Source organism: Carassius gibelio, chromosome B8 (genome assembly GCF_023724105.1).
Source record: "Carassius gibelio isolate Cgi1373 ecotype wild population from Czech Republic chromosome B8, carGib1.2-hapl.c, whole genome shotgun sequence".
In the NCBI taxonomy this organism is placed as follows: Eukaryota; Metazoa; Chordata; class Actinopteri; order Cypriniformes; family Cyprinidae; genus Carassius; species Carassius gibelio.
Window position 1 is genome coordinate 5120451 of NC_068403.1, and position 110448 is coordinate 5230898.

A 110448-nucleotide genomic window follows, 5' to 3' on the forward strand; every position below is an offset into this window, starting at 1 on the left:
TCTAATTTTTTGTTTTATTTTGAGTTGTCAGCTAGAGAGAGAGGAAGAGAGGGGAGGGCAGGACCCATCCCTTCAGCAGTACACACACACACACACACACATACACACGCACACACAGAGTTAAATATATCCCTGCTGCTGAGAGCCTGAGAGACAGATCCTCTGCAAAAATGACAGAGACTGGCTGCAACAGAAGAAACATATGGAGCCAAAAGAGTCTCAATAAAGATAAATGCACACACTACATATACATATGCACACACAGGATTCATACGTGCACACACATTATTCATAAATACACACACAGGATACACAAATGCGCACAAAATTTACAAAATGCACACACAAAATTTAAAATGCACAGAAGATTCACAAATGCATACAAAATTCAGAAATGCACACAAAATTCAGAAATACACACACAATTCAGAAATGCAAACAACATTTACAAATGCACTCAAGGTTCACAAATGCACAGGACAAGATTCAGAAATGTATTTCTGATGCACACACACATATATCTTGATTTACAAACTGCTTGCGGTCTGTGAGCTTCACTTCATTTGTGTGTGAATTTTGAGACTCCCCTGACTTGGCTCGACACACAAATGCCTTTTTTTAAACAGGGAATGATCAGCAACCAATCAGATATCTCCCTTGTTTTAGCAAATCACAAGAACGCACTCCATGTGGGGGATTATTTACTTATAAGCCAATCACATGAATGCGTTCACACAGGTTTATTTCAGGTTTATTTCAATTCAGGTTTATTTTTTCTTTTTTTTACAAAATATAAATAAAAAAATGTCTCAATACATATAGCCCAGTGACTGCAGAAAAAAAGTTACCCATTGATTCATAAATTTGCAATAGGCAATTATTTCATTTTATTGAAATATTTTAATGAAAGTAAAAAAACTTTTTGAATATTTAAATATATCTAAATATTCTTTTGGATGCAATATAGAAGTCACTTTAATTATAATATTCGGTCCCTACATGAAGAGAGAGTCAGTGGTCCACTGCGAGAGGAAAGTGACTCTCTGGCTGTGACAAGTGGGTCTCCGGCTGCATGAGGAAAGTGAATCGTTCGCTCAACTTCGCTGTGTGAGGAAAGTGAATCGTTCGCTGAGGAAAGTGAGTCGCTCGTTGAGTGAGGAAAGTGAGTCGTTCGCTCCATGACTCGTGAGGAAAGTAAATCGTTCGATGAGGAAAGTGAGTCGTTCACTGCGAGAGGAAAGTGGCTCTCCGGCTGCGGAAAGTGAGTCTCCTGCTGCGCAAAGTGGGTCGCCGTCTGCGCAAAGTGGGTCGCCGGCTGCGCAAAGTGTGTCGCCGGCTGCGTGAGATAAGTGAGTCGTTCGCTGCATGAGGAAAGTGAGTTGTTCGCTGAGGAAAGTGAGTCGTTTGCTGATTGGCTTATAAGTAAACAATCCCCCAAGTGGGGTGCATTCTTGTGATTGGCTAAAACAAGGGAGATATCTGATTGGTTGCAGATCATTCCATGTTTAAAAAAAGGCATTTGTGTGTCGAGCCGAGTCAGGGGAGTCTCAAAATTCACACACAAATGAAGTGAAGTTCACAGACCGCAAGCAATTTGTAAATCAAGATATATGTGTGTGTGCATCAGAAATACATTTCTGAATCTTGTCCTGTGCATTTGTGAATCTTGAGTGCATTTGTAAATGTTGTTTGCATTTCTGAATGTTGTGTGCATTTCTGAATTTTGTATGCATTTGTGAATCTTCTGTGCTTTTTACATTTTGTATGAATGAATCCTATGTGTGCATATGTGAATGTAGTGTGTGAATTTATCTTTATTGAGACTCTTTTGGCTCCATAGAACCATATCTGCTTGGTACTTGGAAAAGAAGAACAAGAAGCAAGCAAAGCTTTTGAAGAAACAATATAAAGTTTCTAGTAAGCCAAATGGAGGGCCAGTTGACAAAATATTTATTGCATCTGCACAGGCTGCTCCAGTAATAACCAGATCCAAAACAGCCCAGCCAAACAGAGACATGTCGCGATATACACCAGCACCTGCCTCTGATTTGGGTAATGAGACAAGAGAAGATGACATGATCACAGTTGATAAGGTCGGTCCTGAATTCTCTTCACCTGCTGTTAAAAAGGAAGAATTACAGTCTGAAATGATGACGGAAGATAGACCATTCACACCAGATGAACGTCAAGCCATTCTTACAGCTTAGCCTCTTCTGAAGAGACAAGATCCAAACACAGAGTTTTGGCGAGAGTTAGATTCCTTGGTTGAAGCACATCAAATGTCACTAAAAGACATACACACTATTGTGAAAGCTAAAATCCCAAGAGATAGATGGGAACGCTTGCCAGCGTCAATAACGACATCCCACTGGATAGACTTGTGGGTTGATGGCCTAGGACGACCCCTGGGTCTTTGGAGAGCCTTAAATGAGTTCCGAAAATAAATCATTTTAAATACATACACATAGACGTAATTACACACATAGTATGCGGGAACATATCATGGGTTGGGGTTATTTTGTTTGTTTTGTTCTATTCCTGATTCCTTATGTTTCTAATCTTCTGTCCTTTGTGTGTCTTTTGTTCTTTGGTTTGCTTTTTCTCTCCTTACTATCAATCCATTAGGTGGCGATGATGGTGTGAAACTAACGGCCGTATTTTCAGAATGGGGGAGATGTAGACCAAAAATTTCTTATTTTAATATTACGTATATTTATTTGTGAAGTTTTAGTGCATGATGAAGTTTTACTGCATGAGTTAAAGTCTGCATGAACATGTAGGATCATATGACAGACACAGGGAGAAGAGCTAATTTTGACCATACCAGAATGTGTACATGAAGGGACGTGTGTACTGTACATGTAATGTGTTCCGCTGAGGGTGGTTTGTTCTTTCCATCAATGTATGTATGTATAAATATACCAACTGATGTAAGCATGAAGTATACATTCTATTTTAAACAAACAAACATGTTTCCGTACCTTGTAAGGAACTTGGTCAGTGGTATATAAGCTATGGTCTCTGTTAAAGCCTCAGAGAAACTGAGAAATGGAGAAACGAACATACAACTGGCAAAGACAACAAGTTTCACTCCTATGCCTGATACATATGACAATAAAGATGTTTGACAAGGCAACTGGTATTCGGCCCTGTGATTGAATTGTAAGGGGACAAAAACTGATTTTAGATCAACAAACCTGATAAGGAGAGGAGTAATGTGAGCTTTTTTGGGCTCATTGAAGACCCTCGCTGCTGCATTCTGGATCAGTTGCAGAGGCTTGATAGTACATGCAGGATGGCTTGCCAGGAGAGCATTACAATAGTCCAGTCTGGAGAGAACAAGAGCATGGACAAGAAGTTGGGTGGCTTGCTCTGACAGGAAGGGTCTACTCTTCCTAATGTTGTATAAGGCAAATCTGCAGGACTGGGTCGTTGTACCAATATGGTCTGTGAACTTTAACTGATGATCGATCACAACTCCTAGGTTTCTGGTTGTCCTGGAAGGAGTTATGGTTGACGAACCCAGCTGTATAGAGATGTTATGATGAAACGATGGGTTAGCTAGAACCACCAGCAGTTCTGTCTTAGTAAGGTTGAGGTGAAGGTCATTCATCCAGCTAGAAATGTCACTCAGACAGGCTGAAATGCGAGCAACTACCGTTGAGTCATCAGGATGTAATGAGAAGTAGGGTTGAGTGTCATCAGCGTAGCAGTGATAAGAAAAGCCATGCTTCTGAATGACAGATCCTAATGACATCATTTACAGGAAGAAGAGAAGAGGTCCAAGTACTGACCCTTGAGGAACCCCAGTAGCAAGTTGTTGTGACTTAGAAACATCACCCCTACAAGGAAGAATCTACAAGGAACATAGAGAGCTGGTTGAACACAGCTCGCTCAAGTGTCTTTGCAATGAATGGAAGAAGGGATTCCAGTCTATAGTTTTCTAGAAGTGCAGGATTTAGAGATGGTTTCTTAAGCTGTGGGCTTACCTGAGCCTGCATAAATCCTGAGGGATTTTTCCAGAGTGAAGAGAGGAGTTGATCATTTAAGTAAGTGAAGGTATGACTGAAGAAGGGATCGCTTGAAGGAGGTGAGTGGGGATCGGATCAAGTGGACAAGTAGTAGGATGATTGTGAGAGTGGATAGAAGGAGGAGAGAGAGTATACATTCGTCGTTGTGAAGTTATCCTCAGTCTGCGGTGTGGAGAATTGGTCACTGATGGTTCTTGTCTTATTTGTGAAGAAAACCACAAAGTCGTCAGCTGTAAGAGACGATGGAGGAGGAGGTGGAGGGGGATTAAGAAGAGAAGAGAAAGTTTTGAAGAGTGTCCGAGCGTCACAGTTGTTAATTTTGTTGTGGTAGTAGGATAAAGGGCTGAAAAGATTCCTTGAGTAACTCGAGTAACTCGATTACAAAAGATGATCACGGCAAATTCCTCTGCCTCGAAGCCTCTTTTAATTTATTTTAAATCTCACTTCAGGTTCTTTCGCAATGATTTTTTTAATGTGACACAATGCGTCACCCTCAAAGCGGAAGGAGACACAAGCACTGCATCCGAAATCACATACTGCAAGGAGTCAGCAGTGTTTTGGTTTGAGGGCGCGGGCAAACATAAAGAGAACGTTGTGGCGTGTGTCCATAGCAAGATAGAGCTGGCATACCACAGCTAGGGCCCTATGATTTCCGTCATGCAGAAAATGCGGAGGGAATCGCAGAATCCAGTCATAAAAATGGAATTTACAGTTTAACGCGGAATGGCACGGAATTTTGCCAAATTTTGAATGAATGAATCAAAAATGGGTCATTGCACTTACATCAAATCACGATATGGACTAATATCTGTAAATATTAAGCCGGAACAGTCTATTTAAATATAAATCCTGCATGTTCTACAGTTCTCTGTTAATGAATGGAGCAGAAGCGCAAGTTCCTTTATCACACACACTGAAGGCCGCGTGACGCTCGCTGTGATTTCAGCGTCTTTCCTCTCACTCAATAAAGACGTGAACACATGAGGAACATCTCCAGAACTGGTCTGACAGTCACTTCATGGGCATTTGACCGTTTTATTTGAATAAAACTATTCAAATGCGTCACATCACATACACAGAACTGTAAAGGTACACCAACCCGTCAAAATAAAAGTCCTCTTAAAGACTATTGTTTGGCAGAATGTACATAGCCTACTACTAAAAAAAATCTAACATACATTTTTTTAAGGTTTAATCGCACAACATTTCTTCCATATTTTATTTTTAATAGTAAATCCCCTTTGTTTACCAAAAAGTTAAGTTAATTTTCAATAATTAAAAGATAAATTAAATTAATGTTTTATGTGTTTAATGTTTAATGTGCATCTCAGAAAATGCTTTATTTAAAACCCCAACTGAATGGCACTTAAATGCACTGAATTCATCTGTCAATTTTATTGTCATTGTTCACAGTACAAGTACAGACAGAGAAACAATGGGAAATAATTTAAAAAAATTCTAAAAAAGGAAACTTAGTTGTTAATTTTAAGAGACCGAGGAGTCTTATTTTCCCTTGCATAATTAATATTGCACTTTAATGAAGCAAAGACACATTTTATCCGATTACTCGATTAATCGATGGAGTTTTGGTAGAATACTCGATTACCAAATACGAAAACATCGGACATCCAGGGGGCAGATGGGGTGGAGCGTGCTGGTCTAGAAAACATTGGGCAAAAGTTGTCCAAGCAAGAGGTTAGAGTGGAATAAACAGTGTCAGTACCACTGTTCGTGTCCAGAGCTGAAAACTAAGAGAGAGTGAAGGAAGTGAGGATGAAACCACAGAAGATAGGAGAGACGGAGAGAGTGAGCGTAGGTTCCGTCGAAAGGTGACCTGCGTTGGAACGTGTGCCGCTGTTTTAAGATGTTAAAACTAAAACACACATTCAATCCTATGCACTTGAAATCAGAATGGAACCAGCAGAGTCTTGTTTTTCCCGTCAGACATAAAAATATATAGCAGGCCTACCTCCGTGTACAACGTGTCTAGTTTTTTTTTAGTAACATGTCGACATGCTACACGAATAGATGTAGCGCTGCCTGTTAGACCCACAGTAAAATCCCCATCACAAAAATCCTGTCAATTTGCGGTTAGGGACTTTTCATCCACTGGTCATATATTTTAATTCACAGAATGTTTAGAAATATATGACCAGTGGCTGATTTCATTAATGTAGTGGCCAATCAGAGACGTTAAGTTACAATCCACTAACCACCCAAAAGGCCGGTGCTCTGTTTATTTCTACACAAATTCTCTCATTAAAACAAAGTGTAGACATTATGTAAATAAGAGATTAATTGTGCAGTGTAAAGCTTCTTTGATTACTTTTAATTAACTTTGTAAGATAGCAAGGAACCACAGTAAGATGAGAGACAGCTTTCCGGTTATTAAAAGGGGAGGACCCATTGCACACTTCCTAGGCTACAATCCATTCATAAAACATTTATTCACAGATTCATTCTCTGATAACCATTTATCCAATATTCCCACTTGTGTTGCATATCTGTCAAGGTGAAGGTGACGCAGGTGCTTGCTCAGTGAAATGTGTCCGTTTAGGTATGCAGCGAGTGTCGACATGCATCCAAGAGTTAACAAATATAGCATTATTTTTTCTTTCACCTTGCAGCAAAAGTAAAATATATTTATATATATACTTTATACATATAAATTTCAGTATTCGGTACCAATACCAGTGAAAATCCACGGTTCTCGGTACCAAATTCGCTACCAAAGCAATACACAAAATTATGCTAATAAAAAAAACAAACAAACAAAAAAACTTTTTAGCACTAAAAATAAAACCAATGCCATTCTTTATACTTATTTACAATTGTGTTTAAAGTTTTTCTACAAGTAATATAATTATGAAAAACAGTAAACAAGTTTCACCGAAATTTAATCTGTCTTTAATTAATGAAATTTAAACACATTTAATTTTTTGGTAAATAAAAGGGATTTGCAATTAAAATTAAAACAAGGAATAAATATTCTATTATATATATATATATATATTATATTTATTTATATAAAAAGAAAAGTTTTATACATTTTTTTCAACAGTATTAGCAGTATCACATACATTCTACTAAATAATAGTAACATTTCTGGCACAATGCTTTTATGTAAAAATTAACTTTTATTTTGACGGGTTACCGTGTAAATGTCTTTACTCAAATAAAACTGTAAAATGCTTGTGAAGTGACTCAGAACAATTCTGGTGATGTTGTTTATGTATTTATGTCAATACTGAGACTGCAGATGCTGAAATTACTGCGTCACGCACTTCAGTCTGTGTAGTAAACAAACCCGCACTTTAACTGCAGACTTTCAGCTTTAATTTGAGGGTATTTACATCTAAATCAGGTGAACGGTGTAGGAATTACAACAGTTTGTATATGTACATCCCACTTTTTAAGGGACCAAAAGTAATGGGACAGATTAACAATCATAAATCAAACTTTCATTTTTTAATACTTGGTTGCAAATCCTTTGCAGTCATTTACAGCCTGAAGTCTGGAGATCAATTAGACATCAGCGTACGCTGGGTTTCATCCCTAGTGATGCTTTGCCAGGCCTCTACTGCAACTGTCTTCAGTTCCTGCTTGTTCTTGGGGCATTTTCCCTTCAGTTTTGTCTTCAGCAAGTGAAATGCATGCTCAATCGGATTTAGGTCAGGTGATTGACTTGGCCATTGCATAACATTCCACTTCTTTCCCTTAAAAATCTCTTTGGTTGCTTTCCAAACACCAAATTACCCGGAAGACCATGGAAAACAACTGTGGTGGATGATCGAAGAACTCTTTCCCTGGTGAAGAAACCCTTCACAACAGTTGGCCAGATCAAGAACACTCTCCAAGAGGTAGGTGTATGTGTGTGTCAAAGTCAACAATCAAAAGAAGACTTCACCATGTGAATACAGAGGGTTCACCACAAGATGTAAACCACTGGTGAGTCTCTAAAACAGGAAGGCCAGATTAGAGTTTGCCAAAAAACATCTAAATAAGCCTTCACAGTTCTGGAACAACATCCTATGGACAGATGAGACAAAGATCAACTTGTACCAGAGTGATGGAAAGAGAAGAGTATGGAGAAGGAAAGGAACTGCTCATGATCACCTCATCAGTGAAGCATGGTGGTGGTAGTGTCATGGCGTGGGCATGTATGGCTTTCAATGGAACTGGTTATCTTGTATTTATTGATGATGTGGCTGCTGACAAAAGCATTAGGATGAGTTCTGAAGTGTTTCGGGCAATATTATCTGCTCATATTCAGCCAAATGCTTCAGAAATCATTGGTCAGCGCTTCACAGTGCAGATGGACAATGACCCGAAGCATACTGCGAAAGCAACCAAAGAGATTTTTAAGGGAAAGAAGTGGAATGTTATGCAATGGCCAAGTCAATCACCTGACCTAAATCCGATTGAGCATGCATTTCAATTGCTGAAGACAAAACTGAAGGGAAAATGCCCCAAGAACAAGCAGGAACTGAAGACAGTTGCAGTAGAGGCCTGGCAGAGCATCACCGGGGATGAAACCCAGCGTACGCTGATGTCTAATTGATCTCCAGACTTCAGGCTGTAATTGACTGCAAAGGATTTGCAACCAAGTATTAAAAAATGAAAGTTTGATTTATGATTGTTAATCTGTCCCATTACTTTTGGTCCCTTAAAAAGTGGGATGTACATATACAAACTGTTGTAATTCCTACACCGTTCACCTGATTTAGATGTAAATAACCTCAAATTAAAGCTGAAAGTCTGCAGTTAAAGCACATCTTGTTCGTTTCATTTCAAATCCATTGTGGTGGTGTATAGAGCCAAAAAGATTAGAATTGTGTCGATGTCCCAATATTTATGGACCTGACTGTATATATATATATATATATATATATATATATATATATATATATATATATATATATATATATATATATATACACACACTGTTTAATACTGTATGTTTTAAAATGGCACAGCTTTTTAAGTACCTGAAAGTACATAATTAACATCAGTCAGTAAAGCATTATAAGATGATATCTGCATAATCAAGTACAATTTAATGATAGAACTTTAGTAATTATAATTCATAACCACGTATGAATGCACAGACATTTTAACTTAATTTAGGACTGGTGGTAGTGCTTTGTTTGTCATTTAGCGTTTCTGTCAAAAAAGAAAAAAGTATAAATAATAATACTGATAAAAAGATAATAAAAATCCGAATTCTACTAATAACAACAGTAAAACATGCACTAAGGATGAACGAGCTGCTGGAATCATGAATATTAATCAGGTTGTGTCCATTCGCAGGAACTGATTTACTGAAATCAAACTTATACTTAGCCTCAAACTCACACACTGGCAAGTAAAATCTGAGAATTTATTGGCTAAATTATACATCATTTAGTCGCCAGAGTGAATATTTAGTCGCATATGTGAGTGATATACTCACAATGTAGTGGGTTGTTTGTGTTCACCACTAAATGTTATTTCACTAAATGTTTAGATTTAATAAAATTTTGCACTGATAATTTTTCTAGAATAATTTTGCTGTTAAATTATCAACCTGGTTTATAATAGTATTTTTGTCATAGATTATTATTATTATATATTTTTTTCATTTTCATGAAGCCAATAAGGAAGTGACAAAAACTGCAATTCATCGACTGGTCGCTTGAGGCTGGCTGCAAAAGGGAGTCAGTCCCATAGACTCCCCATGTTAAAACCAAGGGGCAAGGAACTCGACCGGAAGTTGAAGTCGGGTGGGGGCTGCCATCTTTTAGCAGAACTTCACTTGCGTTAGCATTCCCATTGACTCCCATTCATTTTGGCGTCACTTTGACAGCGAATAACTTTACATCTGAGGTGTTTAAAGACTCTGTTTGTCCATTATTTATTTCTAAAGATACACGACAATGTATAAAGGGCTCCATTACCTTCTATGTTACATTATGGCCCCGTATAAACAGTTTTTGTAAAAAATAGGCTAACGATTGCGTCATAACCACTCGGCTCTCTGTCGCATTACCGTACAGACAGGAGGAGAAGCTCGCAGGCAATTAACTTAATATGGCGTACTGGCGTTACATTTTAAAATACTATACAAGATAATTAATCAGAATACTTACTCTTGCTCACTCACGACAAAGAACTCCCCGCTCAAGCTCGCCGTCTCTGCAAGATTAACGATGGCAGTTTGCACGCACAGCCACTTAGAAGATTTACATCTGTCAGACAGGTTGCTGACGTCGTCAAGCTTCTTTTGAGTCTGCGCGTCAGAAACGGAAGTGCTAAAAAACGCTAAAACTGGGCTTCATTTGTCTCAATTGAGTTCCAATGGGGTCGCTGTGTCCATTTCTTTTACTGTCTATGGTTAAAACGCCCAAATTTACAGCAGAAAAAAACATGTTTACAGCCTGGTTCAAAAAATGATTTTGGTCTAGATTGCTAATTTTGCCCTTCATGACAACTGTGAGGGGGATGAATTTTTTTAAAACTCATCCGTTTAACTAGTTGGGTGTGGCTTCAGCAATCAGCTCCCACCTTTTTGCCCATTTTCGATTATCCGGGAGAGTCGCGCGATGACGCGCTGCCAAGATGGCGACGGCCCGTTCTGCACACTTTGAGCTTCAAAACCGCTAATGAGGAGCCTATGGGTGACGTCACGGACACTACGTCCATATTTTTTTACAGTCTATGGTGCAAACACAAGGAATTTGTAGTTGTTTTACAGGAGCTCTTGGTACATACGTATGTATGTATGTATGTGTATGTGTATATATATATATATATATATATATATATATATATATATATATATATATATATATATATATATATATATATATATATATATATACACACACACACACAAACACACACACACACACACACACACACACACAACTAGGAAAAAAACAATTGTAAGTCAAACGCAGCTCCCATCGGCATTTAAACAGACCTTTGCTCTTAATTCCGATCGGGCCAACACAATAACGAAATCTGAGCAGGTCTAAAAACTGAAACTGCTGATGCTGCACTTTACACTTTGGAAAAGTTACATATATATATTTTTTAAATATGAGCAGGCCTACAAGCTGGGATTGGTAATGATGCACTGTAATCATAGTTATTTATTTATATTTTTCATTATACTTTATTATATGATATTGGTTTGAGACACAGTATTTTATTTAGTGGAGAACTTTGCCGCAGTATTTTATTTCTTATTCTTTTTTTATTTTATATATATTTTACTTTCCCTTACTGTACCATAAGTGAGACCATCCTAAACGCAAACAATCAGATTGTAGAACGCTGTAAAGCACATACTGTAGATAATTTTATGATGACCAAAGTAAATGCGTGTATATTGTTCTGGTCGTTGAGTTGCTCTTCTGTGTTTAAAGTGACCCCTGAATTTACATTTAAATTTACATTTACATTGAACCATTTAGCAGATGCTTTTATCCAAAGCAACTTACAAATGAGAACAACAGAAGCAATCAGATCAACAAGAGAATAACATAACTATTAGTTAGTTAAGTGCCTGCGAAAAAGATGAGTCTTTAGATATTTTTCGAAATTAAGATTGGGAGGTCATTCCACCAGCTGGGCACAGTCCAGGAAAAGTTCCATGAGAGTGATTTTGAACTTCTTTGGGATGGAACCACAAGGCATCATTCACTTGCAGAGCGCAAACTTCTGGAGGGCACATAAGATTGAACTAGTGACTTTAGGTATGTTGGTGCCATGCCAGTGGTCGTCTTGCAGGCAAGCATCAGTACCTTGAATTTGATGCGAGCAGCCACTAGTAGCCAGTGTAACCTTGTAGACCAAAAATTTCTTATTTTAATATTACTTATATTTATTTGTGAATTTAAGTGCATGATGAAGTTTTACTGTATGAGTTAAAGTTTGCATAAACATGTACGTAGGATCATATGACAGACACAGGGAGAAGAGCTAATTTTGACCATACCAGAATGTGTACATGAAGGGACGTGTGTACTGTACATGTAATGTGTTCCGTTGAGGGTGTTTTGATCTTTCCATCAATGTATGTATGTATAAATATACCAACTGATGTAAGCATGAAGTATACATTCTATTTTAAACAAACAAACATGTTTCCGTACCTTGTAAGGAACTTGGTCAGTGGTATATAAGCTATGGTCACTGTTAAAGCCTCAGAGAAACTGACAAACGGAGAAATGAACATACAGCTGGCAAAGACAACAAGTTTCACTCCTATGCCTGATACATATGACAATAAAGATGTTTGACAAGGCAACTGGTATTCGGCCCTGTGATTGAATTGTAAGGGGACAAAAACTGATTTTAGATCAACAAACCTGATAAGGAGAGGAGTAATGTGAGCTTTTTTGGGCTCATTGAAGACAACCCTCGCAACCCTGCATTCTGGATCAGTTGCAGAGGCTTGATAGTACATGCAGGAAGGCCTGCCAGGAGAGCATTACAATAGTCCATTCTGGAGAGAACAAGAGCATGGACAAGAAGTTGGGTGGCTTGCTCTGACAGGAAGGGTCTACTCTTCCTAATGTTGTATAAGGCAAATCTGCAAGACTGGGTTGTTGTACCAATATGGTCTGTGAAGTAGAGGTCTTCACGGGTCCAAAAATTCATGCCCAAACCCGACAGAGACCCGTAATGTACTACACCGAACCGACCCGGCCATCTAATATTTCAAAAGCTGGACCCGGACCCGTGTAGATCCGAGAAATGTCTGCCGGACCCGTATATTATTTGAAATCTGGACCCAAACCCGCCGGGAAGACACAGACCCGACTGGACCCGACGTTCACGTATTCCACCTTAAATTGCTATTACAAGTCAATAAACCTGTTGTGAAGAATACAGCTTTTTGTCTTACCTAATTTAAAGAGCCGTAGTCTCTCTTCCTTGTACCTGACTGCCTGTGATGCATTACAATCCTCCGACAGGAAAGTTATTAATGTTATTCCTCTCGTTATTCCAAGTCCAAGCTGAATCCACTCATTATTTCAGCTTCAAAAGTCCACTTGATGTCACGGTGACTGATGACAAATGCTACTGTGCACATGTACATTCTGACTCGAGTTAATTCGCATAATAACTTAGACTGTTTGCCCTTTTGAACTATAATAACGATCGCTCGTGCAATGCCATGGCCGCTGACGTTATTTATTTATTATCATCTGATCTCTGTCTGTGCTCTCTGCTCTGCATCGAGTCTGAATCTGAAAGACTAAAACTTCAAGATTAAACGGTTCATTTATAATATTATAAAAATGGGAGAAAATGTAAAACGCGGTTTGGCAGTCGAAATGTCCCTCACTGGTTGCCCTAGATACATGAAATGCACTTGAGACTGCACATGCGTGCTAGCTGTATCAACCTAAAATGCTTTAACGCAATTTGAGCATAATAGAAAACATTCATGTGACAGTTCACCTCAGATTGTGTTGCTGATTTGAAATATATTAAATATGAGTGTGTCAAGTCTGCAAGCATTAATACCATGTGTGCACTTGTATATTAACTCTGAGTCTGCGAGCGAGCGAGCGAGAGAGAGAGAGAGACAGAGAGAGCGAGAGAGAGAGAGAGCGAGAGAGAGATCACTTATTTTGGCTCACTCTTTTTGGCTCACTCTTTTCTTTTCCTAATTTTACAAGTTGAAAGTTACAAAAAACACAAGCAGTCTTTGATCACGGCCGGGTGTTCTTCGAGTCCGATGACTCCGATCGGCGATCGCACGGGTATTACAAACAATGTTCAACAGACCCGGGACCCGAGGTAATAGATTCGGACCTGACCCGGACCTGGCTGATGATTTAAAATATAGACCCGAACCCGTACGGGTCCCGGGTCGGGTACGGGGTCGACGGGTCTCGGATGCACTGTGAAGACCTCTACTGTGAAGCTTAACTGATGATCGATCACAACTCTGGTTTCTGGTTGTCCTGGAAGGAGTTATGGTTGACGAACCCAGTTGTATAGAGAAGTTGTGATGAAACGATGGATTAGTAAGAAACCCCAGCAGTTCTGTCTTAGTAAGGTTGAGCTGAAGGTGATGGTCATTCATCCAGCTAGAAATGTCACTCAGACAGGCTGAAATCCGAGCAACTATCGTTGAGTCATCAGGTTGTAATGAGAAGTAGGGTTGAGTGTCATCAGCGTAGCAGTGATAAGAAAAGCCATGCTTCTGAATGACAGATCCTAATGACATCATGTACAGGAAGAAGAGAAGAGGTCCAAGTACTGACCCTTGAGGAACCCCAGTAGCAAGTTGTTGTGACTTAGAAACATCACCCCTCCAAGACACCCTGAAGGATCTATCGGAGAGGTAGGACTTAAATCACAGGAGTGCGGTTCCAGAGATGTCCATCTTTTGTGACGGTTGGGTTTGGGAAAAACACAAGGAGAGGGTAGGATCCAATAGCAAGGTATGGGTTTATTAAACAGAAGGATAAATACAAAATAAACAGTCTTGAGAGACAAACAAAACCAAAAAGGGAACCAGATGAAAACGGGAACTCGGAGGAACGAGAAGGTAGGTGAAGTCTCGGGAGACGAGAGCATAGACACATAGGGTAGGATCCAATAGCAAGGTATGGGTTTATTAAACAAAAGGATAAATACAAAATAAACAGTCTTGAGAGACAAACAAAACCAAAAAGGGAACCGGATGAAAACGGGAACTCGGAGGAACGAGAAGGTAGGTGAAGTCTCGGGAGACGAGAGCATAGACACATAGGGTAGGATCCAATAGCAAGGTATGGGTTTATTAAACAAAAGGATAAATACAAAATAAACAGTCTTGAGAGACAAACAAAACCAAAAAGGGAACCGGATGAAAACGGGAACTTGGTGGAACGAGAACGTAGGTGAAGTCTCGGGAGACGAGAGCATAGACACATAGGGTAAGGTCTCCATACAGATGACAGAGAAAGACAGCTATACATAGGGAGACTAATGACAAAGTATTGTCAGCACCTGTGTGATTTAATTGGAGTGCAATTACTGTGAAGAAGGAACCAGACTAGAGGAATTAAGGTGCCTATGGTGAAGTGCCTAAGGAAAAGTGAGCTCACTAGGGAACACCCAGGAAAACAGAGACTGACAGCGTGACATCTTTTTCAGGGTGGACAGGAGAATCTGGTGATTAATGGTGTCAAAAGCAGCAGGCAGGTCCAGTAAGATGAATACTGAGGATTTTGAAGCTGCTCTTGCCAGCCGCAGAGCTTCAGTAACCGAGAGCAGAGCAGTCTCAGTTGAGGGTCCACTTTTGAAGCCAGATTGGTTGCTGTCCAAGAGGTTGTTCTGTACAAGGAACATAGAGAGCTAGTTGAACACAGCTTAGTCAAGTGTCTTTGCAATGAATGGTAGAAGGGATTGCAGTCTATAGTTTTCTAGAAGTGCTGTATTTAGAGATGGTTTCTTAAGCAGTGGGCTTACCTGAGCCTGCTTAAATGCTGAGGGAATTTTTCCAGAGTGAAGAGAGGAGTTGATAATTTGAGTTAGTGAAGGGTGTGACTGAAGAAGAGATCGCTTGAAAGCAGGTGAGTGGGGATCGGATCAAGTGGACAAGTAGTAGGATGATTGTGAGAGTGGATAGAAGGAGGAGAGAGAGTGTACATTCGTCGTTGTGAAGTTATCCTCAGTCTGCGGTGTGGAGAATTGGTCACTGATGGTTCTTGTCTTATTTGTGAAGAAAACCACAAAGTCGTCAGCTGTAAGAGACGATGGAGGAGGAGGTGGAGGCAGATTAAGAAGAGAAGAGAAAGTTTTGAAGAGTGTCCGAGCATCACAACAGTTGTTAATTTTGTTGTGGTAGTAGGATGTAGGGCTGAAACGATTCCTCCAGTAACTTGAGTAACTCCATTACAAAAAATGATTGAGGCAAATTCCTCTGCCTCGAAGCCTCTTTTAATTTATTTTAAATATCACGTCAGGTTCTTTCGCAATGATTTTTTTATTGTGACACAACGGCTCACCCTCAAAGCGGAAGGAGACAAAGCACTGCATCCAAAATCACATATTGCAAGGAGTCAGCAGTGTTTTGATTTGAGGGCCCGGACAAATGTAAAGAGAACGTCGTGGTGAGTGTCCATTGCAAGATAGAGCTGGCATACCACAACTAAGGCCCTATGATTTCTGTGATGCAGAAAACACGGAGGGAATTGCGGAATCCAGTCATAAGAAAATGGAATTTACAGTTTAACGCGGAATGGCACGGAATTTTGCCAAACTTTGAATGAATTAATCCAAAAAAGGTCATTGCATTTACATCAAATCACGATATGGACTAATATCTGTAAATAATAAGCCGGAACAGTCTATTTAAATAAGAATCCTGCATGTTCTGGGTGTCTCTGTTAATGAATGGAGCAGTAGCGCAAGTTCCTTTATCACACACACTGAAGCCCGCGTGATGCTCGCGGTGATTTCAGTGTCTTTCCTCTCACTCAATAAAGATGTGAACACATGAGGAACATCTCCAGAACTGCTCTGACAGTCACTTCATGAGCATTTGATTGTTTTATTTGAGTAAAACTAGCGTCGCATCACATACACAGAACTGTAAAGGTACACCAACCCGTCAAAATAAAAGTCTGGTTAAAGACTATTGTACAGCAGAATGTACATAGCCTACTACCAAAAAAAAAAAAAAAAACCTTTTTTTTAAGGTTTAATCACACAACATTTCGTCCATGTTTTATTTTTAATAGTAAATCCACTTTGTTTCAATTCATGTTTTATGTATGAATGGCACTTAAATGCACTTAATTCATCTGTCAATTTTATTGTCATTGTTCACAGTACAAGTACAGACAGAGAAACAATGGGTAATAATTAAATGTTTATTTTTGATGTATGCATTGCATTCTATGCATTTAAAAAAAATATATATATATATATATATATATATATATATATATATATATATATATATAAGGGCCGAGACTTTAATGCGTTAATTGAGATTAATTAATTACACAAAAAATAACGCGTTAATTAAGATTAATTAGTTACAGAAAAAATTCCCGCATTTTTAAAAACTTATTTTTGCACCGCGGAACGTTTCTCACTGGATGAGTTTCGGCGGACCGATTATACTGAAGCACCAACTAGCGTTCGCATATCACCGCAGCACATGATCGAACCTCAAGTATCACCTCAACGCAAAAAATATAGCAGCTAGCGTGGACTTTACACTTTATGTTGAACTGTGTATTATTTTGTTGGTGCAACTGGCTGTTTATGTTGAACTCTTTATTGTTTTAGCCAAGGTTATTGAGAGTTGGACTTAGTATGTTATGGCCTCTGAAGCAACAGAGAGATGTTTTCTAATAGTCAGGGTTTCCAATGTTCTGAATGTAATTGACAATATTGTGTATTACTTAAAAAACACTTTACAGAAGGTTCCAGCACCTATAAGCTACCTGAATTTCTGAAATGTACTATTTCTAAATTGTTACTAAATATGCTATTGCTACACTTAATGGCAAAAATTGCACTGGTCTGCTAGACTTGGTTGAACAAAAATATGTTGCTTAAGCTTATGTATTCAGTCATTATTCAATGGTATACTATAAATCCATGTGAAAAAAAATTACTTCTCACTGTTCTCAGGTCAAATATTTATATGCGATTAAAATGCGATTAATTTCGATTAATTAATTACAAAGCCTCTAATTAATTAGATTAATTTTTGAATCGAGTCTCGGCCCTAATATATATATATATATTCTAAAAAAGGAAACTTAGTTGTTAATTTTAAGAGACAGAGGAGTCTTATTTTCTCTTGCATAATTAATATTGCACTTTAATGAAGCAAAGACACATTTTATCCGATTACTCGATTAATCGATGGAATTTTTGGTAGAATACTCGATTACTAAAATATTCGATAGCTACTCCGTGTCGTCTGGATTTCGTCAGTTCCTCATGTCGTCTGGATGTTCCACGGTTCCTGGGTTTCTCTTCATGCTCTTCACTGCACCACCACCAGATTGCAATCTCGTCCCTGCTTCACCACCACCTGATTGTTTGTCCCCAACCTGTGTCTTTACTCTGACTCTCATTTATTAAACCTCTTAACTTGCACCTTGCATCCTCTCGTTATTTCATCACAGAACGATCTGACCACACCATGGATGCAGCAAGCAGTTTCAGTCACAGGTTGAGCGGTACAAGCACTCGTGAAGCAGGTGTCCAAGCTCACCCAACAGGTACAGCTTCTACAGACTCCCACTGCACTCCCCACACTGCCCATTTCCCCAGCACCAGCTCTTGCAGCAGTAGTAATATAGTAGAATATAAATATATATATATTTATATTCTAAAAAAGGAAACTTAGTTGTTAATTTTAAGAGACAGAGGAGTCTTATTTTCTCTTGCATAATTAATATTGCACTTTAATGAAGCAAAGACACATTTTATCCGATTACTCGATTAATCGATGGAATTTTTGGTAGAATACTCGATTACTAAAATATTCGATAACTACAGCCCTAGTAGGATGTTTTAGCAGTGAAGACATTTGCAGAAAAGGAAGAGAGGAGAGACTGATACACACTGGGGTCAGTAGAGTTTCTTGATTTGTGCCATTTCCTCTCTGCTGCTCTGAGTTCAGAGCGATGTTCACGGAAAACATCGGACAGCCAGGGGGCAGATGAGGTGGTGCGTGATGGTCTAGAAAACATTGGGCAAAAAGAAAACGTCCAAGCAAGTGGTTATAGTGGAATAAACAGTGTCAGTAGCACTGTTCGTGTCCAGAGCTGAAAACTGAGAGAGTGAAGAAAGTGAGGATGAAACCACAGAAGATAGGAGAGACGGAGAGAGTGAGCGTAGGTTCCGTTGAAAGGTGACCTGCGTTGGAACGTGTGCCGCTTCAGTAGAGCATTCCTCACGATGGGGAAAGGCGGTGTGGGAGAACGGACACAACTGCTGCAACTCGTTCCAGGCACTCTCCGAAGAAATGAGGAGAGTCTTCGATCGGGTAGTGGTGGGTAAGGAGGCGGCCAGATTACTCGCCGAACTGTGACAGGGAGAAGGCTCGGTGGCGGATTTTTCCATTCAGTTCTGCAGCCTGGCCGCAGAGTGCCGTTGGAACGAGGAAGCGCAGTGGGATATGTTCCTGCATGGGCTGGCTGACCACAATTATAAGGAAATTTATGCCATGGACTTACCAGAGATGCTGAACGGACTGATAGAACTCGCCCTGAGAGTGGACGTGTGTCTTAATCGCGTAACCCGGCTGACGCGCCCAAGCAGTCCACAGCCCAGCTCAGAGAACCACCAGGCTGACGGTGCGAGCGCGGTCAGCCCTGCATTCGATCACGAGCCCATGCAGGTGGGGAGAGCTCAGCTTTCCCGGGAGGAGAGAGAGAGAGAGAGGCGGAGATCCCAGGGACTTTGCCTATACTGCGGCCGGGCAGGCCACTTCATCCACTCCTGTCCGGTAAAAGAGCAGGCCAGGTAGTAAGTATTAGATGGCAGTACTGAGATGGCAGACATCGACGCACTGCACCAATGCACTACTGGATTCGGGAGCGGGGGGTAATTTCATGGACTTTAAACTGGCTGTTCAACTTCAGATCCCCATCACTCCCCTCTCGCACCAGATCACTGTGAGCACACTCAATGGACAAGAACTTCCCCAGATTACTCATTACTCATTCCACTGAAAGTATCACCCTCATCACTTCTGGCAATCACACTGAAACCCTCTCATTTCCCCTCATGGACTCACCACTTGCACCAGTGGTGTTGGGACACCCGTGGCTCTTTAAAACCCAACCCCCAGGTCGACTGGTGCACTAGCACAATTTCCACATGGAGTAACCACTGTCATGAATCCTGTTTAGTGTCTGCCTGTCCCTCTGTGTCTGGTTCTGTGTTTCAGAGTAAGGCAGCGGATTTGTCTAACGTGCCCACGGAGTACCTCGACCTGAAGGAAGTGTTCAGTAAGTCCCGTGCTGCTTCTCTCCCTCCGCATCGTTCCTATGACTGTGCGATAGATCTACTGCCAGGTTTGACTCCACCTAAGGGCAAACTTTACTCTCTTTGTGTTCCTGAGAGGGAGGCCATGGAGAAATATATTTCTGATTCTCTGGCCTCTGGGTTCATCCAGCCTTCCTCTTCTCCCGGTGTTCTTTTTCGTTGGAAAGAAGGATGGTTCTCTGCGACCTGGCATTGACTACTGAGAGCTGAACAACATCACGGTAAAGAATTCTTATCCTTTGCCGTTGATGTCTCAAACGACGTTCAGGTGGTCGAACACTGCCGAGGCAGTGTTCACCAACCTCAAAAGTTGATTCGTTTCGGCTCCCATTCTCGTCACCCCTGACCCCACACGTCAGTTCGTGGTGGAGATCGACGCGTAAGGGGTGGGAGTAGGAGCAGTGCTTTCACAACTCGCTTCCTCAGATGATAAGATGCATCCCTGCGCATTCTTTTCTCATCGACTATCGCCTGCCGAACGTAATTATGACATTGGTAATATAGAGCTGTTGGCAGTTAAGTTAGCGTTGGAAGAGTCATTGGTTACAGGGTTCTGGGGTACCTTTTATCATTTGACCGACCATAAGAATCTTGAATACATCAGATCAGCTAAAAGACTCAACTCCAGGCAGGCTCAGTGGGCTCTTTTTTTGGAGGTTTTGATTTTGCTATCTCGTACCACCCGGGGTCTAAAAACATCAAACCCCACTCTTTATCTCGTATTTTTGATCCATCCAAACGCCCGGTCATCGCCACTCTGGTATGGGAGATCGAATCAAAGGTCAAGACAGCCTTAGAAGGGGTAACGCCTCAGCCTGGTTTCCCACAGAGTCATTTGTTTGTGCCGGAGGGGGGAAACGGTCCGACATTATTCGATGGGGTCATTGTTCTAACGTGGCTTGTCATCCAGGAGTGACTCGCACTAGTTTTCTAGTTAAGCAACTATTCTGGTGGCCATTTAATGGCTTGCGACATTCACGATTTTGTTTTGGCTCGTTCAGTCTGTGCCACTGGTAAGACATCTAACCGACCCCTAGACGGGTTACTTCGACCACTGCCTATCCCTTCGAGACCCTGGTCCCATATCGCTCTAGATTTTGTCACCGCCCACCCGCCCTCTAATGCCATGACGGTTGTTTTAACTGTAGTGGACCGGTTCTCGAAGGTGGCACATTTTATCCCCTTGCCCAGTGCCAGTGTCATCCACGGGCCTCTGGCCATTTAAGTGTAGTTTAGGTTACCAGCCACCAATTTTTCCAAGTCTGGAATACGAAGTCGCGGTCCCCTCCGCTCACGCATACATCCAGAGGTGCCGCCGTACTTGGACTAGAGCCCGTGAGACTCTACTCCAAGCAGGGGGCGCATGAATGCCAAGGCCAATCGCCACCGGTCAAAGCCTCCCATTTACGTTGTGGGTCAAAAAGTGTGGCTTTCTACTAAGAAAATTCCTCTCTGCTCTGTGTCTAACAAGTTAGCTCCCAAATTCATTGGCCTGTTTCCGGTCACCAAAATTATTAGTACGGTGGCAGTCCGTCTCAAACTTCCTCCGGCGTACAGGAGAATTCACCCCGCATTCCATGTGTCTAAAATCTAGCCTGTGTTTTATACTCACACTAATCCATCACATTAGTCAGTCTTCACTCTGACTCTCATTTAGTAAACTTGTTAACTTGCACCTTGTATCCTCTCATTATTTCATCACATATTAATGACCACAAAGTGGATTTTAACAGGGTGGGTTACAGTAATTGCATTTGATTCAAATGAACTGTTTCCTGTAGGTGATGGTTGAAGATAAAATTTCCGTTCTTTTGATATAAGGAGACCAGTACCTCCACCCCTCCCAGTCGTACGAGGAGAGAACAAGTAAAATTAGTGGAGAGGGCTGCGGGAGTGGCAGTGTCTTCAGGTTTGATCCAAGTCTCAATCAGTGCCATGAGATTGAGACCCGAATGAGTAGCAATAGAAGAAATGAAGTCTGCTTTGTTAGAAAAGCACACGGATACATTTGTGACAGAAAAACTCTTCGAGTGCAGTCTTATTGAGGCGTCTAACGGTAAGTTCTTGTTTATTATTCATTTTACATAATTGTTTGTCTGTGATAATCAACTAACTTAACGTTAAACCTCACGTAACTTAAACGCACATATATTTTTATTTAGTGCTATAGTTAAAGCTGCACTTAGTAGCTTTGTGTTCAGAATGTACATAATTTATGAGTGTAAACATCATAAACATCCAGATAGTGTTTTTGACTTGTCCTTATCACTTTGGTACACCTATAAGTGTTTATACATGGACTGTTTTAAAGCTGCGGAGTAGCCCAGTACCTACGTGACTTGTCATAGAAATGTCTGTGTGGGCGCATGCAGTGTGATTTTCCTTATCTGTGCCAGTGACTGTGTGTGTTTGATATAGCCAGCATATTAACATAAAACTGTGATTTATAATGACTGGAACATCCCATTGATTAGACAGTTTGAAAGCACACCTTTCAGCCAATCACTAGAGCAAATTCTGCTTCTGTAGACCAAGGTGGGTAAATTTCATGATTAACTTCACACAGTTAATTGAACTGAAAAACTGTTATTAAAACCATTTTGTATTTATTTTAAAGGTTGGAACAAACATGGAATTCCTTAACCGAGCAGAGTCCACAAAACCCCATCCAATTGTTGTGGCGATTTAAAAATGCCAGCAGATCTCTCAGACATTGATCATAATCAATGGACAGGTAAGGATATTCTGGACTATTTTCAAAAGGAATTGCAAATTGTATATTTAATTGCATTTTTCCACATGTGGACGCATACATTGTGACATAGTCCAAACGCAATTGAAAAGCATTTGAATTTCAGATGCCTTACACAGAAAGCTGTCAATTTGTGTCAAGCGTGGGACTATACTATGGGGCGTGTTTTTTATTGGGATATATTCTGTAGTTTTTACCCCAAATCTCTCACTGTTTGCACTCTGATGCACGTCAGCAAAACAACATTGCAGTTCTACTCTTATTTACCTATTTGCATCTTACCCTACATTTTATTCCTCAGGTGAAAAGCATTTGGTTAATGGTGAATATTGACCAATAGTACCATGTGGTTCTAACTGTTAGCAGAGGATAGTAGCTGCATTTGGAGTAAAAATGACAGAATTATTTATTGTGTATGGTGCCAAGAATATAGGGAGATCCGGGTTGCACTGTCTGTTCTTTAACACGCATCTCTTGGAGCGGCAAATGCCTTTAGTAGTGCCTTAACCTCCATTGTTCAAAGCATTTTGGCACAATTGTCTTTGAGTGAAATCACCTCCCAATACAAACACTCTCCATAGTATGGTTCCACCTCTGGCAAAAATCGACAGTTTTCCATGTGAGGCATTGGAAATTCAGATGCTAAAGTAATTGCGATTTTTAGTAGGTAACGTGCGACACAGTGAAAAAACAGACATGGTAATTAGTAACACCTCATGTACTTGTTCTTATGTTGCATCTATGCTAACATTAGTCTGTTTCTCTCTTATTCCGAGGTCACTGTAGCCACCAGATACAGTCTGTATCCAGATCAGAGGGTCACTGCAGTCACCCGGATCCAGTACGTATCCAGACCAGATGGTGGATCAGCACCTAGAAAGGACCTCTACTGCCCTGAAAGACAGCAGAGACCAGGACAACTAGAGCCCCAGATACAGATTCCCTGTAAAGACCTTGTCTCAGAGGAGCACCAGGACAAGACCACAGGAAAAAGATGATTCTTCTGCACAATCTGACTTTGCTGCAGCCTGGAATTGAACTACTGGTTACGTCTGGTCAGAGGAGAACTGGCCCCCCAACTGAGCCTGGTTTCTCCCAAGGTTTTTTTCTCCATTCTGTCACCGATGGAGTTTTGGTTCCTTGGTTTTCCTTAGTTGGGGACCATTAAGATCAAGCGATATCATCGACTTGATTGAACAGAGGGACGATACATCACTGAATCAATGATGAACTAACTTTAACTGAAAACTGAGTGTTTACTGTTATCCCTTCGCATTATTACACACTATTTTCCTATTTAATATTGTAAAGCTGCTATGATGCAGTATTTGTTTAATATGACAGGCTTATTAGTCATAATACATGGAAAATACAGCTGCAAACTGACTTTGGTTTTCCATTTGAAATTTGGCAGTCACTGTGCATTCATGAAAACTGAAACAGTAATTTTTGTTCAGTGTTTTTGAAAGTGTTTTTGTTCAAGATTTGCCATTGTGTTTGGATTATGTCACAATTTGTCACATGTGGAAAACGCAATTGAAAATATAATTTGCAATTCCTTTTGAAAATTGTCCTTCAGTTCACAGGCTCTATAACGGAGTACACTGCTCTCAGGTGTAGCTCTTTGCTTCAGAGCTTAAGTGTTTGACAATAGTTCACCCAAAAATGAAAATTGTCACTAATTATTCACCCTGGTCTGAAAGCTCTCGAATATCATAGAAAATATCTTAATTTGTGTTCTGAAGATGAACGAAAGTCTTACGGGTTTGTAACGACATAAAGTTGAGTAATAAATGACATAATTTTCATTTTTGGGTGAACTATATGTTGAACTACCCTAAGCAGTGCACATCTACCTACATAGGAGTCTTTATATACTTGATATAAATTTAAGGACATCTTTAAATTATTTTACATTTAAATTTAAAGAATGTTAATTGTCAGTGTCATTAAACTGTGTATTTAAATAGCTAAACATGTCAAAATGTAATTAAACAGCTAGACAGGTCATTCAGAAATAATTTTCTTATTTATTGCAACTCTAATTCTGTGATTTTTATTTTATTTATTTATTTTGCATTTGCTGGAAACAAAAAAGGGAAAATTCCATATTGTTTGTCATTGGTACAAATTTTTGAATGTCAGATGGCATTAAAATTATTTTTTAAAAGTCTAATGTGGCGAGTGGGGCGGGGCCGAGAGGCGTGGGAACGAGGAGTGAGGCCAGGTGTAGTGATTGGAGATGAGCTACACCTGCGCCCCACCGCCAGTATCGAGTCCCACGTAGGAGATGGAAGGATATAAAACTGGAGCGACGACCGTGAAGGACGAGAGAGGACCAGGCCTGGGACATTATTTTATGTGTTTGCTTTTTATTTTGTGCGCTGTTTTGTGTTTATTTTGAATATTAAAATTATGTTTTGATTGTGCGCAGGTTCCCGCCTCCTTCTTCCCGATGTATATGGAGTTTTATTATCGTTACATCTAAATAACCTGTATTCTTCATTATTTATTAATCCATGATTGCTTTGTTAAGCAAAAGTGAAATTATGAGAATAACCCAGCAAGTATAACCCAGAATCATAAAAATGCAAACCCACAAATGGTAAAAATGACTCTAACTTGGGTTTTCTAAATAACCCAGCATGCTGGGTTAAAATGTGTTCTGTGCACGTGTGCACATGTTCTGTCCAATATTTACCCAGTGCTGGGTTACCAATTGGGTTATTTTTAACCCAGCCATTTTTAGAGTGTACAAGTGACCGACATAAGTATTTGAGCTGTGAATAAACCTTATTACTCATAAGAGTAACTTGAGAGTCTGTCTTGATGCTGCACAGCTCAGGAAAGGAAGCACTAAAGAATCTAACACACATTTTGAAAGTGATATGCAGCTATAGATATATTCTTGGACGGTATGACGACCCACAGGTGGTTAGAAGGAAGAATTCTAAAATAGGAAAGTTTCTATACAAATGAGCACTTAAAGTTTATACATATTACAGATACAGATATTTTTATTTTTTTGACAGCTATTGTGTTATATATGAAACACAGACAAATGTCACAGAGTCTAAAAATGTGTCAGCTGTGAGCTTGTGATTGTAGTCAGAGCTGATAATATGTCACAAAGACAAAAACCTTGCATGGAATTATATTTAAACAGTGGGGGAAAAATCAAGAGCTATAAAGCAACTTTTGCTTTTCACAATCTACTTCTCACATCTTTTTTGTTTTTCTTGTTAACACAGAGGAAGTCTGTTAAGTATAAATACTCAGTCACATCCCCGTACATACATCAGAAAGCTGCAGTCTCTCATCGATTACAGCATGAACCAGCTTCATATCCTTATATTGGCCCTTCTTCCAGCTTTCAGTAAGTGGATTGCATTTCTTGTCTCATTTTTTATGTTTATGTACTGTGTAAGGAGTGTAATTTTCGCTTTGTCCTGATTTTACTATTTTACTATTCTAAAATTACTATAAAATAATATTACTATTCAATAATATTTTATTGGCAAGTGCATCTAAATACTTTAGTTTTTACTCTGTTCGTATGCATTTTGAAAATATTTTAAAGTGTATTATAATATTTTGTAAAATGTCGTTTTTGTCATGTTTTGTTTGTCATTATTCCTTTGTAAAATATTTTAACATTTTCAGGTTAATGGGTCAATAAAATTTTTTCCATCTTTTTGTACAGTGGCATTTAATTTATCTTGTCCTGATACTACAGTTTACCCTCCAATGACCGGCACTGTCAAATTTTTATTGATTTATTTATTTTTAATTTAATTTATTTTAATTTTATAATTGTTTTATTGGGACTAGGGATGCTCATTTTGGTAAATTTTCCTGACCGACAACCGCAGCTCGTTATCTGAACATTTAATGTTAACTCAAAGTTAGAATAATAAATAAGTAACCTGGATTTACACATGCATCCTCAATTTATCATGCACCAGCTGTGCTCCTGAGAACAGAGAAAATACAGAAGAAAGAATATAAATAAAAAAGAATCAAATAAATAGGTTTACACTAAATCGGTGACAGGTTGTCACGGTACCAAAATTTCAGTATTCAGTACCGATACCAGTGAAAATCCATGGTTCTCGGTACCAATTTCGCTAAAGCAAAGCAAAATACAAAAATATGCTAAGAAAAAAAAAAATGTTTAGCACTAAAAATAAAACCAGTGCCATTCTTTATACGTATTTACAATTGTGTTTAAAGTTTTTCTACAAGTAATATAATTATGAAAAACAGTACACAAGTTTCACCCAAATTTAATTTGTCTTTTAATGAAATTTAAACATTTTATTTTTTGGTAAATAAAGGGGATTTGTTATTAAAATTAAAACATGGAATAAATATTATATGGGGTGGTGTTGGCGCAGTGGATAAGACTTCATTAAGTTGGTTTGAGAGACCCGGGTTCGAATCTACTGTAAGACACCAATGTGTCCCTGAGCAAGACATTTAACCCCTAGTTGCTCCAGAGGAGTGCGACCTCTGACATATATAGCAATTGTAAGTCGCTTTGGATAAAAGCGTCAGCTAAATGTTCAATGTTCAAAATGTTATATGATTTATTTCTATAAAAAAAATACAGTTTTATTAATTTTTTCAACAGTAGTAGTTTTTGATGTATGCATTGCATTCTATGCATTTAAAAAAAAAAATTCTAAAAAAGGGAACTTAGTTGTTAATTTTAAGAGACCCAGGAGTCTTATTTTCTCTTGCATAATTAATATTGCACTTTAATTAAGCAAAAATCACATATTTATCCGAATTTTTGTTAGAATACTCGATTACTAAAATATTCGATAGTTACAGCCCTAATCTCTAGTAATTACAAATTTAGGTTAAAAAAAGATGTCAGTCTTTAATTTTTAGGAAACAAATCAAAGAAAAAAAAATAAACAAATTCTACTGTTTCTAATGTTCTGTATGTTGCTCAAAAACAAAATATATTGTGTCCACTCTGATTTTTTATTTTGTTTCACCCAGTCATTTAAAAATAAAATTTCAGAGCTGTAACAACAATACCGTGATACCATGAAATTTTTGATTAAGGTTATCATACCATCATGCCTAAAAGTTACTTTTTGTTTACTATTCTTTGAATTTTTGGTCTACAGTATATCTGTTACAAACTGGGTGTGCTAAACGAAAGACAAAGAGATTGAGGAGGATGGTGATCAAAAAGAGGAGTTTACTAGATGACTACGGAGAATACAGACAATATACTACACTATAACAGCATTAACATAAACATTCACATTCACATTACATTCAGAAGTGTTAATACAATCACGGACAAGGGAGAACTGAACAGACCGGGTATTTAAACACACAGAAGGTAATGAGGGAACTGGAGACAGGTGGGGAATAATCAATTAACCCAAACAAGGAGGAAGGTGACCAACTAAGGAAACAAAAGTTCATTAACGTGACAGAAATGGAGCATAGGAACTGACTGGAGGAGGTAGGAGTGGAAGACTGAGAGGTTATACAGGGGGATCAGGACTGGAAGGAACCAGCGGAAAAACAGGGGATTCAGGAATTACCTCCATAGACCAGTCCATTAGGTCCAGTAGTTGCTCCATATTTCCCGAGACCGAATACATCTCACCCTCAGTCGCGGAAGTGTGGGCAGGGCGCCCTCGATCTCCACTAAGACTCCCACGATGCATGGTGTTGCCGGCTCACACACCTGGTCAGTCGCGCTCTCGAGGTCCTGCTCCCCGTCAATGAAAGGCTCGGGCTCTGCGGCTGCGGTGGGCTCTGGCTCCGTGCGGCGTGATGGCGGCTGGCTGGTCTCTGGGTCGGGAGTGGGGCTGGAGATATCCTCTTCGGCGGTGCAGATGGTCCATGAAGATCGATTTTTCTCCAGCACCCACTCCACGAAAGCGGCGAAATCCTCTCGGGGACCGTTCGCTGGTTGGCGTGCCTTACACCGCTCTCTCAGGCCGGTGTAGAAGAAGTTAGAGACCGAGAGGTCGGGGAAGTGGGTAATGCACGCCAGATCGAGAAAGTCCCTGATATGGTCCTCCAGCGAACGGTCCAGTTGCTCCAGGCATAGGAGACGGACTGCTGGGATGGCCATTCCGGGAGAGGGAGGAAAACAAAAATAAAAAACCAAAAAGAAAGAAAAACGCCGCTAAATAAACTATACTGTTGGGTCCGTGATTCTGTTACAAATGGTGTAGTGCTAAGGGGAAGACAAAGAGCTTGAGGAGGATGGTGATCAAAATGAGGAGTTTACTAGATGACGACAGAGAAGGAAGGTGACCAACTTAGGGAACAAAAGTTCATTAACGTGACAATATCATTGTTTGCTGTATCACAATAATCCGTCATGTCATCACGTTCATCATTAGGCCGGTGACACACTGGATGCGTGGCGTGAGCGCCGCGTGTCTGAAGCGTCCCAGAAGCGTGGCGGATTCTGTGTCTTTACACACCAGAAGCGTGCCTGTCGCGGCGCTGGCGCGCTGCTGCTGTAGAGGGAGACCGTTGACAGACCAGGCTCATGTCTTCATTACAACAATACATACTTTTTTCTACACACCTACACCTACGCCTACTGATAAAGGACGAAATAGATTATGTTTGACAGGTGCAATATTTGAAAATCGATAATTATTATTATTATTTTTTTATTACATTTATATCTGAATTTATGTCAACCTATGGACTTTCAAATATCAAAATATCAGGAAATCATATGTATTTGTGTACAAAATGACATTTAAACACATTTTCCTATTATATTTAGCCTGGAAAAGCTTCCAACACGCGCGCAATAGGCGTCGGTTCTATTTCTAGCAAGCAAGTGTTTGACGCGCGTCTCACGCAGGCGGTCTGTATGCTCTAACCTGTTAACATGGGAGCCGAATTAAAAACCGACACGCCACGCGGCTGAGACGCTTGCGCCACGCATCCAGTGTGTCACCGGCCTTAGACGTACTGCTTTATCAATGCCCTTATTTTATGCATATTCCATATAAAGAAATATGTGTAAATACACAGTGCTGGTTCATGTTTGGAGCATGAGAGAATCTAAAATATGTTCACAAAACTTGAAACACACTTGGAATTATTTAATTAGGGCTGCACGATGTGTCATTTAAGCATCGATATCGCAATGTACGAATCCACGATAGTCACATCACAGGATGTGCGATGTAAGCTGTTGTAGTTGATCCGTTATTCATTAACTGTATGGGCCAGCTGCTCCCCAGCCCTTTACGAATGTGATTCGTGGATTATTTGCATAGCTTAACCATCATAGAGTGAAAGTTTATCATTTGCATGTTTTTAAGTCCTGTCAGTTTAACAGGGCAGAGAGAGAGAGAGAGAGAGAGAGAGACAGAGAGAGCGCGTGCGCGAGAGAGAGAGAGCGAGCGAGAGCGCGCGAGAGAGAGAGAGTGCAAGCGCGAGAGAGAGAGAGAGTGCACGCCCGCGAGAGAGAGAGCGCAAACGCACGAGAGAGAGAGAGAAACAGGGAGAGGGAGAGAGAGACTTTTGACTTTATAATCTCTTTATCAACAGTATTCGACAAAACATCAAAACCTAATCAGAAACCAGCAGTTAAAAAAGAGGGTAAGATTAGAAAAAAAAGAAAACAAAAACAAAAGAATTTAAAAAATATGCACACCTCTTAAGAAAAAGTTTAAAAAATAAAAACACCCATCACTTTAAACATTCGTTTGTAAACAGCCATCAGGGTCAATTTCACAGACACACTGATTAATGCACCATTTGAGACTGAAAGTTTCCAAATCATCAACAAGCTTGTAATAGGCATACTCGATATTGATAGGAGATTTCAATAATCCCCTAAAAATAGAGATAACATTAGTTGATCCTGTGCCAAGTAATTTCCTTTTGCGTGATACCCAAATTGCCATTTTTGCCTGGCCAAACAAAAAATTTGTTAAAACGTGAACTGGCTTGTTGCTCCTTTTGTACTTGGGACAATAGATAAAACAAACAGGCGTAAAAACTTCCCCCAAAGACTGACAGTAATCTTCTAATAGATAAAACAGCGGTTGGAGTCTCAAACAATTAAGAAACAAGTGAAAAATTGTTTCTTGCAGCCCACAAAAAGAACACTCTTCCCCTACTAGTGGATCTAGGTGTGCTCTGTGTCTGTTTGTAGCTATTATACAATGCACTATCCTCCATTGAAGGTCTCCAGACCTTTTCTCAATAGGGGGTTTGTACAGGGTCCTCCAGCAGCCTTTAGGGGAGACGCCCAATCCAAAAAACTCTTGCCACTTAGACTCCTTCACGTTTTCAAGAGTGTGAAATGTGTCACCTTGACACACAACCCATAAAGAGCCTTCTTTCCTGCGTCACCAAAACAGCTCAGTTCAGGGGTTCTAAAAGACAGCAATTTGCCCTCCGTTTCCTGCCATTCTCCAGTATCAAATGAGAGAGTCATCTCTGGGAAAGGAGGACTGTCCACATCAGGTGTTTCCAAGGAGAGTCTAAAATCCAATGGTAAAGATTCACGGATTTGAGTTAACAGTTTCCCTGCCACTCTAACTGACCTCATGCCCAGCTTTAGTGCTAAGGTTTCCGCAGATATCCATCCTCTCTCAGTGATCAAATGTCCAACTTTAGTGATCTTAGCAGACCACAAGGCTTTGATGAGGAATTCTAACCTAAGGATATCTAGGTCTATGGTAGAGTTAAAAAGCAGTGGTTCTTCCCTTAGCCAAAGTCTCTGTGTGCTATTAAAATCTCTTGAAATCTTGAAGGGCGACCACGCTCTTAAGCATGTCCTGTAGAAAGGTGTTATTCCAGTCAGATTCAACTTGTTGGTGTCCATGAGAAATAGGTGACAGTCTAATCCCATGTTACCAGCTCTCCTCAGAAGGGCACAGGCTACTTCAGCCCAGGATACATCCTCCCCATATAGAAGTCTCTGAACAGTCTGAAGTCTGAAGGCTTTAATTCTGGAATTAATGTCAACAAGTCCTTGTCCTCCTTCCCGAGTAGGCAGGTAGAGTACAGGTGCCTTCAGCCAGTGCTGTCCCGACCAGAAAAAGTCTACCAGCTTCTGTTGAATTTCCCTCACCAGATCTTCAGGAGGCTCTACGATCATCATTTTGTGCCAGAGAGATGAGGCCACCAGATTATTGCAGATTAGAACTCTCCCCCTGTAGGACAGCTGGGGTAGCAACCATTTCCAGTGAGACAACCTCGCACACTCTTGCTCCACTAGCCCCACCCAGTTTTGTCTCCTATAGTCTCCTGTGCCTAAAAACACCCCTAGGTATTTAAAACCTGTTTTACCCCACTGCAAACCACCTGGAAGTAAAGGACCTTGACCAAGCTGACCACACCATAGAGCACTGCTTTTCCCCCAATTTACTTTGGCTGAGGAGGCTTTGCCATAACACAGCAAAGCCTCTTCTAGGAGAAGGACAGCAATTTTTATCATACATGTAGCGTCATTGTACAGCAGTCTAATCATAGAAATAAACTTGTCTCCAAAACCAAAAGCCTTAAAGGTTTCAAAAAGAAAAACATGATCAACACGATCAAAAGCCTTTTCTTGATCTAATGATAAAAAACCAAGGTTAATGTTGTTATTAAAAGCAAAATCAAAAATGTCCCGTAATGTAGATTATCTAAAATACATCTCTCTTTTACACAGTAAGACTGGTCTTTGTGAATGATTGCGTGCATTACATTGTTTAGTCTGTTCGCCAAACATTTTGACAGAACTTTGTATTCAAAACATAAAATTGCGATGGGCCTCCAAATTTTTAAGAGGGTTAGATCCCCTTTTTTGGGTAACAATGTTAAAACAGCCCGCTGACAACTTAAAGGAAGAGACTTTTCACCAATACATTTCTTGAGTACCTCAAAGTAGTCAGGTCCTATTAAAGACCAAAACTTTTTATAAAATTCGGCAGATAAGCCATCCAGCCCTGGTACCTTCCCTGAAGAAAGACCCTTTACAGCAGCAGTGACTTCCTCAAATGTTAAATCAGTTTCCAAGAGTTTTTTTTGTTCTGAAGTTAGAACAGGGAGGTCCTGTAACAGTTCATCCTTAGATTATTCATCTGTGGCTTCAGCAGCAAAAAGATCAGAATAAAAAGCAACAGCAAGTCTGCGCATTGTCACAGGATCTGAAGTTTCTTGTCCATCATTGTCTTTTAAACAGTACATTTGTTTCTCCTGTCCTGCTTTACGCTCCAAGTTGAAAAAGAAGGAGGTTGGGCCATCCATGTCCTTTATGTTCAGAAAACGGCTCCTTACAAGCGCCCCTTTAACTTCGCCCCTTTAACTTTTTCATTTAAGATGGAGCTGAGCTGATTCTTTTTTTCAGTCCAAAGTTCATGCAATTGTTCTGCATCATTTACAAACATACTTTTTACAATGTCAAGAATTTCCTTTTCCAGGAGTTCTACTGTAATTTTTAAAACCAGGGAGGAAAAGCCTTTGTACTGTTGGCAATAAGTCTTTATGTGCACTTTACCGATTTCCCACCATTGATTAATACTTTCATAAAGGCACTTCTCACTTTTACAAGTTTCCCAAAAAGATTTAAAATTTTCACAAAAACATTTATCCTCCAACAGTTTATTATTAAAATGCCAGTAGGAACTCGTATGGGTTCTATTCACCAATACACAATCAACAGTGACAAATTTGTGATCAGAAAAAGACGCAGGAAAAATAGCTGCATTGAATACTCTATTTCTCATGTTTTGTGATGTATAAAACCTATCCAAACGTGCTTCAAAAATCCTATCATTGCTAATTTTGACCCAAGTGTACTGCTTTATTAAAGGATTATTCTCTCTCCATCCATCTGTCAGGTTAAAACTTTTTATGACTCTAGTCAGACAAGAAGATGACTGCATATGAGGCTAATCGCCATTTCTATCTTGTGTGAAATCTAGAGTGCAATTCCAGTCTCCTCCTAATATGATAAAATCACCAGTTTGCTGCAATTTAAAAAACTGCTCTAGTTTCGCAAAGAGCTGTAATCTATATGCTCAAGTATTAGGGGCATAGATATTGATAAACAAAAAAGATAAATTATTAATTTCAGCTCTGACAGCCATCAGCCTCCCAGGTTCTAGTTCATTTTTCATCAGAATTTTAACATTCACATTAGGAGAAAAAAGTACAGCCACACCGGCACTAATATTAGTTCCATGACTAAGCACTCTCTCTCCTTTCCACCATAATCCCCAATCAGCTTCGTTATCAAGATTACTGTGGGTCTCTTGTAAAAAGACAACACTCGGGTTCTTTATTCTTATGAAGTCTAACAATAAACTCTTTTTTTTCCATCCCTTAATCCATTTATGTTTAAGGACCCCACCCTCAAAACTTCCATAAGAGGTAAAGAGAAAAAGAGAAAACAATAAAGAAAGAAAAAGGAAAACTTATCCATCTTGATTATTTGGTCTTTCCCCTTGCTTTAACTGATTTCCTTCCAGATCTGATAACAGTTAGATGCTTTTTGAGGCGAAAACGCTTTTGTTGTGAAAGCTCATCATAAGTACTCATTCTTCTAGCCATCATAACAGAGGAGACAAACTTTCCCACATCTGGAAAATAATCGCAAACCTCAACACCAGCTCTACCTTTAGTTTTGTCAAGAAATTAGTTTATTTGCTCAAGCGTGTACAAATCATCAACAACTTTTGAAACATCAGACCATTGCTCATCATCTCTTGAACCATCATCAGTGCACTGTGAAAACACTTCCATCTCATCAGCCATATTCTCCTCTGAGACACCTGCCTGCCCTGTAACATCCTCACACACATCTTCAACATCACTTTGACCATCATTCTGTTCATTATCGTCACACTCACTCTCATCCTTATGTATCACAGTAGGCCTACTACATTCAGCTTCCCCAACACTGCCAGGAATACCAGTAGTTTCACTCACCTCCTGCTGCTCATTCACCTCATCTGTAGCTCTTTCAGCCTGCTGCTCTGGCCTCTGTGCGTCTGTATTACTCGTATCGTCGCGGGATGTAGATGCGCGTGGTTCCTCCTTATTATGCGGGCATGTGAGGCGTTTGTGGCCCACGTCACCGCATTCATAACAACGCATACTATCGGTACTGGCATAAACCATAAACGAATTCGCTTCATTAGGGACGCGGAAAGAGACATCTAAAGTCCGCTCAGGGGAGTTTAGAAACATAAAGACCTGCCGCCTAAAGGAAAGGACGTGCTTTAGCATTTTTACATCGCAGAGGAACCGCTTTAACAGGACTTGCGATCTTGCCGAACCTCTGTAATTCTTTTAGAATGGCATCATTGCATATAAACGGTGGGATATTCGAGATAGGGACTTTAGTTGGTGCGGAAAGCGGGGTTACCGGAACATATGTTTCTTTCACCCAAACGCCACTCACAGTCAAAACATTGACCAGTGCCTCTGATTTTAAAAATACGACTACGGCTTTATTCATCCTTGAGGCCGAAACGATGTTCTCAAAACCAATCTTTTCACCAAAGACTAGCAGCATGTCTTCTACAGACACCGCGGGGTCCGGTACACACCTGCACCCATCACGGAGTGAGAGGGTAGCAGGTGTTAGTACATTATTGCTCGCCATACTGGCTGAATTGAGCCGCGCGTACGTGACAAAACACTCGTCCTTATCCAGAAATTATTACCAAGGGGAAAGACAAAAATAATTAAGTAGGTAAAGTAAAGAAAAAGCAAAAGGGGGAGAGAGAGAGAGAGAGAGAGAGAGAGAGAGAGAGAGAGAGAGAGAGAGAGAGAGAGAGAGAGAGCCCCAGCCGCATGCTCACTGTCTTCAAACAACACGAGCGCTGTCTAGCATAAATGACTGCCCACTGCTCCGGGTGTGTGTTCACAGCGAGTGTGTTCACTGCTCTGTGTGTGTGCACTTTGGATGGGTTAAATGCAGAGCACAAATTCTGAGTATGGGTCACCATACTTGGCTGAATGTCACATCACTTTTAGTTGATTATTCAATAAATCTGTGTTATCGCGGATATTAATGTACTTGTTCATCATTGTGTCAGTGTTTTATTCGCAAGAGCAACAAAGTGACAAAACACATTCTGTAGTGCAGTTTGTCCATTTAGGGCTACTGTAAAAACATGGTGGTGACTTCCATGTAAGGGGACCTGCTGTGTATGTAGATAGAAATAGCTCAATCTAAGGTAATAAAAACAGAACGGTTCATTAAGTAAGGTCTTTATACACCCCTGAAAACATAGTTATGTATATTATATTGCATTTCTGACAGTAAATATTACACATTGCACCTTTAAATGCCCCAGAAGGTATGCCACTACAAAAAGTTTGACAATAACTGTCATATCATTTTCCATAGATTCAGACACCAGCTTCTTCCTCATCTACAACGAGGACCGCAAAACATGTGTGTATACAAAGAGTACTACTGTGGTACAGAGTGCACCATGTAATGAATCATCTAAAGCTCAGCATTTCAGATGGACTTCCTCTTCACAAATCTTCAGTCGCTCGTTTAACCTCTGCTTGGGGTCAAAGAATATCAAAGAGAGGGCCAAAATTATCCTTCTGCCCTGCAATGGTCTTGACCCAGTTCACATCTGGGAATGTAAAGATAAAAGCTTATTTGGATTGAAGGGACATAAACTGCACCTAAACCAAGGAAAAGATCCAAATCTGATGTTGTTTTCGGGAATAGGTGTTTGGAGTCAATGGCTGATTTATAGGACCAAAGAAAATTTGTGTTCTCATGGATATAAAGGTAAGAAAAAAAAAGATAGGGTATTTGGACAGTCATTATTCGGATGTACATTATTTAAATAGCCAGTCAGATTTGTTCATCACAGCGCCAAATAGGCCTGTCGTGATAATTAAATAACCGTCTAATCGCAATTATTAGATCTAACCACGAATGTGTCAGACAACCGTGATTATTTAGCTTTTTCTATGGCACAAGGGGAGTTATACACCAAAAGAAACAGAAGAGCACTAGTTTGCAATTCATGTCCTGTATAGCCTACATCAGGGTTCCTAGCGTCCCAGGCTAATTTCAAATAATGTGGCGTGAAAATTCAAATGCAGCATCAGAAAGCAACATTCATTTACATTGACTACATTTACATGCAAACCTTATGGTTCATTCGGACTGAATTCATTACGATTGATGAATCTGATTGTAATGTTGTAATGAACGCTAAATAAAGTGATTGGGTTAATATGCGCGTTTGTCACAAGCTTAAAATAGGAAAAGTTTTATATATATATATATATATATATATATATATATATATATATATATATATATATATGCGCATATATATACATGCGCACACTGCTCAAATAGTGAAAGTGAAAAGTGAAAGTGAAAGCAGAGGAATAACCCACCGCCTTCAATCCGATCGAAATGTCATTCCTATCGAGCTCAATCAGATTGATTAAGGTGTATATGAACGCTTTTCAATCCGATTGCAAACTGATTATTTGGGTGCATGTAAACATAGTCATTGTGTCTACACCGGGCGCGAGCAGAGCGGCGGAGCGCGACGCAACAAAATACAATACTAGGGGTGCTCCGATCACGATCGGCCGATCGTTATGCGCATCTCGTCAGTAAAGCCGGTTTTCGGTTTTCTAATCAGCGGTTAATTCCATCAGGTGCTGATTTCACATAGAGCAGCTGTTACTAAACAGAGCCGTTGTTAATAGAGAATATGCGCAAATCCACTTCATTTTCAGCGTTTTTTTGGTTCATCTTCTCTGTTAACAACGGCTCTGTGTAGTAACAGCTGCTCTATGTGAAATCACGCACCTGATGGAATTAACCGCTGATTAGAGAACCGGCTTTACTGACGAGATGCGCATTAACGATCGGTCGATCGTGATCGGAGCACCCCTATAGAATACAACTTATAATCAGGAGGAGCACATTAATGGTCCGCATGCTCGACCAATGAAAGAAATGCGCTGTGTAACATACATAAGTTCAGAGCAAGCGTTTGCATGCCTACATGGTTGACAGTTGTTAATGCACAATTACCATTTTAAAGATCGACAAACTGTACTGTAGATTTCTATTCAAACTGAAAGCATAAATCTAGGCTACCCGCTACCAATTTCAAGGCACAATAAAAAAGCTGTTAAATTTCATTCACTGACGCTGTACAGTCAGCATTCGGCAACACCAAAATAAAAGCTTGCTGATTTTCAGTTTGAAAATGATGAATTCAGTCGAACCCAAATAATGATATATCATCTCTATCCAAGATTATATCCTAATTATTACGTAGTTATTGTAATAAGTACATAGTATGTACATGAGGAACAGGACTGTAAAATAAAGTGCTACCAAAATCTTGAATGTTGTCTTAAGCAGGGTTAGAACCCTGATCTCCAGACTGACAGACTGGCACAGTCTCAAGCCTCCAGGTTTTCATCCAAAATATCTTAAATTGTGTTCCGAAGATGAACAGAGTTCTCAAAAACTGCCCTGCCTTTCTGAAATGTGTCAATTTTTACAAGGCTCATTGGTCTAAAAAGCGAGGTGTGCTCTGATTGGCCAGCTATCCAGTGCATTGTGATTTGCAGAATACCTCAAGCTTGTGGTGGAAATTTTACGCCCCTTAACATTTTGTGATCCCTTGTCCAGCCGGAGTGACAAGACATAAACATAAAACCCATTATAAACGTGATATAAACATGATTTCTATTCATTTCCTCTTTTGGAAGGCCAAAAAAGTAGTATCGCTTTCTCAACAAAACAGCATCACAGTGGCCTAGATTGAGCGAAAGCTGGGTTGAGTGAGCAGAGGTGGTTTTTATTACTGTAAAAAAAAAAAAAATAGAGAGGGTTTTATTGTTTTTGTCCTGTCATGCCCGTGTTCTGACCGGGAGACACCATAGAGCATCACAGTCCCACCCACAGCCCGAGAGAGCTTTGGTGCCGGAAGTAAATTTCCCATTAATTTCTATCATTGACTTTCGGAAAAATCCGTATCTAAAGAGTTTTAGAGCATGTGTGAGGATAACCAGCTACGGCTGAACTCATAAGCATATAACATATCATTTCGAGTTAAAAAGTTAAGAGAAAATTAAAAAAAAGTCAAAAAGGTACAAGACTGTGTACATATTTTCATTTCGAGCAATACTCAACCCATAAACCACCGCGCCTCACTGAAGTCTACTGAAGCCACAACCGCGAACGAGCCTTTTGAGCAACTTCCAAATCTGACGATGGCCATGCAAACTTTTTCCTCCAGTGAATTTTATTTTATATAGTGAATGTGCAGTAATGGCAGTTCTTTAAGCATTAATCTTGTAAATAAATAGTGTTTTATATAGGTATTGTGTATTTATTTTTATATTTATCGTGTATTTTATATATTGTGTGCATGTGTGAAAGCGGTTAACGATAACGTCAGCAACATGGTACAGTGCTTTGTACCTGACAGCAATCACCGCTCAGTCATCAACATGTCGTTGCCATTACACAAATGTTCAGTAAATGCACAAAAAGGTATGCCTAGGCTAAATATTTTTTTGACAGTGGCATTATAAAATGCTTGATATGATTCATACCATATGAAGGCGACAGTAGCCTAGCTAAAGTGGACGATAATGCTAACTAACGTTACCAACCTCCCTGCAAAACTCACCAAAACTTTTTAGGTCTTGTCCCTCATGCTGGCCCTTATAAAACCCACAAGCTGACCCTCGGACGCGCTACACTCAACTACATGACCCGAACACTTTTGTTTTCCTCCTTGAAAAAAGCCATCATGGCAGCCAAGAGATCATGATTGCACTGATAAGTCTACGCAACACAGGTTTTTATTTTATTTTATTTATGGAACTGTGATGCTCTATAACAGTATATGTTGAGGGGCATGACACTTCCATCAGACAATTGAAACATTTGGCCAATCACAATGCACTGTGACCTGGCCAATCAAGAGCACACATTGCTTTTAGAGAAGAGAGAAGAGCTAAGAGAAACAATAATGTACATTATGTGGAAAATAATGTCTTTTTTGAACCTTAAACCACATAAACACGTTTCATTACACCAAGTAATGTTCTTTTTAGCTGCATCATATGACCCCTTTAAATATTTAGACGTAATAGGCTATTTATTTTGAAACTATTTTACATTTTAATTCTGGACTACAACATGCCCTAGATATTGTTTGAAATTTACATTAGGGCTTCATTAGTTACCATAAACTGCCAATACAAAAATTATTCTGAATATCCATTAATCTTAGGCATTCCAATATTTAATAACAAGTTGATAAAATTGAAAGTTGCAACTGTGTTATTTAATGAGCTAACATGAACTAAGACTTTAATACTAAATTATTAAGTTTAATAACTTGCAAATGAACCTGCTCATTGGGAATGTTAATGCATTAACTAAGGTTAACAAATTAGGTCTTACTGTTAAGTGATACCTATTGGTCTTTATAGTTCTTTTGCACTTTAATCTGTGTAAAACTATTAACTTTATACCTTATTATTGTATTTAAATGCTCAGTTATTTTTGTTATAAGAAAGTTATTAAACCTGTTATACTGTATTACGACAACAATTTTTTTACAACTAAATTTCAATATCGTGATAATACTATATACTGTGATAAAAGCAGTAGCAATTAATCGCAACATGAAAATTTTATATATATATCTCTAATGACCACCGTAGACACTGTGTGTAGCACAGGGACTCAAGATAACATTTAAAAGGATTTAAAATAAGATTAAACAAGAATTAAAATTAACTAAGAATGTTGTATTTCAGATGTCCCAGTGCCCAATATTACAGTGTTCAGGCAGATGGAGGACAGAGAACACATGATTGTCATGTGTTCATTTGGAAAGAGGTTCAATGAGAGCTCTTTCCAGCTGTCACTGAAGAGTGAACAGAACTATACCTTGAAGAACCCACTGTGCAATTCAAGTGAAAAGTGGGTGTTCGAAGTGAATCGGAGTCTGCCGGTTTCCTTCACCTGTGTGCATGAGACTGATTCTGTTGTGAACCGTCAAAGTGAGACCTACACCTACAGCCCATCAGGTAAAACATGTAAATATAAATGTCATGCCAATCTGGTAAAACTTGAATACAGGTCCTTCTCAAAAAATTAGCATATTGTGATAAAAGTTCATTATTTTCCATAATGTAATGATAAAAATTTTACTTTCATATATTTTAGATTCATTGCACACCAACTGAAATATTTCAGGTCTTTTATTGTTTTAATACTGATGATTTTGCCATACAGCTCATGAAAACCCCAAATTCTTATCTAAAAAATTTGCATATCATGAAAAGGTTCTCTAAACGAGCTATTAACCTAATCACCTGAGTCAACTAATTAACTCTAAACACCTGCAAAAGATTCCTGAGACTTTTAAAAACTCCCAGCCTGGTTCTTTACTCAAAACCGCAATCTTGGGTAAGACTGCCGACCTGACTGCTGTCCAGAAGGCCATCATTGACACCCTCAAGCGAGAGGGTAAGACACAGAAATAAATTTCTGAACGAATAGGCTGTTCCCAGAGTGCTGTATCAAGGCACCTCAGTGGGAAGTCTGTGGGAAGGAGAAAAAGGGCGCAAAAAACGCTGCACAACGAGAAGAGGTGACTGGACCCTGAGGAAGATTGTGGAGAAGGACCGATTCCAGAAGCAGTGGACTGAGTTTGGAGTAGAAACATCCAGAGCCACCGTGCACAGGCGTGTGCATGAAATGGGCTACAGAGAAGCAGCACTGGACTGTTGCTCAGTGGTCCAAAGTACTTTTTTTGGATGAAAGCAAATTTTGCATGTAATTCGGAAATCAAGGTGCCAGAGTCTGGAGGAAGACTGGGGAGAAGGAAATGCCAAAATACCTGAAGTCCAGTGTCAAGTACCCACAGTCACTGATGGTCTGGGGTGCCATGTCAGCTGCTGGTGTTGGTCCACTGTGTTTTATCAAGGGCATGGTCAATGCAGCTAGCTATCAGGAGATTTTGGAGCACTTCATGCTTCCATCTGCTGAAAAGCTTTATGGAGATGAAGATTTCGTTTTTCAGCACGACCTGGTACCTGCTCACAGTGCCAAAACCACTGTTAAATGGTTTACTGACCATGGTATTACTGTGCTCAATTGGCCTGCCAACTCTCCTGACCTGAACCCCATAGAGAATCTATGGGATATTGTGAAGAGAAAGTTGAGAGATGCAAGACCCAACACTCTGGATGAGCTTAAGGCCGCTATCGAAGCATCCTGGGCCTCCATAACACCTCAGCAGTGCCACAGGCTGATTGCCTTCATGCCACGCCGCATTGAAGCAGTCATTTCTGAAAAAGGATTCCCGACCAAGTATTGAGTGCATAACTGAACACAATTATTTGAAGGTTTACTTTTTTTGTATTAAAAACACTTTTTTTATTGGTCGGATGAAATATGCTAATTTTTTGAGATAGGAATTTGGGGTTTTCGTGAGCTGTATGCCAAAATCATCAGTATTAAAACAATAAAAGACCTGAAATATTTCAGTTGGTGTGCAATGAATCTAAAATATATGAAAGTTTAATTTTTATCATTACATTATGGAAAATAATTACTTTTACTTTTATCACAATACGCTAATTTTTTGAGAAGGACCTGTAAATGTATTATAATTCGAATGCTCTGTTTTGCCGGCATGTTAGATTTTGACACCTCAATATCCATATAGTCTGAACACTTGCAGGGTATCTGCAGGATTTTTAAAATCAATTTGAAAAAAATTTTAAGACCTGTACAAATACAATTAATATCATATGAGTGGGGTTTCAAGAGGAAATTTAAGACCTCTTGAAATCATAATTAAGAATTTATTGTACCATTTTTATTGCCTTAAAATGTCATAAAATTGTGGAAAAGTGGGAGGGTGGGAAGAGGGGAGAAAAAAAAACAATTAAACACCCTCATTTTGCATTCAAATGAATGTTAAAATATATTTAAAACAGAAAGAATAAAGTCATAGTTACTTTTTGTTTACTCTTCTTTGAAGTTTCGGTCATTGTTTGCTGTATCACAATAATCTGTCATGTTATCGCATTCATAATCAAACATACCACGCATATGTGCATACACGGTGCTGGTTCATGTTTGGAGTACAAGAGAATATAAAATACATTCACAAAACTTGACACGCGTTTGCATATACTGTAGATTTATTTTGGCCTGTCCTGTACTGTGTTTAATTATGCTTCCCTGTATGGTTTAATGGCTGTAATACAGTGGTATACTAGTAGTCATTATTTATTAATTAATTTAATGTTTAAGTTTCATTTAATGTAGAAAAAAAATGTGTTTGTCTTTTTACTAAAGCTCAACCCAATGACATGAGCACACCATATTACCAGACGCAGAGTTTGTCAGCAGATTTACACTGTTTCGTTGATGCTTTTTGATATTCTTTTCTTTTTTATTTCTATTTGAACCATACTATATGTACCTTACTAGCACCATATGTTCACATCAAAAGTATGTATAATTCCTTTTATATTACTTAACATTTAGTTATATATAATTTCCATTTTATAAAGTTTCCGTATAATGGTTTAATGGTCATAAATAAAAAATCTCATAACTGTAAAAAAAAACAAAAAAAACAATTCACAGTGTTGTATTACTATAAGTGCACACAAAAGGTAAGTCTAATTTACTTTGTATAGTGTAGGTCAGTAATTTACAATAACGTCCATCTGGGTGATTCTCACGAAATCGTAGTTTCAAAGATTTCATATATGACATTTAAAAAAATGTTTGTATCAACAAATTTTCTTTTTAAGCATTAAGTGCCGGGTCTGAAGTGTCAGTGACCATAAATTTAAAAAAGTTTTACTGACAATTTAACAACTTTTTGAACATATTTTCCAAAACATGTCCTTAAAAATCTCATTACCGTAACACTCTGAAAAGTCCAGTGATGTGGGGAAAAATAATAAATTTTCACATTTTTAAAAATGGTTTTATAACAGTCATGCACAGTTACTTGAAACTCTGGAATAAAATATATTTTTATAATAACATTTTTATGTAATTTTGAATTATTTCTCTCATTACCGCAACACCTTCTGCATTTTGCAGCCAATTTTTTATTTTTTTTCAGTAAAAACTGAAATATTTTCAAAATGATGTTGCAAACCTGAAAGAACACAATGTATAGATTCTGCACATACATTTAAAAGCAGACTACTATTTTTCAATTTCTTAAATAAATCTTAAAAGAACACATGTTGCGGTAATGATACATAGGTTACGAAAATGAGGTTCATGATTTCGGTAATGATAATAGGCATATTAAGTATATGGTATAGTCAAACAAATAATATTTAATGTAGAAAATAAATTAGATAATATTGGCATAAATTATTTTGCAGTGCTTCATAACTACATAACATAGGGTATAAACACCAGGGGCCATTTTCACAAAATATTTTAAGTGAAACTAAATGTTGCTCCTAACTCCACATCTTTAGGACTCTTCGACTCTTCTTCAAGTACTTCATAAAGTCTTTTTATGTAAAAATCAGCTCTTAAATCTGTGAAAAGTTAGTGGTAGTCAAGAGGACACCTAAATCACAAAGACCAAATCATAAACAATCCTAAAATGGCTGTTTCCACAGCAATCCAGTTTGGATTTCTTTTACCTTTGTACTAAATCTTACTGATCTTACTGTCATATCAGCCATAATAATTCTAGTCTGTTAATTAAAAGGCTGCTTATACATATAACAATTATTTATAAGATGCAGACATGTTGAGGCTGACAATTAGCTGAACATATGCTTGTTTAATTAGTGACACTCTAGTTCAAACTTTATTTGAATATTGCAACATTTTTATTTTGAAATCTTTATTTGATTATGGCAACATGATATCTCATTCTACAATATTTCTATTATAAAATAACTGACAGAGACCCATCCCCTATCAGCCAATCGCTGTGGGTGTAGTTAGTAATCATGCTGACATCATCCATACCAAAAAGGTCATCCTCACTCTTTTGCTTAGCTTAAGATTTCTCCCCATTCCTTAGTAAAATTCTGTCACAGCTGCTTTATGAATAGGTTTAATGAGAAGCAGTTTAAAGGGCACCCTGTGGTTTTCCACAAAATAAATACTTAATAGTGTAATGTTAGAAAAAAAAGAAGACTAATATTCGTTTTGTAATTTTAGTTTTATTATAAAAAAATTATTCACAATACATTATTACAAAATATTTGTTCTTATTTTATTTTATATTTTATGTAATAATCATATAATTATGTAATAACTATTTATTAATAGTCATTGAAGTGGGAATGTAGTCTTGATGACTCAAGTGGATTTTTTTCTTTCTACTGAAAGAGTTGGTTCTGGTAAAGAGTATACCCAAGTGTGAACCTAAAGTTTTTCCAAAATCGCTCATTCCTAAAAAGATGATTCACAATATATTTTTCTTTTTTCCTTAAAGATGTTCTCATTCAATTTAACCCTAAACATTCTATAATAATTGTTTTTGAATTAGAATTTCAAACTGCTGCATTTTTTCATATTTAAATACACTGCCATTCAAAAGTTTAGCATCAATAATAAAAAATAAAAAAAGTTTTTTTAAAGCCTCTTCTGCTCATCAAGGCTGCATTTATTTGATCAGAACTACAGTAAAAACAAAAAAATCATAACATATTATGATAAAGTGATTGTTATCTTTTTAATATACTTTAAACCAGAATTTTATTTCTGTGGTGACAAAGCTGAATTTTCAGCATCATTACTCCAGGTTTCAGTGTCAAATGATCCTTTAGAAATTATTCTAATATGACATACAGCCAAGTATGGTGACCCATACTCAGAATTTGTGCTCTGCATTTAACCCATCCAAAGTGCACACACAGCAGTGAACACACACACACACACACACAAAGTTCTGTTGCTCAGTATAAAAATCATTACACTTATAGAAAGTCCTCATAATGATAGATGCACCAACATTTGTGTAGGCTTCCCAACAATTTTTGATAACTACTCCTGCTGTAACCTCTCACCCATAATGTCTCTCTCCTTCCTGGGATTTGGTGGGTTGGTATAAACGTTTTCTCTGAAATTGGTCACCCTAGCCTTTGCTTAAGCTTTTTTGTTTTGTTATTAAATAATATTTAATTTAATAACTCATTATATACATTTAACAATAGTCTGTTTGATTAAATTCTCATTACCGAAAAAGAGGTTCTCTCTAGCGCAACTGGCCTTAAATTGTTGCGGTGAGTGAAAATGGTGTTGCGGAGGATGAGGTGTCTTAGCATGTTTTGCTAACAACAGAGAAGCCATGATGATTTACCCAATTTTTACTCTGTGTATATAATCAGTCATTAATGAAGTATATTTTCATAGAAAATTTGTAATCTAATATTTTTCTAAATGTGGAAAACTACCCGTTTCGGTGATGATAATCAATTTGTCGTGTACACGTCCTGACAAGAGAATTTTACACTTTTAACTGGAACAATATGAAGATATCTGCCTACCTTGTTGGTATTTCGAAGGTTCTGCCTTATGTGTTGCTTCATTTAAAATCAAGATTTATATTTAAAAAAATTGTGTGCGTAAATGACCCTCAAAAAATATTGCGGAGGATGAGAACATTAGTCATGGACACTTTATATTTCCACTATTGTATCATTATTATTATACATGAATATTCAGTCTGTCATTTTTCTGTCATGTGAAAAATTATAGAAGAATATCCATTTACTTTTTTCAGAATATTTTAATTGTAATTTGTTTAAATTACAACATAACATGAGTTAAGATACAGCTGGACGCATTGCGGTAATGAGAATTTCAGCAGAAAATGCAATAAAATGCAAAAATAATTAATTCCTATGTTGAAATTACTCTTTGTGCAAGGTAGAGAACAGTATTGTCTTTATTATGGTGTTTTTATATATTACTAAATTGCATGTTTAATATCTAAAATCACTAGTGACATGGCGTTTCAACTGTTTCGTGAGAATGACCCATCTGGTAAAGAAATCTCAAATGTCTCAAAAGTGTGAGAGTAACGGTTTCTTTTTTTGTACATGTTTGCTTTCAGATTTTGCTGAAGATTATCATGAGGAAGGGGTTTCTTTATACTACATCTGCTTATTCTCCTCCGTTGGTGCTGGTCTCTTCATCATCACTGCAGCAGTGATCGTGACCACCATCAGGAGCAAAACTAATGGTGTGTGTTAGGGATGGACAATAATATTGATAAAGCCAAGTAGATGGCATACCTCTGTGTGCCACTCATTCGCAGCCCACATGCGGAGCAAAATGGTGGAAGGGGGACAATGATGAGGAATTTATCACTAAACGAGGAGCTATAGCTCTACAATCTGGAACTAGTTTGAGCATGGCTGCTGGAAAAGAAAGGGCTCCGCGGTTAATAAAATGTATTAAAGTTTTCATGTCCATGAGTCTGTATAGGAACCTACTGTCTTACAAAGAGATAATTTAATGGCGTTTTTACTCCAGATTCCCTTCATATAAGTCAAGTGTTTGAAATAGCTTATTTTTGTCATTAAGCATGGTTTCCAGGGCTGTCAAAATGGCTGAAAAACTCAATTCGAATTTGCAATTAAATATTATCATAATTCGAATTATATTCGAATTTAAAATGCATAATTTTAGTTAGGGTGAAGAAAAAATTTTGGTTTCTCTTCTGAGGCCACAAGAGAACGCATTGGGCAAAATATTACTAACGCATGTTTATTCAAAGCATAATAAAATATGACTGTGAAAAAAGTGCATAATATTTAAAACAATGTTTATAAAACATTTATAATTAAGTAACTTAAAGAACTATAAACAAAACAGCATCATGTACATAGTTTAATACAAAGGGGTGAAAGCCAATTACACAGAGCACATTTTTCATTTAAACATTAGATGCAGTAGGATGGGGAAAACCCACCATAAAGTCTCAAGATATGTTTTTGAAAAAAAATTAACCCACCTTAATTTTACATGGCTTTCTTAACATGCGGCTCTATTGTGTGAGACGCGAGTACAACGATAATAGAAGATGTCCTTCTCTAGAAAATGCGTAAAATATGCATTCTGTGTGAATGGCTTGGTTTCAGTTTTGACGTAAACAAGATCTTCTCCACGTTTTCTTTTTCCGCAATATTTTGATTGAACATCGCAGCAACGCTGCATCTAGTTGCTTCAACTGTATATGTTAACAAAAACATTTTAATGCAATTTTGATGACACTTATATATTGTCATCGCATCTCGTGCGCCACTGATAAAGGCCAAAGTATAATTTGACCATCCGTATCCGCTGTCAACAGCGCATGCACGAGGTGAATAATGACAGAAGTGGTACTGGTTTTGGAGCTCGTCCGCCTTCTGAAAGCTGTGCAGAGGAGATAGACGGAACAAAACAGGGAATGTGAAGTATACCCAGGGCGGGCCTTAAAGCTGCCTCCTTAACGGACACCTAAAATTCGAATGCAGCATTTTTGCATTCATATGTGGATATTTTTAATTCATGGAATATTCAAAATTCGATTATTATTATTTTTTTTTTATTTTTTTTTTTGACAGCCCTAATGGTTTCACATCACAAAATGAGGCAGAACTCAGTGGGTGGGAGAAAAAAATCGATTCTCCAATGCATCACGATTCTGTCCAGCGATTAAAGGGGGGTGAAATGCTCGTTTTCACTCAATATCCTGTTAATCTTGAGTACCTATAGAGTAGTACCGCATCCTTCATAACTCCAAAAAGTCTTTAGTTTTATTATATTTATAAGAGAAAGATACTGTACTGATTTTTCCCGGAAAAACACGAGCGCCTGGAAGCGTGTCGTGTGGGCGGAGCTAAAGAATCACGAGCGCGAGTAAGCTTTTGCGTTGAGAGCGTTTGGAAGCTGTGACATTACCGTGAGGAAAAAAACCATCCAAAACAAACCATGGCTAACAGTCAGATTCAGCGTATATTTATGATCCAGAATCAGATCCAGAGGCTGTATTTATTGAATGAACTAGGGCTGTGCGATATGAAAAAAAAACCTATTGCGATTTCTTTGATCAATTTTGCGAATGTGTCACATACCAATATGCTTTTACAGTCATAAATGCGTTCAGGATTAATTTGAAACATATTTCCAAAAGTGGAGCAGAGTAGTGATGGGAAGTTTGGATCATTTTACCGACTCGGACTTTTGAGTCTCGTTCAGCAAAATGAACGAATCTTTTTTCGAGTCATTTCGTTCATTTCGTTCATTTTAGCAAAATGTTATTAAAATATTAAGTGCTACCTCCCCAACACATCTAGTACTTACGCAAACGTTGATCACACTACAAACAATACAAAACTAAAATGCTATGAGATAAAGAAAAAAATACTCATTCTTTACCTGGGTCTTCAGTCTGTGATTAGCTCATCTCACCTCTTATCTGACAAGAAGGCTTTGGGTTTAAGTCATTCCTTAATCACGTGACAGCCCCATACGCAAAACTAACGCGGTCTTGAGCCGGAAAGAGAATTGATTAGTTCATCTCACGAGTCTTTCGGGTCGAGTTTGACTCGTTCCTTAATAACGTGACAGCCCCATGCGCTATTTCTGACATTTCTGTCACTGTGTTTTTGTTACTGTTTTTTGAGGATCTGTGGTTTGTTATTATTTTATAAATAAATAAAACCCTGTTATAAATAAAATTTTGATTAATTTGTCTTCTTGACTGTCTATCGGTAAATAAACACTAGGCTATATAATAATATAATAATCCAAGCTTACAATAAAAAGTATTTATAGACTAGTTTGTTCATTTTTACTCCAATTTTGAGTTTGCTGGTATAATAATTGCTTTTCCTAGGCAGACTTGACATATTGGTATAATATATGTATAAGAAGATTGCTCAAAAAAGGACATAATGACATACATTAAAAGCAAATAACATTTTGAATTTGAATTATTAATGTTAAAGACATTAAGGTTATGATAACTTCAGCTTTAACAGTTTTAACCCAGCTCAGAGTGAGGAGTTTCAGATCCTGGTGCACTGCCAGTGCAGGGGCCATGTTTTGGGAAGACTTTGACGAGAGGGTAGCAAGCTTGAGGCCTTCTGCTACCTCTTCTAAGACCTCAGATGCTATGATGGCCAACCTTGCAGAGCCACTCTTACCCCGCACATCAGACCCTCTGACCTGGTGGAGGAGATGTTCACCAGTATACATAAGCCTTTCTGAAGTCACAAAGACAAGACTTTGCATTGTGGCCACATCCGTGCCATCTGAATTTTTTTTTCTAAAACTGGGCAGATTATCTCAGATCGAAGAACTCACAGACTCAGCCCATCCAAGGTCAGGGAGCTTGTTTTTTTTTTTAATAATGTAAACATGCCTTAAAGCAAGTCCTAAAAATATAGCCACAGTGTGTTATTTATTTTAAAGCTTATTTATTTTTATTTATTTAGAAAAAGACTAGCTTGTTGTGCAATATTTTTGTTGTTGTGATTTTAAAAGGTAATTTGTTATTGTTATAAGGCTCCGTAGCTTTAGTATCTCTTAATTTTCATTTATTTTTTATTCAAATGGTTTAAAATTATTTTGGGAATAGCTTGTTGTGCAATATTTAGTTTTTCTTTTTTTTATATTGTACTTTTAAAGTTAATTTGTTAAGGTTATTAGACCCTGTGGCTTTATTATCTTTTAATTTTAATTTCATTTTTAATTATTTACATTTTTATTATTTTAATTTATTTTGGAATAGTTGTCCTCTTTGTTACAAAGCTTTTCTGTAATAAACAATAAACAACTGTTCAAAAGTATGTACAGTGTTTTTAATGTTTATGAAGTGTCATATGTTACAAAAGTATGGTTTACACAGACAATCTGATTTAATAACTGCACAACTAAACAAAAACAAACAGACAGAAAAAAAGATCAACATTTTAAGCATAACCAACTCTTTATTTCCACATTCAGTGTTATGGAAAAGTACCACCATGACAGAAATTAAAAACAACAATTTGAAACCAGAAATGCATCACGTTACTGTAAGAGTAAATAATACTAATAATAAATAAGTACTACGCACCCATTTTGTAAGGAAAGTTGTAAATGAACTAATTACTCTAGCCAATGTTGTCACATCACAGTACAAAAGAACGAAAAACCCGAAGAACCGAAAGATGAACTATTCAATTATCTGCATTCTTTTACTGTCAGTGTCTATGGTTTTAGCGTATGGGTCTGTCACGTGATTAAGGAACGACTCGACCCGAAGACTCATGAGATGAACTAATCAATTCTCTTTCCGGCTCATATTGCATTGGGTTTAACGTATTGGGCTGTCACGTGATTGAGGAACGAGTCAAAAACCCGATAGACTCGAACTATGAACTAATCAATTCTCTTTCCGGCTCATGCTGCATTGGGTTTAACGTATTGGGCTGTCACGTGATTGAGGAACGAGTCAAAAACCCGATAGACCCGAACTATGAACTAATCCATTCTCTTTCCGGCTCAGACTGCATTGGGTAAGCGTATGGGGCTGTCACGTGATCAAGGAACGAGTCAAAAACCCGATAGACCCGAACTATGAACTAATCAATTCTCTTTCCGGCTCAAGACTGCATTGACTGACAGGTGAATTACTACTACTAGAACAGAACCCATAGAATAATGCGCATGCGCGACTGAACGAATCACTCCCCGAGACGACTCGTTCTTCCCGAGTCACATTAAAGATTCGTTCAAAATTAACGAATCGTTCAAGAACGACACATCACTAGAGCAGAGAAATTCACTGATCAGAGCGAGAGCGTCACGAAATGTCACAAAAGAAGTGTGTTTTTGGCTGCGAGGGCAAGACAAGCCTGCACAGATTACCAAAAAAAAAAACATTAAGGGACCAGTGGACAGAGTTTATTTTTACAGAGCATCAACGGAGTTGTGCAAGTGTTTTTGTTTGTTCCCTGCATTTCGAAGATGCTTGTTTTACAAACAAGGCCCAGTTTGACGCTGGATTTGCGTATCGTTTATTTCTTAGAGGATGATGCAATCCCAACGAAAAAGGGTCACGATCGTGTGTTGGAACCGCAGGCGGTGAGTAAAACTGCTTAAAATATCTCTGTGTTGTTAACTTAGCTATCGGCACGTAAGCACATCAAGTAAACCTTGTACACCTTTAAAGAAAAAAAAAGATGACAAAGTGAAGATCCCGTAACGACACATGACATCAGCGCGTGACGTGTAATGTACGAGTCGACAACGCTAGGCACGTTATACTTTCACTGAAGCAAGCAAACGATCTCGACATCAGCGCAGAAAGTGAGGAACTAACTGATCTCTGCTTCATTACAGTTTGCACATGTTTTCATCGCGAACGTTGATCTTCCTTCAAAACATCTGGTAAAAGAGTCGCGCGATAACGCGCGTCATCACTTCAACACAGAATTAGATCTGGCTTTTGTTCACACAGCGCTCGTCCCGGGTTGAACCCCGCAATGTTACTAGGTGTCCGACCCGGGTTCAATTCGGTAATCAATCCCGGGACGTGGTTGCTTTCACACAGAAGGCGACCCGGCAATGTTCCGGAAATATTGTGGGTCCGACGTGCAGTGTGAAAGGGGCTATAGAGACGTCCTGCTGTAGTCATTGATGATGCTGCACTCGTTCAGTTTCAGCCTCGGGATCTGATTCTGAATCATAAATAAACGCTGAATCTGACTGTTAGCCATGGTTTGTTTTGGATGATGGTTTTTCCTCACGGTTATGTCACAACTTCCAAACGCTCTCAACGCAAAAGCCTACTCGCGCTCATGATTCTTTAGCTCCGCCCACACGTCACGCCTCCAGACACTCGTGTTTTTCTGAAAAAAATCAGCACAGACTATTTTTCTCTTATAAATATAATAAAACTAAAGACTTTTTGGAGATATGAAGGATGCAGTACTACTCTATAGGTACTCACGATTCACAGGAGATTGAGTGAAAATGAGCATTTCACCCCCCCTTTAAACTGCATCCTGTGCGCTCAAAACTCTCTCTATGCTCATGTGTTAGATATTAATTATTTTCGCACATTTTTATTTCTATCCTTTTACCGCGTGCAGTGTGAACGCTCTGATCCATTAACATGGGCTCGGAAAAAAGGCGCATCACTGACAGAGTGTGAACCTAAAGTTAGGCATATGCCCAGTCAGTTCTGTTCTCGCGCTAGGTGCGTTGCATTCTGATTGGATTGGATAGCATACTATGGGAGGTCAGGGCCGCGAAAAATCGTGCTATAAAGTGATTTAGAAACACGCACGCTCAAATCGTGATTTTATGACGATTTCTTTTAATCGCAAAGCCCTAAATGGACTGGAAATTAACAGAAAATAACTAGGGCTGGCACCGCTCAGCAAAACGGGAAAACCAGATCCAGGCAGAGCTCAGCAGCGGTTAGATAGTCACTGGAGCAAGCAGTCAGGGGGAAACACAACAGCCATTTATGCATGTTTGAATTTGTTGTTCTGTAGCATATGCAGCAAAAATATCTAAGATAAATTGGTGGTTTATTCTTAAACTAATCAGCGAGCTCGAATAGTGGAAGCATAGTAACAGTTTAATATTTATTTTTTGTTATTTATAACAAATATATTATTTATAAAAAATATATATATATATTTATATATATGAAATGATGTTATGTTATGACTTAGACATTTTTACATATATTAACAATATTATTTATTTTAATAGTAATTGGCGGCCCACCTGCAATACCACCGCGACCACCTCGGACCACAGGTTGAAAACCACTGGGTTAAAGGATTACTTCTACAGATAATGACCATTCTGATGTAAAAGAGGACGTCAGATTCTGAAGAGGAAAGAACAGCAATCAATTCAGACCAATCAATACATTTCCGCATGTTGAACTGTAATACTCTTTCAACATCCAAGTAAAATTCCTATTATATAAATTTTATCAACATTGTATTTTATTCACAATGTACCTTATCTGCAATTATAATGCATAACCATGAACTGAGAGTTTATTGTTCTGCAATTATACTTTTTCACTAGCTCTTTACTATGCTGGTTTACTCTTGAAACTCTGTATTGCAAATATTTGTGGCTTTTGCATTTAGATTTTTCTCATTTTTACACAATTAAGAAGTATGAATAAACATTTTCACTATAAATTTTATATAAATATATATTTTATGTTCATATATATATATATATATATATATATATATTTACTTTTTACCCGGTCTGTTATAATTATAATTTTCATTACTACTACAAAACTTTGAAAAATAGCTTGCATTTTTGATTGCATTGCACAATAAAAAAAGATACTGCCTTATTGAAATTGTGAATTGTTATTAATATTTTGTACAGTCAGACATTATGTTGGCTACCCATTTCCATACATGTGCATTACTAAACTCTGATCAGATTTTTCAGATTGCAGTGGAAATATTTCCATCAGCTTTACTATACAAAAATCACATGCAACACTCTTTCGCGCTCTCTCTCTCTCTCTCTCTCTGTAATGCCTCTCTGTTCAAAGAAGCACTGAAGCTCCTCCTCCTGTGCGCTCTCTCTCTCTCTCTCTCTCTCTCTCTCTGCCTTGATCTGCCCGTCTCTGTGCTGGTGTACAGTGGCAGCGTTTGTCTTCACTGCAGAGGCAGCTTCATTCTCTACTCCAGGATGTCGGGCCTTCTGACCAGCTCTCTTCTGCTCTTCCTCTCCCTGACGCTGTTCCAGACTCCCACACCAGAAGCAAAGGTAAAGCAAACACCACACCAGACCCTCATCATATGTGTGTTTGTTGAGACTAAGTGCTTATTTCACTCTGATTTCTCTATAGCTAATTTTTTTATCTGCATGTTTTCTTCCTTTTTATCTCTATGTTGCTACTTGCTAGGTTTGCATTTGGTGCTAAATGCCAATTTCACTGCATTTAGGATGAGGTTTACTTATTTAATTTTAAGTGTTTGTATACAAATCACTGCACATGGCTTATATAGAATATGTGAAAGTACACAATGTACTATTTAGGGGCTTTTAATATGTTATGCTTGGCTGCGTGTACATTTCTGCTACTCTTATATGTAACAGAGAGCAATGAGATCAGTTAAGCCAGATGGCGTGAAACAGGGCGTACAAATCATTATTGCCTGGCAACAACAGAGCACATATCAACAGGGCTTTACTGTCGAATACTATCCTGATTAAATTCTGGAAATTTCTCAGAAAGTAAGTACACAGAAATGGATGCAGAATAAAGAGCTTTTGTAAACAAGCCAACATTACATTAAACATTATATGCTTTTTTTCAGCTGAAGAACTCCATTTTATAACAGATGATGATTCTTGTTCAAAAATATTTAATATAATTTTTTTTTAAATCTTATTTGCAAAAAGTATTCAATAAAGGTTATTAATGTTTAAAATCAGTAATGATTCCAGGGCCTTTCTATGATGTTCTGAAAGCTTAGAGCATTGCTATCAATTTGTCAAGTCAACAGAGCCTGTAATATACTCGTCTCTAGATTCTTTTATCATGAAAATTAGAATTCAGCAGTACTGATGCATTGGAGAGATCTGTGGATAGCTGATATAAAGAGCTGTGAATTCAAGTAATAGGCTGTAAGACATGAAAGAGCATGTGTAGCAGTCATTAGTGTGCGCTAATGTTTTCAGCACCACGGACAGCAGCTGTCAATGAAACAATCATGTTGAGCTGAATAAAAAACACTTCAGAAAGTGTGAAGGATTAAGGGCCGTATCTGAAGGACAACACGTGATAAAGTCAATAGGAGAGGTAGCACAATCTCATTAGCAGAGCAAACAGCCGTTCTATCACTCCAAGCGGAGGAGGAACGCTGCCGTGGCAACAGCTTTCAGGGAGCACTCTCGGTTTTCTTCCATCCACCCATTTATACAGTAAAAAAAAACGGTCAGTTAACCTAAAATGTGTTTCATGTATACCATCTAAATTAACAAATTATTTAAATTAAATAAAGATTTTAAATGACTCTATATGTGAACATATTATTGGGTTCAGTGTATTTTTTGTATTATTTATATAATATTCTATATTTTTAAATTAGCTATTAATTATATATTTTCAGTTTGCATTTTACATTTAAACTGTAGCCATCTTGTTAAAATGTTTTGTAATTTTATTAATTTATTAGATTTTTTTCTAGTTAGCTTTTTTCAGCTTTAGTTTTAGTAATTATTATTCATATATTAGTATTATGTCAGTTAGCTTCCATGGCAACATCTCTAATTGTGTTTTTTCTGATATTTATCATTTATTTTATTTGAGCCTGATTTAAATTACAAAAACGTTTTTAACAGTTTTAGTTAATCTTAACATTTTGAATGGATTTTTAAAAATGTTTTTAGGTTTAAGTTTTATTTTTTATTAGTTTATTATATAAATTTTATATCAATTACTATTTAATATATTATTTCAGCTTTTTAAATTACCAAAGACATTTTAAATAGTTTTAGTTATAACAACACTGATTGTATTACACTTAATCTATACACTTAAACTGTAAAAACGTTTTATTGTAAACTGTTTTTTACACTTGCCATGATTTTTTTTATATCGAAGTGGGTGCATGAAGCATCTTTTTCAGTATCTTTATTAATTAAGTCCAAACCCATTAAGTATATTGATAATCACTAATAAATTGTATAAAGACACGCACAACTAGATACAACCTGATGACAGAGAAAGCACTTTGGCTGGAGTCTGCAGGAGTTTTCAAATAACTTTGCAGATAGTTGTTCAAAATAAAAACATCTCCACTGACGCAGTAATGCAGAGTGGAGCAGATGGTAAGGAACCAGAGGACATCGACACCACTTGAACTCATGATACGAACAGCAAGATCTCCCACACACGCAATGTGTATGTCTGGAGTGCTACAGACGTCATAATGCGCCAGAGTGAGTCACTGATTCAACTCACACAGCACTCAGAGGAATCCTGTTCCTTTAGTTTCAGATGTCATTATATCTGCCTCATTTATTATTAATCATGACAGCCCTAAAATACCACATGAAGCTTGAACTAAGAAACTGACTCCTCAAAAAATGTTTTATTTAGACACAGTATATGCTTTACAAGAACACAAAACTTTTGCATATGGTAGTTTTTGAGAACTGCTGCTAGTTGTCTCTCAGTGCTCGCTTTGCAATTTATAATAATTATGTTGCACACAGAGGACAATGCCATGACTCAGCACTCCGTTTATAACCTCAGGCTTGAGCTCAAGCAGTGGCTAACATAAGTAGAGAAACTGATTCAAGGCTCAGACCATAAATCACTGCTTAAACAAGTCTTAAACGTAGATCATCAGTGCCAGTGACAGAACTAATATAAGCAGAAGAGGAGCTGGTTACTCATACTGTCAGAATGTGCTTACTATGCACCCTACAGTGATTTCAGGCTCTAGAAAGCATCTTTCTTTTATTGTCAAAAGTGTGTGACTATAATTGAATGTCTGACTCAGTAGGGATGGAGAGGAGGCGTGAGGATGGGAGTCCAGATGAGAGGAGAGGAAAACATGCTTACTAATACTTCCTCTCCAATGCATGAATGATTAGTATGTAAAGTGTCACTGAAGTGGGCGGTGTGTGTTTCTGTTCTCTCAAAGGCAAATGTAAGTCAAATCATGAAATCTTCTGCCCTTATACAGTTGGTCCACTGTAAGCATTTATTAATTGCTAAGCAAGATTACATTATTAAATTGCATTAAATTATTAAACAATATATAACAATAACAAAACTTTAGTTGAAAATACCAAAAAAAAATCTGTAATCAACTGCTGCATCTATAACAATTTTGAATTAATGTAATCTACCGATGTCTACACCAAAGCCCCGCCCACCACAAACACGTCACCTGTCAATATTATAAATCAACGGAACAAATCTTTCAGCACCGTGGTTTTTTAACAACAACAAAAAAATCCATTCAAGTATGACAATTTTAAATAATTTCACAAAGTTATGGCTTAACAAAACCGAAAAAAAATGCTCAAAGACACGTCACTTGTCAATGTCAACTGAACTAATTTTGCACTGTTTTAAATTAACAACAAATGTTTAGCTGAAGTAACCAAAATAACTGAACTCCATTAAAGCATCAACCATTTTTAATTAACTTAATTTGACAACACCGAGTCTGACGACAAAACGTTAACGTTACTTATCAACATAGCAAGTGAACGGAACAAATCTATTAGCGCCACAAGTTATTTTGTACAAGAATGGAGGGCCCCATTCCATATATCATCTAACGTTATTTGCCAGTGTGCAGACTGTAGTTTTACTTCATCCACGGCACTCTTCAGTAAATTCATATTAGTCTGAGTTGTTCCGTCTAAATTTGTTTCTTTTCATCTGCTCCTAATCCCATGTTATGCGGACCAACGGTGACGCTGAAGCTATACGATTAATGTGAATGGTTTGAATCAGAGCCTTTTGTATTGAATGGTTTGAATTTCAGCGGCTATGATTCAAACCAATCAAATTAATTGGTTAGCTTTCAGCGTCTTTTCAACGGCTCTGGTTTGAATGAAAATGCTTTTGACGCTGCGTCATTTAAATATTCATTCTTATTGATCGAAATGCGCTTTCACGAACGCGCCAATTGCGTATTAAAGAAATATAAGTTCTACTTTATATGCACTGTTATACACACTGTTAGATAAATTAATTGAAACAAAAAATAAATTATTAAATCACTTTCGTTATTATGTTTATTTTTGAGAGATTTTTGACTTCTGCTGCCTCCTCTACTGGGGAAAAAAACGCTCCCCGTCTTTGTTTTAGTAGAACTATCACAGAAACAGATGTGATTTTTCAGGAATCTTATTTCAGTGATATCTAACAGGTAGTAGTGTTATTTTAAGTGCTGCATTTAAAAGTGTTTACAGAAACTTCAAACAATGTTTTATGAATTAGAAAAAGCTTTGTTGTTTATTATGAGTAGCTGACAAAAAGAACATAAATGTTATAGTCATATATGTAATCCACCTTTTTTTGGACCATTGTTAATAAATAATCATTTTAGTGTTGTATATGAGGTCATAAAAGCTGCATACACAACTCAATGCATCGCATGTGTGTTTGTTCTGAACATTATGAAGATTATGAAACAGTTTGACCTGGAAAAACTTTTTCCTGCTCTCTGCACAATAAAAAAACTCTGTCTTTGCATGCTGCCATGTTTTAGTGTACAAATGAGTATAAATAAAACTTGTCAGTAACAAACTGTGCACAAAGTTGTTTGCCATAGAAACAACACATTTTCACCAATCATCTGTTTGATTTCTTTGTCCTTTCTGTATTTGTCAGCCTCTCTCTGCCATGCGTGGAGTCCGTCTACGAAGAGACCTTCGGGATTCAGTGCCCTACGAGGCCCAGATGATGTCTTACCCTGCTGCTGACTTCAGGAGTCGGAGCAATGATCTGTACTACCAGCCAGAGGTCTTGAGAGCTCAAGGTCTTGGACAAGCCTTCCAGCGACTGGTGGAGAACGATCAGAGGCGGGAACAGGAAGCAGCTTATCTGGCGTCGATGCTGCGGCTCCTGAATGAAGCACAGAATAACGGACAGGGCAAACCTGAGGAAGATGAGGAGGAGGAGAGTGTTCTCCAGAGCCAATACCCTCCAGACTACGACGAGACCGAGCAGGCCGTGAGCATGGCCAAGCCCCAGGCTTCACGACAGGGTCTTCTGGACCCTCAGCTTACTCAGGCTCTACTGAACCGCTACAAGCAGGAGAGACTGATGCAGACTGGGCTTGCTCCGAACACCAACAGGATACCAGAGAGAGAGCAGGACAAAGACCAAGAGATGCTCAGGTAATGAAAAGATGTCAATCGCAAAGAGACCAGTAACTCAGATTCAGGGTTATAAGAACAAAAACTGTTAAAAACATTTCAATTGATTTATTTTTTACAGTCTAGGATTTAAATAAAGCTAACTGAAATAAGCTAAAACACTAAAGCCGGTTTCACAGACAGGGTTTAGACTAAACCAGGATTAGGCCATAGTTCAGTTAGGACATTTAAGTAATTTTTATTAACTTGACTTAGAAAAATCATTAATTGTGTGCATCATGAGACAAAACAAAGGCACTGATATATTTTAAGATCAATCAGTGCAAATTTCTTTCAGTTAAAACAGCTCAGATTTAGACTTTAGTCTGGGACTAGGCTTAAGCCTGGTCTGTGAAACCGGGGGTAAACGTGATAACTGTAAATAAATGAAAACTACAACTGAGCTCACCCTAACTGAAACCCAAGCACAAGAACGCATAACAAAATTACAACGAATATGAAAATTGAAAATTATGAAACCAAAGCTCATTCAAAATATTAATAATAGCCTAATATAAATATTAGATGAAAACGTAAAGTAAAACTTGAACTAAATAGTAATACAGTTAAAACAAACACCAAACAAAAATGAAATTTCTTCTTTTCACAAAACAAAATATAACATTAAAATGGAGTCAAAAATATAGTTCAAAAGTTAATTCAGAAAGTTTATAAAAATGTAAATACATTTATTAGATGGAAAACATAAACTATTAAAAAAAACACGAATAAAAAAAAAGCACATAAAATTAATAAAAAGTAATAAAACTAGAAACAAAATACTGCCACAATAACACTGTTCCAAAAATGCAGTTAATTTAAAAAACAAAACAAAAAATAACGACAACCTTTTTTGGGGTAATAGCATGTGTCATCCATGCTATCTGTGCCATGTTGATACACATTGCTATAGTGAATTTTAATTTCAAGTTGTCTTTAAGCAAACATACTACAATTTGTATGTATTATTCTTTGCATAAAAGCGTCTGTTAAATGAATAAATGTAAATGTAAATAAATGTTTAAAGGTACTTTGTTGAGAAGATCCTCTCCAGCTTGGCATCAGGTGGCAATCAGGGAGGCCCTTCAAACCAGCGCGCTAGACGAGATCTGAGCACTATGGCCAACATGGAGCAATCTAGAGGACCTGCCCTAAAACGCTCCCGCCGGTCCCTGGACTCCGGCCCCGGACCCTCCCCCCAGGTCGAGGCATCACTTCTGAGGGTGAAACGGCTCGATGGCGACATGGATGACGACGAGATCCCAGGGCAGAGCAATAGAACACCTCACGTCGGCCTGCAGAGGATGAAGCGCATAGACACTGACCTGCCGCCCCCCAAAAAACACAGCCGTAAGCGCAGAGCCCTGACCTATGACCCCGCTCTGATCGCACAGCACATCCTCCAGTACCTGCCAGCCTAAAGAGTACAAGAAAGGAGGAATAACAAGGAAATGTTTGGGGGAAAATAGAGGGAAAACTAGACAGAGAGAGGGACTGCAACATTTCACTTGCTTACAGATACGCCAGTCTTTATTGTCATCTGCCTAAATCCAATCAAGGCCTGCTTGCCGAGGTACTCTGATATGCTGTTACTCTGTTTCAGTGTTATATTATAATAAATCCCACACACATTACAGCTTATGGAATATGCTTTTAGTTTTTCTTCTTTCTGGCTACATTATACAGTATGGATAGCCTTTTCTGCCAAAAAAATAAAAAAGGTAATTGCAACTTTTTAAAAAAAATTGAGATCATGTCTCACACAATTATGACTTTTTTTTTCTAAGCTTTATGAGTTTATATCAAAATTCTGGCTTTTCTTCTCTGATTTCTGAGTTTACATTTTGCAGTTCTGACTTTTTTCTCTCAGAATTGGTATAAAGTCGTAACTGTGAGTTTCAGTCTCAGTCACCTTTTTAATTTTAATTAATTTTTTTTACTCCATGGTGGAAACAGGCTTCCATAGTACAGGCATTAAATGATCTTACCGACATGGAAATTATCATCAGTTACTGGCTTTTTACAAGCAGCTCATTGCTGTTTTTGTCAGAATCAACAGGATCAAGGTCACACTAATCTTTATTACAGACTGAGATGGTTTTAAAGATGCTTCACTCTAAATAAGATCTAAATAAGATTACTCGGTTGGTCCTCAAAAACAAAACCACTGCTTGAACAGCATTTAGGTGATGTTTTGTCGTGTGCATTCCCCCTTAATGCACGTGACAAAATTACCCAGAATCCCTGAGTTTCTCAATAGATAAAAGCAGCATGACTGTGGTTCTACAGAGAACCAAATATATCAGAGATTTGCTACAGCTCTTAGTGGGTTTGGAGACATGGTGTTTCATATTGTGTTATATTTACAGACTTATGAATCAGATCAGTAGAATATTTGACATTGCTATATCTACTCATATTCCTATTGTATATTGAAATTAAGCTGAATTTAGATTTTTTTTCTTTTCTGGAAACAAATTATTGAAAAACCGAAATGATTCAAATCTATTTATTGCATAAGATAAAGATAACAGCATAAGATAACAGCACAACATCAGATCAGCTGCTTTATACAGCAGTAAGCAGCACTACAAGAGTTGAGTCTCTAAATGAGCCTGTCTAAATGTCAAACCTGTTTCCTGTCCTCTCTTTCTCTGATTGGCTGTCTGAAGTGATGTACCATCTTCTTAGTATCATATGCATTCTATCCAAGCTTGATGAAGTGTATTTTGTCCCTTGACTTGGCTTCGAAACATTCTGTCTGATACTAATCACTGTCCCAACTTCTTGCTCTCTGGATTTGTAATCTTACTATGAATTTGTGAGAGAAATCGTGGATCTTACTATATTTAAATGCTTTTCGGTATATTTGTGCAGTCATAAAATCTTGTACAAAAATACGTATCTCTGCACTGCGAGTTTTGTCAAACAACAAAAATCACTGTAAGAGCTAATAAAGTGTATGTGAACAATATCTTGTTTAGAATTGTGCATTGCTTTTACAGTATCAGTGTGTTAGAAATGACCTCACATTTAACATTCAACGCAACAGCTTGATAAAATCCTAGCCTATTAGCATTGCATCTAAACAGCAGCTCACTCAATGAAGACAATTACAAATACAGCAGTGGCTTGCAGATTTAATGTTGGCATCAACTTTATTACCGTATTGTAAAGAATATCCAAAAAGGAAAAGAGGCAGATGCTAAATTTGTGGACAATGTGATCATCCTCAAGATATCCAAGATGTAAATGATTTTGTTTCTTCAACAGAACAGATTTGGAGAAATGTAGATTGACATCACTTGCTCTGCAGTGAATGGGTGCCATCAGATTGAGTCCAAACAGCTGATAAAAACATCACAATAATCCACATGAATCAAGTCCATCAATTAACATTTTGTAAAGTAAAAAGCTGAATGTCTGTAGAAAACATTAAGGCATTTTCATTTCAAAATGTTGCTTTCGGACAAAAAAAAAAAAAAACAGTTCATAATCCATACTAATGCTTCCTTGTGTCAAAAAGTCCATCTCTAAAATCAAAATCCAACAAAATATTTGTTTAGAACTGTTTTCGCTTATAAATGCTGCTTGAGCTGTGCATATTTCTCTCCTGATTCAGATGAGATTACTTTTTTTTTTTACTTAAATGTTAGCCATGGTTAAAAAAATCTTAGTAATGGATTTGTTTCTTGCAAACACTAAGCTTTTCACTTCACAAGATGTCAACTGATGGATTGGAGATGTCTGGGTTACTTGTGGATTATTGTGGACTCTCATTCTGACGGCACCCATTCACTGCAGAGGATCCATTTGTGAGCAAGTGATGTTGAGGAAACAAACTAATTCAGATCTTGGATAAGATTTCATGCAACTATAAATTGTTTAAAAACAAGTATTTGCTACTTGTAGCCTAAAGATAACCAAATCATTAAATCCATGTTTAAGACAAAGAAAACAACTGAACTAAATAAACAGATTCACAGTATTATGATGCTGAATATCTAACTACATTTCACTCCAGTCCTCATTTCAAATGCACAAAATCATCCAAAACAAGGAATCAAACATCACAGTTGATCGTCTATAAACATCATTTAACTGAAAACCACATTAATGTGATCTGTTTGTGCACAGCAGAAGGTCACAGAGACCTCGACTGAACCTCCACTTGGAAATGCACTAAAGAAAATGGCCTTTCCGCCATTATAAGATCAAAGCAATTTTCCTCCGCCAGGGGAGAAAGGACTCGGATACTGTTGCCAAGTGACTGTTTCTATGCAGACAGGTTATGTAAGCAGAATTCACAGGATGATGACATCATGCTGAGGGGGAAGAGATAAGCGTCTCTTCACATGTTCTATGTCATCATTATTTGTCGAAAGAGAAGAGCACAAACGATGTGATGTAACAGCCACTTGAGAGGGAGAGAAAGAACAGAGAGGTTTGTTACAGAAGAGAGCTACTGCCAGAAAAACCAGACGACTGACTTACCACCAGCTCAGGCCTGTCTTACGCTGCCAGTAACAATCCAGCCACTGAGAAGACAACATTACAGGATTAAAACATCTGTGTGTACAGAATAACATGAAAATGAGTGTAATTCATATTATACTAAATGAAGAAACATAATCAAGCAAGCAGTACAGCTTCACTCAGTACCACAATATCACAATCACAAGGAAAGTTGATTAATAAATTATATATATATATATATATATATATATATATACATATATATATATATATATATATATATATATATATATATATATATATATATATATATATATATACATATATATATATATATATATATATATATATATATATATAAAATATAAAACCAGTGGTATTTTATTATCATGGGATTATTATAATATATAATAATTTTAATTAATATTTTGAATCCGCTTTTATTGTTATACTTTATCTTAATTTTAAAGTCCTTCTAATTTTGGTAATATTAATTGTTTTTAATATTTCTATTTAGCTTTAGTTTATAATTATTATTTATTATTCGTTGCCAATGTGACTTTTTTTATTTTAGTTTTTTACATTTACAATAAAAAAAAATTCATCTAATATTTATTTTTTATTTTATTTAGGCTTTACTTCAAATTTACAAAAAAAAAAAATATTTATTCATCAATAAAACCTTATTATTAGGTGTTACTGTTTATATAGTTCTTAAGGGTAATATCATCTGTCCTTTTTTGTGTTTCACATTTATTTACATTATACCTTAAAGAATGCCATGCTATTACAATGAAGCATGTGCTTGAAAAACAAGGTATTACCAGGGAAAAATACTAATAAGATGGTCATTTTGAACACAAAAACATCAAATACATTTAAAATTATAAAAAGGGACATTATGAATGGAATGAAAATCTCATTAAGAATAAATGGCTTGAGAGCAACATCACATAAAAATGTAGGAGTGAGTGAAAGAGAGAAATTGACCTGAATGGAGGGATTCTTCTCCTCCTCCCCCTCCTCTTCCTCTCTGTGGGAAGAAGACAGCATGTGTGACATTAAAAACAGGCCCACGCCACTTGCAACCATCTTCCTCGCACATATGGAGGGAGAGGAGAGTGGGAGACGGGAGGGGGAGCGCAGGGCCATTCTGATTGGGAGGAGGGTCTCTGCACACAGACACACACACATGCACGCAGACACACGTACGCTGCAATGCAATCCAATGAATCACAATGAGAAGATGAAACGATCTGTCAATCCCTGTTGGGAGGAAAGAGTAACAGCTCATCAATCATCCATACAGAGTAAAGAGGACGTGAGAGACATCTTGATCTATATATTTATTAAATGTCTAATATATGTAATATTATATTAATAAATATAATTTGGTACTAACTAGTATTGCAACCTTTATTCTTATGTAAGGTACTGTCCCAGTGACAGCTTATGTACCTTTTTTCTGAGAGTGTAGTTATAGAACAGAAGAAGCATGAAACAGAAGAGTTTTTATTTAGAATGCAACATGCATCAAAAATTACAAAGTGAGAATTTTCAAAGATTTGAGTCACTGTTTGTGCAAAAATAAACATAAAAAGAGAAAAGAAACACAAAGTAACTCACAGCCTGTCCTCAAATGCTGTTTAGGTAAATATTGCACTATTTATTGCTTTCAGTTTAAGGTGGTTTTGTCATTTCCACATTTGATCGTCTTGGCCCGGAGTCTTTCAATGAAAACAGGAATGCTTCAACAGTGCGGTGAAAACGCTGTTGGTTGTGCATTGAGAGCGTAATACATTTGAAACACTAAATACTACAGATTGGGCTGGTGTGTTACCGTGCTACCATTCTTCTGAAAGAACTCTTCATAAAATCAAAGTATTGTTTGGAAAATAACTACAATGACAAATTGTAGAGAGGACACCTTTTAAAAACAATTCCATTAATAAAATCAATATTTTGGCAAACAACCTCACAACTGGCACAAGGAGTGAGCACACAAGTGAGGAAGGAAGACCGATAAATTGAAGAAGTTTGATCTCTTCACTGCATCTACTGTACATGCATGCAAACACACGCTTCCTTTTCTCTGCTGGTTTAGTTGAAAGGAAGAATCTCCTCTCCAAACTTCATGAGGTGAGCGGCATTTTTGGCTTCATGGAGCACCTGTGTGTGCGGAGACAGACAGTGACACAGTTGTTGTACATATGCACTGAACATCTTGACAGTTACAACTGAATTCATTTCATAAAGTACACATTACAGCTGGGCGGCACACACCTTGTTGTGGACGTATGACTCACAAGCGTAGCACCAGACCGAGATGTCAGCAAAGCTCAGCACCATAGAGTGACCCGACTCCTGCCCGTGGGTCACCATGTGCTGGTTCACATAACGCCCGCAGAGCACCTGAGGTACAAATTATTTTTTGTAATGATTGCTTTTACAGATAAATTATTTTTGCAAATGAAACATGAATTGAATCATTCACTATTTTCTGTCCTTTCTTAAAAACTAACAACTCTTATATAGATAGAAGTGATGTACATTTCCTTACACCATACATTTCCCACATTTATGGCATTTGCATGCATGCTTAGTGAATGAGCCCCAGTGTGCATCACTGTTGCCAGAGACAAGCCGGGACTCTAAACCTTCCTTCAGCACTCTCTGTAAAGCTGCTAAAAGACTTAAGCTCATCTATTCTATGTGCTGTTTTTGCTGTGACTTTGAGCGTCATTATCTGTCACCTTGTAGCAGAAGAGGCAGATCCAGTTTTCTGTATCACCTCCACACTCTTCACACGGCAGGAAGACATCGATGCCACCTGCAGGCACTGGTCGCACCGACTCCAAGTGTGGGCACCATGGCAATGGGTCCACCACATACATGGTGTCCTAACAACAGAAGCCACACAACTGGATCACCACTCACATTCAGTGACAGCAACATTCTTAAATTCACCCACACACACACTAGGGCTGCACGATTCTGGATAAATTGAGAATCACGATTTTTTGATCTCATATAGAGATCACGATTCTCCTACGATTCTTTATTATTATTATTACTATTAACATTATCATTATCACAAGTATATAAATTAATTATTTTATTTTGCAAGGATTCTTTAAATTGATCAAGTGTGACAAAGACATTTATAACAAAATATTTCTATTACACACAATTATTGTTCTTCTGTACTTTCTATCAAAGAAACCTGAAAAAAATCTACTCATCTGTTTTCAACATAATAATAATAATAATAATAATAATGTTTTTTTTGAACGGCAAAACAGCATATTAGAATGATTTCTGAAGATCATGTGACACTGAAGACTGGAGTAATGATGCTGAAAATACAGCTGCACACCACAGAAATAAATTACATTTTAAAATACATTCAAGTGAAAGCAGTTATTTTAAATGGTAAAAATATTTCAAAACTTTACTGTTTTTGCTGTACTTTGAATCAGATAAATATAGTTTGGTGAGCAGAAGAGACTTTAAAAAAACATTACACATCTTATGGTTCAAAAACTTTTGACTGGTAGTGTATATATAATATATTTAAAACCCCAGTTTTTTTAATATTAGAATGATGAAAAAGTTGTTTAGATCACTGATTCAACGACTCACTCATAAACCTACTACACTTGTTTCATTTCTGGATGAATCAGCGTTTTTGAACGATTCTCTTGAATGAAAAATTAATTCATTGACAAATAAATTAAGACACTTGTCGCCACCTATTGGTGAAACAATGCAATCGACACAAACGTTATTTAAAGCGCAGTACTTTCAAAAGGGGATTTGTTATATTTTGATCGCTGCCATATAGACATCAATGTTTATATTTAAACTATAAACTTTATCCCAGTATTTCTGTGATAATATAAATGACTGTAAGACAGATATAATACTGTGTAGTTGAAAAGACTGTTTGTGAAGATGTTTCTTAACCAAACATGGTAAGAGCTCTCTCTGTGTCAGCGGCAGTGCGCGCACGGATTTGAATGATCCGGTAAGACTTTGTCAAAGGTTTAACAGACTCGGGGAATCGTTGTCTTTTAGAAATGAGATCGAGAGGGTGTCTGAATCGAGATCGCGATCTTTTAACGATTAATCGTGCAGCTCTAACACACACACATATATACACACATACACACACATACATACAGAGCTGGATAGTTACTGATTGTTAAAACTGCATTTCATTGCCCTGTACCTTACACGTGTAATAAAAATAAAGTTGAATCTAACCTTGAATCATATTACATGTAATCTGGACTATGTATTCAGATTCCAAAAATTAAGTACTTGTAATTAGATTATATCAGAATCAGACTAAAGACTACTTTTTTATTGATTGCATGATTACATATTCGCACAACAGCAATAACTAGAAGTAAACAAATTAAATATAAAACATTTTAGTTTTATAGTGTTTTATTTTGATACAATTTTTAAATGCCTTATTTTAATTTTACATTTTTATGACTCTGATAATGTAATGTTTAATGCACTTCATTTTAGTAGTAATACTAAATGTAAATGGGCCACATTTAACCGCAATTTTATTATGCTAACATAACTTTATTACGTTACCATATCTGTGGTTTGTGCTCCAAAGACTTCGAAGACTGACATCCTGGTGGCTTGACCGCCAGCAGCCTCCAGCACCGAGTTCTCCTGGTCATCCACGGCAGCTGTACTTCCAGTGACCACAGACTCTGCGATCGTCCGGTCCTGTTCAACAGACCATTTTTTGATGATGAATACATCACTAGTCACCAAAACCATACTGCTAATGACATTAGAGAATGCTGCCAGATGTCTGTTTTTACCGTCGTAATCTCTGCATGTGTGCCATCTCCAGCTCTGGCTTTCTCTGACGTGAGTTTTAGTGGTGAATCTGGCTCCCGGCCGGCTGAATCCCTCTGTGGGCTGGGTTTCACCTTCCGTCTGGCTCCTCCAATGGGGACTGAAGCTGGGCTGGGGTTAGATGAGGTACTTGTGTTGAGATTTAGGGAGAGCAGGTCCTTACTGAGCTCATCAAGGCCTGACTGCTCAAGATGCTGCGCTGTCTGTCCAGGACTTTGGGCAGGGGCGGTCTGGCGAGGAGATTTCTTGCCCCTGCCCGCTGATGCCCGCTTGCCTTTCGCTTTAGGAGATGGCAAAGCCAAACGAAGTGACTCTGGAACTGATACAAACACAAAAACAAAAGCAGGTTGCATTTAAATAGTTATCCTGTTCTTACAATTTAATGTCTTTAGACTTAACAGGAAGCATACTTTTGGATAAACAAACTCACTCTGTATTCTCAGGGAGCTCCAGAAGGGGGCGAGAGCACGCAGGACATTGTTAATGGTGACGGTGGCATTGGTCTTTGGAGGTGGCAGATGGTTTAGAGGTGGAGGAGAGTCTCCCAGCAACATGCTGGTGCACATGGACATTGACTCGGAGATGGAGGTGAGGTTATATCCTCCCTATGGAGAAAAGGGTTAGATGACATCATAAATACTTTTAATAGAAGTCTCTTATGCTCACCAAGGCTTCATTATTTAATCAAAAATAAAAAACAGGACTATTGTGAATCATTATTACAGTTTAAAATAACATTTTCATATATGAATATTTTGTAAAATGTAGCCTAATTTATTTCTGTGATGCAAAGCTGAATTTCAGCATCATTACTCCAGTCTTTAGTGTCAAGTGAACCTTCAGTAATCATTCTAAGATTTTCCCAGCCAAAGTCAGTCGTAATGAGCACATTTTTGAAACAGTACAAACACTGTGAATGTAACCCACCTCCAGTATGACAAGCACTCTTCCTGCAGCCAGGCTCATTAACTGATGGGTGAGGTGGGCGTAGCCCTCAGGGGTCACCTGATACTCTCCTAACGGATCGCCTCGTGCTGCATCAAACCCAGCAGACACCAGCACCAGCTCTGGGGCAAACTACAACACAGACGACACTCATTTAGTATTTAACTCCAAACCACATCAGTTAAATATGGTCATATGATGTGCTTTTACCTCTCTGGCTATCGTCATCACTATGTGATGGAAAGCCACCAAGTATTCTGGGTCTCCCATCTTTCCTCCACTCCAGGGGATGTTGACATTGTATCCTCTGCCTTTCCCTTTCCCAACCTTATCATAGTTAGCATCCTCCGAATAGGGGAAGAATGTCCCATCCTCGTAGCGATGCAAAGAGATGTACAGAACACTGGGAGAACAGAAAGACATTTGATAGGTCAGCACTGCGACTGATCTCAAAAAACGATATTTATGCATTTGACAACATAAAGAGGACACATTAATAATGCAAACCCTGCTTGCCTCTCCACCCAGATAAAGCAAAACTGCAAAAATGAGTCATTTAAATTCATGGTTATGATGCATCACATTTTAGCAATTACTGTTTTATGAATGCTACTTTGAAAACAAGCTGTTGCTGAATGATGGAAGTGAAATACTAGATTCATTTAAACTGCAAATAGGTTGAGCAATCAAACAAAAAAGATAACTTGCATTCAGAAGTCTCAAAAGCAAAACAGCTGGTTTTAGTTTAGCCAAACTAAAATATGGCTTTTTCAAATAGTAAATGAGGGACTTTTTAAGAATACCTGACTTTGGAATCCAGAATCCAGTTTTATTTATAAACTATTACATCATTTTTAAGTATATCTTTCTAGTTTCATTTTTTTTATTTTTACTTTAGTTTGAGTTTTAGTAATTTTGTCATTTTTACTAGTTTTATTACTTTATTTTATTAGTTTTAGTATTAAATTATTTATTATTATTATTTTTAATGCACCAATTTAGCTTTAGAGTTAACAATAACAGCGCTGATCCAGGCCACTACTGTATTTGATTATGGTTGACTATTGGACTGGACAAACCTGTCATCCTCCTCAAAGATGTGCTGTGTGCCGTTTCCATGATGAACATCCCAATCGAGGATGAGGATGCGCAGGGACTTGTGAGTGATGCACTGTGCGTAGCGTGCGGTCAAAGCAGCCGTATTAAAGAAACAGAAACCACAAGCTGTGTCTTTCTCTGCATGATGACCAGGAGGACGGACTATGGCCACGCCGTTTCTCACCTACATGACCAAACAAACAACTGAGGAGATCTGGGAACAAAATCAAGCAGTACTTCTGTGGCATACACTATACTGAATACATTATACGGTATACTGAAACATGATCAAAAAGTGTAGTACTTATGAATATCACAATATGACACACCTGGCCTGTGAGTATGGCCTGTACGGAGTTAAAACACGACCCAGCGGCCATCAGGGCGCAGGTGTAGCTCTCATTACAGATGTAGATGGAGCTGTAACTGTTTCCCAGTCGGTGCAGATCTCTAGGTTTCATGTGCTCTGTACTCTTCATAGTACTTATGTGTTCAGCACTAAAGAGATAAACAGAAAAATTGGAACAAATGCAATGTACAGCAATCAGTTTTAGTAAGAAATTACCACTAAACAGAATTGGGGAAACGTTAAAGGGTTAGTTCACCTAAAATTTAAAATTATGTTTATTAATGACTCTCATGTTGTTCCAAACCCGTAAGACCTCCGTTCATCTTCGGAACACAGTTTAAGATATTTTAGATTTAGTCCGAGAGCTCTCAGTCCCTCCATTGAAGCTGTGTGCACGGTCTACTGTCCATGTCCAGAAAGGTAAGATAAACATCATCAAAGTAGTCCATGTGACATCAGAGGGTCCGTTAGAATTTGTTGAAGCATCGAAAATACATTTTGGTCCAAAAATAGCAAAAACTATGACTTTATTCAGCATTGTCTTCTCTTCCGTGTCTGTTGTGAGTGCGAATGCAGTGACTTTTGACGTATGACGCTGCTGACTTGTGTTCTGGTGCGCTCAGTAACAAAGATAACACGTCAGCAGCGTCAGTGTTGTGAACACACAACAGACAAATTCTAACTGACCGTCTGATGTCACATGGACTACTTTGATGATGTTTTTCTTACCTTTCTGGACATGGACAGTAGACCGTTCACACAGTTTCAATGGAGGGACTGAGAGCTCTCAGACTAAATCTAAAATATCTTAAACTGGAGGTCTCATGGGTTTGGAAACATGAGTCATTAATGACATAATTAATGACATAATTTGAATTTCTGGGAACTAACCCTTCAATTATGCAAATTAATAGATATTTGTGGTCGATGTTGATTTACTCAATGTTATGTCACCTGTGACAGAGTCCCAGCTCTTCTTCTGTTGCTAGGCGAGCTGGTATCCGAAGGCAACGGGACAGCAGACCCAACTCCTCATGCTGGCAAAAGATGCGTGAAATTCTCTGAGGGAGCTCAGGATGATGACTGTGGGGATCAATACGTAATCAAACCACTCCAAAAAAAGACAACTGTCACTTTTCACAGGGATACTGTGGTGTTCTGTAATTAATGCTCTCACCCGTCCCACATGTTGTGATGAAGCATCATTCTCTGGTTATAAACTAGTCCAGTGATCAGAGAGGAGGCCTTCACTTCTGCACACACTGGAGCGGGCAGAGGAGGGACATCGGACAGAGGACCACCCTCTGAAGATCAAACACACATTCAAGAGCCGCAGAAAACATAAGTAAACAATCCCCCACGTGGGGTGCATTCTTGTGATTGGCTAAAAGAAGGGAGATATCTGTTTTCTTGCAGATCATTCCCTGTTTAAAAAAAAAAAAGCATTTGTGTGTCGAGCCAGGTCAGGGGAGTCTCAAAATTCACACACACACATGCAGTGAAGTTCACAGACCGTAAGCAGTTTGTAAATCAAGATATACGTGTGTGTGCATCAGAAATACATTTCTGAATCTTGTCCTGTGCATTTGTGAATCTTGAGTGTATTTGTAAATGTTGTTGTCATTTCTGAATTGTGTGTGTATTTCTGAATCTTGTGCGCATTTGTGTATCCTGTGTGTGTATTTATGGATTATGCGTGTGCATGTATGAATCCTATGTGTGCATATGTGAAAGTAGTGTGTGCATTCATCTTTATTGAGATTCTTTTGGCTCCATAGATCCATGCTTTCTTTATATTATCTGAAGATGACAATATTATAATGTCCGTTTAAAACAAAAATCCTTTTCACAAATGACTGGAAAAAACACCATGGAATTTAACTGGTCATTTATAAGGATCATTTTGTAGAGATGGGCAATTTCTAGCCAATTAAGTATTAGGAGATATTAAAATACATTCTTTATTTTGTGAAGATAGAACTATAAATATATTCATTTATTAATAATTGTATTTAATAACTAAATTTTCCATCATATCGAACTGTACTTTTTATTGAGTCTTAATATTTCATATCTGCACCAATATAATGATGGAGATTTAATCAGTTTATTTGTAAATAATAATTCTTGTCTTTTGGCAATTCTTACCAAACATCTGAAGGCTCTTCCAAAATGGATACAAGGCTGAGATGGTCTTTGAGATGGACTTCAGGGCACTGCAACAAAACCTCAAAAAAATCAAATAGAGCACACAGGGAATAACACTAAGAGAGTGTGTTCCTCAGTTGACCTTTCACTCGGAGCACCAGGAGAGATCAGATGAGGGCAAGGGTCACCCAGCAGTGACCTCACACTAGCACAAACACCCTCTGCTGTGGACTGGAGGTTATATCCACCCTAACAGATGAAACACTAGTGAGTCTGAGATGTGAACCCCAAAGTAGAGGATTTTATTCTCTCTTGGCATAATACGATCTTACCTCAAGAGCCAGCACAAGTCGTCCCTGAGCTACACCTTTCAGCATGTGGGTCAGGATGGAGAAGCACTGTGGACTCGCTCTCATCTCACCCTACACATAAAGAATGTTTAAAAGAATTCAAATGCAAGGAGTTTGTTAAAACTCTATCAAAGAGACTGAAGTGGAGCATTTCACCTTTGGGTCACCGATCACAGAGTCAAATCCGGCCGCCACTAACACCAGCTGAGGCTGGAACTGTGCAGCACATACACAAGAGATCAGTCAGTGATAAACGATAAAGCATTCGTTCAGATGTGCAGGTGACTGATCTGACAGCTGTACCTCATAGGCCACAGGCAGGAGCAGCTGCTGGAAAGCTGTGACGTAATCTCCATCCTCCATCCCTATCTGCAGTTAAATAAAGAGATCAGGCCACATTCAGTACCAATCTCACCACACTACCATAGCATTTCATTTTTTCACCCATAATCCAGTATTATATTAGTGTTATTTTAGTGATACTTTTGCATGACCATTTTTAACTTCAACTCTCATTTTTTTTATTTAAACAGATGTCTTATATAATTGTGTTAATCTCCTGAAATGAGTCAGGTAAACACTGACAGGCAGTGTTAATTAGCGTGGTGGGTGTACCTTGTTCCAGGGCAGGTTGATATTATAGCCCTGTCCTGGTCCTGAACCAACCGAGCTGCAGTCAGACTCCTTGAGGTGCGGCCAGAACGAGCCGTCTTCATATCTGTGCACTGAGAAATACAGCACACTGCCACACGGGAAGACAGAGAGAGAATATTTACAAATGACAGATATTCAAACGCAATATGACATAATATACAACATACCGAGAAATTTACCTGGGATCCTTCTCAAAGATATACTGGATTCCCTGTCCGTGATGCACATCCCAATCCACAATCAGAACTCTGGAGGAGGAAAAGGGTACAACTCATGCTATAAATTTCATTAAAAACTGTGTTTCCAACACATTCAGTTTCTCTAATGTCACATATTTTCGAACAATTCAGAGGAAATAAACGTATGGACCAGACTTTGAATTGGATTAGCTCTGCATATTAATTCATATCTTTTATTAATATTGTCTGACACCTGTGCAGCCTTGGGCACATCAGTAAAAAAAGAAGTCGCTATGTTTGTTGAAAAAAATACAAAAACAACCAATTTACTAGATTACTAGACAATTTACTATACTAGATGAACATCAATGAATCAAGAATTTAAGGTCAATTTCAAAATGTCTAATAAATAGAAAAATGTGACACTACAGCAAAATGCAGACTCTCACCGCTTAACTCCATGCTGTTTCTGAGCGTAGCGCGCTGCTATGGCCAGATGATTAAACATACAGTAGCCGTTCATCTTATCAGCATGAGCGTGGTGACCAGGAGGTCTGCATGTACGGGAAAAAAACAGTAACTGAGACATATCAATGAGCTATTTTAGAACTGCTAAGAATAACAGACGCAACGAGACCTGTTGATGGAGAAGCCGTTACGCAGCTGCGATGTCATCACCTTATCAACCAGCTGGAGAACTGATCCCGCCGCCAGACACGCAGAGGTGAAAAATTCCTGGCGGAATTCCAGAAATTAACTAAAAACTACATTCTAATTATTATGTTTTATAATTATGTATCATTTCTTTTTTTAAAGGCCAAAAGAGACTTTGATTCATGTTCAATACAGTCAATATTATCATGTTGACTTTAATAAATATCAGGGAATGTACTGGATTAAGATGAACACTGAAACATTGGGGAATAACTGGTGAAGACTCACAGGATGCAGGAAGACGGAGTCATATTTATCAGCTAGCGTCTTCAACTCATCCTCTGTCATTTTCTGAGTGGATTTCATCAGCTCTACATACTCCTTCCTATTGTACACAACACATTCCCCCATGTGGCGTAAGATAATCATAAACCAACTTGATTAATGGTGATTTATCTTGCATATAAACTTACGTATGAACGAGTAACAGCTCATCTACTGACGCAGCTCTGGCCTTAAACACAAAACGAAAGCAATTAAAACTCAGGTACAAACCTGTTAAAAACAGCATCATCACTACAAGAGTATCTCTACCTCTACTCGTACACAGCGTCCCAGCAGACCTTCCGTCTCCAGCATCTCCATCACTGTGCTCACTCTCGCTGGACACTCTGGGTGACTGAAAACAAAGACATCCAACCCACTGTTACAGAATTACTTTCATTAACCAAGACTAAGTGAACAATTTGAAACGGGATTAAGCATTAAGAAAAAGTGCAACCTTTTTGGATTAAATCACTAAAAATACTATTTCTGTTTCAAGGCATCTTCAAATGAATGCTCAATTCAAGTTGATACAAACGTAATGCATATGACTAGAATGTTCTATCTTTGAATGCTACATAGCTTCTACTGGAGAGTCTTAAAGGGACAGTTCACCCAAAAATGAATTTGTGTTCCGAAGACGAACGAATGTCGTCTTGAGGGTGAGTAATTAATGACAGAATTTTCATTTTTGGGTGAACTTTCCCTTTAATTAAAAGAAAGAAATATAAAAGAGAGAGAGAATTTAAGGCAAACTATTATTAGTTTTAACCATCCTGAAGCATCACCTGGCATCCCAGAGGCAGTGAAAGCGAGTAAAGGCATCTATGTAGACAAGACCTGTTCCAGTTGCTTTAGTCTTACCACGAACATCCTAAAAAACATTCCAAAAGCATTCCATCACTTGTATTTCCATACTGATAAGAGAAAATACTTCATGTGCGTAACGGATCATGTGCAAAATAGTTTTGCCATGCTACAAGCTACTTGCAATCTAAAAAAAAGTAGTTAAGTACAATAATGCTTTATGAAATAGTATGTAGCCTACCGGACAAGGTAAGAATTGAGAAAACTAGGCAGGAAAAGCAGCATAAAATTTAGGAAAAATAATGTTTAAAAAAACAGGCTGTAATTGTTATTGTTTATGCAAAATGAATTTTGCTTTTAATTTTCTTCCAAATATAATACAGACGAATCTTGACAATATTCTTGAGAAAACAGGGACTGTGATTAAGTGTTTACCAAGTTTTGGAGCTCATTGCTCATCTCCTCCTCATCTTTGCGCCGATCCATTCTTCCCTTCCTCCGTACCTCCTGTAGATTCTTCTTGTGGTTTGGTTTGTTGTTTTCTCTCTGGAGAGCACAAAGTTCTTTTAGGGAGATTTGCATGCAGCCTAAAACAGGAATCCAAATAAAGCACTGGCTCCCACATCTGACAGATCAAGTGGGCAAACTTCAAGAATATCTGTGGATTATTAACCCTTGAATGAAGTTACTCATGTACACACTGATTAAAACAGCAAAAGATCAACATACAGTTGCTGAACACTGTCTTAAAGGAATACTTCATCCAGAAGTGAAAATAATAACACATCTGGCTACAGGCCGTCCTAGATGTAGATGAGTTTGTGTTTTTTTAGCGCTGTCAAACGATTAATTGCGATTAATCGCATCCAAAAATAAAAGTTTTTTATTTACATAATAGATATGTGTATACTGTGCATATTTATTATGTGTATATAAATACAAACACATGCATGTATGTTTTAAAGAAAAATATGTTGTTTATAAATATATGTATATATATATATATAAATATATATATAAAATATAATATAAATATATAAATATATATACATGTAAATATTTTCAAAATATATACTGTATGTGTGAATTTATATATACATAATAAATGTATGCAGTACACATACATATATTATGTAAACAAAAACTTTTATTTTGGATAAGATTAATCGAGATTGATCGTTTGACATCACTATTTTTCTAAACAGATTTGGAGAAATGTAGCATTACATCACATACATCACAATGGATGCTCTGCAGTGAATGGGTGCCGTCAGAATGAGAGAAACAGCTGATAAAAACATCACAATAATCCACACCACTCCAGTCCATCAATTTACATCTTGTGAAAAGATGCACTGTTTTAAGAAACAAAACCATCAATGAGGTGTTTTATCTTTAAACCTTCACTTTTGGCAAAAATATAAGGACAAAATACTTGAATTTCCTTCCTCCACCTCTCACAGCAACATCCACCAAGATATGTGCAAAGAACTGTTTGCACTTGTAAGAAGTGTTTGATATGTGCATATTTCCTTCCTGGTTCCGATGAGACCAGCTTTTTTTCAGGGTACATATTATGGATAGAGAGAAAAATATGTTGATTTATTTGTTTATTACAAACATCCAACCATCACTCAGCTGTTTGGACTCTCATTCTTACGGCACCCATTCACCGCAAAGGATCCAATGCAATGGTGAGCAATTGATGCAATGCTAAATTTCTCCAAATCTATTCAGATAAAAAATGTGGATGCCCTAAGGGAGAGTATTTTTTTATTTTATATAAACATTCTCTCACTTTGGTTTCTGGTGTTCCTCTTGGTGATCGAGTAGAACCTTTGGAATCTGGAACAGTATCCATCACTTAAGGATTTTACAGATCCCCACCAAAAACCTTGAGAAAGTAAAACATGCCACATTGCATGTATAAGAAAGATAATTTATGTGGAATACTAATAATTAAATAACAAAACAGAGGTTATTGTGGATGCTACACTTAGTTTTATTGCATATTTAGAAAAAATAACTCAAGAATTTGCTGTTGTCGCTATGAAACAAATACATAGCAGTTTATAACATGATAGGAGTTTATATCATATTATTTATTTTTATGTAAAAATATAACAACACAATTAAAAGTTTCTAATTAATAAATAGATAATAAATGAACGCATCTTTCCATTCAGTCATTCTTCTTTTCAACAATTTCGACATCAACAGCAAGTTATTTGCATATTTAATGAGACGTACAAACCTGACCAATTCTTTTTTCTTAAAAAAATAATAATAATAATAATGTCTGGGAAAAATGAAAGTGACAAGATGTCTTAAGAATGTCCAGAACAGGTTTTACTTACTGCTTTCAGAAATGTTTGATGTGTATGAGAAGATTTGAACAGATTTTCTCTCGGAATCTTATGTCGTTGTCAAAAACACACTTTGAAATTCAGATATTAAATAAAAAACCAATCTGCCAGTCATTTGAGCCAAGCTGTCTGCTTTCCTAAGTTTCCGTGCGTGTTGTTATTCTCTGGACTCGACATAAAAGTGGAAAATGGACGTAACAAAATGAGGACGACATTGCAAATACAACTGTAAAATCAACATTCACTAGAAAGGGTACGAATAAGCACAATAATGTTTTGTTTGGAAATGCTAACGGCTAACACGACCAGCTGTGCAGAGCAGTAGAAGTAAATATGTTTCTATGAACTATTCTATTTCTTGTGAGACATAACACAGTTTATCCTATAGGGGGCGCGTGGAGGCTCAAGCGTATTTAAAAAAGTAAATTTTTATTTGACATTATGTGGTTTCTGACACAAGTGACCGCGTTAATATGTTCACCGGAATAACTCAGCTTCAAGTAAATGGTTAAAAAGTCGTACACAGCGTTACAAACAAACTAAACGGCGCTTCTTCGTCACTGTACCCCGCCCCCTTTAGCACTCCGCTCTTTACGTTAACTACTATTCTTCACGTTTATTTTTCTACTAGGCGCGAGAGCAGGCGCACTGAAATTACGTCATTTACGCACAGCGCGCGCTCGCTGCTGTCTTCTGTAAAAAAAAACGCTGGAGGTCAGTGTTGCGTATTTACCTGTTTTTGTACAGCTTTGAGACTTCACTTGTATCGAAATTCTGACACAAATTCAAAGATATAAATGTGCACACAAGTACACCCTTGGTTATTTTATTTATGTATTTTAATAACTTTATTCTTCTTTTTTGTTCTTCTTAATTTATGTGAGGGACTGTGGCCCCAAGTGCGCTATATACTATGCGTCAAACTGAGGTCTGCTAAAAATAAAAATAAGATCGCATGAAATAAATAATTATTAAAATAATAAACAAAGACACAAACAAATACTACACTTAGCAGTGTATTACTATATTGAATACAAAAATAAACATGATAATGTAATGTAATAGAAACTAAATATTTTCCAAATAATATTTAATGCATATTTATAAAATTATAATTGCAATAATATACACATTTTTCACAGTATACCTTATAAATGAAAATATATAGCTTTATTTTACATGTTAAGGTGATGGTTCCTTGCTCAAGGACTATCATATTTTGGGGTCTGTGGCATCTAAAAGATGGATTTAGATATTTTTGGTATTTTTGTTGTAATTATGACAAAGCTGCTTTGTCGAAAAAAAACTGAAACTGGAATTTCTTTTGATACATTAAATGAAATAACCGTGATTTATTTTGAGTGGGAAAAATCTTAGCATTTTGATCTGCATAAGGATAAGATTATTTAAATGTATTAATAATAACTGATTAATTTGCTGTCATCCTCTGTCATCCTATTTAGCTCTATAAAAAAAAAAAAAAAAAAAACAGGCACTAATAAAGCAACTACAATCAAATATTTCATCAGCACATACAGCTACATTTGAATGGCTGTCAGTGGAGAAATGTGGGGTCAATGAAGTCAACCAGCAAAACTTTGAGCCTTGGTGGAGGCCATCAAATAAATCACCATTTTTGCTTACAGAAGCAGTTTATTCAGCATACTGAGACATCACCTCTATAGATTTTAAACAGAAAAGCCTTCACAAGGAGGGCTCTGGCCCTCAAACCTGTGCAGATTAGATGGAAAGATGTGATAAATTGACAAAAAAATCGACCTTCTTGCATTTGTCAGTCTGTTACGTGAATGGAAAAGAGGTTGTGAGCACAAGCGCTAACGTTCAGGCCTATATGTGTCGGCTGGACCAGTCCTGTGGTTGCTAATCTCTCCCAGTCATTCAGTAGCATTTCCCCCTCACTATGGTGCCGACTCCACCAGATAACACGGCTTCACCCTGAATGGAGGAAGCCCATGACAGAAAAAAGCGAAAGATGTGCCTCGTGCACCAGGCTTAAAAAAAAAAATGCCCATGCCATTGCTTGCAGCCTCTCTCTGTGCATCTCCCTTTCCCTTTTGCACATTTTTTTTATAGATTCCGGAAAACCAGAAGCCGCCTGCGTTGCACAATGAGGCTCCACTAGAAGCCAGGGGAGCAGAGCTATGTGGTCAACCATGAGAGATGGAAACAGATGGAGGAGAGGGGAGGGGCACTATCTGAGATATCATCACCAACCAGAGTTCAGCTCACAGAAAAACCCCTATTCCACAGCGCTGAGGTCTTTTCCCAGATCTGCATGGAACAATGCACACAATAAAGCCAATTTGTTGGCTCAGAGATGCTGGGATTGTAGTGCGCATGTCTGTTTGGATGACCTTCATGGACACTAAATGCGTTGCACAATGAGGCTCCAGCCACCATAGTCAAATGTTTACCGGGAGCCAGAGCGCCTGACATCTTGGCAAATTTAAAAGTGCTGGCTAATGCTAAACGTAAATACAGTAAGATTGTTATTCATGCCGGCGCTAATGATGTTCGACTTCGCCAGTCGGAGATCACTAAAAATAACTTTAAAGAGGTGTGTGAACTTGCAAGCACGATGTCAGACACTGTAATATGCTCTGGTCCCCTCCCTGCTTACCGTGGTGACGAGATGCATAGCAGATTGTCATCACTCAATGGCTGGATGTCTAAGTGGTGCCCACTGAATAACATAGGTTATATAGACAATTGGACGAGCTTTTGGGGCAGACCTGACCTGTTTAAAAGAGATGGTCTTCATCCCTCCTGGGGTGGCGCCACTCTTCTGTCTAGAAATATGGCAAATAGTCTTAGTGTTTATACTTGACTAACTGGGGCCCAGGTCAGGAAGCAGACAGACTGGCTAAACCGACCGTCTGCTAGCTGCCTCCCGTCACAGAGGTCAGTTAATTCTCAGCACATAGAGAATTTTTCACCTAGATATCACACTATAGAGACTGTGTCTGTTCCCCGAACTAGAAAATACAAAAAACGTCCAAACCAAGTTAAGGTTAACAATTTAATTGAGGTTCAACAAATAAAAAACAAATGCAATATGGATAAACATATGATAAAGATTGGCTTATTGAATATCAGATCCATTTCTACGAAAACACTTTTTGTAAATAATATGATAACTGATCATAATCTAGATGTGCTCTGCTTGACAGAAACCTGGCTGAAACCTGATGATTACATTATTTTAAATGAGTCCACCCCCCAAGATTATTGTTATAAACACGAGCCGCGTCTAAAAGGCAAAGGAGGAGGAGTTGCTTCAATTTATAATAACGTTTTCAGGATTTCTCAGAGGGCAGGCTTCAAGTATAACTCGTTTGAAGTAATGGTGCTTCATATAACATTATCCAGAGAAACCAATGTTAATGATAAATCCCCTGTTATGTTTGTACTGGCTACTGTATACAGGCCACCAGGCCACCATACAGACTTTATTAAAGAGTTTGGTGATTTTACATCCGAGTTAGTTCTGGCTGCAGATAAAGTCTTAATAGTTGGTGATTTTAATATCCATGTCGATAATGAAAAAGATGCATTGGGATCAGCATTTATAGACATTCTGAACTCTATTGGTGTTAGACAACACGTTTCAGGACCTACTCATTGTCGAAATCATACTCTAGATTTAATACTGTCACATGGAATTGATGTTGATAGTGTTGAAATTATTCAGCCAAGTGATGATATCTCAGATCATTATTTAGTTCTGTGTAAACTTCATATAGCCAAAATTGTAAATTCTACTTCTTGTTACAAGTATCGAAGAACCATCACTTCTACCACAAAAGACTGCTTTTTAAGTTATCTTCCTGATGTATCCGAATTCCTTAGCATATCCAAAACCTCAGAACAACTTGATGATGTAACAGAAACTATGGACTCTCTCTTTTCTAGCACTTTAAATACAGTTGCTCCTTTACGCTTAAGAAAGGTTAAGGAAAACAGTTTGACACCATGGTATAATGAGCATACTCGCACCCTTAAGAGAGCAGCCCGAAAAATGGAGCGCAGCTGGAGGAAAACAAAACTAGAGGTATTTCGTATTGCTTGGCGGGAAAGTAGCATATCCTACAGAAAAGCATTAAAAACTGCTAGATCTGATTACTTTTCTTCTCTTTTAGAAGAAAACAAACATAACCCCAGGTATTTATTCAATACAGTGGCTAAATTAACGAAAAATAAAGCCTCAACAAGTGTTGACATTTCCCAACACCACAGCAGTAATGACTTTATGAACTACTTTACTTCTAAAATCGATACTATTAGAGATAAAATTGCAACCATTCAGCCGTCAGCTACAGTATCACATCAGACAGTGCACTATAGACCCCCTGAGGAACAGTTCCACTCATTCTCTACTATAGGAGAGGAAGAATTGTATAAACTTGTTAAATCATCTAAACTTACAACATGTATGTTAGACCCTATACCATCTAAGCTCTTAAAAGAGGTGCTTCCAGAAGTCATAGGTCCTCTTCTGACTATTATTAATTCCTCATTGTCATTAGGATATGTCCCCAAAACCTTCAAACTGGCTGTTATTAAGCCTCTCATAAAAAAGCCACAACTTGACCCCAGAGAACTAGTTAATTATAGACCAATCTCGAATCTCCCTCTTCTGTCCAAGATACTAGAAAAGGTGGTATCCTCACAATTATATTCCTTCTTAGAGAAAAATGGTATATGTGAGGATTTCCAGTCAGGATTTAGACCGTATCATAGTACTGAAACTGCTCTCCTTAGAGTTACAAATGATCTGCTCTTATCATCTGATCGTGGGTGTATCTCTCTATTAGTTTTATTGGATCTTAGTGCTGCGTTTGACACAATTGACCACAACATTCTTTTGCATAGACTTGAACACTTTGTTGGCATCAGTGGAAGTGCATTAGCATGGTTTAAATCGTACTTATATGACCGCCATCAGTTCGTAGCAGTGAATGAAGATGTATCATATCGATCACAAGTGCAGTATGGAGTACCTCAAGGCTCAGTTCTAGGGCCGCTACTCTTCACGCTTTATATGTTACCCTTGGGAGATATCATCAGGAAACATGGTGTTAGCTTTCACTGTTATGCTGATGATACGCAGCTCTATATTTCCTCGCAGCCCGGTGAAACACACCAATTTGGAAAACTAATGGAATGCATAGTCGATATAAAAAATTGGATGACGAGTAATTTCTTACTGCTAAATTCAGAAAAAACAGAGGTGTTAATCATAGGGCCTAAAAACTCTACTTGTAATAACCTAGAACACTGTCTAAGACTTGATGGTTGCTCTGTCAATTCTTCGTCATCAGTTAGGAACCTAGGTGTGCTATTTGATCGCAATCTTTCCTTAGAAAGCCACGTTTCTAGCATTTGTAAAACTGCATTTTTCCATCTCAAAAATATATCTAAATTACGGCCTATGCTCTCAATGTCAAATGCAGAAATGTTAATCCATGCATTTATGACTTCAAGGTTAGACTATTGTAATGCTTTATTGGGTGGTTGTTCTGCACGCTTGGTAAACAAACTACAGCTAGTCCAAAATGCAGCAGCAAGAGTTCTTACTAGAACCAGGAAGTATGACCATATTAGCCCGGTCCTGTCCACACTGCACTGGCTCCCTGTCAAACATCGTATAGATTTTAAAATATTACTTATTACTTATAAAGCCCTGAATGGTTTAGCACCTCAGTATTTGAATGAGCTCCTTTTACATTATACTCCTCTACGTCCGCTACGTTCTCAAAACTCAGGCAATTTGATAATACCTAGAATATCAAAATCAACTGCGGGCGGCAGATCCTTTTCCTATTTGGCGCCTAAACTCTGGAATAACCTACCTAACATTGTTCGGGAGGCAGACACACTCTTGCAGTTTAAATCTAGATTAAAGACCCATCTCTTTAACCTGGCATACACATAACATACTAATATGCTTTTAATATCCAAATCCGTTAAAGGATTTTTAGGCTGCATTAATTAGGTAAACTGGAACCGGAACACTTCACATAACACCGTACTTTCTACATCATTAGAAGAATGGCATCTACGCTTATATTTGTCTGTTTCTCTCTTGTTCCGAGGTCACCGTGGCCACCAGATCCAGTCTGTGTCCAGATCAGAGGGTCACTGCAGTCACCCGGATCCAGTACGTATCCAGACCAGATGGTGGATCAGCACCTAGAAAGGACCTCTACTGCCCTGAAAGACAGCGGAGACCAGGACAACTGAAGCCCCAGATACAGATCCCCTGTAAAGACCTTGTCTCAGAGGAGCACCAGGACAAGACCACAGGAAACAGATGATTCTTCTGCACAATCTGACTTTGCTGCAGCCTGGAATTGAACTACTGGTTTCGTCTGGTCAGAGGAGAACTGGCCCCCCAACTGAGCCTGGTTTCTCCCAAGGTTTTTTTCTCCATTCTGTCACCGATGGAGTTTCGGTTCCTTGCCGCTGTCGCCTCTGGCTTGCTTAGTTGGGGTCACTTCATCTACAGCGATATCATTGACTTGATTGCAAATTAAAACAGACACTATTTCAACTGAACAGAGATGACATAACTGAATTCAATGATGAACTGCCTTTAACTATCATTTTGCATTACTGAGACACTGTTTTCCAAATGAATGTTGTTCAGTGCTTTGGCGCAATGTATTTTGTTTAAAGCACTATATAAATAAAGGTGATTGATTGATTGATTGACTAAATGTGATGTCTGCCATGACAGGTTGGAGCAACCACTTAGCCACATCACAGCATCTTAATAACACTCAGAACATCTTAGAAACTGCATAGCAACACCCTGGCAACCGCACACAACAGCCAAACATTCCCATTTAGCAAAAATCTAAATATAGCATGGAAATATAGCATGCATATATACATACACACTTACACACACCACATATATGTGACCCTGGACCACAAAACCAGTCTTAATTGTCCATTTGTCGAAATTGAGATTTATACATCATCTGAAAGATGTAAAAAATATTTTTCCCATTACTGTATGATTTGATAGAATAGGACAATAATGGTAATGGCTGAGATAAAACTTTTCTGGAATTTGGGGAGAAAAAAAAAATTAATATTGAGAAAATCGCCTTTAAGGTTGTTCAAATGAAGTCCTTAGCAATGCATGTTACCAATCAAAAATTGAAGTTTTTATATATTGACATTAGGAAATTTACAAAATATCTTCATGGAACATGATCTTTACTAAATATTCTTTTGACCCATACAATGTATTTTTGGCTGTTGCTACAAATATACCCCAGCGATGTGAGACTGGTTTTGTGGCCTAGGGTCACGTGTGTGTGTGTGTGTGTGTGTGTGTGTGTGTGTGTGTGTGTAAATATATATATATATATATATATATATATATGATTTTAAATATATATTTTTAACAAGGCCAAATACATGTATTTGCTAAAATGTTTCAAAATAAATTAAATATAACCGCTTAAATATATCTACCAATAATCTATTAAATGTTTTCTATATTTTGGAAAATACTTTTTTAAATATATTCTGTTATGATATTAGCAAATATATTGTATAAGCATTATTAAATCATTATAAATCTTTAGTCTAAACATAAGTTATAATCTGGAGCATAACTGTATAGAGAGATTCTTGCCCCTGAAATATCTTAATATATTTTTGTGTGTGTGTATTTATACAGTATATTGCAGTATGGAGTAATCCTTTCTTGACACTAAATGCCATAACAGCTGTCAGAGTTATGATTGCGACCTGTAAACAATCACTTTGAACCCCTTAACAACCACAAAGCAATATCTTTGCAACAAACCTCAACTGTACTTTTAATGTAATTCAAGATACTACACTGGTAACATATGGCATAAAACAATAAATATAAAGTTGCAAAACTACATATTTTTGTAGTTTTACTACAATGTGTTTCAGACTGTTGTAGATGATCATTCATAGACGATGTTTATCTTATGATAAGCAAATACTGTTGAAGAAAAGTTTTTCTTGTTTGAACTAATTGGCAGTTAAACAGCTCATATGATTATTTTGACATCACTAATCCACTATGATTTTGGAGCAGCACTGCTCTGCTGTGCTATGGAAAGTGCTGGATTTGCATACTTGCTGTCATGGCACATCGTAACTGTCGAACACCACTACAAGCTTTTTCATGCAGGCTGCAGAGCTCACAATGGAGTCATAGCATGGAAACCATTTTGAATTCAAACAGCATTCAAGCGAGTCTTCACGCTCCTCTTGTATCTAAGATTTACAGCAAATGCAAAACGAAAAAGATGCTTCCCGTAAATGTTTATTTGTAAACTGATTTCATTTTCTAGATAACACTTTAAAGACAGCTTACAAATCCCACAAAGAAAAGTGTTAAAGAACGTTAAAGAAAAGGTATTACAAACTCACACAAAAGTAAAGGCAGTCTTTATATACACTACCATTCAGAAGTTTGGGGTTGGTTTTTGAAAGAAGTCTCTCATGCTCATCAAGGCTGCATTTATTTGATCAGAAAAACAGTAAAACGGTAATAATGTGACCCAGTTTTCCATTTGAATATACTGCAATTTCTTTCCATAATGCAAAGCTGAAGACTCCAGTCTTCAGTGTCACGATCCTTCAGAAATCATTCTAATCCGCTGATTTGATGCTCAAGAAACATTTCTGATTAATATCAATGCTGAAACAGTTTTACAGACATTAATTTTTTCAGGATTCTTTGATAAATATTTAAAAAGATTAACATTAGAACATTTTAAATGTCTTTACTGTTGCTTTTGATCAATTCAGTGCATCCTCGCTGAACAGAAGTTTTAATTTCTTTAAAAATACAAATCTTACTGACCTCAAACTATGGACATGCTACACTAATGCCTCAAAAAAAAGGGTTGTAATATTTGTCATCTTTCGAACTTTTCAAATCAAACAAACTTGAAAAGTTTGTTTGTTCTTTCTTTAAAATAAATGCACATGATTTGATGTTTTGTTTGCAATGCATTGCATGTCAGCTATTATGTGTGCCAAGATTTTCATGCATCTGCGTTAGTTAAGCTTGTAAGTATGTTTATACTGAGTATGTGAGCACACGGCTGGGCAGTAGTGAGTGTTTTTGTACAACTTATTCCAGCTTTCCATGAACTCAGTCTTCTGTCCAGTTTCCGTCACATCATGCTGGGTAAGATGGCAGCCGGTGGGTGGTATGGGTAAGGCAGGCTGGCGTGGCTGTGGAAGGCAGCGGTGGGCGGCAGTGATTGGGAAGAGTGGCTGTAGGCGCCCAGAGCTCCTGGACTCTGAGCATACAAGTCGAAATGCTGATCTGACACAGGATTCTTTGAAAAATACAGATTCTCCTCTGTGACGCTAAAACTTTTCCCTTTCCTGTTCTTGATGGACACTTTACGGTTCCGTGTCTGAATGCCTTCCTTCTTCATAGTCAGCGGTCTGTTCACCTGATCAGAGGGACTGAAATATTAGACGGAGAACAAAGAATTTCTTGCCAAATGGAATTGCATGACTAATAAAAAACTGTTTGAAAACTGTCAGAAGCTGACATGTTGGATATGCTGAAATGTTTTGAAAGATTTTTCAAGATGGAATTTGTGTTTTTTTTGGCACGCAATTCAATCAACGTATCATGCAAATCAGGTAACAGCACAAATGCGGGTAAAAATGTAGTGTTGGACAAAGTTTGTCTTGAGTCTTGAGTGACACAACTGTTTATATTAAAATGACACTCGTTTTACGTTTTAGTAAAAAAGTTATGTGAAATGAGTGAAGTTGCTCACATTGTGAAGCTTGAAATAGAGTCCGCAAGCGTTACACACAGGCTCTCTGCTGGCGTTGCGTCTCCACAGCGTGGTGGTGCTGGTCTGACAGTTCGCACACTGAGTTCCTGTTCGCTTACTGGTGACCTACAGAAAGAGAAATATCATATAGCAGAAAGTCTATAGATCAGATTTAGACTAGTGTTCAAAACACAATGATACTTTTATACAGCAAGGACAGCACTTATAATGCTACAAATCATTCATATATTTTTTAATATATGCTGTTATTTTGAACTTTCTATTCATCAAATAATCCAAATGTATCATGTTTCCCACAAAAACATTAAGCACAACAGTTTCCAAACTATAAATAGCAGCAAATCAGCATATTAGAATGATTTCTGCAGGATCATGTGACCGTGATGCTGAAAATTCAGCTTTGCATCCCAGGAATAAATTACAATTGAAAATTATTTTCAGACAAATCACTGTTGTATTCAATTGAAACTTTTTTATAGTGTTTTTAATTGCCTTTTTTAAAAGTTTGTTCTCTTTATCACTATAGTGAGTGGTGTACCAGTCTCTTTTTGGGTCGGATGAGGGGTCTGTTCTCTCCGTTCATCTTGTGGTACAGTCCGCAGGCGTTGCAGAGGTAGTGTCCCGTTCCATCACGCCGCCACAGAGGGCTTGCAGTGGCCCCACAGTTCACACACTCATGCGGCTCTGCCACCACAAAAGATCCAAAATAATGTTTACACATCACTGTCCAGCTTGTTCAGAAACACACTCATAAATATCTTTAAGATTTCAATTTGAATGTATAATGAGAATGTATAATTATGTGCTGGTGATTTTTATACATTTCAAAATCCAAAGTGCTGATCTGAAGAATCTTCAGAGTAACATCAAAAAACCAAATAGCAGTTGTACCAAAAGAAACCTGAAGAATATTCAACTTTTGAATTTTGATTGTACTCTGTAATTTTGGCAGTAAGAATACTAGGGTAAAAAACTGCAGTAAGCTATACTGTGAAACTGTGCCTACATCTTATGTTAATGTTTGTTTTTGTTTTGTTTTTTGTTTTTTTAAGGTTTTGGCTTAAAACAAGACAAAGATGTTCTGCCAATGTGATCCACTCTCATACTTGCAATCTCAGACTTGCACTCTCAGACACTTGCACTTCCGCTAGCAAATTTTTTATTTTCATTTAATTGAATTTTTTTTTTTTACTTTTTGTTTGAATTTCCCAACATTTTATAACAGTGGCCAGGTGGCAAAGACAAGAAAAAATAAACTAAATTACAATGTCACTTGCAATCGCTACTTGCACTCTCTGCTACCTGCGACACTTGCAGGGGCAGCAACCATAGACAGTAAAAGAAATGGACACAGCGACCCCATTGGAACTCAATTGAGACAAGTGAAGCCCAGTTTTAGCGTTTTTTAGCACTTCCGTTTCTGACGCGCAGACTCAAACGAAGCTTGACGACGTCAGCAACCTGTCTGACAGATGTAAATCTTCTAAGTGGCTGTGCGTGCAAACTGCCATTGTTAAACTTGCAGAGACGGCGAACTTGAGCGGGGAGTTCTTTGGCGTAAGTGAGCAGGAGTAAGTATTCTGATTAATTATTTTGTATATTTTGACAGGAAAGACAAGAAATAATAAACTAAATTACAATGTCACTTGCAATCGCTACTTACACTCTCTGCTACCTGCTACACTTGCAGGGGCAGCAACGAATTAAAGGTTATGGCCAATTTGAAAATTTACGAGCCTGAATCTTTCGTGATTCGTGATCCAGCTCCGAACTCCCGAACTGATTCATATGATTTGCGATCCCCAAACTGACTGAAATGATTCGTGAACCCGCTTTGAACTCCCGAACTGACTCAAATGATTCGTGAACCCGCTACGAACTCCCGAACTGATTTAAATGATTCGCGAACCCCTCCGAATTCTCGAATTGATTCAAATGATCCGCGAAGTCGCTCCGAACTCTCGAACTGATTCAAATGATTCGCGATCCCTATAACTGACTTAAATGATTCGCGATCCCGCTAAGAACTCCCGAACTGACTCAAATGATTCGCGATCCTCATAACTGACTCAAATGATTCGCGAACCCGCTTTGAACTCCCAAACTGACTCAAATGATTCGCGAACCCACTCCGAACTCTCGAACTGATTCAAATGGTTTGCGATCCCCAAACTGACTCAAATGATTCGCGAACCCGCTTTGAACTCCCGAACTGACTCAAATGATTCGCGATCCCGCTACGAACTCCCCAACTGATTCAAATGATTCGCAATCCCCAAACTGACTCAAATGATTCGCGAATCCGATTTGACCACCCGAACTGACTCAAATGTTCGCGAACCCGCTCCGAACTCCCGAACTGATTCAAATTATTTGCAATCCCCAAACTCTAATAATTTACAGAGTAGGCTATTAATATACTGTAATATTTTTTTGTTGTTGTTGTTGCTATAAAAACAGACCTAAGCCATCAATAGCCTTTAAAATGGCTTAAAATGCATTATATATAAAAAAAATAACGAGGCAATAATGATTGGTTAATAATAACACTGTTAAAATACATAATGTATAAACAATTTATGTACATGTTATTACAAATGCCATGTGATTGCTGCTGTTACCCTTACAGGATGATTAAATCCTTGTTTAGGCTACGGACCAAACATTTCATTCAAATATACACTTAATCTTTCATTTTTGGCCACCTTTATGCTATAGATGACACAGGCTTTATAATTTCTTCAACAAAAAACGTGCATATCACAACCCTTACAAAAATAAACCATGATTTTATCATAGTAAAACTGCTTAGTTTCCTTTGCATGATTTCTGAATGCTTGAGACTATAAATAAATTAGAGTCATAATAAAGTTATAGCCACTGGTAAATGTCGAGAGCTACAATTGTGATTTGTAAATAATAAAATTTATTCATTTAGTTTTTTATTTGATTAAAGTATTTTTTTTCACCTCTATAGTAGTTTTTTTTTCCATCATCATATTTGAGGAAGGGGGGGGCACAACAATAAATCCTGCCTATGGGAACCCTTAAGGTGTTGTTATACACGTCTCTGGGAATGTGTGCTCTACTACACACACACACACACACACACACACTTGAAGCATGCGTGGTGTTTTCAGCTCTTCAATATATTGATGCATGATGTATGCTACACATGTGCACGTCAGCGCGCTATAAGAGGATAAAAGTTTGGTCTAACTCAAAGAAATTATGTAAGAAATTGCTTAGTAAAATATACTTTAAAAAAAGATATACTAAAACATTATTTTAAAGGAATATCCCACAAGTTTTCATAGAAGTTTTAATTTAAGCTTGCCAAAACGATAACACCATATTTTTCAAAAACAGTTTCTAAAAGTACATTTGTATTTGTACCTATAATGTTTATTTATTTATTATTATTGTCAGCTAATAAAACCTATGCTTCAGGGACCATATTCATATAACATCTAAGGCTAACTCTTGACTGGTTGAGTTAGATGATGATTAACACTGAACAGTAGAAAATCAGTTGAGTCTCCCCAGCTGGAAATGTCATTGACTGTTAAAATCTTGTGTTTCTTATGATAAATTGACATATTGATAACACTGAACCTTTTATAATGCTCTTAATTACATGTCGATGCATACTGTATGCATTAGTGAGTGTGGTGGTGCTTATGGGGTATGGTCACTTATTCCTTATATGAACTGTTTCAAATGCAAGACACTGATTACATGAGATTAAGTTTGTAAATTATAGCCTGTGTCCTTTTGTAGTGTGCACATATATTTATCATCAAACTGTGATAACTGTGACAAAATTCACTATATACAGTATACGTCTGCCATATGTTGCCACCCCTCAAAAATTCCTGCCCCCTTCTCGCCACCCCATCAATATTTTTCTAGATCCGCCCCTGGAAACTTGCAATTGACACAAATCGTGCGTGTTGCCAATGGAGACAAGACGCTGTGGTGGTGATGAATAAACGCAACGTGTAGAGTTTCGCGTTAAGCATTTTTGCATATAGAATAAACTTTCTACACCTCGTTTATATCACTGTCTTTGTCCATTAAGCTACATTATGTGTTTTATTTATAATGATTTTCTATAGGAGGAAAACGTTTAATGTACAATTTAATGCACTGCGTTCTGTACTCATCTGCTTGCCTGTACGGAGTGATCCTTTTAAAATCACTTAATGCATTTCATGATGCACGTTCATATTTGCTGGTCTGTATATATGTTGAGTCAATAACAAGACATATAGGCTAGGCCTACTGAATTGTCTTTATCATCTTATATTAGGCCACATTAAAAGTTTGCATTGTGTTCATAGCCATCTGCTTGCCTTGTAGTACATTAATTAATAACTATATATCGAATTTGGTCTTTTAATTGAAGTTGACGTGTCCTAATACATTATTCCATATTAAGTGTTTGTTTTTTCTACAGGAGGAAAACGCTTAACATTGTGCATTGCGTTCATATTCTGCTGTTCTGTGGCCACGGATTTGCCGGTCTAGTCTTTTTCTTGCAGGACCCTGTACATTATAGTAGTAGGCCAACTAATTTAGTTTTAATCGTTTAATCACCACCACAGCGTCTTGTCTCCATTGGCAACACGCACGATTTGTGTTGATTGCAAGTGACGTCACAGGTCCGCTAGAGTGCAAGTAGCGATTGCAAGTGACATTGTAATTTAGTTTCTTTTTTCTTGTCTTCACCACCTGGCTACTGTTGTAAAATGTTGAAAGATTCAAACAAAAAGTTATCAATAAATAGAACAAAATAAAAATAATAATAAAGACTGCAAATGACGTCGCTAGCGGAAGCACAAGTGTCTGAGAGTGCAAGTCTGAGAGTGCAAGTGCAAGTCTAGTTAAGTGCAATATATATATATATTGCATGTTTTTATTAGAAACATTCCCAGACACAGGAACTTTATCATGAAATATCTAGATTCTCACCTTTATAGATTATGTTAGATAACATGCGATTGTCAAAGTAGCCTAACAATGTAATCTATTAACTATGGATAAAAACCTGTCTGTTTACTTAAGTAACAGATATGGGTGTCATGCCATAACATAATTTTAATACGACTGACTTTATATTAAATGTGAATTTAACATTGAAAGTTAATGTGATATAAAAACTGCAACTAATCTTTCATTGTACATAAAGAGAGCAAATAACAGTTACATTATCAAAGAATATTTTCACTGACAGTCTTGAGTTCAATCACTCTCAAAAACTGCCATTAAAATCACTGAAACTGTTAACACTGTGAAATCAATATCTTATTTACAGATTCGTACACACATCTGCACTTGTTGTTTCTGATGATAGAATTAGCCAGAAGGAGGTATTTAATCAGCGAGCGAGTGAAGGAAGCATCGGCATTTTAGCGATGACTCATCTGATTGACAATTGCATTCATAAGCTCAACAGAATCTTGTGTGATTGGTTATAATGACCAGTGCTGTAAAAACGCATCTTTCTCTGGCTCGGCGCATGCGGCAGGGAACTGAACGAATCATTCAAACTGATTCATGAACCAATTCACTGGTTTGCCAACTGGTTTGATCAAGCCTTTGAACAGAATTGACTCAGAAGAAAGAATCATTCACGAATGGGTATCGCTCATTGCCCAGAGAAAAGTAGACGACGCTTTTGGAATAAACTGAAGCATTTATAACTTTGATTGCATTAAGATAAAGTAACGAGAGAGTGTCGCACACAGTAACGAAGTAAAAAGTACAGATTTTTCCCCAACAATTTACTTAAGTAAGAGTAAAAGTACCCATCTTTAAATATACAGTAGTACAAAAGTATTAGTTACCCAAAAAATTTTCTCAAGTAAATGGAACGAAGTAAATTTACTTGAGAACATTTACCCATTATACCCACCTCTGGTTTTTAAAGGGTCTGCCTGCACATGCACGTCACTCACTGTAGGGGGAAACACACCTCCAAAAAACGCCTCCCCATCTCCAGAAGGACTCAGCCTATCTCCTTTCATGCTCTCCTGCACACCAATGGTCACCTTTTGATGCTGGATAGGGAAGTGGAGGGTAGAACAAGGCGGTCTGGCAGAGGAGAGGGCCGTGGAACTGTGGAAGGATGACGTGGACGTCTTAGAAAAAGCACTGCTGTGCCAGGATGATGGGAAGAGGTTGGTTAGAGGTTGGAGGCTTTTAGAACTTTCCAGCCAGGACAGGTTTCCGAGGAATGGAGAGGAGTAAACGGGATATACTGAGGGAGAGAGGAAGGAAAGCTCAAGGAAAGGAACTGAAATCAAGTTTCTGGAGACAAATGAATCCCTTTTACTTAAAACAGCCAACAACATTTTTTTTTGGTGTAAGTGGTCATATTGAAAAGACAAAACACAGCCTTTAGCAATGCATTTGAAATATAACCATTGCTGAAGATGTCAAACAACTTTAAAACCAAGTTTTAAGATATTGATTTTTAGTTCTAGCTGCATAAATTACCTTTTAAATACTGAAGTAAAAATCAAATGTGTAATCATTGAGTTTCACTCACTGTCATGTTATATGTAGTGAGGAGCGAGGAAACCAGAGATACACAAGACAATAATACTTTAATCCAACCTTCAAGGGAATACACGGGGCAACAGGCGACAATGAGTCAAGGGGCGTGACATTGCCCCCCCTCCCGGAAGGTGCAACCTTGCACTGTTGAACAACAGAGGGGGATGGACACCTGAGAGGTGGGCAGCATACAGAGACAACAGAGGAGACAACAGAGGAAGAAATCAGAAGGAGCTTGGAGCAGGGGGAGCCATAACAGTGGCCCACGGTAGAGCCAACGGATGGAGAAGCCATGGAAGGGGTGGGGCCGCAGAGCCATGGTGGAGCTGATGGGTCAATGGGCCACGGCGGAGTCCCACCCTCAGAGGCTGGAGGCAGAGGTGAGGGAGACTCTGACCACAGCGACATTGGAGGATGGTAGTCCCGCAGGGCTCGCACCGCAATGATGATGGGCTGGGGTCGAGCAGAGGGGTTCCCAGATGACAGCGGTAGAGAAGGCTGGAGCGGGTGGAAGGGCAAGCAGCAGGCACTGTAGGACACTTTATAGGAGCAGGCACTGGAAGACACTTTATAGGAGCAGGAACTGGAGGACACTTTCTAGGAGCAGGCACTGATGACACTTTCTAGGAGCAGGCACTGGAGAACACATTCTAGGAGCAGGCACTGGAGGACACTTTTTTAGGAGCAGGCACTGGAAGACACTTTCTAGGAGCAGGCACTGAGGACACTTTCTAGGAGCAGGCACTGAGGACACTTTCTAGGAGCAGGCACTGGAGAACACTTTCTAGGAGCAGGCACTGGAGGACACTTTCTAGGAGCAGGCACTGGAAGACACTTTCTAGGAGCAGGCACTGGAGAACACTTTCTAGGAGCAGGCACTGAGGACACTTTCTAGGAGCAGGCACTAGAGGACACTTTCTAGGAGCAGGCACTGAGGACACTTTCTAGGAGCAGGCACTAGAGGACACTTTCTAGGAGCAGGCACTGAGGACACTTTCTAGGAGCAGGCACTGGAAGACACTTTCTAGGAGCAGGCACTGAGGACACTTTCTAGGAGCAGGCACTGAGGACACTTTCTAGGAGCAGGCACTAGAGGACACTTTCTAGGAGCAGGCACTGGAGGACACTTTCTAGGAGCAGGCACTGGAGGACACTTTCTAGGAGCAGGCACTGGAGGACACTTTTTAGGAGCAGGCACTGGAGAACACTTTCTAGGAGCAAGCACTGCAGGACACTTTCTAGGAGCAGGCACTTAGGACACTTTCTAGGAGCAGGCACTTAGGACACTTTCTAGGAGCAGGCACTGAAGAATCGGAAGCCACCTCAGGGCTAGACGAGGTAACCATGGACAAAGGAGGGCTGGACCGGTCCAGCGTAGACAAGGAGAGAGGACAGGGGGCAGTTCGATTGCCAGATCAGATTCTCAGTCAATGAGATCCTCCTCCTCGTTTTGGCCCTTTTGCCGGACCATATTCAACTCACCCTCAGCAGCTGTGCAGGTAGGGGAGCCCCTCTCTGCACTCATACGGTCCGTGGCCCTCTCCCTCTTGGCAGGCAGTGTTGCCGGCTCACACACCTGGACTGATGTCATGACCTCTGACTTCGCATCGATCCTCAGCTCTGTCACTTTCACTAGTGTTGGCTCATCGGTTGCGGCAGGCTCTGGCTCTCTGTCAGTGGTGGACTCGGGCATTTTCTCTGCACATCGTGAAGAAGGTGGGCTGGGCTCTGGGTCAGGAGTGGATCCAGCGAGATCATCCATGGGGCAGATGCTAAATAGAGACCCGTTTTTAGCCAGACTTCACTCCATGAAGGCAGCGAATTCCTCCCGAGGACTATCTCCGGACGACAGCGCTCTGTACAAAGTATTTAGGCTTGCATCATAGAAAGCGCAGAGTGCGTCATCCAGGTAGCTGATGATGTGGGCTGACAACAGGAACTGTCTGATATGGTTCACAAGAGATCGGCCTCCCTGCTCCAGCAGGAGGAGAAGAAATTCAGGGCGAAGGAGGGGATCCACTGAACACAACAGAAACAAAACACTGAGAAAAACGGAGGATAGACAAACTGAGGTAATTGTTTTGGTCGGAGATTCTGTCACGCTGTGTGTAGCAAGGAGTGAGGAACTAGGAAATCAGGGATACACTAGCCAATAATACTTTACATGCTAGGAATGACTCATTAAAAGGATACACGGCACACATGGGGAGGAAAAACAACACAGGGGCATGACACTTACCTTATAGCTTGAAAATTTGGCTTACATATATTTTATCTGTACTAGAGGGTCCTTGTTATATTATTTATTGGCTTTTTACTTCATAGGACAGCACAGTACATTATGGACATGTTAATACTATGGCATTGTTCTTAAGGTATCATGTAAATGCATTTAGAGAAATTAATAATTCTATCCATGAAGAATGCATTAAATTCATCAAACATTACAGTAAAGACATTTAAATGTTACAGCAGATTTCTATTTTAAGGGGGGGGGGGGGGGGGGTATGTGAAATGCTATTTAATGCATACTGAGTTTTTTACACTGTTAAAGAGTTAGATTCCCATGCTAAACATGGACAAAGTTTCAAAAATTAAGTTGTACGTTTGAAGGAGTATTTCTGTTCCAAAAATACTCCTTCCGGTTTGTCACAAGTTTCGGAAAAGGTTTTTTCGAGTATGGCTCTGTGTGACGTTAGATGGAGCGGAATTTCCTTATATGGGTCCTGAGGCACTTCTGCCGGAAGAGCGCGCGCTCCCGTATAGCAGAGCACTGAGAGCAGAGGCATTCACTGATCAGAGCGAGAGCGTCGCGAAATGTCACAAAAAGAGGTGCTTTTGGTTTCCAGGGCAAGACAACCCTGCACAGATTACCAAAAAAAACCAGCATTAAGGGACCAGTGGATGGAGTTTATTTTTACAGAGCATCAACGGAGTTGTGCAAGTGTTTGTGTTTGTGTTTGTTCCCTGCATTTCGAAGATGCTTGTTTTACAAACAAGGCCCAGTTTGACGACGGATTTGCGTATCGTTTATTTCTTAAGGATGATGCAATACCAACGAAAAAGGGTCACGATCGTGTGTTGGAACCCCAGGCGGTGAGTAAAACTGCTTAAAATATCTCTGCCTCCTTGTTAGTGCGTCTGCCTCCCATGCCGAGACCCGGGTTCGATCCCCCCCTCGGAGCGAGTCGTTGCTGCTGCTGCTCTCGTTCAGTTTCAGCCTCTGGATCTGATTCTGGATCATAAATAAACGGCTGAATCTGACTGTTAGCCATGGTTTGTTTTGGATGTTTTTTTCCTCACGGTAAAGTCACAGCTTCCAAACGCTTTCAACGCAAAAGCCTACTGGCGCTCGTGATTCTTTAGCTCCGCCCACACGTCACGCCTCCAGCCAGTCGTGTTTTTCCGGGAAAAATCGGTACAGACTATCTTTCACTTATGAATATAATAAAACTAAAGACTTTTTGGAGTTATGAAGGATGCAGTACTACTCTATAGGTACTCAAGATTAACAGGATATTGAGTGAAAACGAGCATTTCACCCCCCCTTTAAATAAATGCTGTATTTTGTAACTTCCTATGTATCAAACAATCCTGAAAATTTTAAAATTCCACAAAAATATACAAGTACAACTGATTTCAACACTGATAATGATTTAAAAATGATTCTAAAACAGCAAATCAGCATATCAGAATGATTTCTGAAGGATCATGTGACACTGAAGACTAGAGTAATGCTGAAAATTCAGCTTGTCATCAAAGGAATAAATTGCATTTCAAAATATATGAAAACAGAAAATAGTGATTTTTAAATAGAAATTATATTTCACAATATTACTGTTTTTACTGTATTTTTTATCAAATGTGGTGACACTATGAGGCATCTATTTTAAAGACATTTTAAAAAATCTCACAGCGATTGGATGAATGGTAGGTAGTGTATATCAAAGTACCATGTGATACTGCCATAATAGTGTGCTGTGTCCTGTACCTGGGCTGTTTTGAAAAGCTCCAGATGAACAGCCATGGACCGGGCTGTTGAACAAAGATGGCAGGCTGCTGTAATCGGCATCAATGCAGGGGAACATCGAACCCTCTTCATTGTGGACCATATAGCTGGAGTCAGTTGGGTAAGAGGGCATTACCTCTGATGATACCATGAAGGAGGAAACCCAGCGAGCCTGTTCAACGGAGGTCTCCATGTCTGTCTGGAACTTTTTACACACACACGTATATATATTTTCTGCAGTAGCAATGTAAAGTTTAGTGCAAAGAGGATTTTTAAAAATATATTATTTGTTTCGATAACTGCAATATCTTCAGTTAAAAGTTGTAATTAATTTCAGGAAAACATCCTATATATCTTTGGAAATCAACTGAATAACAATTATTGTATGTGCACAAGACCATATTTACATTTCAAATCATATTTTCCCAAAACCCATACTTTCACTTAGCAAGTTGCATGACAAATCACAACACCAACGACAGTCTCGCCTATCCTTTTAACAAAAATGACATTTAGAATGAAATTACATGATAAGCATCACTGGCATTGTTTGCTTTGCAAATGCAACTGTAGATATGGTAATGTAGATCTGATTGCAAAGTGGCATACCTGGGTTTATCTCTTCAGTCTTCAGGACAGGTGTCTGCGATGAAGATGAGCGCTGATGATGGGTCAGAACTTTATGAGTGAAAGTTTCTGTGCTCTGGCATTGTGGGTGAGACATGTGGGGACAGCGGGCGGAGCCAAAGACAGGTCAGCTTCAGCAAACGTGGTGCCTCATGAGTACAAATGCACAAAAAAGTCTGGAAAATCCCACATCAGTCTGCATTGCAAATGAGAATTACAAATATGCAAAGCCACAAAGAGTAAAAATGACCAAAATCAAATACTCAAGAGTAAATTATCAAATATTTACTTTATTACATGTATAGTTAGGGTAAAAAAATCTTTATTTAAGCAAAAGGGAAAGTGGAGCCAATAATAGATGCAAAGCATAGCTTAATATGTAACACAAGTGAACAGTTGTGGATCGCACTAATGCAAATGCTGCAATCATTCTAAAGACATCCAGCCTGACCACATGCACACAGAGGGGGCTGTGGAAGTCATTTGTTAATCAAAGCGTACCGTTTTCTTTCCCATTGTTCGCTCAGTCAGAAGGGAAATTAGAGCAGTGAATGATGCTGTGTGTCTTTCATTCAGCTAAAAAATGTAAAGTATGAAATTTTTTAGCAGACTACAACAGAACAAAAATCCTGGTTTGGAGTTTATATGCCCTAACTGAAGATTCACTGAAGTTACACTATTTGCCTCCACCTTTGAGGTTGAGTGAAATGATTCACCGCTATGACCTAAGTTAGTGGTTCAATTAATTAAGTGAAATAAAAAATGTAATTCAGTATTTAAGTAAATAATCTAAGCTATAAAACAAGGACAGAACTGCTTGACGCACTATTAATAGAAACTAGTTATTTGCATGTTCGGTGATAAGACTAATTTCCTTTACAGCTTTTCAACAACATAACATCATTTGAAAGGTAGAACGTTTTTTTTATTATTATGAACTATACAACGGGGGGTGGACACTTATGCACAGAAGCTTTAAGATGGTAAAATGTTTTGAAATAAGTCTTTCTAACACTTTAAGTTGTCCTTGTTACACGTTACATGTACTTACTATTTTAATAACAATAAATTATGCATAATTACATGCATGTAACCCTAAGCCAAACCCTAAATACATGTAGTTAATATTACTCAGCACAAAAATTTATAATTACACTGTAACAAGGGCACCTTAAAATAAAGCAAGTGTCTTCTGCTCACCAAAGCTGCATTTATTTGCTCATAAATACCGTAAAAGCAGAAAAACTGTTAAATGTTGTTACTATTTCAAACAGTTGTTTTCTATTTGAATATATTTGTGTAATGTAATGTTAATGTAATTTCTTTTAGTTTTCAGCATCATAACTACTCCAGACTTCAGTGTCACACGATTCTTCAGAAATCATTCTAAAATGCTGATCAAGAAACGTTTAACTGAATAAAACCAAAACCAGTTCATTTACACCGGCTGGAGTGAAATGATAAGGTTAATGGTTGTTGAGGAAAAAGGAAGAATCGTTTGAGTTTTTTCCATTCTCATTTTACAATTCCTCTGAAGTGGATTAAGTAAAACAGCTTGAGATGATATCAAGTCAAATAGGCTACTTATCTAGAATGTGTTCTGTAAGCATGTAATACAGTTAGAAATGCAGTTTAAAAGTTAACTAAAACTGAAACATAACATAACCTATTCCTGTATAACAGAGCATTATAAAAAAAAAAAAAACTATCGGAATATTTTATTTTTCATCAACAAATGACAAATCATGCTTTAGTAAATCATTATAAGTAAAAATTATGACATAAAAGACTTTCATCTTTCATCTCACAAATATGACAATGTCTTAGTATGTCATAATTTTTATTTTTATATATATTTTTAACCATAATTGATTATTTCTTTATTAGAAATGTAAACACGTATCAGAAAAAAGAAAATCTAGGCCATTTGAAAGTTTACTAAAAGTATACTCAGCAAAACAGAAACATTATATAACCTCTAACCTGTATTACAAAGCATTTGCACATTTAATTATTTTTTTCATCCTCAAGAAAAGACAAATTATGCTTCGGTAAATCATAATGACAAAAAGTCATAATAGTGGCTAAAAAAAAAATTGTCTAAATTATGACTTTATATGTATTGATTATTAATAATAGATAATTTCTTGAAAATATTAGATGAAATTTAAAAACATATCATAGAAAAATTAAGTTAGACATGTTCACTAAAAGTATATTCAGCAAAACTGAAACATTATATAGCCAATTCCTGTATAACAGAGCTTTATAACATATGATGCATGTTTTCACTGTCCTTTAAAAATGAAATAAATGTTTATGACTTAATGGGCCACTTCCCGCTGTGTAACAAAGTACAAAGCCCTACATTTCTGCTCATATCCCTGTCCTGAACAGCTCCACGCATGTTTCTGGATCAGACTGGAGTCCACCAAGCTAACGTGTGAAGGTCGATCCACTGTGGATTCATAAGGGGGTTGCATGCGCTGTCTGGAGTGCTTTCCTCCACGCTGAGGGATGGGCAGCTCTGAGTGATGAGCCGGGAGAGGGTCTGTGAAGAAATACTGATGGAGCAAAGCCTGAGGAGAGAGAGACGGGCATTATGAGTCTCATTCCATGGACACAACTGAATGAACCTGTACAGAACTTCAAATGTGCACCTGTCTCGCACTGATCCTCGGTTTGGACGGATAGATGAGGAACTTCTTCAGCAGGTCCACAGCTTGTGGTGACGTGTCTGGCATGATCTCCTCCAAAGGAATGGGGGATTTTCTTTAAATGTGATCTTATTGTAGTCTGATAGTTCTGTTATTTCCTAGACTGAATCATCATGGGTGAAAACATTCACACACGGTTCACGTTTTGCGTGTCAAGGAGTTCTAATCTAAACTGTAATCAGGGCCGGTGTTCTGATAAATAATGGTACCTATCAGATTATACAATACTGTCTTGCTGTAAGGGTAGCTACAATTTGCCTAGAACCGTCTAAAAATGACGCTGATTGTAATGAGAAACAGGCATAGCAAATGTAAATGAGAGCTCACTGGCCAAACTTTCTGGTTGGGAGTTCCCAGCACTCGTAACACACAGCACAGCTGCTCAATGTCATTCTCTCCGGGGAAAAGTGGAGAGTTGTTCAACAGCTCCCCAAAAATACAGCCCACTGCCCTGAAACAAGCCAGAAAAGACACACACAGACACCTGCTGAGTGTAGAAAAGGCTCCATCTAGTGGACACAGAATGAACTACTTTTCTAGGAAGTATCTAAATAATTGCCTTAATGCTCATTTGAATACATTATTATTTTGGTACAACTCATCTGAATTAATTTCCATAGTTAATTTATAATAAACACTAAAATATTCCATTAAAAAAAGTTGGTGACTGAAAAAAATAATCCCACAATTTCTTACCAGAGATCAACTCCTAAAAGTTCTGGCGCTCTGAAACACAGCACAACAGATATTCTAGTCATATGTGACCCCGGACCACAAAACAAGTTATAAGTGTCTATTTTCTTTTATTTTGTTTAGATTGATACATAATCTGAAAGATGACTACAGAATCTATACATGAATGTAAGGTTTGTTAGGATAGGAGCATATTTGGGAGAGAAACAACTATTTGAAAATCTGGAATCTGAGGGTGCAAAAAAAAATCTAAATATTGAGAAATAGTTGTCCAAATGAAGTCCTTAGCAATGCATTTTACTAATCAAAAATTAAGTTTTGATATATTTACAGTAGGACATTTACAAAATATCTTCATGGAACATGATCTTTACTTAAGATACTATTGATTCTTGGCATAAAAGAAAAATCGATAATTTTGACCCATACCACGTATTTTTGGCTATAGCCACACATGATCTATGCTGTAGCTGAAACTCACTGTTAGGACCAATGTAGCTCAATGCTAGCATGACAGAAGCTCTGGTAAATGATCACCTGGTGGCCACCTGGTGACTGTACAAACGATCTCCTTCATTGGAAAAGAGCCTGGCCAGACAGAAGTCAGCGATCTTTAGGTTTGCAGGCTTCAGATCCTGTGAAGCACATATGTAGGACAGATCACAGTGAAGGACAAATGTAATGTCGTCAGGAACACAGTCTCACCCGGTGCATGATTGAGTTCTCGTGGCAGAAATCCACTCCTTTCAGCAGCAGCATCATCATGTAACCTTTGACCTGGGATGCGGTGAGAGGATGCTGGGAATTCCGAATGACTTCTGACAACATGTACTCAAACACCAGCACAAAGCCTGTGCCGTGGGGGAAGACGTTCTTCAGCTTCACCACCTATGGAGATGATCACAATATGACTAAAATAATGAGATCAAATGATGAAACTATAAATCAAAATCAAAATGGCATTAAAAATGTATTAAGTCTAAAAGATTTAGACTTTATCATTTCAGCCTTCTGTTATAGTTAGGTCTTTCATCTAATAAAAATAATCTTTGTCATTAAGACAGTGTCATAATTTTGACTATTCATCTCATATAGTATGTCAGAATTTCAACTTTTTATCAGACTTTTCATCTTAGTAAGTTGTATTTTTTATCTCATAAATCATAACTTTAAAACATAAATTTAAAATCGTGATGACTTAGTATGTCATTATTTATACTTTTCACCTCATACATATTACTTGTCATAATTATGCCATAGTTCATCATAGACTGATAATTCTTGTTATAATATTACACTTTCATTCATGAAATATTATATAATAATAAAATTGAATCTCATAAATATCTCATAAATAAACCCCTTCACCTCATAAATGTCACAGTGCAGTAAGTGAATACACAGTGTAAACAAGGGTCTGGGTCCAAATGCAGGTCTTTATTCATAAGTCATAAAAGTACAAAAAAAAAAACACACAACTGAAACCACTCTAAAAGGGGGAAAAACCAGAGCAACATAAATCCTGAAAACGGAACAGAAACAAGGATAGGACACACATATCGCCACTTAGTGCTTGTGTTAGTCAACATTCAACAACTAATAATCCAGCCCAGAGAGACGTGGGGAAGGAGTGTAAATATCCATCAGGATGAGCAACAGCTGTGTGCGTGTGATTAGGTGACCAGAAGGCTGTTCCATAAAACAAGATTAGAAAACAAGCCAGGCTTATTTTTGTTAGTCAGACTTACTGTCGGTGGATTCAGTTTCATAAAGCGAACTTAAAATAGTTCAAACTCAGTTACCCTGGCAACTTATGCTGGGAAACTAGCCTGGTCCGGGGCAGGCTAAGCCTGAGTTGATGCTTAATCTGAATATCGTTTTAACACTGACCCGCTGGGAATGTGATGATATTATATCAGACTCTGGCATAATGCCATTTTATTTAATGTAACCACTAGCAGTCCAAAAAAGAAAGCAAATGCACTCCAAGAATAAATGTAATATATTCGAACATACAAAAAGTGAAACAAATGTAGAAAATTAAAGTTACATTTGTTTAGTTGGTGTGATTTTTGTAATGAAGCAATTAAATGTCTATAAATAGGGAGCTCAACCCATATGTTGGACGCATAGTCATGGCGTGTCCTTTCATTGATGAGGGAGCGATAATCATACGCAGAACATTTCAAAGAGAACTTACTTTCAGGGACAGGGCAGACCCATTGGCTTTTTGTGACAACTACCTGCATGAGCGGTATAGATTCTCGAGGGAAGGGATAGCTTGTAGATTACGGAGCCCACGGCGTAATAAAGCACTCACAGTCCCGCAGACTGTGTGCATTGCACTTCGCTTTTTTGCCAGCGGAACATTTTTGTACACCAGTTGGAGATGCAGAGAATATCAGCAAAGCATGGTGTACCGGTCTTTAGAAAAATTACTCAATGTGTTCATCACCTTCCCTGGCCACAGAGCGATTTGTACTATTAAACAGGCCTTTTATGGAATCGCTGGTGAGTTCAAATAATATCTAGGCTGTATAGAAAATGGAAATATTTATTGTCTGTTAATATTAGACATGGCAGTTGAAAGACAAACACTTAACCTTTGTAGCTTTCCCAAATGTTATCGGAGCTCTGGACTGCACCCACGTGCGCATAAAGCGTCCGTCTGATCCGCATGAAGCAGACTTCGTTAATCGGAAATCATTACACAGCATCAATGTACAGGTACAGTCCCACTGAGATGACATTGTAGGCTACTACTGTAGAACGGATTGTTCTTTATAATATGCTGGGAACCAGTGTTCTGCTCATCTCAAATGTAGAGGGAAAATGGCCTGGCTCAGTGCACGATTCCAGAATCTTTCGGGCCTCTTCTCTTTCCCACCAACTAGCACAAGGTATGTTAGTATGGCAAAAACTACAGCTTTAAAATAACTTCACCAAATTTAATATTTAAAAAAAAAAAAAACCCACCGCACACACGATTCAGGTGAATTCTCAGGTGTTTTCCTGGGAGATAAGGGATATGCATGCCTGCCTTATCTCTTGACTCCCTATCAGGAGACACAGACTGAGGCACAGCACAACTACAATATTGCCCATGCATGTACACACAAGAGCTCGTATAGAGATGGCATTTGGGCTCATCAAGTCAAGGTTCCAGTGCCTGAATTACCTCAGTGACTCCACAAAGGGCATGTGACATTGTAGTTGCATGTGTTTTACTACATAACATTGCCCGTCTGAGGAGAGAGAGTCAACCAAGGATTGTAGAGGAAGACTGGGACATTGAAGCCATTTTTGAGGACAATGAAACAGGCAGGGTTATAGGAGACAAATTTCAGTTATTTGATTGAGTGCTCTTGCCACTTTTTTGTAATTTCTTAATACTCACTTGGTAACATGTGGTCCCAGACTGAGAGGGCTCTAGAAGGGTGTTAGCATCCTGCTGCCAATCATAATGGAAATACACACTATTTAGCACCTCACATATAGGCTTTTAAATGTATAATGTGCAAATCTGTGCCTACCTCAGGCCGCCTTGAACATAATGACACAGTCTCCTCATCCTCTTCAACTGTACATGGGCCTCAGGGGCGGATCTACGGCGGATCTACCGGGGTGGCAAATGCCACCCTAAAAGAAAGCCTTGCCACCCCTGCTGCCACCCCAGTTGGCAGCAACGAATTAAAGGTTATGGCCAATTTGAAAATTTACGAGCGCGAATCTTTCGTGATTCCTGATCCCGCTCATAACTCCCGAACTGAGTCAAATGATTTGCGATCCCCAAACTGACTCAAATGATTCGCGAACCCGCTTTGAACTCCCGAACTGACTCAAATGATCCGCGAAGCCGCTCCGAACTCTCGAACTGATTCAAATGATTCGCGAACCCGCTCCGAACTCCCAAACTGACTCAAATGATTCGTGATCCCCATAACTGACTCAAATGATTCGCGATCCCGCTACGAACTCCCGAACTGATTCAAATGATTCGCGATCCCCAAACTGACTCAAATGATTCGCGAACCCGCTTTGAACTCCCGAACTGACTCAAATGATTCGCGAACCCGCTCCGAACTCCCGAACTGATTCAAATGGTTTGCGATCCCCAAACTGACTCAAATGATTCGCGAACCTACTTTGAACTCCCGAACTGACTCAAATGATTCGCGATGCCGCTCCGAACTCCCAAACTGACTCAAATGATTCGCGATCCCCATAACTGACTCAAATGATTCGCGATTCCGCTACGAACTCCCGAACTGATTCAAATGATTCGCAATCCCCAAACTCTAATAATTTACAAAGTAGGCTATTAATATACTGTAATATATTTTTTGTTGATGTTGTTATAAAAACAGACCTAAGCCATCAATAGCCTTTAAAATGGCTTAAATGCATTATATAAAAAAATTATGAGGCAATAATGATTGGTTAATAATAACACTGTTAAGATACATAATGTATAAACAATTTATGTACATGTTATTACAAATGCCATGTGATTGCTGCTGTTACACTTACAGGACAATCAAATCCTTGTTTACGCTACTGACCAAACATTTCATTCAAATATTCCACTTAATCTTTAATTTTTGGCCACCTTTTTGCTATAGATGACACAAGCTTTATAATTTCTTCAACAAAAACTGTGCATATCACAACACTTACAAAAATAAACCATGATTTTATCATAGTAAAACTGCTTAGTTTCTTTTGCATGATTTCTGAATGCTTGAGACTATAAAATAAATAAGAGTCATAATAAAGTTATAGCCACAGGTAAATGTTGAGAGCTACAATTGTGATTTTTAAATAATAAAATTTATTCCTTTAGTTTTTTATTTGATTTAAGTTATTTTTTCACCTCTAGTAGTTTTTTTTCCCATCATCATATTTGAGGAAGGGGGGCACAACAATAAATCCTGCTTATGGGAACCCTTAAGGTGTTGTTATAGACGTCTCTGGGAATGTGTGCTCTACTACACACACACACACACACACACACACACACACACTTGAAGCATGCGTGGTGTTTTCAGCTCTTCACTATATTGATGCATGATGTATGCTACACATGTGCACGTCAGTGCACTATGAGAGGATTTCTCCATTTCATTTGATAAAACTATCGTCATTCATTCATATCGTATACACAGACTGACAGAAACAGCAATGTCTTTACGACAACCTGTCAAAATAAAATTTCAGTATAACTTGAAGAAATTCAAATAGAAATATAGTACTATTGCACAGTAGAGTACGCTATACTTCAAGTATTAGCATACTTGATATGCTATACTTCCTATTAGCTAATAATAATAGTTAATTAAAAAACACAGAAACACTGGTTACAATCCAACCAAAATAAAAGTTTGGTCTAACTCAAAGAAATTATGTAAGAAATTGCTTAGTAAAATATACTTTAAAAAATATATACTAAAACATTATTTTAAAGGAATATCACACAAGTTTTCATAGAAATTTTAATTTAAGCTTGCCAAAACAATAACACCATATTTTTCAAAAACAATTTCTAAAAGTACATTTGTATTTGTGCCTATAATGTTTATTTATTATCATTGTCAGCTATTAAAACCTATGCTTCAGGGACCATATTCATAACATCTAAGGCTAAATGTAGTCTTGACTGGTTGAGTTAGATGATGATTAACACTAAACAGTAGAAAATCAGTTGAGTCTCCCCAGCTGGAAATGTCATTGGCTGTTAAAATCTTGTGTTTCTTATGATAAATTGACATATTGATAACACTGAACCTTTTATAATGCTCTTAATTACATGTTGATGCATACTGTATGCATTAGTGAGTGTGGGGGTGCTTATGGGGTATGGTCACTTATTCCTTATATATTTGTTATGTTTGATATAACTGTTTCAAATGTAAGACATCGATTGCATGAGATTAAGTTTGTAAATGATAGCCTGTGTCCTTTTGTGATAACTGTGACAAATTTCAGTATATACAGTATACGTCTGCCATATGTTGCCACCCCTCATAAATTCCTGCCCGCTTCTCGCCACCCCATTAATATTTTTCTAGATCCGCCCCTGATGGGCCTTCAACCTGAAACAATTAGTTAACTCATTTTAATAAAATCACCACTTGACAATAAATCGGTGCTTTAAACTCATACTCACAGGGTTCAGAATGTTGTCTGGTGGATCCAACAAGCACACAGAATTTGGCATCACTATGAAATGAAAAGATTTGGTTAGGAATGAAAGAATAAATAAAAAATAAAAATAATTTCTAATGCCAGCTCCTCCGTCGGAGTAAAGTTGGCTGTCCGTGGCCCTCCCCCAGTGGCAGAAACCTCACTCTTCTTTTTGGCAGCTGCAATTAATAAACATGAGACTGGACAATTGTAACATCAAGCTTAGTACTTAGACTACACTTACCATTCTGAACAATATTTTTATATTCTATTTTCACCTGCTGCCATGTTCTTTTTTTCGTCACTTAAACTGCTGCTGTAAAAGTTAGTAATACACACACACACACTTTTTTATTTACTCTTGTTTTATTAATAGCTGCGGTATTCCCTTTTTTGGTAATCATATGTTTAAATTCTTTATAAGTCTCCAGAAGCAAACGCTGCTCTTTCTTTCCCCTTAGTTGCCATGGTAAATTGATGAATCCATGCTCCACAATCAGGGCTTCTTAAGAATAGCGTGCACGTGCAATTATCTAGACTAAATAAACCTGGATCAAATTAGTGAGATTGCATGAACTTCAACTACCTTTTATGGAACCACTTTAGCCCCAATTTATTTGTTAGGCTCATTCAAGTCATCCATTTTGGAGTTTAATCCCTGTTTTTTATGGAACAACCCCCAGGTGTGTGGAGCTAAAGGGCAAGTTCATCCAAAAATGAAAATTAAGCCATAACTTCCTCACCCTGAAGTCATCCCAAGTGTATATGACTTATATTCATATTCCTTCTTTATTTTTCCCCCATATGCATACGTGTAGCAATTTCACACACATATAAAGTTAACCAATTTGTAAATCTATGCTGTACAC

At 38.0% G+C, this 110448-nt stretch overlaps 4 protein-coding genes and 1 pseudogene across 4 annotated transcripts; 2 read left to right on the forward strand and 3 right to left on the reverse strand.

The window, feature by feature from the left end:
• Window positions 1–26110: 26110 nt before the first annotated feature.
• On the forward strand, window positions 26111–53948 carry LOC127963523 (uncharacterized). Its single transcript, XM_052563468.1, has 5 exons — window positions 26111–26167; window positions 36155–36556; window positions 40588–40860; window positions 46899–47027; window positions 53546–53948. The coding sequence occupies exons 1-5, from the start codon at window positions 26122–26124 to the stop codon at window positions 53596–53598; spliced, it is 903 nt and encodes a 300-aa protein (XP_052419428.1). The 5' UTR covers window positions 26111–26121; the 3' UTR covers window positions 53599–53948.
• Window positions 53949–54426: 478 nt separating this feature from the next.
• On the forward strand, window positions 54427–62681 carry LOC127963522 (uncharacterized). The gene is made up of 3 exons (XM_052563467.1): window positions 54427–54583; window positions 59181–59689; window positions 60735–62681. The coding sequence occupies exons 1-3, from the start codon at window positions 54506–54508 to the stop codon at window positions 61126–61128; spliced, it is 981 nt and encodes a 326-aa protein (XP_052419427.1). The 5' UTR covers window positions 54427–54505; the 3' UTR covers window positions 61129–62681.
• A 2998-nt stretch (window positions 62682–65679) lies between these two features.
• On the reverse strand, window positions 65680–79280 carry LOC127963520 (histone deacetylase 6). Its single transcript, XM_052563466.1, has 28 exons — window positions 78936–79280; window positions 78377–78472; window positions 77014–77124; window positions 76560–76645; window positions 76042–76126; window positions 75921–75961; window positions 75736–75832; window positions 75431–75528; window positions 75243–75347; window positions 74794–74862; window positions 74576–74702; window positions 74264–74329; window positions 74117–74176; window positions 73943–74032; window positions 73753–73859; window positions 73611–73678; window positions 72640–72766; window positions 72417–72545; window positions 71443–71611; window positions 71095–71297; window positions 70226–70418; window positions 69998–70147; window positions 69501–69675; window positions 69034–69389; window positions 68795–68935; window positions 66937–67083; window positions 66467–66595; window positions 65680–66352 (listed from the first exon to the last, which is right to left on the reverse strand). The coding sequence occupies exons 2-28, from the start codon at window positions 78437–78439 to the stop codon at window positions 66284–66286; spliced, it is 3261 nt and encodes a 1086-aa protein (XP_052419426.1). The 5' UTR covers window positions 78440–78472; window positions 78936–79280; the 3' UTR covers window positions 65680–66283.
• Window positions 79281–87297: 8017 nt separating this feature from the next.
• Window positions 87298–99552, reverse strand: LOC127964130 (GATA-binding factor 3-like). The gene is made up of 9 exons (XM_052564289.1): window positions 99304–99552; window positions 97308–97369; window positions 96833–97122; window positions 95618–95916; window positions 95462–95522; window positions 94707–95051; window positions 89328–89473; window positions 88769–88894; window positions 87298–88432 (listed from the first exon to the last, which is right to left on the reverse strand). The coding sequence occupies exons 1-9, from the start codon at window positions 99550–99552 to the stop codon at window positions 88145–88147; spliced, it is 1866 nt and encodes a 621-aa protein (XP_052420249.1). The 3' UTR covers window positions 87298–88144.
• A 2512-nt stretch (window positions 99553–102064) lies between these two features.
• On the reverse strand, window positions 102065–109748 carry LOC127964131 (cyclin-dependent kinase 20-like; annotated as a pseudogene).
• Window positions 109749–110448: the final 700 nt, after the last annotated feature.

What these genes read in the sequence shown, in the direction of transcription:
- LOC127963522 (XM_052563467.1), top strand. Translation starts at nt 54,506, where the DNA reads ATGTCGGGCCTTCTGACCAGCTCTCTTCTGCTCTTCCTCTCCCTGACG. An exon ending in CTCCCACACCAGAAGCAAAG is followed by an intron (nt 54,584 to 59,180) that starts GTAAAGCAAACA and finishes TGTATTTGTCAG; the next exon opens with CCTCTCTCTGCCATGCGTGG. An exon ending in AAAGACCAAGAGATGCTCAG is followed by an intron (nt 59,690 to 60,734) that starts GTAATGAAAAGA and finishes AAATGTTTAAAG; the next exon opens with GTACTTTGTTGAGAAGATCC.
- LOC127963520 (XM_052563466.1), bottom strand. Translation starts at nt 78,439, where the DNA reads ATGGATACTGTTCCAGATTCCAAAGGTTCTACTCGATCACCAAGAGGA. An exon ending in CTGTGATCGGTGACCCAAAG is followed by an intron (nt 74,033 to 74,116) that starts GTGAAATGCTCC and finishes CTTTATGTGTAG; the next exon opens with GGTGAGATGAGAGCGAGTCC. An exon ending in GAGCTCCCTGAGAATACAGA is followed by an intron (nt 69,390 to 69,500) that starts GTGAGTTTGTTT and finishes TGTTTGTATCAG; the next exon opens with TTCCAGAGTCACTTCGTTTG.
- LOC127963523 (XM_052563468.1), top strand. Translation starts at nt 26,122, where the DNA reads ATGAACCAGCTTCATATCCTTATATTGGCCCTTCTTCCAGCTTTCA. An exon ending in GTGTTCTCATGGATATAAAG is followed by an intron (nt 36,557 to 40,587) that starts GTAAGAAAAAAA and finishes GTTGTATTTCAG; the next exon opens with ATGTCCCAGTGCCCAATATT. An exon ending in CATCAGGAGCAAAACTAATG is followed by an intron (nt 47,028 to 53,545) that starts GTGTGTGTTAGG and finishes TTATTTTAATAG; the next exon opens with TAATTGGCGGCCCACCTGCA.
- LOC127964130 (XM_052564289.1), bottom strand. Translation starts at nt 99,552, where the DNA reads ATGGAGACCTCCGTTGAACAGGCTCGCTGGGTTTCCTCCTTCATGGTA. An exon ending in TATTATGGCAGTATCACATG is followed by an intron (nt 97,370 to 99,303) that starts GTACTTTGATAT and finishes TGTTGTGTTCAG; the next exon opens with TGGATCCCCTCCTTCGCCCT. An exon ending in CTTCCGGGAGGGGGGGCAAT is followed by an intron (nt 95,052 to 95,461) that starts GTCACGCCCCTT and finishes TCTCTCCCTCAG; the next exon opens with TATATCCCGTTTACTCCTCT.